Below are 144179 nucleotides of genomic sequence, written 5' to 3'. Positions count from 1 at the left end.
ACCACCAGGCCGAGTACACGTCCTCGGACATTACTGATCCCACACTTGGACACTCGGAAGAGCTGTTCACGTTTCAATTCGCACATTCTGGCCTCTCGCCAGCTCATGTTGAAGTGGGTCATGAGGAGATCGTATGTACAGATGCCCAAATATTTGAGCAGCCACGTTCTCACGAAGTTGGCAACGTGTCTCAACAAGGGGTGGACGATGATGAGACACAATTGTCAGGAAGTCAGGAGGAGGAGCAGGGTGCGGAAGAGGAAGACGACGTGGTGGATGATCCAGTAACTGACCCAACCTGGCAGGAGGATATGCAGAGCGAGGACAGCAGTGCACAGGGGGAGGGAGGCGTAGCATCCCAACAGGCAGTAAGAAGCACAATTATATAACGCACAAGTCTAGTGAATACACGTCAGCACAGCATTGCAAAATGCGCAAGGGTGTTGGCAAGGAACAAGGAAGTGGACATGATGGTGGTGCAGGCAGAGGCCGAGGTCGTGGGCAAGCTCTAATTTCGCCACAACAGAGGGCCACATCTAGTCGCTCGCATGTCCTGTCCCAAATTCTTGGGGACCGCAGCAGTACACCGCTCTTGAACCAAGACCAGTGTCAACAGGTTGTTAGTTGGATAGCGGATAATGCTTCCAGTCAGATTGGCACCACCACAAACACTCTGTCTTCCACACGGTCAAGTGTCAGTAGCCGTGATACTGCACCGCACATTTCAGAACCTGATCCTCCTTCCTACCACCAGGCCGAGTACACGTCCACGGACATTACTGATCCCACACTTGGACACTCGGAAGAGCTGTTCGTTCACGTTTCCATTCCCACATTCTGGCCTCTCGCCAGCTCCTGTTGAAGTGGGCCATGACGAGATTGTATGTACAGATGCCCAAATATTTGAGCAGCCACGTTCTCACGAAGTTGGCAACGTGTCTCAACAAGGGGTGGACGATGATGAGACACAATTGTCAGGAAGTCAGGAGGAGGAGCAGGGTGCGGAAGAGGAAGACGACGTGGTGGATGATCCAGTAACTGACCCAACCTGGCAGGAGGATATGCAGAGCGAGGACAGCAGTGCACAGGGGGAGGGAGGCGTAGCATCCCAACAGGCAGTAAGAAGCAGGGTGGCGGCCCCAGGCAGACGTCAGGCAACTGTTCCCCGGAACAACACGACACAAGGTGCCTGTACAAATGTTAGGTCTTCCCGAGTCTGGCAGTTTTTTAAGTTGGCTCCAGATGATTCTAAAAAGGCCATTTGCAACACCTGCCGTGCCAGCATCAGCAGGGGTACCAAAACTAGCAGCCTGACCACCACCAGCATGATCAGGCACATGTCAGCCAAGCACCCGACTTTGTGGGATGTACAACAGAGTCGAGGAGCAGTGCTTGCTGATGTCACTGCTTCGTCTTCGCTTGTTGTGCATGCGAGCCAATCCCCTGTCCATGCTGCCCGAGAACAAGCCTCCTCCGGCCCTGCACCTGCAGTTGCCCACGCAGAAATAACACCATCATCAAGCACGTCCTTGTCCCAGCGCAGCGTTCAGTTATCCATTCAGCAAACCTTTGAACGCAGGCGCAAATACACTGCCAACGACCCACATGCCACACTTCTAAATGCTAACATTTCGCGACTGCTTGCGCTGGAAATGTTGCCTTTTAGGCAGGTTGAGACAGAAGCATTCCGCGACCTGATGGTGGCAGCTGTCCCACATTACTCGGTCCCCAGCCGCCACTATTTCTCCCGGTGTGCCGTCCCCGCATTGCTAACCACGTGTCACAAAACATCACATGTGCCCTGAACAACGCTGTTTCAGCCAAAGTCCACCTAACCACAGACACGTGGACAAGTGCATGTGGGCAAGGCCGCTACATCTCGTTGACGTCACACTGGGTTAATATTGTGGAAGCTGGGACCCAGTCTGAGCGAGGGACGGAACACGTCCTTCACACACCAAGTTTTGCAGGCCCTACCTCAGTCAGGGTTTCACCCACACTCTACAGCTCCGGAATGTCATGCTCCTCAGCCTCCTCCTCCTCCTGCGCATCCTCATCCACTTTACCCTACACACCAGTCCCAAGCTGGAAGTGTTGCGGGCGGAGGAGGGGACGCTGCGCTCTCCCACTGCTCGGGTCTGGCTGCCGCTGCTCTACGGCTGCTGCTGCTCGGTGGCTCGAGCGATGGCCGGATCCCGGGGACTCGAGCGGCGCTCATCGCCCGTGAGTGAAAAGGGGTCGCTTGGGTTTTGGGGATATTGTCCGTGACGCCATCCACGGTTGTGGTGATTGTGTGGACACCACCGCTGCTCTGGACGGGGATCCCGGGAGCCTGTGACAGGGAGCAGCTTTGTTGTTATTTCTCCACGCCGTGGGTAGGGGGGTTGGTTGTCCCAGGGCCCGGTGATGGGGTAGAGATGGATGACAGGCGGGTTGCGGGGCCTGATGAGGTGCAAGGTCGCAGGGGCAGCGCTGTGCCGCACGGCACGGAGGTACTCACTCAGCCCAATGATGATGACACAGTTCACGGTAAAACAAGTGGCTGGATGGACGGGTCCCTCGGACGGCTGCGGTTGTTCCTCCCTGCAGGTTAGTGATGACTGTCTCTCCCTGCAACTAAGTTCAGTGTTGGTAGTGATGGTTTCCCACCGGTAACCCGCTCCCCGACCTGGATATGGGCCGGAGGAGCCCCTTTTGCCCACAGGCGCTGGCCCTGGGAGACGGTTGCCCTTGGCGGTGGCGGTGTCTCCCCTTCACGGTTGGACGGTTGCCTTCTATCGTGACTTGGCTGTTTGGAAACCCTGAGGTCCCCTTCACTAACGGATTTGGCAAATTCACGGCGACACCAAGCCTTGCCGGGATCCGAAAGGCCCCTGCCAATGGTGCTGGCTTCTCTTTGTATACCGGTCCGGTACGGCCGGGTCACCACCCGTCCACGGTCCTTACGGCAGACTCCAATCGGTCTCCACTGCAGACGGTCACCACATCCTGCCAACCTTGCTGTCCTGTCCGGGCCACACACCCGGACCAACTTCAGGCTCTTTGCTGTCACTTTTCTCCTCTCTACTACTTTCCTCCTTCAACTTCCTTAGCTTAACTCTCACTGCCTGTTTTTTCCCTCCTCCTTGGTGGGTGGAGACCAACCGCCTGGCTCCACCCCCTGGTGTGGACAACAGCCCCTGGGGAAGGCAACAAGGATTTTGTGTTTTGACTATGATATGCCTGCAGGGAGTGTGGGGTGTGTAAGTGTTGTGCTCTGTGGCCCCTGGCTTGTCCAGGGCGACACAGAAGCACTGCAGCACTGCCTCGGCGAAGCGGCAACAGGCTGTGCTGAAGCTAATCTGCATAGGTGACAAACCCCACAATGCAGAAGAGGTGTGGAGTGGACAGCTCTGAAACAGCAGGCAGATCACTGGCTCACACCTCTGAACCTAAAGCCAGGAAAGGTCGTGTGTGACAATGGCCGGAACCTGGTGGCGGCTTTGAGGCGAGGCCAGCTGACACATGTTCCATGCGTGGCCCATGTGCTCAACCTCGTGGTTCAGCGGTTTCTAAAGTCATACCCAGAGCTGTCTGATCTGCTGGTAAAATCAGCACACACAGCCGCCTGTCTGCACATTTTCGAAAGTCACCTACTGCTTCAGCCGGCCTTGCTGGCTTTCAGCGCCATTTGCATCTTCCGGCTCACAGACTGGTGTGTGATGTCCCCACGCGTTGGAATTCAACTCTGCATATGTTGGTCAGGATATGTGAGCAGAAGAGGGCAGTTGTTGAGTACCTGCATCACCTAAGCCGTAGGGAAATGGGTCAAACTCCACACATAACACCTGAGGAGTGGAGATGGATGTCCGACCTATGTACCATCCGCCAAAACTTTGAGGACTCCACCAAGATGGTGAGCGGCGATGACGACATTATTAGCGTCACCATACCGCTTCTCTGCCTTCTAAAATGGTCTCTGCTCAAAAAACAACCATGATGCATTGCAGGCGGAGCGCGATGAGTTTGAGCAAGAAACAGTAGTGGGTGTGGGTGATAACACACAGCCCAGCCTCGTCTCATCACAACGTGCAGTGGAGGACTATGACAAGGAGGAGGATGAAGACATGGAGCAACTCTCTGGCCAAATTGAGGATATGACATGCAGTCATATCCTCGGTTCAGCGTGGCTGGCCAGAGGACAGGGTAGATGATGAGGAGGAGGAGGAGGAGGAGGAGGACAGCATGTTCAGTCATCGTGTTGGTCAGGATACTGAAGTGATGGCTGTTAAGAGTCTGGCACACATGGCTGACTTTATGGTAAGCTGCCTGTCTCGTGACCCTCGCGTTAAGAACATCTTGGCCGACAATCATTACTGGTTGGTAACACTGTTAGACCCACGCTACAAGGAGAACTTTATGTCTCTTATTCCCGAGGCGGAGAGGTCAGGAAAAATGCAGCAGTTCCAGAAGGCCATAGTCACGGAAGTAGGCAAAGCATTCCCCTCACAAAACGATAGCGGCATAGGTCAGGAATCAGTGGACAACCAAGGCGTACAGCCGAGAGGGGCACAAGTCCAATCCGCCAGAGGTAGGGGAACAGTCTTTAAGATGTGGGACAGTTTTCTCAGCCCCTCACATACCACAGCCCCTGAGGTGCGGGGTAGTGCCACAAGAAATCCTAAGTTTGCCCAGATGCTCAAGGAGTACCTTGCAGATCAAACAACTGTACTCTGACATTCCTCTGTGCCTTACAATTAATGGGTATCCAAGCTGGACACGTGGCATGAATTGGCTCTCTACGCCTTGGAAGTCCTGGCCTGCCCTGCCGCTAGCGTTTTGTCAGAGCGTGTTTTTAGTGCCGCAGGTGGAATCATTACAGATAAACGCACCTGCCTGTCAACTGTAAATGCTGACAGGCTGACTCTAATCAAGATGAACAAGGGTTGGATTGGGCCAGACTTCACCACACCACCAGCAAATGACAGCGGAATTTAAAGTTTGTAACGGGATTTTGCCATGTACCTCCACTCACCCATGGTAACACACTTCTGGACTTTGGCTAATCGCTGGACTGCTCCTCCTTCTCCTCATGCGCCATCATGATGACCGTTACAAGAGTTAGGCCTTTGTTTCAGGTATACCCCCAGTGGTAAATTTTTTCGCCCATTCTTTCAGAATGGGCATTACAACGACAGGAGACCCGCTCCTTTGCAATGGGAACAATGTTTTGAGGCCCTCATGCACATCTCTATCCAGGGACAATATGGAGCCTGACGCTGCCACCGACAGGCACACACATGCGGTTTTTAAAAGCAAGCACGGACGCAATAAGAACCTAACAGGTTTTTAGGAGCGACAATTACTGAGAAGTCTGACACTATCAGCCACTGCTGACTGACGTGTATTATACACTACACTTGTGCGTTATATAATAGTTTGTGAAAAACGTGCACCTGTACGCTGCCACCGACAGGCACACACGTGCGGTTTTTAAAAGCAAGCACGGACGCAATAAGAACCTAACAGGTTTTTAGGAGCGACAATTACTGAGAAGTCTGACACTATCAGGCACTGCTGACTGACGTGTATTATTCACTAGACTTGTGCGTTATATAATAGTTTGTGAAAAATGCACACAAGTGCACCTGTACGCTGCCACCGACAGGCACACACGTGCGGTTTTTAAATGCAAGCACGGACGCAATAAGAACCTAACAGGTTTTTAGGAGCGACAATTACTGAGAAGTCTGACACTATCAGCCACTGCTGACTGACGTGTATTATACACTACACTTGTGCGTTATATAATAGTTTGTGAAAAACGTGCACCTGTACGCTGCCACCGACAGGCACACACGTGCGGTTTTTAAATGCAAGCACGGACGCAATAAGAACCTAACAGGTTTTTAGGAGCGACAATTACTGAGAAGTCTGACACTATCTGGACTGTTTTAGACTGTGTACACCAGCCCCAGATATGATGAAGGCTGGTATACGGTCACCACTAGGAATGGCTATATACCCTGCCTGCCTGCCTGCCTGTATACTGCTACAATAGTCCTGACAAGGACTCTTTTGGTCACTAGCCTGTATTCCAACCTGGCTATACCCTGCCTGTATACAGCAACAATAGTCCTGAGAAGGACTCTGCTACTGTACTCCGACCTAGCTATACCCTGCCTGCCTGTATACAACTAGAATAGTCCTGAGAAGGACTTTTGGTCACACTGTTTGCAGCCCTGCTACGGAAATAGCTATAAAGGGCCGCAAACCTTTCCCTGAAGCAGCGACACTCTCCCTGCACTGACTGTCTGGATGGCTGTGAGCAGAGCACAGCGCGCCGGCCGGTATAAAGGCTCGGTCACGCTGTGCAGGCCGGCCAATCACTGCAATTCCACAACTAACAGGGCTGTGGCATTGCAGTGGTCTGCCAGCCAATCCCTGCATGAGGGCTGGCTCTCAAAAGAGCGCCAACATGCAGAAATGAAGACCACGAGTACAGCACGAGTATCGCGAGATTACTCGGTCCCCGCCGAGTAGACCGAGTACAGTGATACTCGTGCGAGTACCGAGTAGTAACAAGCATGCTCGCTCATCACTACTGCAGAGATGTTATGAACATTTTCTGCAGCGAAACATGCAGCAAATCCGCGGAAAATCCGCGGCAAAATCCGGTAAGTGCGCACATAGCCTAAAACCACCCAGTGGTTAAAAGAAGTGACCGCTTCATTCTTTTGGTGTTTTCCACTTAGAAGACGCTCTGTGCTTTACAATGCAGATGAATGGGAAGGCTCGGAAGATGCCCAGTAGTTTTTTGTTGTGTTTATCATCGCTTTTTCTTAAAAGTGCAGTAAAACATATGTGACAAAAACAGTGAGAAAACACTAAAAGAAAAACCAAAGATGGTGAAAACCATAGATGCTAGGAAATTACTGTAAAACTACACAGAAGATGGGTCAGGAAAAAAAACGCAACGGTTTTCAGCATCTTCTGCGTGAGAAACATGGTGGTTTTGTTTGAGTTTAAAATCCCTTGTGTGCACATAACCTTAGGTTTTCCGGTTTAGGAAACCCATTCCCTGCATTGTTTGTTTATTTTATTCACTCTCCCCAGGTCTGCTATTGTCTGCAACGCTGATGTCACATCACAATGACAGCGCTGCAACCAATCAAGGAGCTCAGCAGCTAACTGATTGGCTACAGCGCTGCTGATGTGATGTCAGAGATGCAGACAATTATAGACACCAGATGCAACAGCAGTTTGTATTTTTTATAACAAAAAGGACGCATCAGACATCAAGAGGATGTGAACAGTCAGCCTCATGTAAGGGGTACTTATATGAATATATTATCAGAACCAAAGATTTAAGGAGGATTTGGAGACATTCTGCTTAAAAAAATATGTGCAAACATATGCTAATTTACGCTGTTATTGGAGCAGAAACTGAGCAGAATCTTGTCAAATTCTCATAATCTCAAAACAAAGGATTTTTTTATTTTTAAGCTTTAACAGCTATGAAACTTGTTTTGGATTGTCAAGTGCAGAACCACCATCAGCACATGAATGTAGCTTCAGAACCACCATCAGCACATGAATGTAGCTTCAGAACCACCATCAGCACATGACTGTAGCATCAGAACCACCATCAGCACATGAATGCTGCACCAGAACCACCATCAGCACATGAATGCAGCACCAGAACCACCATCAGCACATGAATATAGCTTCAGAACCACCATCAGCACATGAATGCAGCGCCAGGGCCACAATCAGTATATGAATGTTGCACCAGAACCATCATCAGCACGTGAATACAGCACCAGAACCACCACCAGAACATGAATGCAGCACCAGAACCACCATAAACACATAAATGCAGAACCATCATCAGCACAGGAATGCAATACCAAAGCCACAGTCAGGACATGACTGCAGCGTCAAAACTAACGTCAGTACATGAATCATGCTTAGCCCCATGTACAATTGGATTGTATGAACCTACAACTCTCACTTTGTCCTTAACAATGGTAAGGAGATGCTGAGAGTTGTTGTTATCAATTATCAGACTGCGGGCCATACAAGAACCACAGTACTGATAAGACGCAGGCAGCATCACAAATAAACATTTACATCCAGGAACCTTATAAGTGACATCATCTCTGATCAGAGTCGTTCTCATCCCTTTTCCCGTTTCCATGTAGTACAGACACCATGATGAGATTTCATGCCCTCAACTCGTCTCTGAAGACCTCCCTCTTTGTTTTTCAGCAGCACTTCCTGACACAGTGCCTTTAAATATAAAAGTATCATTATTCTGATCCATTAATATGAATATTTGCCATGCTGCAACCCTGAATAAATAATTGTTGTACTTTCTTCACAAAATATCTCCACCCATATACACACTGCCCTTATCCAAAATATCCCCTCACACTACCCCTCTTCAAAATATTCCCACACGCTGCCACTCTCCTTAATATACCCCCCACGCTGCCACTCTCCTTAATATACCCCCCACGCTGCCACTCTCCTTAATATACCCCCCATGCTGCTGCTCTCCTTAATATACCCACACTGCCAATGTCCTTAATATACCCCCATGCAGTGGCGTACCGTCAATAGAGGCAGACCACGCCACTACTACGGGGCCCTTGAGCTGGAGGCAGGAGGGGGGGCCCGCAGCTGACAGCCCGGGCCCCTCCTCTTTCATCCCTCAGCTCACCGGGCCCCAGGTGGCGGGGCCGCCATCAGGGCAATGAGGGGGCCTGAGTTGCTCATAGAGAGCTGCCGTCTCTCCTACTCTGCACTGATTTATGTGATCGATGCAGGACAGGAAAATGTACTATGGAGGCTGCGGTGAAGGACCTGTCAGATCACTAATCATGTGCCTGATCACATGACCAGTGAACGTGCAGGTCCTGCTGTTCAGCTGCTGGAGCCTCCATGCAGGTCTCCGTGGTTTCTCTCCTGCTCTTCACTGATCAGAAACTGCAGGATGAGGTAATGTATAGTGTGTGTAACTGTGCATGTAGTCTGTCTGTCTGGATGTCTCTGTCTCTTTCCCTGCCAGAATGTCTCTTTCCCTGCCAGTCTGTCTCTTTCCCTGTCAGTCTGTCTCTTTCCCTGCTAAAATGTCTCTTTCCCTGCTAGAATGTCTCTTTCCCTGCCAGTCTGTCTCTTTCCTTGCCAGACTGTTTCTTTCCCTGCCAGACTGTCTCTTTCCCTATCTCTCTCTTATTCCTTGTCTGTCTCTCTCTTTCCCTGCCAGTCTGTCTCTTTCCTTGTCTCTCTCTCTTTCTGTTTCTCTCTATCCATTTATCCACCGATATCATATTACCTTACACACAAGCTTCTTACACTAAGAATGTCCTTCATTGCCTATCACAGCTGCTATTAATGAGCTCACCTCCCAGCTCCATTGACTTTAATGTAAGGAATTTTTTTGGTGAATAACTGTAAAGCGCATGGTTAAATTTTCCCCTCAAAAAATAGTCTAAGGCGTTCCCTGAGTCACCTGAGGCGTCTGTACAAAATAACGTGATTGTAAATGAGATGGTGTGGATTCCTATAGCGGAACCACATACAGTATGTATATATATATATATATATATATATATATATATATATATATACACAGCTTTATATATTAGGTATACAGTACAGACCAAACGTTTGGACATACCTCCTCATTCAAAGAGTTTTCTTTAGCTTCATGACTATAAAAATTGTAGATTCACATTGAAGGCATCGAAACTATGAATTAAAAAATGTGGAATGAAATACTTAACAAAAGAGTGTGAAACAACTTAAAATATGTCTTATATTTTAGGTTCTTCAAAGTAGCCACCTTTTGCTTTGATTACTGCTTTGCACACTCTTGGCATTCTCTTGATGAGCTTCAAGAGGTAGTTACCGGAAATGGTCTTCCAACAGTCTTGAAGGAGTTCCCAGAGATGCTTAGCACTTGTTCGCCCTTTTGCCTTCACCTTGCGGTCCAGCTCACCCCAAACCATCTCGATTGGGTTCAGGTCTGGTGACTGTGGAGACCAGGTCATCTGGCGTAGCACCCCATCACTCTCTTTCTTAGTCAAATAGCCCTTACACAGCCTGGAGGTGTGTTTGGGGTCATTGTCCTGTTGAAGAATAAATGATGGTCCAACTAAACACAAACCGGATGCAATAGCACGTCGCTGCAAGATGCTGTGGCAGCCATGCTGGTTTAGTATGACTTCAATTTTGAATAAATCCCCAACAGTGTCACCAGCAAAGCACCCCCACACCATCACACCTCCTCCTCCGTGCTTTACGATGGGAACCAGCCATGTAGAGTCCATCCGTTCACCTTTTCTACAAAGACACGGTGGTTGGATCCAAAGATCTCAAATTTGGACTCATCAGACCAAAGCACAGATTTCCACTGGTCTAATGTCCATTCCTTGTGTTCTTTAGTCTCTTCTGCTTGTTGCCTGTCCTTAGCAGTGGTTTCCTAGCAGCTATTTTACCATGAAGGCCTGCTGCACAAAGTCTCCTCTTAATAGTTGTTCTAGAGATGAGAAGGTGTGTCCAAACTTTTGGTCTGTACTGTACGCATATGGGTGGACAATTCTGTCTGGGGCTGATCCTTTTAATGAGCCAAAAAACGATGCATGCAGCTTTTTTCAGGCTGTCAAAATGACAGCTAGCGGTTAATGTGTGATTGGTGAGGACTGTTTGCAGAATTGGAGATTTTCCAGTGATGATGGGATTGTGGAAAGTTGGAGGTCAGTATGCTAAGGAGGATCTCAGGCATCACCTGGGTCCTTTCTCTGAGGGACGGTGCAGGGAGGGCAGATCCATGTTCAAAGAGACCAAGTCCAGCAATAGAAAAAACTTGTTTCCAGCATCACGTCCAAGAAATAAGGTTAAAAAACAATTTTATAGGGCGTGTCCAGGATGCTGAGCTGAGTGGACGTGGGGAAGAGGAGCTCCTGTTGACCCTCAGCTAAATCAGCACTTATCATAAGCACAAACCTACTCACCGGCTCTCAGGATGGGACCACGGAGGATTAAACCATCGCAGCAGGCATCGGTGGCCCCCCCGCTGCACACCACGGCGCTGGATACTTTCTTGGGCCTGGAACAGGGTCCAGGGGAGGCCCGGACGCCATCTTTCCAGGAGCATGGAGGGGAAATGGAGGCACTGGCCCGGCCTGCTAAGCAGCAAGAGAAGGAGGAGTGGGTGAGCGGGGACACAGGGGGGAGTGGAGGAATCTCTGCAGCAGATCCAACAGGGGATGCCTTGGCTCAGCAGCCCTGCACTGCATCGGATCCTCAGGCACAGCAGCAGCAGGCCCAGGAGCACATAGTGGCTGTGGGAGATAAGGTGGAGGTCGGGGGGCAGCCCTCCCCACTGCCGGGAGAAGGGACTGCAGCCACAGCTGGTAATATCAGGGAACAGAGCAGCCTGCTTCCCCCCTCTGGGCCTCGGTGTGGAGATCAACCTTCCCAGCTTCCCCAGCACCAGACTAAAACTCCAGTGTCTATTACTGCAGGTGCTCACCTTAAAGGGCCAGACACCTTCTATAAGGACATGCATGATTTCATAAGTAAACTTCCTTCTAAAGAGGACTTTCAATGCCTCATACGTGAGGTTAAAGCAACTTGCAGGTCAGAAATAGCTGAAGTGAGGAGAGATTTGCAGCAATTGTCTAGCAGAATTGAATCCCTGGAGGAAGAGCATGACATCACCAGATCCCATGTATCAGAATTACACAAACTGGCAACATCGCAACAAAAAATAATGGAGGATATGCAGTCTCACATAGAGGATCTCGACAACAGAGGACGCCGTTGCAATGTCCGTGTGAGGGGGGTCCCAGAGTCAGATGGGCCCGAGGACACAAACTCCATACTACAATCCATCTTTAATGAAGTGTTGGACGCTCCCCCTTCTAACATCATCAAGCTGGACAGGGCACACAGGGCTTTACAGCCGAAGAATTTATCCACCCAACCCCGGGACATCATTTGTTGCATCCACGACTTCTCCACCAAAGAACTGATCATGGCTAAGGCTAGAATGAGGCGCACGGCACCTGTGTTCAATGGCAAGGAAATCCAGCTTTTCCCGGATCTTTCTCGCATCACACTCCAGAAAAGGCGGCACCTCAAACCCCTCCTCACGAGCCTGAAGGAGCACCAGGTTCCATACCGCTGGGGTTACCCGTTTGCACTAACAGCGCGCAGAGGGGGTAAATCGGCGACCCTTCGCACTCCAGCAGATACCACTCTGTTCTGTGAAGCACTGGACATTCCAGCGGTCTGTATCCCAGATTGGGACTTGCAAAGGTTGGAAGGGCCGCCCCCTCCCGTGTGGTCCAAGGTGAGGGGTGGAGGGCGTGGGGCTTTGGGGGGGAGAGGAGGTAGGGGCCGCGGGTCGCCCCCCTCCCCGGCTCACCGTTGAGGACACTTCTTAACCTGGTTGGTGCCTATTTCTTATACCCTCTGAGTTCCAGTGGCTGAGCATGCTTTGTGATACTGTGACTCTCTCTACAGCAAGCCTCTGACTGTCCATTGTGTCATCTGCGGACCTCTGGGTCTGTTGAGCTGCATAAGGGGGGGGGCTGTAGCCACAATGATGCCGTGGGTGGTAGGGGGGTTGGCGGGAGCCCGGTCCCCTTACTTGGAGTTAGTGGTTGAGGTTTTTTGTTTTGTTTTTTTTTCCCTTGTTTCCTTTTGGCACGGGCCCGTGCCCACTGGACTGACCCCCGTGGGAGGGCTACTGGGGAGTGAGGTGGGTGGCTCTCTTAGCTCAGACGGGTTGGGGAACCTCCCTCTAGGTCTCTCCCTTCCGGGTTGACCCCCCGGGAATCTATGCCTAAGGTTTATGCATTTTGGTTAATGTTCTTAATTCATGTTCATTTCTATGTTTGTCCTTGTCTTCCCCCCTCCCCGATGTTTTTTCCTTATGTGTCCTTTCAGGTACCACCCCTTCTAGAGTCCCTGGGAGCTGCGGCCCTTTGTCGTATGGACCATCTCCTCTGGCCGGCTTCACAGGGGAAGTCATGCCCCCGACGGTATAGGTGTGCCATTAGCTTTTTCTTACTTCTAAGTTTTAGATATGACCCGCATTATCTCTCTTAACGTAAAAGGTCTGAATTCACCCCGTAAGAGGAAATTGCTGCTACAGGAACTGAAAACATCAGGTGCAGACATAGCCTTTATCCAAGAAACACATTTTGTGGAATCAAACACTTTCAAATTTGCGTCCCACCGCTTTCCCATCCATTACTCGGCTTACTCGGGCTCCAAGAGGGGGGGAGTTGCTATTTTAATATCCTCCAGTTGTCCTCTACAAATTACGGGTTCTCACTGCGATCCAGAGGGTAGATATGTGATTCTGGAGGGCCAACTGGGGGGATCCCCGCACATAATGGCCAACATTTATGCACCTAATGAAGGGCAGATACGCTTTCTTAAGAAAATACTCGATCTGATAGGCGGACTGGCACCGGCCTCTACGGTGTTGGGGGGAGACTTTAACATCCCTTTTTCGGAGGTGGCCGACAGACTCTCTGTGGGTGGACACCCTCCATCGGGTGCTTTGAAAAATTTGTCCCGGGACTTTCGTAGGCTCATTAGATCAGGGGCTTTATACGACGCTTGGAGGGTGGACCACCCGGGAGAGAAGGCCTTTTCCTTCTACTCGCATCCGCATCAGACGCACACCAGAATAGACTATTTTTTCATTGACTCACAGCTGCTGGGGCGTCTTGAGAGGGTGGAAATGGGATCCATTACGTGGTCAGACCATTCCCCACTCATAATGGACTTCAAGAAAGATGGTCCTCGACCTAGGCCTCAGCATTGGCGCCTTAATGAATCTCTGATCAAAAATCCCGACACTAGGGCCTTTTTAAATAAGCAACTGGTCGAATTCTTTCAGTTGAACACGGGCACGGTCACGTCGCCGGCAACACTCTGGGAAGCTCACAAGGCAGTGATGAGGGGACTATGCATTAGAGAGGGCGCCAGGGCTAAAAAGAATGCCACAAGCCAGCGGGACTCTATAACGGCCCATCTTAAGCTACAGGAGGGGAGACTGGCGGCTGCCCCATCACTGACTATTCTTAGGAGAGTCATCAGCCTTAGGGAAAAGTTGAGAGACTTGGCAATTGGCAGAGCAGAAAAATTGCTAACCTTTTCCAAACAAAGATACTATGAAAGGAGTAATAAGGCTCATACCTTACTCGCCAGGCAGCTTAAGGAGCGCGCTACATCCTCATGCCCTCAGGCTCTGCGCGACGAAAAGGGCACTATCCACTATCACCCCGCTTCAATAGCTGACATTTTTTTCAATTACTACAACAAGCTTTATAACCTTCCGGTTCCCCCAGGCATGGCTTCGCGAGGGGCAGGGGGACCTGGGGACTATTTTTCGGCCCTGGAGCTCCCTTCACTGCCTTGCAGAGCAGCCGCGGCTTTGAATGAAGAGATTACTACAGAGGAACTGGAGCAAGTTCTGGAAGCCCTGCCTGGCGGGAAGTCACCGGGCCCGGACGGCTTTACTTATTTTTATTACAAGGTGTTTGCGGCGGAGCTCCTCCCACACATGGCCGCCTTGTTTAACTCTTTCCTTCAGGGTGACCCTATCCCTCCATCCATGCTACACTCCCATTTAATCCTCCTGCCCAAGCCACCCAGGGACCCATTGGACTGTGCTAATTATAGACCAATAGCCCTTTTGAACTCCGATTTGAAGATGTTCACCAAGCTCTTGGCGGCCAGGCTTAATCGATGGTTGCCCCAACTCGTGTATAAAGACCAGGTGGGTTTTGTCCCTTGCCGTCAGGGGGGGGACAACACCAGGAAGGTCATAGACCTGGTGGATGTGGCAAATCGGACGAAGCAACAGGCGTTGGTGTTGAGTCTAGATGCAGAGAAGGCTTTTGACCGCCTTGCGTGGCCTTTTCTCTTCAAGACAATGGAGGTCTTTGGGATCTCGGGTGGCTTTATGCGGGCCTTGAAGTCCCTGTATAGCGCTCCTACGGCCTCTATCAAACTCCCCCTCCACATCTCTAAGCCTTTTCTCATCTCCAATGGCACCAGGCAGGGGTGCCCCCTGTCCCCCCTCCTTTTTGCACTATGCATAGAGCCCCTCGCGGCCTCGGTCAGGAGCAACCCAGACATCTCGGGGGTCCTGGTCAGGAATAAACCGTTTAAAATCTCACTTTTTGCCGACGATGTGCTCATTACACTTACTAACATCCATGTGTCCCTTCCAATTTTAATGTGCACCTTGGGTAGGTACGGGAGCCTTTCGGGGTATAAGATCAACTCTAGCAAAACGGAGGCAATGCCCTTGAATCTCGACCCGGTGGCCCTGGATTACCTGCGTTTGAATTTTAAGTTTCGTTGGAAGACAGATGCGGTCAAGTACCTGGGGGTTAACCTCACATCTACTTATGATTCCCTCTATAACCTTAACTTCCCCCCCTTTTCCGAGAGCTGAGAACTCTTTTGAGCAAGTGGTTGCCCCTCCCTCTTTCGTGGATGGGGCGCATTGCGGCGGTTAAAATGAGCTTGCTCCCAAAATTATTATATTTCTTTGAAACCCTCCCAGTTAAGGTACCAATAAAGGAGCTGAAGTCCCTTCAGGCGGCTATCCTTAGATTTATTTGGTGTAACAAACGTCATAGGGTGGCCAGGGAGGTGTTGATGGCTCGGAGAAACAGGGGGGGGCTTTCTGTCCCGGACATCCTAAAATACTATTGGGCGGCCCATCTTAGGAGGATCCCCTGTTGGGTGTCCCTTTGGGCATACAACAGGTGGACTGAGATTGAAAAACTTTGGCTGGCGCCTATACATCCAAACGCTCTCCTGTGGCCCCCGGCCCAGTGTGATTCGCCCCCCCCTCTTCTTGGACCGATGCAGTTCACTAGGGACCTCTGGGCATTTTGCATTAGAAGATTTCCTTTGGCATCCCCCTGCTCCCCTCTGGTGTCCTTCATATACCAACCCTTGCTCCCAAGCAGTCTGGAGTCGGACATGGTGCACCCCTGGCTCAAGGCAGGTCTATTCAGATTTGCAGACATTATAGATGGAAGTACAATGCAGATCCATTCCTTTGAGTACCTTAGAGATAAATTCTCTCTCTCTAATCGAGAGTTTTTCCAATATCTGCAGATCAGAGACTTGGCTGGCTCCTTGTTTGGCAGGGCAGGGGCCTCGATTCCCACAGATTTTGAGAAAATTTGCAGAAGGGGCACTGATACTAAGGGGCTGATTTCGGAAATTTACATTTTGCTTTCTGATTCACGGGAGGGGCCCGAGGGGTCTTTTCCATACATGCGGAAATGGGAGTCTCTATTGGGAAGGCGGATACTTCCTCAGGAATGGGCAGCAATCTGGGGAAACGCCGCCAAGACGTCAATATGCACACTATATAAGGAAAATATCTATAAAATTTTGCTATTTTGGTACCACACTCCAGATTTCCTTCATGGCATAGACCCCTCCATACCGGCTTGTTGCTGGAGATGCGGGGGAGGCAGGGGCACCATTCTGCACATATTCTGGTCCTGTCCAGGGATAGTCCCCTTCTGGGAGCGGGTTAGAGGGTTGATCCATAAAGTACTATATATAGAGGTTGATCTTGATCCCCTGATCTATGTTCTGGGTCTTGGGAATGGGGGATTGGGAAAAACGGCCTCTAAGCTTTTGTCCCACATCCTTACGGCGGCCAGATGCTTAATTGCAAAGAATTGGAGGCAGCCAGGGACACCCTCACTCCAGAGCCTCAAGTATAGATTACTGGACGTTAGACGCATGGAACATCTCACGGCACTATTGCATGACACAGTTGACCGCTTCCAGGCCGTGTGGGCACCATGGGACTACTTTGCGGGACAGGAGGATCTGTGAGACTGAGGCCTATGGGTCCTATGGAAGGAGCATGGACTCTTGAAACCCTTCCCTCTTCCCTCCTATTTCTCCTCTCCCCTCCTAACCCTCCTCACCTGTCCTGTCATTGTTTGTCTAGGTTCGATAAGAATTGTGAATTTTATGTTTTATTTTATGTATGAAAAACGTAAATTGAAAATCTCAATAAAAATTCAAAGTTTAAAAAAAAAACAAAAAAAAAAAAACAATTTTATTCCATAACTTACTTGTGCAGATTTAGCTGGATATGTCTAAGACTAAGAACCTCTGTTAGGTGTGAAACGCATCAGACATTGTTTTATACTTCGTGGACGTCCATCCAACCTAGTGTTGGTTTTAACCTTATGTAATAAAATTGTTTTTTAACCCTATTTCTTGGATGTGATGCTGGAAACAACTTTTTCTATTGCCGAAGGTTTGAGTGGTGGAGGCGGAGCTGTGAGGGAGTCTGAAGGGGAACCGAAAATTTTGGCAGTATTGGGCCCTAAAATTCCTGGTGGCAGCCATGGCTGGAGGGGCCCGGGGGTGGCTGCCCATGGTGTGTGCTTTTTCACTTTCATGCATAATGCACCCAGGGCCATCACCAAGCAGCTGATTAATGCCGCTGGGAGCCCTCACTGTTTCTATAGCTGCAGACTAGCCAACGCAGAGATTCAGACGCGCCCAGACAGCACACTGTGCACGGCCTGTGCTGAAGAGGAGGGAGTGGCCAGGCAGTAGCTTCTAAAAGAGTGAGAGATGCCAGGAGGAGAACAGCCAATCAGGAGAGGGGGCGGATCTTGTTCAGTACCGCTGCGAGAGAATAAAATGATGAAAAGGAAAACAGTGCAGGAGTGAAAAAGGAGTAGAGACAACAGAAAAGAGAGAGAAAAGCAAACAGAGACCAGAAAAAACAGTGAGAAGCGGAGAACAGAAGGAATAGAAAGAAAAAGCAGGGGACAGGAGGAGAGCAGCCAGGAGGACTGACAGAAAGTGCAGCAGGGGGGCTTAAGCCACTATCATCATCTCTCACAGCACAGGAGCAGGTGAGTATTATAATGTACAAATGTCTGCCTGTAACACTACAGAAAAACTGCCCTGTGCTGTGCCATCGCTCTGTGTGTGGGTGTTGCCCCTGTACCAATACTGTGTGTGTGTTGCGCTTATGCTGTGCCATCACTGTGTGTGTTGCCCCGTGCTGTGCCATCACTGTGTGTGTTGCCCTGTGCTGCTGTGCTATCACTGTGTGTGTGTGTTGCCCCTGTGCTGTGCCATCACTGTGTGTGTGTTACCCTGTGCTGTGCCATCACTGTGTGTGTTGCCCCTGTGCTGTGCCATCACTGTGTGTGTGTGTTGCCCCTGTGCTGTGCCATCGCTGTCTTTGTGTGTTGCCCCTGTGCTGTGCCATCGCTGTGTGTGTGTGTTGCCTCTGTGCTGTGCCATCGCTCTGTGTGTGTGTGTGTTGCCCCTGTGCTGTGCCATCGCTGTGTGTGTGTGTTGCCCCTCTGCTGTGCCATCGCTGTGTGTGTTGTGCCTGTGCCGTGACATCTGTGTGTGTGTGTGTTGCCCCTGTGCTGTGCCATCACTATTTGTGTGTGTTGCCCTTGTGCCATCACTCTTTGTGTGTGTGTATTATACCTGTACTTTGCAGAGTTTTACTATAGATCCTAAGGCTATAAAGAGGGTCATAATCGTTACCATTAAATGGGGGAGACAGATATGAAAATGTATATTGTGTGTGGTGAAGGGCACAAAGAAGGACATCCCTACTTTAGGCCAAGTTCACATATTGCAGATTTTTAGGGATTTGCGGTGTGAATTCACTGGTCTTGGTGCAGTGCCCTTTGCTCAGTAACAGGACGGTGGTTATATTCAGACTCTATGTGGTGATATTTGGTCATGGAGTGGCGGCATTATTTTGCAATGTATTATTGGCCTTTATATGGTGGGTGTTGTTCAGTAACACTATGTAGTAGTATGTGTTATTTCTGACTATAAGCTGCCCCCAGTAACGTGTGCCAGCCCCCAGTAACATATATAATGATTATTATGATAATATTTTGTTGGGGGGTTTTTTATCGGTGGAGGGGCCCAATTCAGCCTTTTGCTATGGGGCCCCATGATTTCTATGTACGCCCCTGCCCCCATGCTGCCACTCTAATTAATATACCTTCATGCTGCCGCTCTCCTTAATATACCCCCACACTGCTGCTCTCCTTAATATACCCCCACACTGCTGCTCTCCTTAATATACCCCCACACTGCCACCCTCCTTAATATACCCCCACACTGCCACTCTCCTTAATATAACCCCACACTGCCACTCTCCTTAATATATTCCCACACTGCCACTCTCCTTAATATACTCCCACACTGACACTCTCCCTAATATACCCCCACAGTGCTCCTCTCCTTAATATACCCCCACACTGCCCTCTCGTTAATATACCCCGACACTGCCACTCTCCTTAATATACCCCCACAGTGCTACTCTCCTTAATATACCCCACGCTGCCACTCTCATTAATATACCCCCACGCCGCTCTCCTTAATATCCTCCCAAGCTGCCACTCTCATTAATATACCCCCATGCTGCCAGTCTCATTAATATACCCCTCCCACACTGCCTCTGCAAAATATTTCCCCCCCACAGTGCCCTTTTGTAAAATATCCTCCCCTCACATACACACAAACACACACACACACACACACACACACACACTGCCCACTCTGAATAAAGTACTCACCCCACTACCTCTCAGAAAACTGTGTCCCTTTCACGATTGTTCTCCCCTTCTCCAGTACAGTTCATCTTCCGCTCCTCCATGGAGCGCTCACCACTGACCGACGTATCTATGTGGCGCCCACAGCAGTGTGATGACGTCAGCAAGGTGCTGATCTCATCACGCTGATGCACGTCGGAGCCCAGACCCGAGCGCCGCACTACACTGTTCAAATGTATTTACGGCTGTGAGACGCAAATACATTTGATCAGGAAGGAGAGAGCTGCGGTCACCATCACTCTCCTCAGCAGTGTGTATGCTGGGCGCATAATCGCACAGCAGGGCCGACACAGCACAGCGCACACTGCAGAGGAGAGCGGCGGTGAGTGAAGATTGAGCGGCCACTACAGGCACTAGCCCACTACAGGCACCGGCCCTTCTGGCATTTTGGCCAGTCCGGCCCTGCATGTGAGATAGCGCACATGCCGATGTCAGCTGCTGGCCACTGCACACTTACTACAGAGTATACTGGGCAGTGAGGGAGGTGAGTAGAATGGGGATTTTTTTGCTGTTTTTTTATGAGGGTCAGGATAAGGACATATACCAAGATGGGCCTAAGAAAGGGTCCTTATACGCCAGGATCTGGATCATTAATATCAGGTTGGGCCCAGGATAAGAACATATATACCAAGATAGGCCCAAGATAAGGCATAAATACCAGGATGGGCCCAGCATGAGGACAAATATACCAGGATGAGTACATATGTGACGCCCTGGCTATACCAGGGTGTTGCAGGGTTCTACACTGCCTTTATCTTAGGTGCAGGGCCCACCCTCCTTGGTTCTGGGAGCCTTGACCCGGGACACTGAACACCAGCACACAAAATCCTAAGCCACCTCACAACACACCCTGCCAGTGTGCTGCCCCTGTGCCAGCAGCCAGGCTGCTCAGATCCGGATCCGTGGTGGCTCGAGGGGTCTCTGGCCCGGGGGGTCATGCGGCCACTCAAATGAAGGGGGTATTTACAGGGAATTGTGTTAAAGTTCGTGACGCCACCCGTGGTATGTGGTAATTTGGAGTACCACCGCTGCAGTTGGGAGTACCCGGGGTGATGGAATGGGGCAGCCAGGTGTTGTGACCCTCCACAGGTAGGGGGGATACCCCGGGACTCGGTTATGGTGAGGGGGAGTGCCGTTGGGTGCGAAGGGGTCACTTGCGTACTCACTCAGTCCATAAAGCTGACACCGACAACTGGATAAACCAAAGTTCTGGATACAGCTGCCGCTTAGGGGAGCTCGTTCGGGTCCCATCCCTGATGGTGCTGCCTGGTGATCCGAGACCTTCCTCCTGGCACTAAGTTTACTTCTCTGTTGGTCCCGGTAGTATGGAATTTGCCGGGTCCCGCTCCCCACTATGGCTAAGTGTGGGAGCTTGCTCTCAGGGTTCACGCTTGGGATTTCATGGACCGTTTATGTGGAAAGTCCTATCCCCCTCGTTGCGCTAGTACCCCAATTTTGGAGCAGGTGGAGAGCAGATCTTGAAGGCTCTGTTCTCGTCGGGTCAATTGTCAGGTTGCCTGAAGCTGCTTCCTGACCTAGGGTCCACGTACCCCGTCGTGCCCTGGTCCCAGCCCGGTGATGGTGCAAGGCCGCCGGCTGTCCTCCTCGACAGTTCTGTGCCCCGTGCCACAATCCCCTGCGACCGGGGTGTAGCTCCTCTAGGCCCTGACCACCGTCTGCCACCTAGATCTACTTAGGAGCCCTGCTCCTGACCTCCTCTCTCCTTCACTTCCAAACTACAACTTCCTTGTTCCTGACACTCCTGACCTCCCCTAACCAACCCCCCTAGTGGGCGACTTAATTCCACTCAGGCCGTCCACTGGTGTGTCTGGTGGGTGTGGTGCAGAGTGTACCTAGGAGTTTTATTAGCTGATGTTGGCAACACCATACAGTTGGGGACCCATAACCAAGAAGGAGGTGGATATAGCACGGGAGGGCAGATTGTGCAGTAACCTGTGCCGACCTGATAGTCCAGGGGCGTCACACCAGCACACCAGTGGATAGGACCAGTTGGGAATGGGCCTGTCCACCTAGGGACTAGACAGGATGGTGGGAGGGATATAGTAAACAGTTCAGGAAGTAGCAGGGAGTTAAGTGGTGACTCTCAAGAGGAGAGGTCACAGGAAGTTGGAGCTCCCATTGAGGGGTTGTAGCCCCTAGAAGACGGCTAGGTTGCAGACAGGTGGTCCAGAACCACAGGAGTCAGAGACCTGGTCGCGGTGGACTGGATTGGTGGTCTAGTAATTGGTTCAGGACTGAGCACGGCAGGGTACATGGACCCTAGGTCGTGGTGAAGCTATATGCAACCCGGCAATTAGCCTGTAGCGAGTAGAGTCTTCATGTTCTACTCCCATGCGCCCAGAGATTGGCAGCGCCAGCACACTGAGGGGGATAGGCTTCCCAAATAACGGCCAGAAAATCCCATGTGCCTGCAGCCAAGGGCATTGTTCCACATAACTGGGGAGCGGGACCTGGATGGTTTCAAGCCTAAGGGTCAACAATTAACAATTTGTGCACTGAGGAGGGCCTTCGGATCACCCAACAGGGCCATAGGAAGAGGCATACCCGGACAGGTTCTCCCAGGAGGCAGGGGCACCCAGAGATTTGGTTTAACATCTGTGCCTGTGAATTCTTCTTGCCTGCTTGCTACTACTATGGTGATCTGAGTGAGTACCCTGCAGCCCCGACCCTCCTGCCTGTCCTGCAACCCACACAGTGCTCCCCAGCATCATCCTCCCAAGTCCCGGGGCCTCCCTACCTGCGGAGGGAATCACCACCAGGCTGCCCCAACACCATCAGCCCCGGGTACTCCCAATGGCAGCGGTGGTACTCCCCGTTACCGCAACCCGCAGGTGGCGTCACGAACTTTCCTCCTGTATATATATCCCGTTTTTATTCTGGAGTGTCCACTAGGCCCCCGGGTCCCTCAAGCCATGATCATCCCCGGATTCGAGCAGGCCGAGCACTCAGGGCCGTACACATATATACTAGAATGGGCCCAGAGTGAGAACGTATATACCAGGACGGGCCCAGGATAATGCATAAATATCAGAATATGCCCAGGATTAGGACATATATACCAGGATGGGTACATACACTACAGTTCAAAAGTTTGGGGTCACCCAGATAATTTTGTCTTTTCCATGAAAAATCATACTTTTTTATCAAATGAGTTCCATAATGAATAGAAAATATAGTCCAGACATTGACGAGGTTAGAAATAATGATTTTTACTTGAAATAATAATTTTCTCCTTCACACTTTGCTTTCGTCAAAGAATGCTCCCTTTGTAGCAATTACAGCTTTGCAGACCTTTGGCATTCTAGCTGTTAATTTGCTGAGGTAATCTGGAGATATTTCACCCCATGTTCCCCCCCCCTCCCACAAGTTGGATTGGCTTGATGGGCACTTTTTGCGCACCATATGGTTAATCTGCTCCAACAACAGCTCAATAGGGTTGATATCTGGTGACTGTACTGGCCACTCCATTACAGATAGAATACCAGCTGCCTGCTTCTTCCATAAATAGTTCATGCATAATTTGGAGGTAAGCTTTGGGTCATTGTCCTGTTGTAGAATGAAATTGGCTCCAATCATCCGCTTTCCACAGGGTATGGCATGGCGTTGCAAAATGGAGTGATAGCCTTCCTTATTCAAAATGCCTTTCACCTTGTACAAATCTCCCACTTTACCAGCACCAAAGCAACCCCAGACCATCACATTACCTCCATCATGCTTGACAGATGGCGTCAGGCATTCTTCCAGCATCTTTTCAGTTGTTCTTCATCTCATAAATGTTCTTCTGTGTGATCCAAACACCTCAAACTTCAATTTGTCTGTCCATAACACTTTTTTCCAATCTTCCTCTGTCCAATGTCTGTGTCTTTTGCCCATATTAATCTTTTCCTTTTATTAGCCAGTTTCAGATATGCCTTTTTCGCCTCTTCACTGTAGACGTTGACACTGGCATTTTGCGGGTACTATTTTATGAAGCTGCCAGTTGAGGATCTGTGAGGCATTGTGCCGCTCCTGCAGCGGTCGAACCGCTCGGATCCAGGGTCTGCTGTGGCTCGAGGGTCTCCAGACCCGGGGGCTTGCAGCCACTCAAACGTAAGAGGGTATTTATAGGGGATAAGAGTTTGTGACGCCACCCGTGGTTCGCGGTAAGGGGAGTACCGCCGCTGTCGATGGGAGCACCCGAGGGAGATGGAATAGGGGCAGCCAGATGACGTTTCCCTCCACGGGTAGGGGAGACCCCGGGACTCTGGATGGTGGTGTTGGGGTTCGGATTGGAAGCAGGGGAGGACCATGTACTCTCTCAGGCAGTGTTGGTGATGATGCGGCCACAAAGCAGACTCTGACAACAAGGTGAACCAAGTCTCTGGGTGTCGCTGCCCTCTTGGGGGAGCCCGTCTAGGTATCCATCTCCTATAGTACTGCCGGGTGGTCCGGAGCCTGCTTCCGTGCACAAATTTGAAGTGTTCTGGTGGCCCGTTGGCATAAAGCTGTCCGGGCCCCACTCCCTATTGTTGCCCCTGATCTCTGAGCTTCTTGGGGAAAGTCCATAAAGTCATTGTCTTCCGCAGATTAATTTCCGGGTTTGCTTGAAGCCACTCCCCGACCTAGGGTCCAGTACCCCACCGTGCTTTTGGTCCCAGACCAGTTATTAGACCCATATGCCTCCCGTCCTCCAAGATCGGGTCCAGACACCCGGCTTCAATACCCTGCGAACAGGTCTCCGACTCCTCCGGTCCCAGACCGCCGTCTGCGACCCAACCTGTAACTCCCTGGGAGCCACACGCTCCCCTAGATCCTCACCATTCGAGGGCTACACTCAACTCCTGCTTCCTCTCCCTTCGCTCCCCTGAAGCCGACTCCTCTCCTCTACTCCCTCCCACCAGTCTACCTGACACCTAGGTGGGAGGCCCTATTCCAGCTTAGCAGCCCACTGGTGTGTCTGGCAGGGTGTGGTGTGAGGTGTGGTTGGGATTTGGATGCTGATAGAGGCAGTACCATAGGTTTGGAACGCAGAACCATGGGGAGTTGACTCCTGCACTAAAAGATAAAGAGCGTGAAGTACCCTGTGATGCCCTGACTAGTCCAGGGGCATCACATTCCCCCTTGGTTAAACGTAGCTCATCCCCAAGCTGTGCTGCCTTCTTCTCTCTTCTCTGTGGCGTTTATAGAATAAGAAATTACTTAATCAATACTGCGCTCCTCCAGGTGACTGCTGGCGAGACGTCCTTGAGACGCACGGGGCTCATCACACTACTCAACACAGAACAGATCTGATGGATCCTATCCAACATCTGGGAAAGGAGCTCCAGATTCCATCCTGACATGTTATCTGACCCTGGGAAAGCTGGGTGACCGCCCATATGACCACAATTACAGGAACAGCCAGTCCTTGTGCAGTAATTTATGCTAACACACACACCACAATTATCATGATTTTTCACATGTAAATATAATAATCCAGGCTCAAACAACAGCTGGCATTATCTACAATGAGACATATATCACACAAGGAAGTGCACACTTCAACCCTTTTTGGGAAGAAAAAAAAAAGGCTATTTCACTTTTTTCTCCTCCATCGTTTTTCTATAATATTTTAAATCTTTGTATGAAGTACAAAAAAAAACATGTGAGTTTTTCATTTTATTTTCTTTGATTGTATTAAGTTTTTTTTTTTTCTTTAAATCCGTTTGGATTCACCGTTCCTGGATATTTGTGGATGTGAGATTTTTCGGGTTTATTTATTTTTATTACATTTTATTTGTATTTTGGGGTTTTGTTTTTTTGTTTTGTTTTTTTAAACCTGGCTGGATTCACTAATCCCGGGTATTTTTGCGTGTGATGTTTTTATTTATTTTATTATAATTTTCTATTCTCCTTGATTGCATTTTTTTTTTAAACCCGGTTGCATTCACTGATCTTGGATGTTTGTGCATGCAAGGTCTCTGTTTTTTTATTTTTAATTCTGTTTTGTTTTTTTTGGGGGGGGTTGTTGTTTTTTTTAATCCAAGTTGAATCCAATCATCCCGGATATACTGTGAGGTTTTTATTTTTTTTTATTTTGTTACTTTTCTGTTTTTGTTTTTTTTTTTTTAAAACCCAGTTGCATTCACTGATCCCAGGTATTTTTGCATGTGATGATTTTATTATTTTTTAAATTTTGTGTGATTGTACTTTGTATATAAGGTTTGTTTTTTGTTTTTTTTCCTTAAACCCGATTGGATCCACTGATCTTGGATATTTGTGCATGTGAGGTCTCTGGTTTTTTATTTTTTATTTTCTATTTGTTTTTTTTTTTTTGTTTTTTTTAAATCCAGTTGGATCCACTCATCCAGGATATTTGTGCATGTGAGTGAGGTTTTTATTTTTATTTTAATTTTGTTTATTTTCTTCGATTTGTATTTGTTTGGTTTTTTTTGTTTGTTTGTTTTTTAAACCCAGTTGCATTCACTGATCCCAGGTGATGTTTTTATTTTATTGTTTTTTAATTTTCTGTTCATTTTCTTTGTTTGTATTTTGTTTTTTTTAGGTTTGTTTTCTTTTCTTTAAACACAGGTTGCATTTACTGATCCAGGATATTTGTGCATGTCAGTTTTTTGTTTTATTTTCTGTTTATTCTCTTTAATTGTATTTTGTTTCTTGGGTTGGTTTTTTTTTAAACCTGGTTGGATTCACTTATTTTAGAATGTGATGTTTTTATTATAATTCTTACTTCTTTCTTTATTTTTTTTTTGTTTTGTTTTTTTTCAAACCCTAATGGGTGCACTGATTCCGGGTGCTTGTGGTCTCCCATCACCAATCATATATTTCCATCCAACTTTGTGGAGATTTTTTATTTTTTTTTTTAATAAAAAGTTTAACAATGGGGTTTTAATATTTGTCACTTTGTATTTACAGATATGAGCTGATTATAGACCCTGAATCGATAGGAGCCTGATGCCGGCCATATCCTCTGATGTGTGGTGTCCTGCAGCTGATCAGTGTGGTCTCTATGCAGGAACACATGCCTGCAAGAAGAACCCCGGCCCCCCTTTAAGATCCCACATGCCTGTAAGAAGAAACCCGGCCCCCCTTTAAGATCCCACATGTCTACAAGAAGAACCCTGGCCCCCTTTAAGACCCCAGCTTAGAGAAAGCACAAAAAGATTGAGGCGTTTTACAAAAAAAAAAACAACCAGAACAGAAGAGTTTTTGCGCCTTAGGTTTATTAACAGATATCTCCAGCGGCATCCAGCGTCTTTTGGACTCAGCACGGGTTTGGTGAAGCCTTCAGTAAGTATTTTGGACTGAGCACGGGTTTCGTAAAGCCTTCAAGCGATATTTTGGATTCACTACGGTTTTGGTGGAGTCTTCAGAAGTCTTTTGGATTCACCCAGGGTTTGCTGAAGTCTTGAGACGTGGCGTCGCTGTGTGGAGACCTCTTCACTGTCTGAGATAGTGCCTTCTGCGCCTGTGAACTGAGACAAGAAGAAGCCATCATTACTACACATTCTGTCCACAGGCAAGCGTGTACATTGATATTTACCTTTCCTACGGCCGGGTTGGCGCTTTATGGGGGTCCTCCTGGCTCTGCGTCGCCGCCGACGTCCACTGCGTTCATTCTGCGTTCTAGATGGCATGGTGACAGGTGGAGCTTTGTTTGTCAGCGGTCCGGTCCAGGAGTATGAGGATAAATGATAGCCGCATGGCTTTTTATAGTCTCTGACTACTGTGACCTCATAATATGATGACATAGCAAGTGGGTGTGGCCCCTTTATTTAGTCAGCGAGCGAGGCTCCATTATTTACTTAGCGAGGCTCCATTATTTACTTAGTGAGGCTCCATTATTTACTTAGTGAGGCTCCATTATTTACTCATCGAGGCTCCATTATTTACTCAGTGAGGCTCCATTATTTACTCAGTGAGCGAGGTTCCATTATTTACTTAGTGAGGCTCCATTATTTACTCAGCGAGGCTCCATTATTTACTTAGCGAGGCTCCATTATTTACTCAGCGAGGCTCCATTATTTACTTAGCGAGGCTCCATTATTTACTCAGCGAGCGAGGTTCCACTATTTAGTCAGCGAGGTTCCATTATTTACTTAGCAAGGCTCCATTATTTACTTAGCGAGGCTCCATTATTTACTTAGCGAGGCTCCATTATTTACTCAGCGAGCGAGGTTCCACTATTTAGTCAGCGAGGTTCCATTATTTACTTAGCAAGGCTCCATTATTTACTTAGCGAGGCTCCATTATTTACTTAGCGAGGCTCCATTATTTACTCAGCGAGCGAGGTTCCACTATTTAGTCAGCGAGGTTCCATTATTTACTTAGCAAGGCTCCATTATTTACTTAGCGAGGCTCCATTATTTACTTAGTGAGGCTCAATTATTTACTCAGTGAGGCACCATTATTTACTCAGCGAGCTTCATTATTTACTCAGTGAGCTCCATTATTTACTCAGCATGCGAGGTTCCAGGGATGGGGGGGGGTCACTGGCACTATTAATGTTGACATTATGGCTGCCATCATAGGTACAGTCAAAATACTTCTTCTGTTTTACTGCATGAGTGCACAAGACAATAATTAAAATAATACTGCTCCCCATATACAAATATACTGCCCGTATGTACAAGAGTATATCTACTATAATACTGCCCCTATGTACAAAAATATAACTACTAGCATACTGCCCCCTATGTACAAGCATATAACTGCTATAATACTGCTCCTATGTACAAGAATATAACTACTAGATTACTGCCCCTATGCACAAGAACATAACTACTATAATACTGCCCCTATGTACAAGCATATAACTACTATAATACTGCCTCCCTATGTACAAGAATATAACTACTATAATACTGCCCCTATGCACAAGAACATAACTACTATAATACTGCCCCTATGTACAAGCATATAACTACTATAATACTGCCTCCCTATGTACAAGAATATAACTACTATATTACTGCCCCTACGCACAAGAATATAACTACTATAATACTGCCCCTATGTATAAGAATATACAGTGGCATGTAAAAGTTTGGACACCCGTGGTCAAAATTATTATTGAGAACAGTTAAACAAGTTGAAGATGAAATGATCTCTAAAAGGCATACACACTATATACGTTATAAGCTATATAAGAATATACAGTGGCATGTAAAAGTTTGGACACCCCTGGTCAAAATTATTATTGAGAACAGTTAAGTTGAAGATGAAATGATCTCTAAAAGGCACGCTGCACTCCTCGCGGTGGCAGTTTTTGGATCGCATGCTGCACCTCCTCGCGGCGGCAGTTTTGGGATCGCACGTTGCACCTCCTCGCGGCAGCTGTTTTTGGTTTCACGCTGCAACCTACTCACGGCAGCAGTTTTTGGTTCCACGCTGCACCTCCTCGCGGCGGCAGTTTTGGCATCGCACGTTGCCCCTCCTCGCGGCAGCAGTTTTTGGTTCCACGCTGCACCTCCTTAATATACCCCCCACGCTGCCACTCTCCTTAATAAACCCCCCATGCTGCCACTCTCCTTAATATACCCCACGCTGCCACTCTCCTTAATATACCCCCACGCTGCCACTCTCCTTAATATACCCGCCACGCTGCCACTCTCCTTAATATACCCGCCACGCTACCACTCTCCTTAATATACCCCCACACTGACACTCTCCCTAATATACCCCCACAGTGCTCCTCTCCTTAATATACCCCCCATGCTGCTGCTCTCCTTAATATACCCACACTGCCAATGTCCTTAATATACCCCCATGCTGCCACCCTTCTTAATATACCCCACACTGCCAATCTCCTTAATATACCCCCACACTGACACTCTCCCTAATATACCCCCACTCCACAGTGCTACTCTCCTTAATATACCCACACACTGCCCCTCTCCTTAATATACCTGACACTGCCACTCTCCTTAATATACCCCCATAGTGCTACTCTCCTTAATATACCCCACGCTGCCGCTCTCCTTAATATCCCCCCAAGCTGCCACTCTCATTAATATACCCCTCCCACACTGCCTCTGCAAAATATTCCCCCCCCCACCGTGCCCTTTTGTAAAATATCCTACACACACACACACACACACACACACACACACACACACACACACACACTGTCCACTCTGAATAAAGTACTCACCCCACTACCTCTCAGAAAGCTGTGTTCCTTTCACGATTGTTCTCCCCTTCTCCATTACAGTCCATTTTCCGCTCCTCCATGGAGCGCTCACCCCTGCCCGATGTGTATCTGTGGCACCCGCAGCAGTGTGATGACGTCAGCAAGGTGCTGATCTCATCACGCTGATGCACGTCAAGGCCCAGACCCGAGCGCCTCGCTACACTGTTCAAATGTATTTACGGCTGAGAGACGCAAATACATTTGATCAGGAAGGAGAGAGCTGCAGTCACCATCACTCTCCTCAGCAGTGTGTATGCCAGGCGCAGAATCGCACAGCAGGGCCGACACAGCACAGCGCACACTGCGGAGGAGAGCGGCGGTGAGTGAAAATGGAGCGGCCACTACAGGCACCAGCCCACTACAGGCACCGACCCTTCTGGCATTTGCCAGAATTGCCCTATGGCCAGTCCGGCCCTGACTGTATGTATATACTGTAAGTACATACAGGGTGACACACGTGTATACATTATTGTATGTACTGTATGTATATACTGTAGGTACATACAGGGTGACACACGTGTATACATTACTGTATGTACTGTATGTATATACTGTAGGTACATACAGGGTGACACGGGTATACACTGCTCAGGCTCGCTCCCTCATACTGTCAGTACCGGGTTCCCACCACACGAGGGCGCCGTCTCGCATGTGCTGTGTTTTCCTCGGGGCGTGACGTCAGCTCGCCATCGCCCTCAGTCCGCCGCTGGCCGGAGTTCCTGTGTTGTCCCCCAGCTTCCGGCAGTTCCAGTGATGGCGGATGAAAGTGGAGTTATACAGCACGGTCCCCCGGAACTGGATGAAGATGAGGAGGCACCGGGCAGTGACAGTGACACAGAGGGAGAGGACATCTTCACTGGGGCGGTGAGTAACGCTAGAAGTAACAGTGCAGTGAGTAGCGCCGGCAGGTAGTAGTGGTGTCATGTCCTCTGCTCTCACCCAACGGCTCTGTAGTCTCGGGCTCATCTCATGTCTCGGCTCTTCAGATTTCACATTAGTCTATAGCCTTACAATATCAGCGGACTCTGGGTACAAATACACTGCCATATGCATATAGAGGGCCTGAGGAGGGGGCATCATACCACAGCCCCCCGTGTGTGAGGAGGGGGCATCACACCACAGCCCCCCGTGTGTGAGGGGGCATCATACCACAGCCTCCCGTGTGTGAGGAGGGGGCATCATACCACAGCCTCCCGTGTGTGAGGAGGGGGCATCATACCACAGCCCCCCGTGTGCGAGGAGGGGGGCGTCAGCGCCACAGTACCAATATTGTGCTTATTTCCCCCAATATAAGCCTCAGGGACCTCAGCAGACTGCACTGATAGGTATCTTGGTGAAAGGGTTGGGGCCACAAATGTCTGCTGTGAAAACTCCTACTCCATGCAGGTTTCCACCTTGAAAAATCAGCCTCGCACACCAAGGAGTTTAAAGGTCACACAGGTCTTGAAAAATCTTAAAGGACCCTGCACATATAAAGGGCTCAGGGGCCAGACAATTTTGCATCTGGAAAGTCTCTGTTCTCTCTGCGCCCTGTTCTTCTGCACTTCCTTAGGGCTCAGCACATTCCTTACATATAGAGCCAATATGTGCTCTGCAGGTTTGTGTGTCAGCAGGTTTCTGGTGATTACTATTTCATGTATGTAAATACATATGCAGGAAGCAGCGATTCATTTATTCCACCTGGTAGAGCTTATCTCCTGATGTCTGGGCTGTAGATACAAGGGACGGTCATGGGACTGTTGATTTCATCATTTGGATTCCTGCTGTATATGATCCATCTGTTCATGAGAACTTGGAGCTGATAGATATGGGCTCGAGGCCCTGTGTCTCATTCATTTACAGATTTGTTGGTAACAGATTCCTTAAAGGGGTCGTTGAATACTTTTAAATGTTAACCTTAATGGTCATGTAAGAAATAAAGCAAAAATGACATAGCACTGCCCCGTAGAAGAACATTGAAATGAGTATTTTCCAATAAAACATTGGATAACACTTGTCTGAGTTATACGCTCATTTGAGCTAGGCTCTTTCATATGTTCGCACAGCACGGTCCGTGCACAGACCAGAATGCTCGGACTGGCTGCTGCTCTCCTGGCCCGAGCCTGACTGCCTCATATGAAGCTGCCCACTCTGGTTGGGAGAGCTGGAAAAGAGCTCCTAAGTGGAGAAAGAAGCAGTTTTCTATATAGCACAAACTTTCATTTATGCTAAATGTGTTAAAATGTCAGTAAAGCACTGTAGTAGTATTAATGCCAAATAAAGGATATTTCTATATTGTGCTATTTGCCATACAACATGTTGCTTAAAGGGGTTTCTTGAAAAGGGCATGTGAATGTGACCTTATATTGCTTGTGGAAAAATGTTTTAACTGTTTCATCAGTTCTGAAAATGTTACACAATTCTTACAACCTGTAACTTACAGTAGGGTAGCGTATTTTTTCGGACTATAAGACTCACCCTGGTTTTAGAGGAGGAAAATAAAATTTTAAGCAAAAAATGTGGTCATGACACACTGTTATGGGGCGAAGATCTGCTGCTGACACTATTATGGGGGTAATGTCCCTAAATTCTCTACTAAGGTAACCCCATCCTGATGATCCTCCTGCCTTACATATGATCCCCATCCTTGTATATATGTCCCCCGTCCTGCCAAATGCCCTCCTCCAGGCTGTAGCTGCCAGGGGTGATCACGCGGGTCAGCTATTAATTATGCCCTCATCCCACCCACCTGTCAGCGTTGGCTTCAGCGCTGAGAGATGATGGGCGGGAGGATGCACGCATATGAAATGAGCGGGCCCACGTGGTCACGGTAGGTGCTGCTACAGCCTGTGCATGCCCCCGATGACCCGCAGCACCCTCATTCCCCGCAGCCATGCCCTACATTCAGACTATAAGACGCACCCCCCACTTTCCCCCAACATTTGGGGGGGACAAGTGCGTCATATAGTCCGAAAAATACGATATGTGCGCACGCTGCGTACTTGATTTGACAAAAAAAATGCACCCTCTGGCAGACTTTGAAAACTGTAAACACTCCGTTTGACCAAAAAAGCATGCATTTTCGTCAACGCGTTTTTTAAAGGAGAAATAAAATGATAGGCTAGGATAATTGATAGCTAGAATAGATAGAAGAAATGCAGTAGATAGAACATATAGAATAGAAAGAAATAAAAGAATAGCTTGATAGAGGGACAGCTAGCTTGGACAGCTATTTTTTAATTTTTTGGGTTAAAAAAAATGTGGGGACCCCGCTATTTTTCATATAAAGCCCAGGAACAGCAGCAGCTGTGGGCTGCAAACTTCAGCTGTATGCTGTTATTTGATTTATTTAAAATGAAAAAAAAAAATGACGTGGGGTCTCCCTCATTTTTCTGAAACCAAGCAGCAGCAGACAACTGGGGGCTAATATTATTAAGGTGGGAAGGCCTAACAATAGCTGCCTTAGAAGTGGCACTTAAAATGCACCAATTCTGCTGCTGGACCCGACTCTTCCTGTTGCCCTGGTGCAGTGCCAATCGGGGTAATAAGGAGTTAATTGCAGCCCACAGCAGCCATTAAGTCCTAGTCTGAGACCCCTCCTCAATCTCTAATCTGTAAATGAAAGTAAATAAACACATACACCCCCAAAATCCTTTATTTATAATAAAATACAAAAAACACCCTCTTTCACCACATTATTAACCCCATCATACCCTGCAGGACCGAAGTAATCCACACAAGGTCCCACGGCGATTTAGCTCTGCTACATCCCTGTCCTGTTACAGTGAGCACCATAGAACATGACTGTCTAGAGACAGAGCTGCGAGATGAGCATGAACTCAGGCAGTAGTGCGGGGCCCGCAGTTGTGACGTCAGAGGTTCACCCGAGTTCATTCTCATTGTGCGGCTCTGTCTTTGTGCCGCGGTCTCATTTGCGATCACAGTGAAGGACTCTTGGCATTGCGGACCCTACATGGCCCTTGAAATACAACCATCTGAACCCGGCCTAATAATCAGTGATGACTTTTGCTCATTGGACTCCTACAAATCTGCTTAATTAGAAAACACACACCTCACGGGTTGGAAAATTCCACTGCAGATCATCTTCCTGCACGTTTTGCTGAGAATTTGTGGTGGGTTATTTACATCATTAGTGCTATAATTTACACTGGTTTGTCCTTGTATAAATCTTCAGCATTTCCGGCCATGTGGACGCACAGTGTAAGACTTGGTGGATGTGATGTGACCGCTGGCTATGTGCAGGGACAGTGCCTGTAAGGAACATGCACCTCCTCACCTTCTATTTGAGGACTGTACACATCTCTATTGTTTCTATATAATCTGTATTTTTGGCAAGATGTCAGGATATTTTGCTGATGGAAAACATTTCAGTAGGCTGCAGGAATTAGCCAACAAGCTCCACATTCACCATCTGAACAGAATAGTCAGCTTTTCATTCACCTCCCACAACACATGACTTGTGTGCTGCGTCCAAATATGACTCAGGAGCCAGGAACTCGGATGGAAACTGGAGACATCTCGGTGGGTTCTCCTGAGGAAACTACAGTTATAGCTCCAATAGTCAGGAAACAATTTTGTGGGATGACCTGCGCGTTCCTTAGAAATGTCGGCCCTCAATTTATCCATTAAACACCATCATGTGATGAGGAGCAGGAAAGAAGTTATTGTGAAATGCTGGGGATGAGAAATGATAAAAAAGACTGTCCATTTGTGGTTGACTTGAGAGGCTATAAGGAATGACTAGAAATGGGCAGCGCTGATCGATTTATGCTGTAGAGTTTCTCTGCAAAGTGAATGTCATCCATGATGAGAATACAAGATTTTCAGATTTTCCGCATGAGGCGCCACAGTAGAAAATCTGGCAGATATATAGCCCATAGGAATGCACCTTTATTTTATATTCACCTGATTGTATAATGGCCACTGTGGCTCTTTGAGACACATTATTCCAGTACTTGAAGGTTTTCAGCAGTCTCTATCATCGAGACAGGTAATCCTGTATGATGACAGGATCCAAAAATCACAATAGGTGATGTCACAACTTGCCCTGGTCCCCTCTGTTCACAATGTCCTTTTGCAAGGCATCATTAGATGCTTTAAAGCAGGGGTCTCAAACACGCGGCCCACGGGCCTCATGCGGCCTCTCAGGGTAGTTTGTGCGGCCCCCAGGCCCGTGCCCCTGTTCACTATCGCGGAAGGGGCCGCACTGTCTGCACTTTGTCAGATGAATGTGTTGCTGGTGCTGGCAATACAATCATCTCACATAAATCACTGACAGGGACACTGCACCGGCCGCGATAGTGAGCAGGGGCACAGGCCTGGGGCCCGCACGGAGCAGAGATGAGGGAGCGCGGGACAGGTGAGAAGAATGGTGTGTGTGTTGGACGTTAACCCCTTAGCGACCTATGACGTACTGGGTACGTTATGGCTCCCTGGTACTTAAGGACCCATGACGTACCCAGTACGTCATGGCGAAATCGCAGCCCCGGTGGCTACGAGCGCTGCAAATACCTTAGATTCGGGGAGGAGGGGACCTCAGGAGGGGTGGTGTCTCCTCCCCGAACCTACGGAGGCTGTGATAGGCTGAGCGGTGTTCGTCAGCCAATCACAGCCACTAATGTTTCAGCCATTGAAAATCGCTGAAACATTGAAATCCAGCCAAGATCAGTGCAGCTGTAGCCCTGATCATTGGCTGGAGCTGGGTGACCTGTGTTTCACCCGCCCACAGGTCTGATTGGAGAGACCGGCCTTGTGACCGATCTCTCCAATCACTGTGGATCTGGGGCCGGAGACCACTCCCCTCAGCTTCACTCCGGCGTCTGTGGAAGGTGAGGGGAGCTGCTGACCCATTACTATAGGATGGGGACAAAGTGCGCACATTACTATGAGATGGGCACAAGACTGGGGACATTACTATAGGATTGGGACATTACAAGGATGGGCACAATACTATTGGATGGGGACATTATTACTATAGTATGGGGACATTACTATAGGATAGGGACTAGGATGGGCACATTACTATAGGATAGGGACTAGGATGGGCACATTACTATAGGATAGGGACTAGGATGGGCACATTACTATAGGATAGGCACATTACTATAGGATAGGGACTAGGATGGGCACAGTACTATAGGATGGGGACATTACTACAGGATGGGGACAAGGTGGGCACATTACTGTAGGCTAGGGACATTACTACAAGGGGACAAGGATGGGAAACATTACTTTAGAATAGGGATAATGCTGGGGACATTACTATAGGGTGGGGACAAGGTTGGCACATTACTATAGAATGGGGACATTGCTACAAGGGGACAAGGATGGGGAACATTACTATAAGTTGGGGGACAAGGATGGACACATTACTATAACATGGGGACAAGGATGGGGAACATTACTTTAGGATGGGGACAAGGATGGGGAACATTACTTTAGGATGGGGACAAGGATGAGCACATTACTGTGGGATGGGGACTAGGATGGGGCACAATACTACAAGGGGACAAGGATGGGCATGTTACAACAATATGAGGAACATTACTAAATGATGTTGGTCAAAATTTCTATATAGTGTTAATTGTAACACTATTAGTTACAAGACAGGGATAAAATATATATAAAAAAAAATGTTTAAACAAAGAATGCGCACGTTTGCTATAATGAACAAGTGCAAATGTTCAAAATCAGTGATCCCAAGGTGTGTAAAAAACAATAAAATATATTATATATGGTAACAATAAAAATTTCACTTTGTCCTGCAAAGAATGCGGCCCCCAAATTATTTTTTTTCCTCTGTGCGGCCCATACACCCAGCCGAGTTTGAGACCCCTGCTTTAAAGCATTATTCCCATCTCCAAGATCCTTTCCCAATATATAGTAGGTGTAGTAGTGTTATCAAATACCTTAAATTAGAAAGTATAGTTCTGATCAGCTAGGTCATTCACCTCAAGTGGAGGGCATTGCAGTAGCTTTGATATCCATGGTAATGACCATATGGACAGTTAGTTGCTAGTGGTTGTAACCATGGACACCTAAACTACTTTAATCCCTTCACCCCTGGGCGATTTTCTGTTTTTCGGTTTTTTTTGCTCCTCTTCTGAGAGTCATAACTTTATTTTTCCGTCAATCTTACCATGTGAGGTCTTGTTTAGGTTTACTTTTATCTAATCGGTTAAAAAAAAGTTCAGAAGTTTGTCCAAAAAAGTAGCGCACTTTTTGTGCTATATTTCGCGACCCGTAGCGTTCTCATTTTGCAGTGTTTCACATGCATTTTGTCATTGACACAGTGCAGTTTAAAAAGCAAGAAAAAAAACACGTATGCACAGACCCTTAAAGCAGCATAAAAAGGACAGCATTTACCTTGTGTGTGAACATGTCCATAAACTTGATATAGACATCAGAATAATGCAGGTGATCTCCCTTATGGACTGGCCATGTTAGTTTTTAGCATATCCAAGTCTTCCTGCGGTAGAGATAAAATATTACCTTTTTAATATTGAAGCGAACCTAATCAAATGCATGCGCTTATGGCGATGTTGGCAGGAATAGCTTAGACTTCTCTTGTAGATAATCCTTGCCTTTCGGTCGTCACCTTTGTGGGGTCGTGTATATGCACAGTGGTGCCATGATCTGGTGCACTCTGTATGGAAAGCCCATCTCTTTCATGTCACTCATTATGTTTTGGTAGGAAAGCTAGATGTTCAGTAATTTTTAATTATCAGTGAGGTGGCAGTGTTGAAACCCAGCTTTTCTATGGTCCACTTGCATGTCCCTCTGTAGCCAGGTTTCCTTCAGGAAAGTTGAGAAGGCGCCACAGAAATACTGAGACTACTGAATACATATTTGTTTACGTGTATCGGGGCAACTCAACATCTTACCACTGTTGTTCCTCCTTTGGTTGAAATGCTTTATAAACTGTGATGAGATGCGTATAAATTACTAGCAGATTAGAAAGAAAAAAGTCCTAAAAAGAAAAAGCTTGGCTTACAAAATTAAGGTAAAACAATCTGTCATAACTGCAAATAGTGTTTTAGGATGTAACTTTAAAACCAAGAGCCGAATGTGAATTGTTGTAGATTGAGGATCCTGACGTTTGTGTTTGCAGTTTTACCAGATCTGTCAGACTATTTGCCTATAGTACACAGCAAGGTTTATTTTTCCTCATGTCTTTAGAAGCTAAACCAAACATGCAAGAATCTTAGGTGGACTTCCAGAGCGTGTACACTTCTGTGTGGGGGCGATTATGAAAGGCTATATTTCAAGAGCAAAATTAAAGGGAACCTGTCACCAAGTTTTCCCCATGTAAAGTGCAGCCACCACCAGTGAGCCCATATATTCATCATTCTAGAATTATATAATTCTACCTTATAACATAAATGGAGGTATTTAGAATATTATAATGGCCATTGTAATACCAGCCCAGCGCCCCTTCATGGCACCCTCCTTTGCTGGGTCCTACACTACACTGTGAGTGTAGGACCCAGCAAAGGAGGGTGCCGTGACGGGGCGCTGGGCTGGTATTACAATGGCCATTATAATATTCTAAATACCTCCATATATGTTATAAGGTAGAATTTATTTTGTTTTTTTTCACAGTGTGTGACTGGTCTTTTTTTCTCATATTTACACCATCCAGATACGCACCTGTTCACATTGTAAAGCTGCTGCCAGTACGGTTTGAACTCAGGTTCAACCAGCGTGGGAAACCAGCAAGGAAACCCCTGTTTCATTCTGTTTTTTCTATTGTGAACAATATATATATATATATATATATATATATATATATATATATATATATATATATATATATATATATATATATATATATATATATATATATATATATATATATATATATATATATAATATTTGAAGCCAGAAGTTTACATAGACTATCTAAAAAGTCACATGCATGGTTTTCTCACTATCTGACATGAAATCAGAAGCAACACTTCCTGTTTTCGGTCAATTAGTATTACCAAAATTATTCATATTTGCCAAATGCCAGATTAATAAAAGAGAGAGAATGTTTTAAGGCATTTTTATTACTTTCTGCAAAGTCAAGTTTGCATACACTAAGAGTAATATGCCTTTAATCAATTAGGGCCAACGCAAATGATGATGTCATGTCTTTGGGAGCTTCTGGCAACATCTGAGTTAGAGGCACACCTGTGGATGTATTTTAATACACCCCTGAAACACTGCTTTTTTTGTGTAGCATCATTGGAAAGTCAAAAGAAATCAGCCAAGATCTCGGGAAGATAATTGTGGACTTGCACAAGTCTGTTTCACTCTTGAGTACAATTTCCAGATAGCTGAAGGTGCTTTGTTCATCTGTACAAACAATTTTATATGCAAGTACAAACAAGATGGGAATCTCCAGCCATCATACCACTCAGGAAGGAGACGGGTTACGTGTACCAGAGATGAATGTGCTTTAGTCAGACATGTTCATATCAACCCAAGAACAGAAGCAAAAGACCTTGTGACGATGCTGGCGAAGGCTGGTAAGATTGTGCCATTATCCACAGTGAAACGAGAACTGTATCCGCATGGGCTAAAAGACAACTCTGCTACGAAGAAGCCATTACTCCAAAAGAAACATAAAAAAGCCAGATTAATGTTGCACATAAGACCTTAATTTTTGGAGACATGTCCTGTGGTCTGACAAAACTAAAGATGAACTGTTTGGACATAATGATCATTGTTAAGTTTGGATAAAAAGGGAGAAGCTTTGACGCCTAAGAACACCATCCCAACTGTGAAACACGGACAGTGGTAGCGTCATGTTGTGGGGTTGTTTTGCTGTGGGAGGGACTGGTGCACTTCACTGGCATAATGAGGAAAGAAGATTATGTAGCAACATCTCAAGACATCAGCCAAGAATTTAAAGCTTGGGTGGAAATGGGTCTTCCAAATTGACAATAACCCAAAGTATACTGCCAAAATGGTTACAAAGTGGATTAAGGATAATAAAATCAATGTTTTGGAGTGGCCATCACAAACCGCTGATCTGAATCGTATTGAAAATTTATGGGAAAAGCTGAAAAGGCAGGTGCGAGCAAGACAACGTACAAACATGGCTCAGTTACTCCAGTTCTATCAGGAGGAATGGGCCCAAATTCCTACCAACTACCGTGTTTCCTCGAAAATAAGACATTGTCCTATGTTATTTTTTTTCCTTGAAAAATGCACTATGGCTTATTTTCGGGTGGGGCTTATTCTCGGGGAAACACAGTTGGGGGTAAGTCCCTCCCCCTCCCCCCTCTTCCCAGGAGAATACCTACCAGTCCCCCTATGCTCCCAGCAGGTATGCTCTACACGGTTCTCCCCTGCTTCTGGCTGATACTCATATACATCAGATCGCACATAGACTCACCACATCCAGCAATACCGATTACTTCTAGCTGGCAGGGGGCCTGGGATGCAGTGCAGTGTAACGCGAGGACCTTTGGTGGATCGATGTGTTCCACCGCAGGTCTTCCATGTGTAACTCTGGGCAATAGTTTCTGAAACCACACAAGAACCCTGCCAATATTGAAGAATTCATAAAATGTAGTGGGGAAAAAGTTGTATGTTCTCACGTTGCAGTAAGCATGAGGCCACAGTGTTTATGCTTTCATGACATTTCTTTTATCAAAATAAACATCTCAGCACAACTCTTGGGCTATGAACCAGAGGTACTGATAATACCATGGATTTGCTGTCACTTCGGTCTTTTTGTTACACTTAGGGTACCGTCACACTTTAGCGACGCAGCAGCGATCCCACCAGCGATCTGACCTGGTCAGGATCGCTGCTGCGTCGCTACATGGTCGCTGGTGAGCTGTCAAACAGGCAGATCTCACCAGTGACCAGCCCCCAGCCAGCAGCGACGTGCAAGCGACGCTGCGCATGCACGGAGCCGGCGTCTGGAAGCTGCGGACACTGGTAACTAAGGTAAACATCGGGTATGGTTACCCGATGTTTACCTTAGTTACCAGCGCACACCGCTTAGCTTAGCGTGTGCAGGGAGCAGGAGCCGGCACTGGCAGCGTGAGAGCTGCGGAGGCTGGTAACGAAGGTAAATATCGGGTAACCACCTTGGTTACCCGATGTTTACCTTGGTTACAGCTTACCGCAGGCTGTCAGACGCCGGCTCCTGCTCCCCGCACATTCAGGATTGCGCTGTCACATACAGCGATGTGTGCTTATCAGCGGGAGAGCAACAATAAAAAAAAGAACCAGCACTGTGTGTAACGAGCAGCGATCTCACATCAGGGGCCAGATCGCTGCTCAGTGTCACACACAGCGAGATCGCTAATGAGGTCACAAAAAACTTGACTCAGCAGCGATCTCAGTAGCGATCTCGCTGTGTGTGAAGTACCCCTTAAGCATAGGAGACCATTGAAAGTCGTCGCATGAGAATTTTTTTGTAAAGCATTATGTACATAGTCTGTTGGAGCTGGTCTACTCAAAAGAAATATATCGGCAGAAGAAAATCAGCAATGGCACTTCATTATCCTTAGATTTCCAATAAAATATTGAACTATGTGCACACATGACATACAATGCAGTCTTGTTTACCGCCTCCAAAAAAATCTTGCTTCATTTGTAAGGGGTACTTCACACACAGCGAGATCGCTACTGAGATCGCTGCTGAGTCACGTTTTTTGTGACGCAGCAGTGACCTCATTAGCGATCTCGCTGTGTGTGACACTGAGCAGCGATCTGGCCCCTGCTGTGAGATCGCTGCTCGATACACACAGCCCTGGTTCGTTTTTTTATTGTTGCTCTCCCGCTGATAAGCACACATCGCTGTGTGTGACAGCGAGAGAGCAACAATCCTGAATGTGCAGGGAGCAGGAGCCGGCGTCTGACAGCCTGCGGTAAGGTGTAACCAAGGTAAACATCGGGTAACCAAGGTAGTTACCCGATATTTACCTTAGTTACCAGCCTCCGCAGCTCTCACACTGCCAGTGCCGGCTCCTGCTCCCTGCACACGCTAAGCGGTGTGCGCTGGTAACTAAGGTAAACATCGGGTAACCATATCCGATGTTTACCTTAGTTACCAGTGTCCGCAGCTTCCAGACGCCGGCTCCGTGCAAGCGCAGAGTCGCTTGCACGTCGCTGCTGGCTGGGGGCTGGTCACTGGTGAGATCTGCCTGTTTGACAGCTCACCAGCGACCGTGTAGCGACGCAGCAGCGATCCTGACCAGGTCAGATCGCTGGTGGGATCGCTGCTGCGTCGCTAAATTGATGTTTCACAAGGTTCTTCTACAGCTGTTTTACACGGGTGGAACGCAGATATACTGTCTATAGGGCTGTTAACTACTGTTTTTTGAAAATTGAATATGTCATAAAAAAAACACAAAACCAAGCGTGTCCTGTTCTTGATTTGTTACAGATGAAATTCACACATTCAAGCCCAGGGGTGTACATAGACGTTATGGGAGCCCTGAGCAGTATCTCCCCCCCCCCCCCCCCCAACCACTGTATGCTACCCCCACAGTGAATTCTTTAACAGTACCATCCATATGCACAGTATGATGACCCCAACAGTAATCCTAACACAGTATGGTGGCCCCCCCTTTATTCGGTATGGTGGCCCCCCCTTTATTCGGTATGGTGGCCCCCCCTTTATTCGGTATGGTGGCCCCCCCCTTTATTCGGTATGGTGGCCCCCCCCTTTATTCGGTATGGTGGCCCCCCCCTTTATTCGGTATGGTGGCCCCCCCTTTATTCGGTATGGTGGCCCCCCCTTTATTCGGTATGGTGGCCCCCCCTTTATTCGGTATGGTGGCCCCCCCTTTATTCGGTATGGTGGCCCCCCCTTTATTCGGTATGGTGGCCCCCCCTTTATTCGGTATGGTGGCCCCCCCTTTATTCGGTATGGTGGCCCCCCCCCTTTATTCGGTATGGTGGCCCCCCCTTTATTCGGTATGGTGGCCCCCCCTTTATTCGGTATGGTGGCCCCCCCTTTATTCGGTATGGTGGCCCCCCCTTTATTCGGTATGGTGGCCCCCCCTTTATTCGGTATGGTGGCCCCCCCTTTATTCGGTATGGTGGCCCCCCCTTTATTCGGTATGGTGGCCCCCCCTTTATTCGGTATGGTGGCCCCCCCTTTATTCGGTATGGTGGCCCCCCCTTTATTCGGTATGGTGGCCCCCCCTTTATTCGGTATGGTGGCCCCCCCTTTATTCGGTATGGTGGCCCCCCCTTTATTCGGTATGGTGGCCCCCCCTTTATTCGGTATGGTGGCCCCCCCTTTATTCGGTATGGTGGCCCCCCCTTTATTCGGTATGGTGGCCCCCCCTTTATTCGGTATGGTGGCCCCCCTTTATTCGGTATGGTGGCCCCCCCTTTATTCGGTATGGTGGCCCCCCCCTTTATTCGGTGTGGTGGCCCCCCCCTTTATTCGGTATGGTGGCCCCCCTTTTGTTCAGTATGGTGGCCCCCCTTTTGTTCAGTATGGTGGCCCCCCTTTTGTTCAGTATGGTGGCCCCCCTTTTGTTCAGTATGGTGGCCCCCCTTTTGTTCAGTATGGTGGCCCCCCCTTTTGTTCAGTATGGTGGCCCCCCCTTTTGTTCAGTATGGTGGCCCCCCTTTATGTTCAGTATGGTGGCCCCCCCCTTATGTTCAGTATGGTGGCCCCCCCCTTTTGGTCAGTATGGTGGCCCCCCCCTTTTGTTCAGTATGGTGGCCCCCCCCTTTTGTTCAGTATGGTGGCCCCGCTCCTTTCGTTCAGTATGGTGGCCCCGCTCCTTTCGTTCAGTATGGTGGCCCCGCTCCTTTCGTTCAGTATGGTGGCCCCGCTCCTTTCGTTCAGTATGGTGGCCCCGCTCCTTTCGTTCAGTATGGTGGCCCCGCTCCTTTCGTTCAGTATGGTGGCCCCGCTCCTTTCGTTCAGTATGGTGGCCCCCCCTTTTGTTCAGTATGGTGGCCCCCCCTTTTGTTCAGTATGGTGGCCCCCCCCTTTTGTTCAGTATGGTGGCCCCCCCTTTTGTTCAGTATGGTGGCCCCCCCTTTTGTTCAGTATGGTGGCCCCCCCTTTTGTTCAGTATGGTGGCCCCCCCTTTTGTTCAGTATGGTGGCCCCCCCTTTTGTTCAGTATGGTGGCCCCCCCTTTTGTTCAGTATGGTGGCCCCCCCCTTTTGTTCAGTATGGTGGCCCCCCCCTTTTGTTCAGTATGGTGGCCCCCCCTTTTGTTCAGTATGGTGGCCCCCCCCTTTTGTTCAGTATGGTGGCCCCCCCTTTTATTCAGTATGGTGGCCCCCCCTTTTGTTCAGTATGGTGGCCCCCCCCTTTTGTTCAGTATGGTGGCCCCCCCTTTTGTTCAGTATGGTGGCCCCCCCCTTTTCATTCAGTATGGTGGCCCCGCTCCTTTCATTCAGTATGGTGGTGGCCCCGCTCCTTTCATTCAGTATGGTGGTGGCCCCGCCCCTTTCATTCAGTATGGTGGTGACCCCCCCCTCCTTTCATTCAGTATGGTGGTGACCCCCCCCCCCTCCTTTCATTCAGTATGGTGGTGGCCCCGCTCCTTTCATTCAGTATGGTGGTGACCCCCCTCCTTTCAGTATGGTGGTGACCCCCCTCCTTTCATTCAGTATGGTGGTGACCCCCCCTCCTTTCATTCAGTATGGTGGTGACCCCCCCTCCTTTCATTCAGTATGGTGGTGGCCCCGCTCCTTTCATTCAGTATGGTGGTGACCCCCCTCCTTTCAGTATGGTGGTGACCCCCCTCCTTTCATTCAGTATGGTGGTGACCCCCCTCCTTTCATTCAGTATGGTGGTGACCCCCCCTCCTTTCATTCAGTATGGTGGTGGCCCCGCTCCTTTCATTCAGTATGGTGGTGACCCCGCTCCTTTCATTCAGTATGGTGGTGGCCCCGCCCCCCTCCTTTCATTCAGTATGGTAGCTCCCACATAACCCACTCCCTCCTACACGGCCCTCCAATAGTATAATGACCCCACATTGTACTAATTAATTTTAAATTAACACTCCCCTCTCCGCTGCTCCTGTCTCTGCAGTGTGTGGGCTGAAGCTCTGTACAGCGAGGTTGATAGTGACATCACCATGCCTACTGCAATGAGACATCAGAGCTCAGATACACAGGGAGAATGATGGAGCGGACGGCTACCTGTTCCATCATAGCTTTCAACTTTATCTGCATGCATTAGTGATGCTGGGGGGAGGGGGGGGAGGTCTGGCACTGGGCCTCCCTGACTCATGGGCCCTATAGCGGCTTTATGGTCTACACTATTAGTGGTACTCCACTGTTAAGTCTGTTGATCTGTGAAAACTTGGCAGCACATGGATGGCATTATAGTTACATCCTAATGCTGTCCTGTTTTTCACTGGCTGACAGAAGGGTAAGAAACTACAGAATGTTTTGGGGTTTTTTGTGGGTTTTTTGCTTTTACATTTCAGTAAAATGGATGAAAATTTGAGGCACCACTTAGTTGAATAGTGGATATGTGAGGCATAAGACACCCTAGTGGCACGTGTGTGTCTCATTAGAGACAGGTACTCACTAGAAAAAAAGTGCGGTAAATTAAAAATTCCTTTTTAAATTAAAATGTAGCATGCAAGTGATATAAAAAGTGAACAAAATCTAACGATACACCTATATTATGAGTGGTAAGGTGTCTGTGACCAATATTACCCAGACGTTTGCTTTCTCCATTGGGTTTTTGCATATGCCTCTTATGGTAGGTGCGCGCAGTCTTATTGATTTTCCTGGACCCATAGATGAAAAAAGGCCAGGTCTCCTTGGATTTTTTGTGGACTCAGTGTGCAAATTAAAAAAACAAACCTAGAAAAGTACAGAACACATGTGATGAGGCCTTTATCTTTCTACTTGGTACCTGTAATTGTGTTTGGTTAGCTCTTATTAGCAGGGTCTGTTCTTTAGTAAAGTGCTCTTCTCCCTCATTAGCTTGTCTAACCAGTATAACTGAAATGTAATACTGGATATAGCCCTGAGCTAATATGGAAACCCTGCTACTCAGATCCTGTTTGTAACCTTTGCAGCTGTAAACATGATACCTTCCTTCATTTAATCTGTTTCCTTCAATGATTTAGATCAAAGAAGTGATTGCTCCAGTGCCCCAGAAGGAGGTGGTCCAAGAAACGTCGAAAGAAAATGGACTGTTCCTGGATGATGATGACCAGGATTTGTTTGCAGGTATACATAACGAGTTTTGTAGTACTAGAGCACTATTCTGTATCCTTTGAAAAGGATAGTACTGCACATTGCTTTCTTATAGTGTATATCTGCTTTGTTAGCCTGGTATTGGTGCAGAATAAGAGAATTTAAGTCTTTCATCTGAATATGACAGACTGTGTACAAGTAAAGCCACCTTCGTTTTGTCCACCACCCGTCTGACTAGCCTATTAGTGGCACACCAAATTGTATACCGCCTTGATGGTACAGCACAAACAGCTGCCCTTCCAGCACCAGAAGTTACAAAGATGGTTTGGATGATTTATCAGCATTACAATAATACTGACACTTTCCATCATAAATTTAGTTATAGCAGAAGTACACTGTAATAATTGAAATACATTTTAACAATTGTCCACTGCTAATTTTTTTCCCCCTCTCCAATCAGCCATTGTGCAGAGAAACTGCAGCACAACTTCATTGAAGTGATAGGGGCTGTGTAGAGAGAGCTTTGCAGAATTGTGAGCCTCTATATTCTGGGGCCACAGCATTAAATTCGATATTGGACCTCTATCAATCATAAGTTATGGCATATCATAGCAATAAACCGTCACACTAGAAGACAGGAATACCCCTGTATAGGGAGCATGCCAGCAGTTTTGACTTCTGATGTATGGTAAGTAACAGCACTATATATAGGACAAGGAGCGCAGTGTTTGTAGGGTGATTGTCATGCATGACGGATCAAGCACTCAGTCATAAGACCAACTGGAGCCATTACTTAGCAGAGGGGAGAGGCTCGGGAGAGCAGAGTCCTGGGCTCTACACATGAAGAGGCCGCCTCTTGGGCATGCATAGCTGCTGTCTTTGTTATTAAAGGTTTATTCTCAAGTTGTGTCTTGAGTAGTGATGGGCGAACCTCCCAATGCTCCTGATCGGGAGACTTGCCCGAGCTTTTTGTAAAGTCCATGTTCGGAGCTGGAGATAACGTGAACTTTCATCTGAACCAGAGCTTGGACGTCACAGTTATGGGAGGTGTGTGTGTGTGTGTGTGTGTGTGTGTGTGTGTGTGTGTGTGTGTGTGTGTGTGTGTGTAAAATAAAGAACATAGTTAATAATAAACATTGTCATTATACTTACCGGTCCTGCAGACCCGCTATCTCCCAGCCGCTTCTGTTTCCGGCTCCATTCATTAACTTCCAGGGGTATTCACTGCACTGCTCGTCACTCGGCAGTCTTCGGCTTTTTTCGGCGGTGTTCACAGTAACGTCAGGGGTCACCCGAGTCCTGCTTCTCACTCTTTAGAGACACTTGTCTGTACAGAGCGATGAAGCAGAGCTGACATTCGTCTCCCTGTGAACTTCGTCGTACTAAGGATTTTTTTTTTATAATAAAGTGTTTTTTTTTTTTTGTTCTAATATTTTTATTTTTTTTTTACTATTTACTAGAAATTCATGGTGGCCATGTCTAATTTGGCGTGACACCATGAATTTCGGGCTTAGTACCAGCTGAGAATACAAAGCTGGTATTAACCCCTTTATTACCCAGCATGCCACCTCCATGAGGGCTGCTAGACGAGCCGGGTAAAGCGCCTGGAAATGGTGCTAAACAGTGCGCCATTTCCAGGGGCGACTGCGGGCTGCGATTTTTAGCGTGGGGGGCCCAGAACGCTTGGTCCTTACCACGCTGAGAATCCCAGCTGCCTGGTTTTACCTGACTGGCGATCAAAATATGGCGGGAGCCCACGCATTTATTTATTTATGTTCTTTAATTATTTTTTAAATAATTAAAAAAATGATTGGGCTTCCTTGTGTTTTTTATTGCCAGCCAAGGTAAAGCCAGGCAGATGGGGGTGGCAGCCCGTAGCCGTCCGCTTTATCTGCGCTGAGAATCAAAAATACAGTGGAGCACTACGTCATTTTTTTTAATTTATTTTTACATTACTATATTATGAGGGACCCAACAGCCAATCACAGACGCTGTTACGCAGAATAGGCGTCTGTGATTGGCTGGAGTAACCTGGAATCTGCCCATACATTCTAGATGCTAGAATGTATGGACTAGTTTCAGGTTTCTCCAGCATCCAATTACAGACACCCACTCTGTGACAGCGTCTGTGATTGTCTGTTACTTTAACAGTAAAATAAAGCACCAACACAGAGAAAAAAATATTTTATTCGAAATAAAACAGAAGACATTTAGGACTCCATCTCTATTACCCAAAAAAAAACCCCTCCAACTTAGTCCAAAGTAGGGTGAGCACCTTCAGCTCTGCCACATCTGTGCGAGGAGACAGACAGGTCTGCTCACACAGACAAGTACGCACAGACTCAGCTGAGAGCTGTCAGAGACTTCACCCGAGTGCACAGCTGTGTCCCCGGGTAACCTTGACTGACGTCACTGGTACACTGCCGTAAAGTGAGCACTTGTCGGCAGTGAGAGCGCTGACGTCAGTCGGGGTTACCCGAGGGCACAGCTGACTTCACCGCTGACAAGCGCTCATTTTACGGCACTGTTGCAGTGACGTCAGTGGAGGTTACCCGTGGGTCAGTGGAAGCTACTCACACTGTGAGGTTCCGTGACTTTGTGAACTTGAAGGTCTCAAAAACCACTGTAGCCGGTGACTGACTGCAACGGTTAGGTGACTGGGAGAGTGCGTCCTCAGAGAAACCTCCCATCATGCACTCCTATAGTCACCTGACCGCTGCGCCCAATCACAGACTGTCCTGGTAACCTCTGACCTGGCCATAGATCACTGCGGGGAGCATCGGGAGGGACGACGCCTCCCTCCATTATATTACCCATTCAGGGCTAGAAAAAAGTGTATTAAATCATCTGATGTCCCAGAAAGAGTTAATAAAAACAATCAATAAATTGTGTGTACCTAAAAATAGCGCCATGACAAAAATGCATAAAAAAACGGAATGAAAGACCACATGGATGGAAAAATATAAAACAAATATTAAAAAAATGACAAACCCCAAAAAGTAAAAAAAAACTGAAAAACTTTCACTTTATAAAATGCTTTATTAATTGAAAAAAAAAAAAACAACAAAAAAAAACAAACCTATGATTGAAAGGTCCTGTAACCCATGAGGTAACAACAAAATTGACACCAGACTGGTCACATGGCTATGACATCATGGAAGGTCCTGTAGTCAGTGGAGGTTACACGGGGGCACAGCTGACTGGCCTCAGCTGTACATTGGGGTGAAGCATCTGACAGCTCTCAGCTGAGTCTGTGCCTGTACTCTGTGTGAGCAGACCTGTGTTTGTCTTCTCGCACAGATGTAGCAGCGCTGAAGAGATGCTCACCTTGGACTATGTCGGAGGGTTTTTCTTTACAGCCCCTGGACCCGAACTGTAAGACACGTTTCCCAGGAAAACCCCTGTTTGGGACCTTGTGCAAGAACACTGTGTTCCGTACGGACCACAAACTTTACAGTTCGGGTTCTCCCATCACTACTATTGAGTCCTTCAGAGCAAAGCAATCTTCTTTAGTTTTTCCTGCTTCCTGGGGTATTGCAGGGTGGACTATCCTTGATTGATGGCTCTGGTGAATAGAAATGTAGTAAAGCCTATCACAAGCTCTGGATAACACATTCTGCTATCGTGTTTGTTGCGAATCTACACGGTTATTCCTGTATTTACATGCAGGGATTAGAAGGCATTTGAACAAGCACACAGATCTGACAGCATGAGCAGAGATCAGTGATTAGGAGACCTGCTGTGATCTATAACTGCATCTCTTCAAAAGATGGGAGGGAAGTTAATACATAACTGCTGTATTAATAGACTGGAGGGAGGCAACAGACTGGAATGTTAAAAGGAATCTGACAGCAGGTTTTTGCAATTTAATCTGCATATAGCATGGTTTAGGGGTTAACACACTGAATTCAGGGATGTAGCTTATTAAGCAGTGTGGAGTTGTTTCCACACAATGAAGGTTGTATCATCAGGAGATTATCATTGCCTGGACTATAGCTTATGTGAGCTCTGGTCTGATCACGCCCCCTTCTTTTGATAAGCAGCTCACTCTCAATAGACATTGTACACAGAAAGCTGTGGTGTGGGCAGGATTAGCTTTCGGAGCTCTGCCACATCTAACAACTGATTGTATTACAACTGCTTCACCCAGTAAACTAAATGATATGTCACTGAAATCAGGATCTGGTACATCCCCTGTTGGCTCACACGTTGAGCCCGCATCTTTGCCTGCATATGTCAGCTGATCTGATCAGCTGACATATGCCTGTGACCGACACGGGTGGATCAGACTACTTAAATCCCACTGTCCATCACCGGCAGAGTGATTTGCATGCGCTGGCGAGGAGCACATCATTCCCCGCTCCCATTAGCAACCGCGTGACAAAAAAAATGTTGTTTCTCTTTGATGTAACCCTCACACAGATGCGTAAATGTAGTCTTGGTAGGACTCTGGGCTGATGGCTTCTGATGAATGCATTGATTATAGTAAAGTACAAGCTTCTTCTGAAATACATTGTGTGGTAAAGGAACACTGCTAAATTCTCATCTACAAGCAAATGTAATGAAAGTGAAATAATGAATTTGGTAAGTCTTTTTTCTGTGATGTCACTTTTCTGATGTTTTGTTTTTTTCCTACAGAATCAACGGTCAAGCTTTCCGTGGACAGTTCACGTAACAATCAAAAAAAGGAGGCACCCCTTAGTACCCCAGCACTTATTGCAGCCGCTTCTGCTACCTCCAAACAAAAAACATATGAAGAGGTAATTTTCACAAGAATCATGTGCCTTTATCCCAGAAGCAACAGCCTCTATTTCACATGTTCACATAAGCCAGAAAATAATAGAAGCAAACAAGCCCCAGCCCCCCCCCCCCCCCCCCTCCAACACTATAACTATTCTCTTAACACTTTGTCAGCAGCCTGTAAGATGCTGCAATGTCAAAATGTGCTGTTTTGCCATGATACAGATCAAGCTGTCACTGTCATTCTGATCTTACTAATGTGAGTGTAAAAGTGAATTGTCCCAAACTCTAGAAAAAATATCTTGCGTAAACAAAGCTTTCAACTGAAATATGCTTCTTTACAACATGACACTCAAAATTATATAAATGTAAGCTTTGTGAAAAGCAAACTGTGAATTAAACCCATCATATGTTAGTCGGCTCCAACTTTCTACAATGTTTGGCCATTAAAATAAAGGAGGTATTTGGGAAGAAGACATGGCACAGTACTCTGCTTATATTCTTTGCTTATATTTCTTGCTTTCAGTTAGAAGAGGAAGAACAAGAGGATCAGTTTGAACTGAGCATCAGTATCACAGATCCAGAGAAGATTGGTGAGCGCTCCTGTGTCCTCTGCCCCCAGAAGAATGTGTAATTATAGTCTATGTGGTTTGTGATTAGTAACGATCCCCTGGAGTACATAGAAGAACTGATTGCATGCAGTACATACACAAGCTGGTGTTTATCCGGGAGCATAAGTGTTGTGAGAACAAAATTACCCACTCACCTGCTCTAACTCGTGGATCAAATGCCGGCTTCTCTTGTAGTCTGAACTTGATCAGTAAGCGATGAGGTTTGTGATTGGCTGCAGCAGTTAAGTGAATAGAAGGGCATATCATTGGATGTTTCGGTCATGAAATGCTGTTCTTGTAACCTTCCAGCCAATCAGATGCCTCAGCAGTGGCATTGGCTGAAGAAGGGTAAAGCCATTGCTTCACTGCCTCCTGGGTGGCCTGCACTGTTTCAGATTTGTTATAATCACCCCTTACATTCCCACAGTATGTTTTTATTTAGGTCGGATAACCCCCTTAATCATGCTGGCTACTGATACTTGCAGCATTGTTTAATGCGCTGAAGGATATACAGCAAGGTTGGTAATAGTGATTCCTTTCTTGTAGGTGACGGTATGAATGCATATGTAGCTTATCAAGTATCGACTCAGGTAAATAATGGCTGTCTGTGAAGTCTTTAAATTACAGCACTTTTGTATCCTGTCGTGCCCGTGCATCGTCATTGACTTTGCACTGTCCAATAATGTAAGCAGCGATCTCTTGGCTTTTTTGGTATTGTGGGTAGTTTATCTCTTACACACTCCTTCCTATATGTCTCACACATAAGACACCCCCCCCCCACACCCCCACCCCAATACATATTACACATACATCGCCCAAAGTCAACTGGTCTGGCCAACAGTCTATATGGGGACAGTGTATGGGGGCCCTGGACAGATGATTATTGTAGGTGTTAAAGATAATAATAAGTTTTATTTTTATAGCGCCAACATATTCTGCAGCGCTTTACAATTAAGAGGGGACATGTACAGACAATATGAGACAATACAACATAACAAAATTAAGATACCAGGAGGAGTGAGGGCTCTGCTCGTAAGCTTACAGGCTATGAGGAAATAGGAAAAGATCTGACCTTTCCAATTTTGGACTGATGATCCTTGTGGTTCTCCCTGTGATGAACTGCCGCCATAGTTGTCTGGCAATAGCTCTCTCATAGAGAAGCAAGGCAAACTTAGCAGAGCGCAGGCTGCTATGTATGGGCAAGATAGTTCTTCCGGCAGCCATCTGGACCATCGGCTGAGCCATCATTTGGCTGACCGCCATCTAAGCTGTATTGGGGGGGGATATAGAGTTTGCAGGTGAGTCATACACTAGGATGCAATTTGTTGCCATTATTTGTCAACTTGGCCTCTTTTTATCCCAGACCAATTTGCCAATGTTCAGAAGCAAGCATTTCACTGTGAAGAGGCGGTTCAGTGACTTTCTGGGCCTTTTTGAGAAGCTTTCTGAGAAGCATACCCATCAAGGCGTCATAATTGCTCCTCCTCCTGAGAAAAGCCTTATAGGCAAGTAGTACATCAATTTTGTACCGAATTCTATGTACATGTTATATATACAGAGTACATGTTATAGGAAGAAAGTCAAATGTTAGGATCGTGCAATATTTTTCTGCCTTTTTGGAGTAGGCTTAAAATATAAGTCCTACTCCAAAAATAAGTCCTTGTTGCGTACTTAAACTAAACATATCCTGAAATACGGCTTGTGCAGCCTATTTCAGGATTCATAACTTTTAATGTCCCCTTATGTTGCTCTAAGCCCTGACTAAGAGAATGAATATTCACCCTCCTATCCCATGATCCCACCCAGCGCTCCGAGTCCTCCACTGCACCCGAACTCTACCTGCTGTGTTACCAGTAATGCCAGCCCAAGGATCCTATCTCGTTGGGTGGCATGACAGGAGAGGAGGGTGAACATTCATTCTGTTAAATAGCCATGCACTTGCTCAGCACAAGTATCGGCGGCACTCCTGATCTGAGAATGACAGTGTGCATGTCTTTGCAGCTGTCTCAGCTCAGGAGACCCACCGAGGACTGCTATGTAATCCTTGTTCAGTGATACAGTACAGTAGGCATAGATTGTTGCTACCATGCAGGACTCAGAGCGGTAGGTGGGATTCTGGGTCAGTAAGAGGGTGAATATGCATTCACTTAATTAGACGGCACTCCTGATTTGAGAGTGACAGCGTGTATGTCTATACAGCTGTCACTCTCAGTTTAGGAGAAGTACCGAGGATTTGTGGTGCGATCCTCGGGCATTAATACAGCAGGCAAATATAAGACACCTCCTGAAAATAAATCTAGCGCATTTTTCATACCAGAACAGAATATAAGCCCTTGTCTTATTTTTGGGGAAACGCGGTATCTAGTACTTTCTCTTCGTATAAATAAAGAAGAATATGGCTAAGTGATGTCACATAGCACTGACGTTGTACTGTCATATTGCATCTTAGGATTTCCTATGGTGTCGAATTGCGACCTCACAAATCGCAAATATATCAAACTTCAATTTTTGTGTCGCTAGACAAGAGTCACGTTTTGAGTTCAATACAACTTGTCTGTAATCAGGATGTTTTATGGCCACTTTGTATTTGGAAACTTGTATATTTTCTTACTGGGAAAATGCTTATCTGGTGCATGCTATTTTTGTTCAGGTATGACCAAAGTAAAGGTGGGAAAAGAAGATTCTTCTTCAGCTGAATTTCTTGAGAGAAGAAGAGCTGCTTTGGAGAGGTAGGTGACAACGTGGTACCTAAAGGAATGCCATGATATGTATACAGATCAGAAAGCAGAAACTACACTCACTGATTTCCTCTGTTTTGGAGAAATTCCTGAACTGTCATTAGTTACTTACATTGTATAAAAATGTGAAGGCCGGTTCAGTAGTGCAGCATCATGCATTGTCAGTTCTGTATGCTGTTTTTGATCACATTGTGATATACACATTGTCACTTTTATTACTGTTGTCACTGTAAAAATAAAATGTACAGTAATCAGTATTTTACCAGTATTGTGTGTAAATTTTTAATTAAAGTAAAAAATACAGTCCAGCAAGGATATATAAAAAAGTAGGTCAGTTTCGGTGCCTACTGCTACCTTATACTAGACATTGCGGTAGATCCACAGAACCAACCTGCTGAGACCCTGCAGGGAGGAACAAGACGCTCCAACACCTGTTTGATGTTTCGTAGGCAATGTCCCTCATCTATCTAAGGTAGCAGCCTGCACTGAAAGTGAACCACTTTATTACATATATATATATATATATATATATATATATATATATATATATATATATATATATATATATATATATATATATATTTATTATAGATAGAGAGATATATAGATATCTATATATCTCCGTTTGCACTTTGGATAAAAATGCTTCTAATTGAAGAATAAATTTGTCACGTGTGTCACTTTGAGACTTTAGAGAGTGTGAGACCACTCTGACACACCGAATTGGACTTGCTGTACTAGTTGCTGATATTTATGACTGTAATATTTAGATGTTATTTCATGGATGATTTATTACACAGGTCTATAACTTCTGTTAACTGTTATATGTACACTTCCTTCATGTTTGATACAGATACCTTCAAAGAGTTGTTAGCCACCCTACTCTGTTACAAGATCCAGATGTCCGTGAATTTCTGGAGAAGGAAGAGGTGAGTGTTTAAAGCTTGAAATAAATATTATGGTGCAGTCACACATCTGTGTGAAATCTGAGTTGTCTGATATATTATCGAATGGCACTCAGACCCCTAGGACAGGAGTGAGGAACTTTTTTTTCTTTATCGTTCCTTCCATGGGAGACCCAGACCATGGGTGTATAGCTAGCGCCTCCGGAGGACACACAAAGTACTACACTCAAACGTGTAGCTCCTCCCTCCGGGCTATATGCACTCCCTGGATGACAATCTACCCAGTTCAATGCTTTGTGTTTCAGGAGGATACACACACTTGCATTCTCTGATATTTTTTCATTTTTATTTTTTGATTTCAAGATTTAGAAGAAAAGCGGGTCCAGTCTGGACTCCCGGCATGTCCCTTCACACCCCACTCAGTCGGCGGTGCTGTTAAGGTTGACTTTACAAGGCTGGAGCCTTCACATGCCGTGCTCCTTCACATCCTCTGAGAGGCTCTGGTTTGAAGTGGGAGCCATCACGGTCCTCTCTGCTTGCAGGAGACCGGTCTCCATCCGCAGCCCTGTCTGGTTCCTGCTGGAAGGAGCGTTCCCCCCCCCCCCCTCAGGGACATGGCCCTGCGTCTCAAAAGCTAAGTATTGAGATGTTTTTTTCAGGGGTCCCGGGTGCTTTTATTAGGGGGACAGTATGTGTTTTATTGTTACTGACATTCCGGCCGGTTCTGGGGGTTTCCCCTGAGAACCGCGCCGAAGGTGCCTGCTCGTCGGCCGCATTTTCAAATCTAGGCCCCGGCTTTAGTTTGGGCCTAGTTTCGGTTTCGGCTTCTCTGCATGTCATGCATACAGGCGCCGCCCACCGCTCGGCCAGCAGAGGGGAGGGCACTCCTCTCTGGGGAGATGTTCCCTCCCCTGTATCTCTCTCTGCATCTCTCCCTGGCCCTCCGTTTTCCCGCTCTTGGCCTAATACCCGCCCCCCTCCTCCTTCCAGCGCCATTTTCTCAGCGTTCTTACACTGGAGGCGCTGGATACTGCAGCTGCTGCTGTTTTAGGAGGGCTGACGCTTCACTTGCGCTTTGAGCTGTGGAATCCGGAGGGCACACAGAGAGCGGTCTGGTAAGCCACAACCTCTGGTTGTGGGCTTTTTATTACACTCTCAGGACATTCTACAGGAGTGTTTGCTTGCTGCAGAGCTTCCACTCAGCAGCATGTCTGTCACCCGGAGCAAGGCTGCAAACATGTACGCTATATGCACTGCATGTAAGCTCATTCTGCCAGAGCCAAGCACATACCCACATTGTGATGCCTGTGCTAATATGGTTGTGTCTCAGCCTGGAGTCTCCTCAGGGGTTCCTCCGGCTGCTTCGGCCCCGGTGGCTGAACCCCCGGCTGGGGTAGCATCCTTTTCACAAGCATTTTCCCAGTCTTTTGCCGACTCCATGGGGCAGCTGTCCCGGACACTGCTGACCATGCATCAGCCCCCTTCTCAGGGTGCTTCGGCTGCTCCTAGCTCTGCAGAGCTCCCAGAGCATGTCCCAGGACCCCGTCCCCCTAAACGGAGACGCAGGGACCCTTCTCCTTCCTCTTCCCACGGCTCTGATTCACGTGCCGAGGTGCAGGGCGAGGAGGACTCGTTTACTGTGGGCTCAGACGCTACCTCTATGTACCCCATTGACTTGTCTGAGGGTGATGCGGATGTTAGTGACTTGATTGCGTCCATTAACTCCGTACTGAACCTCAACCCACCAGAGTCAGAGGAACAGGCCTCTCTGGTAGAGATGCACCAGTTTACTTCACCTAAGAAAGCTAGGAGTATGTTTTTTAACCACTCCAGCTTTCAGACCACTGTTACCAAACCCAGGACCTGTCCTGACAAACGTTTTCCGAAGCGTAGTTCAGATGACCGTTTTCCTTTTCCACCAGAGGTGGTTAAGGAATGGGCTCAGTCCCCAAAGGTAGACCCTCCAGTGTCCAGAATCTCAGCCCACACAGTCGTAGCTGTGGCTGATGGCACTTCTCTTAAGGATCCCACTGACCGCCAGGTTGACCTTTTGGCCAAGTCTGTATATGAGGCGGCTGGAGCCTCGTTCTCCCCGTCTTTTGCGGCAGTGTGGGCTCTCAAGGCAGTCTCTGCCTCTCTGGAGGAGATGCATTCCCTCACCAGGGACTCTATGCCTGAGATGGAGGCCTTAACTTCTCAAGCTTCGGCTTTTGCATCCTACGCCATGTCTGCCATCCTGGAGGCTTCTCACCGCACGGCGGTGGCCTCCGCTAACTCCCTCGCGATCCGCAGGATCTTGTGGCTTCGAGAGTGGAAAGCAGACGCTTCCTCTAAAAAGTACCTTGCGAGTCTCCCTTTTGCTGGGTCCCGGCTGTTTGGGGAACAGCTGGATGACATAATTAAGGAGGCTACTGGCGGGAAGAGTACTTCCTTGCCTCAAACTAAGGCCAGGAAACCTGTCCAGGGCAGGATCCAATCGAGGTTTCGTTCCTTTCGTTCCTCTAACTGGTCATCCTCTAAGCCCTCGACCGCGTCCACTACCGCAGCCAAGGATCGTAAATCGAACTGGCGCGCAAAGCCGCGTCCTCAAAAGACCGGAGGAGCCGCTGCCACTAAGGCAGCCTCCTCTTGACTATCTGGCTGCGCCAGCAACGTCCTTGGTCGGTGGCAGGCTCTCCCACTTTGGAGACGTGTGGTTCCAACACGTCGCCGATCAGTGGGTGCGGGATATCATCTCCCACGGCTACAGGATAGAATTTTCTTCCAGCCCGCCAAACAGATTTTTTCTGTCCACACCCCCTTGCTTCAAGGCCGCCGCCTTCTCTCAGGCCGTGGCATCTCTGCAGGCCAACGGGGTAATTGTTCCGGTTCCCGCCCGGGAACGGTTCAGCGGTTTCTACTCAAACCTCTTTCTAGTCCCCAAGAAGGACGGTTCCTTCCGGCCCATCCTGGATCTCAAGCTTCTCAACAAGCATGTTCAGGTGCGGCACTTTCGCATGGAATCTCTGAGATCGGTCATTGCCTCAATGACCCAAGGAGATTTTCTGGCATCCATCGACATCAGAGATGCCTATCTGCATGTGCCTATTGCGGTCTCACACCAGCGTTGGCTACGCTTTGCAATCGGAGAGGAACATTTCCAGTTCGTGGCTCTTCCCTTTGGCTTAGCCACGGCCCCTCGAGTGTTCACCAAGGTCATGGCAGCAGTGGTTGCGGTCCTGCACCTCCAGGGATTGGCAGTGATTCCTTACCTGGACGACCTTCTAGTCAAGGCCTCATCCAGTGTAGACTGCCAGCGGAGTGTCTCTCTCACTGTCGCCACGCTAGTTCAGTTCGGGTGGCTTGTCAACCTGCCCAAGTCCACTCTGACCCCGACCCAGGTACTTATGTACCTAGGGATGCAATTCGAGACTCTGCCGGCACTTGTCAAGTTGCCCTTAGTCAAACAGCAGTCCCTTCGTCTGGCGGTGCGCTCTCTGCTGAGGCACCGCCGTCATTCCATCAGACACCTCATGCAGGTGCTGGGTCAGATGGTGGCGTCAATGGAAGCGGTTCCCTTTGCCCAGTTCCATCTGCGTCCCTTGCAGCTGGACATTCTCCGCTGTTGGGACAAGCGGATCTCTTCCTTGGACAGGCTGGTGGCTCTGTCATCACAGGCCAGGAGCTCCCTTCAGTGGTGGCTTCAGCCCCTCTCCCTGTCACAGGGACGCTCCTTCCTGACTCCGTCCTGGGTGATCCTCACCACGGATGCCAGCCTCTCCGGTTGGGGAGCAGTATTTCTCCATCACCAAGCACAGGGCACTTGGACTCCGTCCGAATCAGCCCTCCCGATCAATGTGCTGGAGATCAGAGCTGTTTTTCTAGCTCTCCTAGACTTTCACCACCTGTTGGCGGGCAAGCACATTCGGGTTCAGTCGGACAACGCGACAGCGGTTGCCTACATCAATCACCAGGGCGGGACTCACAGCCGTCTGGCGATGGAGGATTCGTTGAACCTCCAACAATGGACGGAGGACTCCAAGTCCACCATATCTGCAGTCCACATCCCAGGCGTGGAAAACTGGGAGGCTGATTATCTCAGCCGTCAAACCGTGGACGGCGGCGAGTGGGCCCTGCATCCGTCAGTGTTCAGATCGATCTGCCGCAAGTGGGGCACTCCGGAAGTGGATCTAATGGCATCCCGGCACAACAACAAGGTTCCGGTTTACGTGGCTCGCTCCCACGATCCTCAAGCCTTCGCAGCAGACGCACTGGTTCAAGATTGGTCTCAGTTCCGTCTGGCCTATGTGTTTCCCCCTCTAGCGCTCTTGCCCAGGGTTCTGCGCAAGATCAGAACGGAGGGCCGTCGAGTCATACTCATTGCTCCGGACTGGCCCAGGCGAGCTTGGTACCCAGACCTGCTCCGCCTGTCCGTAGAGGTGCCGTGGCATCTCCCGGACCGCCCAGACCTTCTCTCTCAAGGTCCATTCTTCCGCCAGAATTCTGCGGCTCTCAGATTGACGGCGTGGCTCTTGAGTCCTGGATCCTGACGGCTTCAGGCATTCCCTCTGAGGTCATCTCCACCATGACTCAGGCTCGGAAGTCTTCCTCGGCCAAGATTTACCACAGGACTTGGAGAATTTTCCTGTCCTGGTGTCGCTCTTCCGGCCATGCTCCTTGGCCGTTCTCCTTGCCGACCATCCTGTCTTTTCTACAGTCAGGTCTACAGTTAGGTCTGTCCCTCAATTCCCTCAAGGGACAGGTGTCGGCTTTGTCGGTATTGTTCCAGCGGCGTATCGCCCGACTGGCTCAGGTGCGCACCTTCATGCAGGGCGCATCTCACATCATCCCTCCTTACCGGCGGCCCTTGGATCCCTGGGACCTTAATCTGGTCCTCACGGCCTTACAGAAACCCCCTTTTGAGCCTCTCAGGGAGGTTCCTTTGTCTAGACTTTCACAGAAAGTTGTCTTTCTAGTAGCCATAACTTCTCTCAGGAGAGTTTCTGATTTGGCTGCGCTTTCTTCGGAATCCCCCTTTTTGGTGTTTCACCAAGACAAGGTGGTTCTTCGTCCGACTCCGGATTTTCTCCCTAAGGTGGTGTCTTCCTTCCACCTTAACCAGGACATTTCATTGCCCTCTCTTTGTCCGGCCCCTGTGCATCGCTTTGAGAAGGCGTTGCACACCTTGGATTTGGTGCGGGCGCTCCGAATCTATGTGTCACACACCGCCGTTTTTCGGCAATGCACCTCTCTTTTTGTGCTAACCACGGGTCAGCGCAAGGGTCTCTCTGCTTCTAAACCGACCCTAGCTCGTTGGATTAGGTCGGCTATCGCCGATGCCTACCAGTGTTCTCAGGTGCCTCCCCCGCCGGGGATTAAGGCGCACTCGACCAGAGCTGTCGGTGCCTCCTGGGCTTTCAGGCACCAGGCTACGGCTCAGCAGGTATGTCAGGCTGCCACTTGGTCCAGTCTGCACACTTTTTCGAAGCACTACCAAGTGCATGCTCATGCTTCGGCAGATGCGAGCTTGGGCAGACGCATCCTTCAGGCGGCTGTCGCCCATTTGTGAAGTTAGGTTTTGCCTACTTCTCAGTTTGCTTTATTTCCCACCCATGGACTGCTTTGGAACGTCCCATGGTCTGGGTCTCCCATGGAAGGAACGATAAAGAAAAAGAGAATTTCTTCGGCGCTCCATTGGGAGACCCAGACGATTGGGTGTATAGCACTGCCTCCGGAGGCCACACAAAGCATTACACTAAAAAGTGTAAGGCCCCTCCCCTTCTGGCTATACACCCCCAGTGGGATCACTGGCTCACCAGTTTTCTGCTTTGTGCGAAGGAGGTCAGACATCCACGCATAGCTCCACTGTTTAGTCAGCAGCAGCTGCTGACTATGTCGGATGGAAGAAAAGAGGGCCCATACTAGGGCCCCCAGCATGCTCCCTTCTCACCCCACTTTATGTCGGCGGTGTTTGTTAAGGTTGAGGTACCCATTGCGGGTACGGAGGCTGGAGCCCACATGCTGTTTTCCTTCCCCATCCCCCTGAGGGGCTCTGAGGAAGTGGGATCTTACCGGCCCCCAAGCCCTGAGGCCGGGCTCCATCCACAGACCCATGGAACCTGCTGGATACGGAGCTGGGTACCGTTCAGGGACAAGGCCCTGCGACATGAAGGTACTCTGTGTCCCCGCTTGTACAGGCCGCGCACACTCCAGACTTGCTGGGTGTGCTAGTGCGCCGGGGACGGTAGCGCTGTGCGCTGGGGTTACAGTCACTACAGTTTGTCTGAGTGCCTTTATGTGTTGGGGACTGCCGCGCCGGCCGCCCCTGGAGCGGCGGCGCGGCTGCGACTTGTAGTGCGCCGGGGACTTAGCGCCGACCGTGCTTTTACGACGGCGGCGCTTATAAATCTAGTCCCCGGCTTTTGCGGCCTAGCTCCGCTTCGTTCCCGCCCCCACCCTGTCACTCAGGGCAAGGGAGAGACGCTGTACGTTTATTCAGCGCCGAGGGCTGGAGCCTTATTTACATGCTCCAGCCCTCTCACTGAGCACAGTGGGACGCAGGTTTCCCGCTCTTTGTCTGCACACGCCCAGGGCCCGCCCCTCTCCACAGGACGCCGGCAGCCATTCCTACATGCAGTCTGGCTGGAGAACGGACACAGGCTCTGGGAGACCCAGACAAGGGATTTCTGGCGACCACACACCCGCGTTTAGCGGGCGGTAAGCAGCACTTAAGTGCTGGCCCCACTAGTGCCACAGTGTGATATTTGTGTACTTTTTTCTCTGTACCATATATATATATATATATATTTTGCACTGTAAGGTCGCTTCTTGGCTGTATACCCCTATTGCTCTGAGGAGACGACAACATGTCATCTGCAAAACGCAAGGGTGCCAAGACACAGGCTGTGAACGCTGCTTCTGCCGCTTGTGGGGCTAATCTACCGGCAGGTTACAATGACCCCCATTGTGTGCAATGTTCGGTCCCTGTGCCACTTCGTCAGCCGGAGCCTACGGTGGTAGTGGCCCAGGCAGAGTCGCCGGTGAACCCTGTCCCGGTGACGGGGACAGAGTTTGCTGTTTTTGCTGACAGGATGTCTGTCACTATGACAAAAATCCTAGAGACCTTGCAGGCCAGGCCAGTTACTCAGTCCATGGACACTGCTGCGGCAATGTTCCCCGGTCCCCCTCAGTTGGAGTTAATCCGTGCTTCAAGGGGGTCCCAGGCATCTCAGCCTGACGGCTCTGATTCAGATGACAGTCCCAGGCAGCCTAAGCGTGCTCGCTGGGAGAGACCCTCCACGTCATCACGCGGATCAGGGTCTCAACGAGAAGAGTCTCTACATGATGAGACAGAGGAGGGGGATCAGGAGTCTAATCCTGAAACCGCTCTCAATCTGGATACTCCTGATGGTGACGCCATGGTAAATGACCTTATAGGGGCCATCAATAGTCTATTGGAAATTTCTCCCCCTGCCCCTTCTGCAGAGGAGGCAGCTGCACAGCAGGAGAAGTTCCATTTCAGGTATCCCAAGCCTAAACTGAGTACTTTTCTGGACCACGCTGACTTCAGAGAATCGGTCCAGAAACACCATGCCTACCCAGATAAGCGTTTCTCCAAACGTCTTAAGGATACACGTTATCCCTTTCCCCCTGACGTGGTCAAACGCTTGACCCAGTGTCCAAAGGTGGATCCCCCAATCTCCAGGCTTGCAGCTAGATCCATAATTGCAGTGGAAGATGGGGCTTCACTTAAAGATGCCAATGACAGACAGATGGACCTTTGGTTAAAGTCTGTCTATGAAGCTATCGGCGCGTCGTTTGCTCCAGCATTCGCGGCCGTGTGGGCACTCCAAGCTATTTCAGCTGGCCTGGCACAGGTGGACTCTATCATATGTCCAGCAGTGCCGCGAGTAGCGTCCCTAACCTCGCAAATGTCTGCGTTTGCGACTTACGCTATCAACGCTGTCCTGGACTCTACAAGCCGTACCTCAATTGCGTCTGCCAACTCTGTTGTCTTGCGCAGAGCCTTGTGGTTAAAGGAATGGAAAGCGGATTCTGCTTCCAAAAAATGTTTAACCAGCTTGCCGCTGTCTGTAGATAGACTGTTTGGTGAACAATTGGCTGAAATCATTAAGCAATCCAAGGGTAAGGACTCCTCCTTACCCCAGCCCAGATCAAGCAAACCTCAACAGAGGAAGTGGCAGTCGAGGTTTCGGTCCTTTCGAGGCTCCAGCAAGACCCAATTCTCCTCGTCCAAAGGGACTCAGAAGGAGCAAAGGAGCTCAGATTCCTGGCGGGCTCAGTCACGCCCCAAGAAAGCAACCGGAGGAACCGCTTCCAAGGCGGCTGCCTCATGACTTTCGGCCTCAGCCCTCCGCATCCTCGGTCGGTGGCAGGCTCTCCCGCTTTTGCGACATTTGGCTGCCACAGGTCAAAGACCGGTGGGTAGCAGACATTTTGTCTCACGGGTACAGGATAGAATTCAGTTCTCGTCCTCCGCCTCGGTTCTTCAGAACCTCCCCACATCCCGACCGAGCAGATGCCCTTCTGCAGGCGGTGTGCTCACTAAAAGCAGAAGGAGTGGTGATCCCTGTTCCTCTGCAGGAACAAGGGCAAGGTTTTTACTCCAATCTCTTCGTGGTTCCAAAAAAGGACGGCTCGTTCCGTCCTGTTCTGGACCTAAAGCTGCTCAACAAGCATGTGAACGCCAGGCGGTTCCGGATGGAATCCCTCCGCTCTGTCATTGCCTCAATGTCTCAAGGAGATTTCCTTGCATCAATAGACATCAAAGATGCTTATCTCCACGTGCCGATTGCTACAGAGCACCAACGTTTTCTACGTTTCGTGATAGGAGACGACCATCTCCAGTTCGTAGCTCTGCCATTTGGTCTGGCGACAGCCCCACGGGTTTTCACCAAGGTCATGGCGGCAGTGGTAGCAGTCTTGCATTCTCAGGGACATTCGGTGATCCCTTACTTAGACGATCTACTTGTCAAAGCACCCTCTCAAGCGGCATGCCAACACAGCCTGAATGTTGCGCTGGAGACTCTCCAGACTTTCGGGTGGATCATCAACTTTTCAAAGTCAAACCTGGCACCGACTCAATCACTAACGTATCTTGGCATGGAGTTTCATACTCTCTCAGCGATAGTGAAGCTTCCGCTGGACAAGCAGCGGTCTCTACGGACAGGGGTGCAGTCTCTCCTTCAGGGTCAGTCGCACCCCTTAAGGCGCCTCATGCACTTCCTAGGGAAGATGGTGGCAGCAATGGAGGCAGTCCCGTTCGCGCAGTTTCATCTGCGTCCACTTCAATGGGACATTCTCCGCCAGTGGGACGGGAAGACAACTTCCCTAGACAGGAAAGTCTCCCTTTCTCAGACGGCCAAGGATTCTCTGCTATGGTGGCTCCTCTCTCCAGAAGCCGCCCTTCGAGCCTCTGAGGGATGTGTCACTTTCTCGACTCTCACAGAAAGTGGCCTTTCTGGTAGCGGTCACGTCTCTTCGGAGAGTGTCTGAACTAGCAGCGCTGTCATCCAAAGCTCCTTTCCTGGTGTTCCACCAGGACAAGGTAGTGCTGCGCCCCATTCAGGAGTTTCTCCCTAAGGTGGTATCCTCTTTTCATCTTAATCAGGATATCTCCTTGCCTTCCTTTTATCCGCATGCAGTTCATCGGTATGAAAAGGATTTACATTTGTTGGATCTGGTGAGAGCACTCAGAATCTACATTTCCCGCACGGCGCCCCTGCGCCGCTCGGATGCACTCTTTGTCCTTGTCGCTGGTAAGCGCAAAGGGTCGCAGGCTTCCAAAGCCACCCTGGCTCGATGGATCAAAGAACCAATTCTTGAAGCCTACCGTTCTGCTGGGCTTCCGGTTCCATCAGGGCTGAAGGCCCATTCTACCAGAGCCGTGGGTGCGTCCTGGGCATTACGACACCAGGCTACGGCTCAACAGGTGTGCCAGGCAGCTACCTGGTCGAGTCTGCACACTTTCACCAAACATTATCAGGTGCATACCTATGCTTCGGCGGACGCCAGCCTAGGTAGAAGAGTCCTGCAGGCGGCAGTTGCCTCCCCGTAGGGGAGGGCTGTCTTTGCAGCTCTAACATGAGGTATTTCTTTACCCACCCAGGGACAGCTTTTGGACGTCCCAATCGTCTGGGTCTCCCAATGGAGCGCCGAAGAAGAAGGGAATTTTGTTACTTACCGTAAATTCCTTTTCTTCTAGCTCCTATTGGGAGACCCAGCACCCGCCCTGTTGTCCTTCGGGATTTTTGGTTGTTTTTCGGGTACACATGTTGTTCATGTTGAATGGTTTTCAGTTCTCCGATGTTACTTCGGAGTGAATTTGTTTAAACCAGTTCTTGGCTTTCCTCCTTCTTGCTTTTGCACTAAAACTGGTGAGCCAGTGATCCCACTGGGGGTGTATAGCCAGAAGGGGAGGGGCCTTACACTTTTTAGTGTAATGCTTTGTGTGGCCTCCGGAGGCAGTGCTATACACCCAATCGTCTGGGTCTCCCAATAGGAGCTAGAAGAAAAGGAATTTACGGTAAGTAACAAAATTCCCTTCTTTGTTTACTTACCGTAAATTCTTTTTCTTTATCGTTCCTTCCATGGGAGACCCAGACCATGGGTGTATAGCTAGCGCCTCCGGAGGACACACAAAGCACTACACTCAAACGTGTAGCTCCTCCCTCCGGGCTATATACACCCCCTGGATGACAATCTACCCAGTTCAACGCTTTGTGTTCCAGGAGGATCACACACACTTTCATTTCCTCATATTTTTTTCAATTTTATTTTAATTTTTAAAGATTTGGAAGAAAAGCGGGTCCAGTCTGGACTCCCGGCATGTCCCTTCACGCTCCACTCTGCGGGGTGCTGTTAAGGTTGATTTTAATAAGGCTGGAGCCTTCACATGCCGAGCTCCTTCGCATCCTCTGTTGAGGCTCTGTTTGAAGTGGGAGCCATCACGGTCCTCTCTGCTTGCAGGAGGCCGGCTCCATCCACAGCCCTGTCTGGTCCCTGCTGGAAGGAGCGTTAACCCCCACTCAGGGACATGGCCCTGCGTCTCAAAGCTAAGTATTGAGACGTTTTTTCAGGGGTCCCGGGTACTTTTATTAGGGGGGCAGTATGTGCTTTAGCGTTACTGTTAATTTTGGCCGGTTCTGGGAATTTCCCATGAGAACCGCGCCGACGGTGCCTGCTCGTCGGCCGCACTTTAAAATCTAGGCCCCGGCTTCAGTTTGGGCCTAGTTTCGTTTTTGGCTTCTTCTGTATGTTTTGCATACAGCGCCGCCCACCGCCCGGCCAGCAGAGGGGAGGGCACTCCTCCCTAAGGAGATGTCCCCTCCCCTGTCTACCTCCCTGTGTCGCTCTGCCCTCTGTTTTTCCCGCTCCTGGGCTTATACACGCCCCCCCTCCTTCTCCCAGCGCCATTTTCTCAGCGTTTTTTACACTGAGAAGCGCTGGATGCTACTGCTGCATTCTATTTGGAAGGCTGACACTTCAGGGAGCGGTGAAATCCGGAGGACACACAGAGAACAGGGCTGGTAAGCCACAACCTCTGGTTGTGGACTTTTATTACACTCTCAGGCTTTCTACAGGAGTGTGTTTTGGCTGCAGAGCTTCCTCCACAGCAGCATGTCTGTCACTAGGAGCAAGGCTGCAAACATGTATGCTATATGCACTGCTTGCAAGCTAATTCTGCCAGAGCCTAGCACGTATCCACATTGTGATAACTGTGCTAATATGGTTGTGTCTCAGCCTGGAGCCTCCTCAGGGGTCCCTCCGGCTGCTCCGGCCCCGGTGGCTGAGCCCCCGGCTTGGGTAGCATCCTTTTCACAGGCTCTTTCCAAGTCGTTTGCCGATTCCATGGGACAGCTGTCCCAGACGCTGCTGTCTATGCATCAGCCTCCTTCTCAGGGTGTCTCTGCGGCTCCGAGCTCTGCAGAGCCCTCAGAGCATGTCCTAGGACCCCGTCCCCCTAAACGGAGACGCACGGACCCTTCTCCTTCCTCGTCCCACGGCTCTGATTCACTTACTGTGGGCTCAGACTCTGCCTCTATGTACCCCATTGACTTGTCTGAGGGCGATGCGGATGTTAGTGACTTGATTGCGTCCATTAACTCCGTACTGAACCTCAACCCACATGAGTCAGAGGATCAACCCTCTCTGGTAGAGGTACACCAGTTTACCTCTCCTAAGAAACCTAGGAGTATGTTTTTTAACCACTCCAGCTTTCAGACCACTGTTAACAAGCCTAGGGCCTGTCCTGACAAACGTTTTCCGAAACGTAGTTCAGATGACCGTTTCCCCTTTCCACCGGAGGTGGTTAAGGACTGGGCCCAGTCCCCAAAGGTAGACCCTCCAGTGTCCAGAATCTCAGCCCGCACAGTCGTTGCTGTGGCCGACGGCACTTCTCTTAAGGATCCCACTGACCGCCAGGTTGACCTTCTGGCCAAGTCTGTATTTGAGGCGGCAGGAGCCTCCTTCTCTCCGTCTTTTGCGGCGGTGTGGGCTCTTAAGGCTATCTCTGCCTCTCTGGCGGAGATTCATTCCCTCTCCAGGGACTCTATTCCTGAGATGGATGCCTTAACTTCCCGAGCTTCGGCTTTTGCATCCTACGCCATGTCTGCCATCCTGGAGGCTTCTCACCGCACGGCAGTGGCCTCCGCTAACTCCCTCGCGATCCGCAGGATCTTGTGGCTTCGAGAGTGGAAAGCGGACGCTTCCTCTAAGAAGTACCTTGCGAGTCTCCCTTTTACTGGGTCACGGCTGTTTGGGGAACAGCTGGATGACATAATTAAGGAAGCTACTGGCGGGAAGAGTACTTCCTTGCCACAAGCTAAAGCCAAGAAACCTGCCCAGGGCAGGAACCAATCGAGGTTTCGTTCCTTTCGTTCCTCTAACTGGTCATCCTCTAAGCCCACAGTCTCGTCCACTACCGCCAAGGATCGTAAATCCAACTGGCGCGCAAAGCCGCGTCCTCAAAAGACCGGAGGAGCCGCTGCCACCAAGGCAGCCTCCTCGTGACTATCTGGCCGCGCCAGCAACGTCCTTGGTCGGGGGCAGGCTCTCCCACTTTGGCGACGTGTGGTTGCAACACGTCTCCGATCAGTGGGTGCGGGATATCATCACCCACGGCTACAGGATGCCTTTTTCTTCCAGCCCGCCAAACAGATTTTTTCTGTCCACCCCCCCCTGCTCCAAAGCCGCCGCCTTCTCTCAGGCCGTGGCATCCCTGCAGGCCAACGGTGTAATTGTTCCGGTTCCCGCCCGGGAACGGTTCAGCGGTTTCTACTCAAACCTCTTTCTAGTCCCCAAAAAGGACGGTTCCTCCCGGCCCATCCTGGATCTCAAGCTTCTCAACAAGCATGTTCAGGTGCGGCACTTTCGCATGGAATCTGAGATCGGTCATTGCCTCAATGACCCAGGGAGATTTTCTGGCATCCATCGACATCAGAGATGCCTATCTGCATGTGCCTATTGCGGTCTCACACCAGCGCTGGCTACGCTTTGCAATCGGAGAGGAACATTTCCAGTTCGTGGCTCTTCCCTTTGGCTTAGCCACGGCCCCTCGAGTGTTCACCAAGGTCATGGCAGCAGTGGTTGCGGTCCTGCACCTCCAGGGATTGGCAGTGATTCCTTACCTGGACGACCTTCTAGTCAAGGCCTCATCCAGTGTAGACTGCCAGCGGAGTGTCTCTCTCACTGTCGCCACGTTAATTCAGTTCGGGTGGCTTGTTAACCTCCCCAAGTCGACTCTGACCCCGACCCAGGTACTTTTGTACCTAGGGATGCAATTCAAGACTCTGCCGGCACTTGTCAAGTTGCCCTTAGTCAAACAGCAGTCCCTTCGTCTGGCGGTGCGCTCTCTGCTGAGGCACCGCCGTCATTCCATCAGACACCTCATGCAGGTGCTGGGTCAGATGGTGGCGTCCATGGAAGCGGTTCCCTTTGCCCAGTTCCATCTGCGTCCCTTGCAGCTGGACATTCTCCGCTGTTGGGACAAGCGGATCTCTTCCTTGGACAGGCTGGTGGCTCTGTCATCACAGGCCAGGAACTCCCTTCAGTGGTGGCTTCAGCCCCTCTCCCTGTCACAGGGACGTTCCTTCCTGACTCCGTCCTGGGTGATCCTCACCACGGATGCCAGTCTCTCCGGCTGGGGAGCGGTGTTTCTCCATCACCAAGCACAGGGCACTTGAACTCCGTCCGAATCAGCCCTCCCGATCAATGTGCTGGAAATCAGAGCTGTGTTTCTAGCTCTCCTAGACTTTCACCACCTATTGGCGGGCAAGCACATTCGGGTTCAGTCGGACAACGCGACAGCGGTTGCCTACATCAATCACCAGGGCGGAACTCACAGCCGTCTGGCGATGTTGGAGGTTCAACGAATCCTCCAGTGGACGGAGGACTCAAAGTCCACCATATCCGCAGTCCACATCCCAGGCGTGGAAAACTGGGAGGCCGATTATCTCAGCCGTCAAACCGTGGACGGCGGCGAGTGGGCCCTGCATCCGTCAGTGTTCAGATCAATCTGCCGCAAGTGGGGCACTCCGGAAGTAGATCTAATGGCTTCCCGGCACAACAACAAGGTTCCGGTTTACGTGGCTCGCTCCCACGATCCTCAAGCCTTCGCAGCAGACGCACTGGTTCAGGATTGGTCTCAGTTCAGTCTGGCCTATGTGTTTCCCCCTCTAGCGCTCTTGCCCAGGGTTCTGCGCAAGATCCGAATGGAGGGCCGTCGAGTCATACTCATTGCTCCGGACTGGCCCAGGCGAGCCTGGTACCCAGACCTGCTCCGCCTGTCCGTAGAGGTGCCGTGGCATCTCCCGGACCGCCCAGACCTTCTCTCTCAAGGTCCGTTCTTCCGCCAGAATTCTGCGGCTCTCAGATTGACGGCGTGGCTCTTGAGTCCTGGATCCTGACGGCTTCAGGCATTCCCTCTGAGGTCATCTCCACCATGACTCAGGCTCGGAAGTCTTCCTCGGCTAAGATTTACCATAGGACTTGGAGAATTTTCCTGTCCTGGTGTCGCTCTTCCGGCCATGCTCCTTGGCCGTTCGCCTTGCCGACCATCCTGTCTTTTCTACAGTCAGGTCTACAGTTGGGTCTGTCCCTCAATTCCCTTAAGGGACAGGTGTCGGCTTTGTCGGTATTGTTCCAGCGGCGCATCGCACCTTCATGCAGGGCGCATCTCACATCATCCCTCCTTACCGACGGCCCTTGGATCCCTGGGACCTTAATCTGGTCCTCACGGCCTTACAGAAACCCCCTTTTGAGCCTCTCAGGGAGGCTCCCTTGTCTAGACTTTCACAGAAAGTTGTCTTTCTAGTAGCCATAACTTCTCTCAGGAGAGTTTCTGATTTGGCTGCGCTTTCTTCGGAATCCCCCTTTTTGGTGTTTCACCAAGACAAGGTGGTTCTTCGTCCGACTCCGGACTTTCTCCCTAAGGTGGTGTCTTCCTTCCACCTTAACCAGGACATTTCATTGCCCTCTCTTTGTCCGGCCCCTGTGCATCGCTTTGAGAAGGCGTTGCACACCTTGGATTTGGTGCGGGCGCTCCGAATCTATGTGTCTCGCACCGCTGTTTTTCGGCGGTGCACCTCACTTTCTTCGGCGCTCCATTGGGAGACCCAGGCGATTGGGTGTATAGCTACTGCCTCCGGAGGCCACACAAAGCATTACACTAAAAAGTGTAAGGCCCCTCCCCTTCTGGCTATACACCCCCCGTGGGATCACGGGCTGCTCAGTTTTCAAGCTTTGTGCGAAGGAGGTCAGACATCCATGCATAGCTCCACTGTTTAGTCAGCAGTAGCTGCTGACTATGTCGGATGGAAGAAAAGAGGGCCCATACTAGGGCCCCCAGCATGCTCCCTTCTCACCCCACTTTTGTCGGCGGTGTTTGTTAAGGTTGAGGTACCCATTGCGGGTACGGAGGCTGGAGCCCACATGCTGTTTTCCTTCCCCATCCCCCTGAAGGGCTCTGGTGAAGTGGGATCTTACCGGCCTCCAGGCTCTGAGGCCGGGCTCCATCCACAGACCCGGAGAACCTGCTGGATACGGAGCTGGGTACCGTCAGGGACAAGGCCCTGCAACATTCAGGTACTCTGTGTCCCCGTGCAGACAGGCACAGACACACTCCAGCGTTGCTGGGTGTGCTAGTGCGCCGGGGACAGTAGCGCTGCGCGCTTGGGCTATACTCACTGCAGCTTAGCTGCAGTGAGTTTATTTGTGGGGAACTACCGCGCCGGCCGCCCCTAGAGGCTGCGGCGCGGCTGTGACTTGTGGTGCGCCGGGGACTTCGCGCCGACCGTGCTTTCTTCAGCGCTCTATTGGGAGACCCAGACGATTGGGGTATAGCTACTGCCCTCTGGAGGCCACACAAAGCACTACATCAAAAGTGCAAGGCCCCTCCCCCTCTGGCTATACCCCCCCCGTGATATCACGGGTTCTCCAGTTTTAGCTTTGTGTGCGAAGGAGGTCAGACATTCCATGCATAGCTCCACAGATTTTAGTCAGCAGTAGCTGCTGACTATTTCGGATGGAAGAAAAGAGGACACATATAGTGTCCCCAGCATGCTCCCTTCTCACCCCTGGATGGTGTTGTAAGGTTGAGGTACCTATTGCTGGTACAGGGCTGGAGCCTGACATGCTGTTTTCCTTCCACATCCCCTGGTAGGGCTCTGTGGAAGTGGGATCCTGCCGGCCTCTCAGCTCTGACGCCGGGCTCCATCCACAGACCCATTAGAACCTGATGGAGACGGAGCAGGAGTACGATCAGGGACAGGCCCTGCATCATACAGGTACTCTGTGTCCCCGGCAGGCACAGACACACTCCGGGCTGGCTGGGTGTTGTAGTGCGCCGGGGACCGCAAGGTTGGAGTTAGTGTCCCTACAGATTACTGGGGGATTTTTTGTGTATGGGAACGCAGCGCCGACCCCCTCTGGACCGGGCGGCGCTGCTGTGACTTGTGGTGCACCGCCGCCCGCGCTTTTACGGCGGCGGCGGTTATAAATTGAGTCCCCGGCTTTTTGGGCCTAGGACGCCGGCAGCTCCGATTCGTTCCCGCCCCCACCCTGTCATTCAGGGTAGGGGAGAGACGCTGTTCGCTAGCAGCGACGAGGGCTGGAGCCTGATTTACATGCTCCAGCCCTCACACTAGGCACAGAGGGAAGCAGGCTTCCCGCTCTTAGCCAGGAACGCCCAGGGCCCGCCCCCCTTCTCTCTCAGACGCCGGCAGCCATTACATGCAGTCTGGCTGGAGGAAGGACGCAAGGCTCTGGGAGACCTGGACTAGGGGCTATCTGGCGACCACACACCCGCTTTTTAAGCGGGCGGTAAGCGATTTTTCTGTGCTGGTCCCTCTAGTGCCTCACGGTGTATCGGTGTACTGTGTAGAATATAGAGATATTGTATTTCTTGCACTGTGAGGTCGCTTCTGGCTGCATCTCCCAGATCACTCTGTGGAAGCAACAACATGCCATCCTCAAAACGCAAGGCTGCCAAGGCTAGGGCTGTGTATACTGCGTGTGCTGCATGTGGGGCTAATCTACCAGCAGGCTCCGATGACCCCCATTGTGTGCAATGCTCCGACCCGGTGCTGCTTCGCCAGCCGGAGTCAGGAGAGGTAGTGACCCAGGCTGAGACGCTTGTAAGTTCTGCCCCGGTGACAGGGACAGACTTTGCAGTTTTTGCGGATAATATGTCTGTGTCTATGGCAAAAATCCTTGAAACCTTGCAATCTATGCATGGGGCTCAGTCTTTGGGCACGGCGAGGCCTCTGTCCTCAGGTCCCCCTCACTTGGAATTAATCCAGCCCACAGGGGGGTCCCCGGCTTCACAGGCCGAGGATTATGACTCAGATGATAGCCCCAGCCACCCTAAGCGAGCTCGCTGGGAAAGACCCTCGACGTCATCACACTGCTCAGGGTCTCAGCGCAATCAGTCGCCCTGTGATGCGTCTGATGAGAGTGATCAGGAATCCATTCCTGGAACCCCTCTCAACCTGGATACTCCTGATGGGGATGCCATGGTAAACGACCTTATCTCAGCCATCAATAGGCTGTTGGATATTTCTCCCCCAGCCCCTTCAGCAGAAGAGGCGGCTGCGGAGCAGGAGAAGTTTCGTTTCCTTTATCCCAAGCGTAAATTGAGTGCTTTCTTGGATCACTCTGACTTCAGAGAGTCAATCCAGAAGCACGACGCTCACCCAGAAAGGCGTTTCTCTAAACGATCTAAAGATACGCGTTTCCCTTTCCCCCCTGAGGTGGTCAAGCGCTGGACCCAGTGTCCAAAGGTAGACCCCCCCGATTTCCAAACTCGCAGCTAGGTCCATAGTTGCAGTGGAGGATGGCGCTTCACTTAAAGATGCCAATGACAGACAGATGGACCTTTGGTTAAAATCTGTCTATGAAGCTATCGGCGCGTCGTTTGCTCCGGCATTCGCAGCCGTATGGGCACTCCAGGCTATTTCAGCTGGCTTAGCAAAAGTGGATGCTATCATACATCCAGCAGTGCCGCAAGTGGCCCACCTTACCACGCAGATGTCAGCGTTTGCGTCTTACGCTATCAATGCGGTCCTAGAATCTACCAGTCGCACCTCAATGGCGTCCGCCAATTCGGTAGTTTTGCGCAGAGCCTTGTGGTTAAAGGACTGGAAAGCAGATGCTGGTTCCAAAAAATGTTTAACCAGTTTGCCTTTATCTAGAGATAGACTGTTTGGCGAGCCATTGGCTGATATCATTAAGCAGTCCAAGGGTAAAGACTCCTCTTTACCACAACCCAGAACAACCAAACCTCAGCAAAAAAAGTGGCAGCAGAGGTTTCAGTCCTTTCGAGGTTCGGGCAAGACACCATTTACCTCGTCCAAAGGGACTCAGAGGACGCAAAGAAACTCAGATTCGTGGCGGGCTCACACGCGCCCCAAGAAAGCAAATGGAGGTACCGCTTCCAAAGCGGCTACCTCATGACTTACAGCCCCCTCCCTCCGCATCGCCGGTCGGGGGCAGGCTCTCCCGCTTTTCCGGCATTTGGATGTCACAGGTCAAAGACCGGTGGGTGACGGACATTTTGTCTCGCGGGTACAGAATCGAGTTCAATTCTCGTCCTCCAGCTCGGTTCTTCAGAACCTCCCCACATCCAGACCGAGCAGATGCTCTGCTGCAGGCGGTGGACTCCCTAAGAGCGGAAGGAGTGGTGATCCCAGTCCCTCCTCAGGAACAAGGGCAAGGGTTTTACTCCAATCTCTTTGTGGTTCCAAAAAAGGACGGCTCATTCCGTCCTGTTCTGGACCTAAAACGGCTCAACAAACATGTGCACGCCAGGAAGTTCCGGATGGAAACCCTGCGTTCTGTCATTGCCTCAATGTCCAGAGGAGACTTCCTTGCCTCAATAGACATCAAAGATGCTTATCTCCACGTGCCAATTGCTACAGAACATCAACGTTTTCTACGTTTTGTGATAGGAGACGACCATTTTCAGTTCGTAGCTCTGCCATTTGGTCTGGCGACAGCCCCACGGGTCTTCACCAAGGTCATGGCGGCGGTGGTAGCAGTCTTGCACTCTCAGGGACACTCGGTGATCCCTTACCTAGACGATTTATTGGTCAAAGCTCCCTCTCAAGAGGCATGTCAGCACAGCCTGAATGCTACGCTGGAGACCCTACAGTCTTTCGGATGGATCATCAACTTTCCAAAGTCGATCCTATCACCGACTCAATCACTAACGTATCTTGGCATGGAGTTTCATACTCTAGCAGCGATAGTGAAGCTTCCGCTGAACAAGCAGCGGTCACTACAGACAGGGGTGCAATCTCTACTGCAGGGCCAGTTGCATCCCTTGCGGCGCCTCATGCATTTCCTAGGGAAGATGGTGGCAGCCATGGAAGCAGTTCCCTTTGCGCAGTTTCATCTGCGCCCACTTCAATGGGACATTCTCCGCCAATGGGACGGGAAGTCAACGTCCCTGGACAGGAAAGTCTCGCTTTCCCAGACGGCCAAGGACTCCCTACAATGGTGGCTCCTTCCCACCTCATTGTCTCAGGGAAGATCCTTCCTGCCCCCATCCTGGGCAGTAGTCACGACAGATGCGAGTCTGTCAGGGTGGGGAGCAGTATTTCTCCACCACAGGGCTCAGGGGACGTGGACTCCGCAGGAATCCACCCTTCAGATCAATGTTCTGGAGATCAGGGCAGTGTATCTTGCTCTACTGGCCTTCCAACAGTGGCTGGAAGGAAAGCAGATCCGAATCCAATCGGACAACTCCACAGCGGTGGCATACATCAACCACCAAGGAGGGACGCGCAGTCGGCAAGCCTTCCAAGAAGTCCGGCGCATTCTAACGTGGGTGGAGGACAGAGCATCCACCATATCCGCGGTTCACATCCCAGGCGTAGAAAACTGGGAAGCAGACTTCCTCAGTCGCCAGGGCATGGACGCAGGGGAATGGTCCCTTCACCCGGACGTGTTTCAGGAAATCTGTCGCCGCTGGGGAGTGCCGGACGTCGACCTAATGGCATCCCGGCACAACAACAAGGTGCCGGCATTCATGGCGAGGTCGCGCGATCAAAGAGCTCTGGCGGCAGACGCCTTGGTTCAAGATTGGTCGCAGTTTCAGCTCCCATACGTGTTTCCGCCTCTGGCGCTCTTGCCCAGAGTGCTACGCAAGATCAGATCCGAGTGCAGCCGCATCATACTCGTCGCTCCAGACTGGCCGAGGAGGTCGTGGTATCCGGATCTGTGGCATCTCACGATCGGTCGACCGTGGTCACTGCCAGACCGACCAGACTTACTGTCCCAAGGGCCGTTTTTCCATCAGAATTCTGCGGCCCTGAACCTGACTGTGTGGCCATTGAGTCCTGGATCCTAGCATCTGCAGGATTATCTCAAGGAGTCGTTGCCACAATGAGACAAGCTAGAAAGTCGAATTCGGCTAAGATCTACCACAGAACGTGGAAGATTTTCTTATCCTGGTGCTCTGCGCAGGGAGTGTCTCCCTGGCCATTTGCATTGCCCAAGTTTCTTTCCTTCCTGCAATCGGGGTTAGAAAAGGGCTTGTCGCTCAGCTCCCTTAAAGGGCAAGTTTCGGCACTATCCGTGTTTTTTCAGAAGCGTCTAGCACGTCTTTCTAAGGTGCGCACGTTCCTGCAGGGGGTCTGTCATATTGTGCCCCCGTACAAGCGGCCGTTAGATCCATGGGATCTGAACAGGGTACTAGTTGCTCTCCAGAAGCCGCCCTTCGAGCCTCTGAAGGAAGTTTCTTTTTCTCGGCTGTCACAGAAAGTGGCGTTTCTTGTTGCGATCACATCGCTTCGGCGAGTGTCTGAGCTGGCAGCTCTGTCATCCAAGGCTCCCTTCCTGGTGTTCCACCAGGACAAGGTAGTGCTGCGCCCTATTCCGGAGTTTCTCCCTAAGGTCGTGTCCTCTTTTCATCTTAATCAGGATATATCCTTGCCTTCTTTTTGTCCTCATCCGGTTCACCGGTATGAAAAGGACTTACGTTTGCTAGATTTGGTGAGAGCACTCAGAATCTACATTTCCCGCACGGCGCCCATGCGCCGTGCCGATGCACTTTTTGTCCTTGTCGCTGGTCCGCGCAAGGGGTTGCAGGCTTCTAAAGCCACCCTGGCTCGATGGATCAAAGAACCAATTCTAGAGGCCTACCGTTCTGCGGGGCTTCCGGTTCCTTCAGGGCTAAAAGCCCACTCAACCAGAGCCGTGGGTGCGTCCTGGGCATTACGTCACCAGGCTTCGGCTCAACAGGTGTGCCAGGCAGCTACCTGGTCCAGTCTGCACACTTTCACCAAGCATTATCAGGTGCATACCTATGCTTCGGCGGATGCCAGCTTAGGTAGAAGAGTCCTGCAGGCGGCAGTGACACCCCCGTAGGGGAGGGCTGTTTTGCAGCTCTAACATGAGGTATTTCTTTACCCACCCAGGGACAGCTTTTGGACGTCCCAATCGTCTGGGTCTCCCAATAGAGCGCTGAAGAAGAAGGGAATTTTGTTACTTACCGTAAATTCCTTTTCTTCTAGCTCTTATTGGGAGACCCAGCACCCGCCCTGTTGTCCTTCGGGATGTTTTTTTGTTGTTTGCGGGTACACATGTTGTTCATGTTGAACGGTTTTTCAGTTCTCCGATGTTATTCGGAGTTAATTTGTTTAAACCAGTTATTGGCTTCCTCCTTCTTGCTTTGGCACTAAAACTGGAGAACCCGTGATATCACGGGGGGGGGTATAGCCAGAGGGGGAGGGGCCTTGCACTTTTGATGTAGTGCTTTGTGTGGCCTCCAGAGGGCAGTAGCTATACCCCAATCGTCTGGGTCTCCCAATAAGAGCTAGAAGAAAAGGAATTTACGGTAAGTAACAAAATTCCCTTCTTTACGACGGCAGCGCTTATAAATCTAGTCCCCGGCTTCTGCGGCCTAGTTACGTTTCGTTCCCGCCCCCAGCCCTGTCAGTCAGGGAAGGGGAGAGACGCTGTACAATAGTCAGCGCCGAGGGCTGGAGTCGTATTTACATACTCCAGCCCTCTCACTGGGCACAGTGGGACGCCAGTTTCCCGCTCTTTGTCTGCAGCACGCCCACGGCCCGCCCCTCTTCACAGGACGCCGGCAGCCATTCCTGCATGCAGTCTGAGCTGGAGAACGGACATAGCCCTGGGAGATCCAGACAGGGGATTCTGGCGACCACACACCCGCTCTTAAGCGGGCGGTAAGCAGCACCTAGGTGCTGACCCCACTAGTGCCACAGTGTTGTTTAGTGTACTTTTGTCTGTACCTATATATATTGCACTGTACGGTCGCTTCTTGGCTTTATACCCTATATTGCTCTGAGGAGACGACATCATGTCATCCGCAAAAAGCAAGGGTGCCAAGGCACAGGCTTTTATATGCTGCTTGTACCGCATGATCTACCGGCAGCTTCCTCTGACCCCCATTGTGTGCAATGTTCGGTCCCTGTGCCACTTCGTCAGCCGGAGTCTATGCTAGTAGTGGCCCAGGCAGAGATGCCTGTGAATCCTGCCCCGGTGACGGGGACAGAGTTTGCAGTTTTTGCTGATAAAATGTCTGTGACTATGACAAAAATTCTAGAATCTTTGCAGTCCAGGCCGGTCGCTCAGACCATGGGCACTGTTGATTCACTGTTCCCCGGTCCCCCTCAGTTGGAACTAATCCGTGCTCCAAGGGGGTCCCACGCATCACAGGCTGAAGGCTCTGACTCGGACGACAGTCCCAGGCAGCCTAAGCGAGCTCGCTGGGAGAGACCCTCGGCGTCATCACGCTGGTCAGGGTCTCAGCGAGAGGATTCTCTGTATGATGAGACAGAGGTAGATGATCAGGAGTCTAATCCTGAGACCGCTCTCAATCTGGATACTCCTGATGGTGACGCCATGGTGAATGACCTTATAGCGGCCATCAATAGACTGTTGGATATTTCTCCCCCAGCCCCTCCAGCGGAGGAGGCAGCTGCACAGCAAGAGAAATTCCATTTCAGATATCCCAAGCGTAAATTGAGTACTTTTCTAGACCACTCTGACTTCAGAGAAGCAGTCCAGAAACATCATGCTTATCCAGATAAGCGTTTTTCCAAGCGTCTTAAGGATACACGTTATCCTTTTCCCCCTGACGTGGTCAAACGCTGGACCCAGTGTCCAAAGGTGGACCCCCCAATCTCCAGGCTTGCGGCTAGATCCATAGTTGCAGTGGAAGATGGGGCTTCACTTAAAGATGCCACTGACAGGCAGATGGTCCTTTGGTTGAAATCTGTCTATGAAGCTATTGGCGCGTCGTTTGCTCCAGCATTCGCAGCCGTGTGGGCACTCCAAGCTATTTCAGCTGGTCTGGCGCAGGTGGACTCTGTCATACGTCCATCAGTGCCGCAGGTGGCGTCCTTAACCTCGCAAATGTCTGCGTTTGCGACTTACGCTATCAATGCTGTCCTGGACTCTACGAGCCGTACATCTATGGCGTCTGCCAACTCTGTCGTTTTTACGCAGAGCCTTGTGGTTGAAAGAATGGAAAGCAGATTCTGCGTCCAAAAAATGCTTAACCAGTTTGCCATTATCTGGAGACAAACTGTTTGGTGAGCAATTGGCTGAAATCATTAAACAGTCCAAGGGTAAGGACTCTTCCTTACACCAGCCCAGATAAAGCAAACCCCAACAGAGGAGGGGACAGTCGAGGTTTCGGTCCTTTCGTGGCTCGGGCAGGGCCCAATTCTCCTCGTCCAAAAGGACTCAGAAAGAGCAGAGGAGTTCAGATTCCTGGCGGACTCACTCACGCCCAAAGAAAGCAGCCGGAGGAACCGCTTCCAAGGCGGCTGCCTCATGACTTTCAGCCTCCTCTCTCCGCATCCTCGGTCGGTGGCAGGCTCTCCCGCTTTGGCGACATTTGACTGTCACAGGTCAAGGACCGGTGGGTGAGAGACGTTTTGTCTCACGGGTACAGGATAGAGTTCAGTTCTCGTCCTCCGCCTCGATTCTTCAGAACCTCCCCACCTCCCGACCGAGCCGATGCTCTTCTGCAGGCGGTGTGCTCCCTAAGGGCAGAAGGAGTGGTGATCCCTGTTCCTCCTCAGGAACAAGGTCAAGGTTTTTACTCCATTCTGTTTGTGGTACCAAAAAAGGACGGCTCTTTCCGTCCTGTTCTGGACCTAAAACTGCTCAACAAGCACGTGAAAATCAGGCGGTTCCGGATGGAATCCCTCCGCTCCGTCATTTCCTCGATGTCTCAAGGAGATTTTCTAGCATCAATAGACATCAAAGATGCTTATCTCCACGTGCCGATTGCTCCAGAGCACCAGCGTTTTCTACGCTTCGTGACAGGGGACGACCATCTTCAGTTCGTAGCCCTGCCATTTGGTCTGGCGACAGCCCCACGGGTTTTCACCAAGGTCATGGCAGCAGTGGTAGCAGTCTTGCACTCTCAGGGACACTCGGTGATCCCTTACTTGGACGATCTACTTGTCAAGGCACCCTCTCAAGGAGCATGCCAACACAGCCTGAACGTTGCGCTGGAGACTCTCCAGACCTTCGGGTGGATCATCAACTTTTCAAAGTCAAACCTGTCTCCGACCCAATCACTAACATATCTTGGCATGGAGTTTCATACTCTCTCAGCGGTAGTGAAGCTTCCGCTGGACAAGCAGCGGTCACTACAGACAGGGGTGCAGTCTCTCCTTCAAGGCCAGTCGCACCCCTTAAGACGCCTCATGCACTTCCTAGGGAAGATGGTGGCAGCAATGGAGGCAGTTCCGTTTGCGCAGTTTCATCTGCGCCCACTTCAATGGGACATTCTCCGCCAATGGGACAGGAAGTCGACGTCCTTGGACAGGAAAGTCTCCCTTTCCCAGACGGCCAAGGACTCTCTTCAGTGGTGGCTTCTTCCCACCTCATTATCACAAGGAAGGTCCTTCCTACTCCCATCCTGGGCGGTGGTCACGACAGACGCGAGCCTGTCAGGGTGGGGAGCAGTTTTTCTCCACCACAGGGCTCAAGGTACGTGGACTCAGCAGGAGTCCACCCTTCAGATCAATGTTCTGGAAATCAGGGCAGTGTATCTTGCCCTACAAGCCTTCCAGCACTGGCTGGAAGGGAAGCAGATCCGAATTCAGTCGGACAACTCCACAGCGGTGGCATACATCAACCACCAAGGTGGGACACGCAGTCGGCAAGCCTTCCAGGAAGTCCGGCGGATTGTGATGTGGGTGGAAGCCACGGCCTCCACCATATCCGCAGTTCACATCCCCGGCGTAGAAAACTGGGAAGCAGACTTCCTCAGTCGCCAGGGCATGGACGCAGGGGAATGGTCCCTTCACCCGGACGTGTTTCAGGAAAGCTGCCGCCGCTGGGGTGTGCCGGACGTCGACCTAATGGCGTCTCGGCACAACAACAAGGTCCCGACCTTCATGGCGAGGTCTCGCGATCAAAGAGCTCTGGCGGCAGACGCCTTGGTGCAAGATTGGTCGCAGTTCCAGCTTCCCTATGTGTTTCCCCCTCTGGCACTCTTGCCCAGAGTGCTACGCAAGATCAGGTCCGAATGCCGCCGCGTCTTACTCGTCGCCCCAGACTGGCCGAGGAGATCGTGGTACCCGGATCTGTGGCATCTCACGGTCGGCCAACCGTGGGCGCTACCAGACCGGCCAGACTTACTGTCACAAGGGCCGTTTTTCCATCTGAATTCCGCGGCCCTGAACCTGACTGTGTGGCCATTGAGTCCTGGATCCTAGCGTCTTCAGGTTTATCTCAAGGGGTCGTCTCCACCATGAGACAGGCTAGGAAGCCCACGTCTGCTAAGATCTATCACAGAACGTGGAAGATTTTCTTATCCTGGTGCTCTGCACAGGGAGTGTCCCCCTGGCCATTTGCATTGCCTACTTTTCTTTCCTTCCTGCAATCTGGTTTGGAAAAAGGCTTAGCGCTCGGCTCCCTTAAAGGACAAGTCTCAGCGCTATCAGTATTTTTTCAGAAGCGTCTAGCACGACTTCCTCAGGTATGCACGTTCCTGCAGGGGGTTTGTCACATCGTCCCTCCGTACAAACGGCCGTTAGATCCATGGGATCTGAACAGGGTACTGGTTGCTCTCCAGAAGCCGCCCTTCGAGCCTCTGAAGGAGGTGTCACTTTCTCGACTCTCACAGAAAGTGGCCTTTCTGGTAGCGGTCACGTCTCTTCGGAGAGTGTCTGAGCTAGCAGCGCTGTCATCCAAAGCTCCCTTCCTGGTGTTTCACCAGGACAAGGTAGTGCTGCGCCCGATTCAGGAATTTCTCCCTAAGGTGGTATCCTCTTTTCATCTCAATCAGGATATCTCCTTACCTTCCTTTTGTCCTCATCCAGTTCATCGGTATGAGAAGGATTTGCATTTGTTAGATCTGGTGAGAGCACTCAGAATCTACATCTCCCGCACGGCGCCCCTGCGCCGCTCGGATGCACTCTTTGTCCTTGTCGCTGGTAAGCGCAAAGGGTCGCAGGCTTCCAAATCCACCCTGGCTCGATGGATCAAGGAACCAATTCTTGAAGCCTACCGTTCTGCTGGGCTTCCGGTTCCATCAGGGCTGAAGGCCCATTCTACCAGAGCCGTGGGTGCGTCCTGGGCATTACGACACCAGGCTACGGCTCAACAGGTGTGCCAGGCGGCTACCTGGTCGAGCCTGCACACTTTCACCAAACATTATCAGGTGCATACCTACGCTTCGGCGGACGCCAGCCTAGGTAGAAGAATCCTGCAGGCGGCAGTTGCCTCCTCGTAGGGGAGGGCTGTTTTGCAGCTCTAACTTGAGGTATTATTTTACCCACCCAGGGACTGCTTTTGGACGTCCCAATCGTCTGGGTCTCCCAATGGAGCGCCGAAGAAGAAGGGAATTTTGTTACTTACCGTAAATTCCTTTTCTTCTAGCTCCAATTGGGAGACCCAGCACCCGCCCCTGTTTCCTTCGGGATTTTTGGTTTTTTCGGGTACACATGTTGTTCATGTTGAACGGTTTCAGTTCTCCGATGTTACTTCGGATTGAATTTGTTTAAACCAGTTATTGGCTTTCCTCCTTCTTGCTTTAGCACTAAAACTGAGCAGCCCGTGATCCCACGGGGGGTGTATAGCCAGAAGGGGAGGGGCCTTACACTTTTTAGTGTAATGCTTTGTGTGGCCTCCGGAGGCAGTAGCTATACACCCAATCGTCTGGGTCTCCCAATTGGAGCTAGAAGAAAAGGAATTTACGGTAAGTAACAAAATTCCCTTCTTTTGTGCTAACCACGGGTCAGCGCAAGGGCCTCTCGGCGTCTAAACCGACCCTGGCTCGTTGGGTTAGGTCGGCTATCGCCGATGCCTACCAGTCTTCTCAGGTGCCTCCCCCGCCGGGGATTAAGGCGCACTCGACCAGAGCTGTCGGTGCCTCCTGGGCTTTCAGGCACCAGGCTACGGCTCAGCAGGTGTGTCAGGCTGCCACTTGGTCCAGTCTGCACACTTTTTCTAAGCACTACCAAGTGCATGCTCATGCTTCGGCAGATGCGAGCTTGGGCAGACGCATCCTTCAGGCGGCTGTCGCCCATTTGTGAAGTTAGGTTTTGCCTACTTCTCAGTTTAGTTTATTTCCCACCCATGGACTGCTTTGGAACGTCCCATGGTCTGGGTCTCCCATGGAAGGAACGATAAAGAAAAAGAGAATTTTGTTTACTTACCGTAAATTCTTTTTCTTGTAGTTCCGACATGGGAGACCCAGCTCCCTCCCTGTTGCCTGTTGGCAGTTTTTTGTTCCGTGTGCTTCACGGCTGTTGTTAGTAGACAGAGTTCTGGTTTTGCCGAGTTTTACTCTATCTCTACTTATGGGTGGATGTCCTCCTTCAGCTTTTGCACTGAACTGGGTAGATTGTCATCCAGGGGGTGTATATAGCCCGGAGGGAGGAGCTACACGTTTGAGTGTAGTGCTTTGTGTGTCCTCTGGAGGCGCTAGCTATACACCCATGGTCTGGGTCTCCCATGTCGGAACTACAAGAAAAAGAATTTACGGTAAGTAAACAAAATTCTCTTTTTCTTGTAGTTCCGACATGGGAGACCCAGCACCCTCCCTGTTGCCTGTTGGCAGTTTTTTGTTCCGTGTGCTTCACGGCTGTTGTTAGTAGACAGAGTTCTGGTTTTGCCGAGTTTTACTCTATCTCTACTTATGGGTGGATGTCCTCCTTCAGCTTTTGCACTGAACTGGGTAGATTGTCATCCAGGGAGTGTATATAGCCCGGAGGGAGGAGCTACACGTTTGAGTGTAGTACTTTGTGTGTCCTCCGGAGGCGCTAGCTATACACCCATGGTCGGGGTCTCCCATGTCGGAACTACAAGAAAAAGAATTTACGGTAAGTAAACAAAATTCTTTTTTTTTTTTTTTGCCAAGGACCATTTGGATATTCATACCATGATTTGAAGGTCGCACAGATTATGAATTTAAAAATTGGCCTGCTATGTTTGGTTAAACAATTAACTCGCTCTAATTTGTGTGGAGCATATACATCGCATGGGATGCTGTGGGCACATACATTGCAGGGGACGCTGGGGGCACATGCATTGCTGGGGGCACATGCGTGGCCGGGGACGCTTGGGGGCACATGCGTGGCCGGGGACGCTTGGGGGCACATGCGTGGCCGTGGACGCTTGGGGCTCATATATCGCAGGGGCTGCCACTGCTGTGTTCATCTGGGACATGGAAAAGCATCTCGTGCTAATTCCGCTCATGAAGTACGTCCTGATGCTAGCACTGCCCTGCATGAGTACATAATCCTTCAATGCGTGTGAACGTAGCATTCACAGGTACGTACTTCCAGTGCAAGAGTGGTTTAAAGAGCCAGCAGCCGTGTTTTGACAGCCCTTTAAACTGCCCGTCCCCAATGATCTGCCCTTGAATCTCGCATCCATTCACACATTAGTAAAAGTGATAGATCTGAGAATAAGATTGTTGAAATTCAAAGCATGTCCTACTCTGATCCAACGTTGAAGATTTGTACACAGAATTGGCCAGCACACAGACAGTCGCATGGATGTATGATGCACCTTTTAGACGTTCATTAGAAGTGTTTCTCTTGTAGCAGTGCTGAAGATGCTTGTTCGACTTTGGACTACGTTGGAGGGTTTTTTTTTGGGTAATAAAGATAAAGTCCTAAATATTTTCTGTTTTATTTCGAAAAAAATATTTTTTTCTCTGTGTTGTTGCTTTATTTTACTGTCAAAATAACAGACAATCACAGACACTGTCACAGAGTGGGTGTCTGTGATTGGATGCTGGAGTAACCTGAAACCAGCCCATATATTCTAGTATCAAGAATGCATGGGCAGATTAAAGGTTACTCCAACAGCCGATCACAGACGCCCATTCTGCGTGACAGCGTCTGTCATTACCAGGACAGTCTGTGATTGGCTGCAGCGGCCAGGTGACTAGAGGAGTGCATGATGGGAGGTGATTTTAATTCTCCTTGCTGTATAATTTCTTGAACACCTCATTGGCGGACACCGGAAACCATGAGTGAAATCTGCGGCAGGAGGATGACACTAAGGCTGTGTGCGCATGCTGCGGTTTTCAATTCGTTTTTTCTTGCACATTTTAATCAATACTGCAAGGAAAAGAGCATCCCAGCAAAGTTTGAGAATCCTAAATTGCTGAGCTCATGGTGCAGAAAAAACTGCAGCATATCAATTCTTTCTGCGTTTTTTCTCCTTTCTGATCACTGATGTGAATCCACTCCTGTGCTCAATCACTGCAGTGGATTATGTGTCAGTGCTGCACTCCCAGCACTAACGCTTTACCTCACACACCATGCATCCAAAATGGTCTGTGAAGCGATCCGTAGCTCAGTAAACCGGGGACGTCATGGTGACGACCCAGGGTTACCATGGCAGTGATTGCATCTCTGTGATCACATTACAAAGACCAGATCACCAGGGAGAGGTAAGGGCAAAAAAACAGATTCCCATCGAATGTAGAAGGGCCAGAGTTCTTTCTTGCCCCATTTTGTGCTGGCTATATTCAGGATTCTTTATTGCTGATGCTCCCTGGTACTACCCATAGCATCCAGATAGCTCTTTCACCGGGACTCCTCCTTCCACCTGAATTCCTGGCCATCTAATTTACCGTTGGGACTCCTGTGGCTTTGGGCCTTCTGATTAGGTTTGCCTGACTATGGTTAGGGCACAAAAACTTACAGCAAAGAGGCCTTTCTTCTGAATGTAATGTAAGTGAGAATCTAACCGCTTCTAGGTCGTCTTTTTTTTTTGTAATTTTTGCATTCAGGTTGAGCCAATGTTGGCTCGTAGGGGCCAATCTTTTGCCCATGCTTTTACAGCAGAAGCTGACTTCTAAGCCTCAGTTTTCAACTTTACACCAGGGCAATATCAACTCTAAGCCATTGAATTGACCCCCCTCTATTTGCTTGACCTTTATTTGGTTTTGTGCTCCCTTATAGTCTCCTCCTTTCTATCAAATCAGAGACATATTTGGCTTTCTGACGAGGTGTTTTTTTTTTTTTTTTAGCGTTCTCTTCTATCAGGTGAGGCTCCAAAGGGTGTGTCTCGCCTGTCACTTTCCCAATACATGGCAGGATGGGCTTGTGTCCGGCACCCTTTTTTCTCCCTAATGTGTTCTCTCCCTTTCACCTTAGTGAAGAGAGAGCTCTCCTTCCTTATGTGCTTCGTCTGCCACTTTACTGAAAGGGTCTTAAACAATCTTATGTGGTAAGACCTATGCAGCACTACCTGTCCCTCTTGATTCCATTCAGACAGTTGGGTACTGTGTTTGTCATCATGATATGCCCTTGCAAAGGTCTGAGAGCATCTAGGGTTAACATTGGTTGCTGTATTCGATCTGCCATTCTGGAAGATCGTGCCAAGCCAGAGCACCACCAGCTTGGACACCACTTACTCTTCCCAGGCGGGGGAACCTCCTGGGTCATACAATTCCAGGCGTCTGTTCCTCTACTCTTTAATGCCGCTAATAAGTCTTCAGTCCACATCTTCAGAGATCATACCTCCTGCCATTGGTGGACATAAGGGTATTGCAATCAGCAGTTGCTCGAGTGGTAACTTAAAAGATTATATTTTTTTTTCTTGTACAATATAAGTTTTCTCACTCCAAGGACTTCTTTGGGACGTTCTATGGATTCCTGTGTCACCCAATGAGGTGTCCAAGGAAAGAGGATTTTTGGTATTTGCCTTAAAGGGAACCAATCACCAGGATTTTCGTATATAACCTAAAGCCAGTGCTATATTGGCACTATCAGGCAGATTCTATACATACCTGTAGTGGTCAGCTCCGATGTTTAGGTTTTGAAATCCAAAAAAGTAAAGTTTATAAAATTAGCTGCTTGTTGAGTGACAGTTGCACTTTAGCAGATAATATATTCATAGTTATCCCCTCCCTCTGCTAGAATTAGCATAAGTATTATACAAACGACTTACTTTGTCTCTTGCAGGACCTGTGAGGTCATACCCATGTGACCTGGTATCCAGCTTTGTTGGCTGAGGCCCCGCCCCTTCCGGTCACATGGGTATGACCTCACACAGGTCCTTCCTAGTAAAAAGTGAAATCGATGGTATTATGCTTATGCTAATTTTAACACAGGGAGGGATAACTATGAATATATTATCTGCTCCAGTGCAACTGTCACTCAACAAGCGGCTAATTTTATAAACTTTTTTTGATTTCAAAACCCAAACATCGGAGCTGACCTGTACAGGTATGTATAGAATCAGTATGACAGTGCCAGTATAGCGCTGGCTTTAGCTTATATACGAAAATCCTAGTGATTGGTTCCCTTAAAAGTCTTTCTTGTAGCTTATTGGGAGACCAAGGACCCTCTCTTCTTTGGATAGTCTTTGCTTTGTTTCTCCTATTATTTTTGCAGTAACTGATTTAGCTAGCAGTACATAAAGCAGGTGTAGCGTGTTGTGGAGGAACCAACTTTTTTTTTTTTTCTCTCTCCTCCCAAGATGTATTTTTAGGTCGGGGCCAGATGGGGATCTACTGCGATCCTCGCATAACACTCTGTTCACGCTGGCAGCACAGCAGGAGTCTAGCGTCATGCGAGTGTCACTGCGACTAAGGTCTGATCATGCGATCGGACCACAGCTGCGGGGGGTGGGCTGGCTTTGAGGAAGGGCGGGCAGACGCTGGGGAGGGAGGGATATATCTCCCTCTCTCCTCCGTTGCCAGCTATTGCCATTCTCGCACTGCACTCGCGTTACACCGGTGCACTGCGAGTGCAGTGCGATTATTCTCTCACCACGTAGACTTGAATGTGTGCAAGAGAAACAAGACTCACATTGCACCCACAGCATGCTGCGATTGTTTTGTCGGTACGATTGGGACTGAGAAAATAATCGCTCATGTGTGCTGGCACATAGGCTAATATTGGTCCGAGTGGAATGCGATAAAACATCGCATTCCACTCGCTCTGATTTTCATGCTGTGTGGCTTAGGCCTTAGTGTCATGCGCCTGGTGGCAACAGACTTGAACAATCATTTCCTGTCCCAAATGAGGCTGCAAGAAAGTTGTTTGGTTTGTTTTTTTTTTTTTTTTTTTTTACAGTGAATATCAAAAATCCTTTTTTTTTTTGCTTATGTTTCTGTGGCTTATGCTTAATTGATACTCCATTTTAACTATGCATTATTGATGTTTGCATTAAATCACCTTAGACCTCGCATTTTAGGTCTGCATTGTGACTTTATAATTTTTCAACCAAGGTTTTTCCTCTTGTAGCTTCCCCGTGCTGTCAGCACTCAAACTCTGAGTGGAGCTGGTCTCCTCAAGATGTTCAATAGAGCCACTGATGCTGTCAACAAGATGACCATAAAGATGAATGAGTCTGACATTGTAAGTGCTGGATCCTGATTTTTAAGCTTTTTAGAGCAGTGTCAATACTTGAAAAATGTAATATCAACTTTTGTGTTGTGCGGTCAATGGCCAAGACGTTTGTGAATTGCTTCATGGCAATATGTACAGCTTGTACCATCAGATAGTTTTTGCTTCATCCAAAGAACAGCGTGAGTTATTTTTACCTAATTTAAAGGGCATCTGTCAGGGGGCTCAAATTTCCTAAGCCATCTATATGGGCATGTAGGTTATAGAAAATTGAATAGAATGATACATTGATATCTGCAATCCGATGTTTTATTCCAGAGTAATCCACATTTCTAAATATGTAAATGAGGTGTTAAGATCTATGGGCCAGATATAGATCTCAGTGAGCATCCAGATTCTTTGTAATGAAATTGGGTACTACTATTGTGAGACACATAGATCAGGAGAGCAGGCTGTCATGTATGGAGCAGATCTTGATTTGTTGGCTTACACACATTCATTTTGGACTTGATAAACTCTAAAAGTTGAAAGTTATAGCTACTGTGTCCTTTTAAAGGGAACATGATTTTCCCAATGTAAACTAAACATTATCTGCTCTATTACTGCAGTCTTTCTATATCTCAGCTCTGAATTTCCCCTTCATGTGCCAAAAAATACTTCTGGCATACAGCGTGGTTCGGTCCAAGAGGTTTCTTTATTTTTTTTTTTATTTTTTGGAGCCTCCTGAATCCTTGCAGCTGCCGTTCTCACGGCTCAATTGATGTGGATAACGCATCCTAATGCATCCAAAGATTGGCACGTCGTACGTCATCCACAGATCACTGCCAGTCTTGCACCTGCGCAGTTGAAGTAGGGCAGAGCAAAGTCGTATAATCTGTTGGTACCTATAACCCGGAAGTGAAGTCAGTGTTGGCGCCCGTGTAGTACAGGACTAAGTTCTGCTTTAAATCAGTATTACCATCTCTCAGATCCTATCCTAATATGTAGTGGGTGTAATTATATTAGCAAATACCTCCAATTAGAAATGTAGTATAGTTCTCCTGATTAGCGATGTTGCTTACCTCATGTTCAAGGCATTGCAGGGACCTTAGGTATCCATGGTTACTACCACGCATATAGTCAGCTACTTGTGTGTGGTCTGAACCATGGTTACCTAAGGTCCTGCAATGCCCTGACCATGAGGTAGACGACATAGTGAATCAGGAGAACAATGCTACATGTCTGATTGGAGGTATTTTCTATTATTATTACACCCACTACATATTGGGATAAGATGTTGGAGATGGGAATACCCCTTTTAAGAGTGGCAGCACAGTGTGCCTGTGCAGGTACAAGATTTGATGCAATCTGTGGATACTGTAAGACACATCATAAATTCTGAGCTGCTAGGATTGAGGCGGCGCAGAGAATAGAAAAGATGCCCATTAGACCAGACCACACCATATGCTAGAAGTATGATAGTTTTCGGCATATGCAGGGGGAGTTCAGGTCTTATCCATAGGTGGATAGCCTGCAGTAATAAAGCTGATAAAGGTGGTGGCTTTAGTTTTAAATTTGGAACACCTGCTAACATGTTCCCTTTAATCCCCACTTACATATATTGTTCCGTAAAAATGTAATTTGTATTATTATTAAAGGGAATCTGTTACCTGTTTTTTGTTTGTTTTTTTTTTGCTCCCACATCTGAGAGCAGCATAATATAGAGACAGAGACCCTAATTCCAGTGATGTCACTTACTGAGCTGTTTGCTATCATTTTGATAAAATCTCTGCTGCATATCTAGCAGTTATACAGAGCTCATGAATATGCTGGACTACCTGGCAGCAGGACAAGTAGTCCTCTAATGATAATCTGCTGATTTAAACAGTGATTATATCAAAACTACACTAAGCAGCCGAGTAAGTGACACATCGCTGGAATCAGGATCTCTGCCCCTATATTATCCTGCTCTGATTAGACGGCAAAAACTTGGTGACAGATTCCCTTTAACATACTATTGTTCCAATGCATTCTACATTCAAGAACTCCTCCAATTGCTTACGCACTGCACTATCGCCACCTAGTGGCAGTGTTGCTTATTCCAGCTTTTTAATAAAACTGTTAGTCGTTTTTGTAACGTGCTGCAGGCTGTTCAGTAAACTGATATTTGGCTTTGTTCAGAAGAAGAATGCTAATTTGCAAAATTTTCAGTAGGTGTGCCCAAAATGTATATTAAAGAAAATAATGACCTTTTATGAAATGAATCCCAAGATTGTATTTAGTGTAATGAAACCGAGAAATAAATGAGTATTGTACTTATTGCGTGCAGTAGTCATCATTCTAAGCTGCAGCTTTTGTCTGTATTTCTTTAACTTGAGACACCTCATGTCACAACCATAATATAAGAACAAGTTGCCCATAACATAGGACCACTTATTGTATTTCACGATAATTTGGCACTAACCTCAATATTACAATATCATCTTTAGCTCGCTCGTTAGCAGCTTGCATATTGTTTTTTGTCTCGAATGAAAAACAATTCTGTTATCCATACTCCATTATACCCTCTATATTCCTATCACGTTCTTTTGGATGCAATAAATGCAGTTTTGCCATAGATGTTTGTAAATAAGGACGTTTTTTGGTCTGGTGTTTATGTATTTTTACATTGCCTTTCTCAAGGTTACAGGTACTGTCATTTACTATTTTTTTTATGTTTAGTGGTTTGAGGACAAGTTGCAAGAGGTGGAATGTGAAGAACAACATCTTCGTAAACTTCATGCTGTGGTGGAGACTCTCGTAAACCACAGGAAAGGTACTTTGTTGCACATGGATGGTATATCATTGTTCCGTTGCTTTAATTGACCTAGAAACTGGGGTATGCTAACACGGCTGATTTTTCAGACCAAAATATCTATTTTCTTATTTGCAGTTTCATGTGGCATGCATCTAAATTTTGGTGCTAAACCAATGCCGTTTCCAAATGAAAACCACTTTGAGTGGCTTGTCACTTATTTATCTTCGTGCAATAGATAAAGAAAAATCTGTATGAACTATCGTATTTATTACTTTTGAAACAAATGGGAGATGGGCTTTGGTGCAGGATATATATTATATTTACCTGTTGGTAACATACACTTTAAAGAGTTATTCCCATCTCCAGAAACCTATCCCAATATGTAGTAGGCAAAACAATAATATTAGCAAATCCCTCCAATTAGAAATGTAGTATAGTTCTCCTGATATAGCCATGTCTCTTACCTCATGTGCAGGGCATTAAAGCAGCTTAGGTATCCATGGTTATGTCCACTCTTATAGTGACAATTAGTTGCTCATGGTCATAACCTTGGATATAATAGCAAATTCTGCCGAGCAGAAAAAATAGTGCCCAATAGTCCAAAATATAATGGTGATAATAGCAAGGACTAAAACTTAACTTTTAATCTGACAATAAAATCAATATTAAGGTGCATGTGCATAAATTGTGCAATTTATGCACAAGCACCTTAATATTGATTTTATTGTCAGATTAAAAGTTAAGTTTTAGTCCTTGCTATTATCACTCATAACCTTGGATACCTAAGCTGCTTTAATACCCTACACATGAGGTAAGAGACATGGCTATATCAGAAGAAATAGGATATATTACATTTCTATTTGGAGACGTGCTATTAGTATTTTCACCTACTATATATTGGCATATGATCTAGGAGATGGGAATACCTCTTTAACCATCTCTATTTATTGATCCAGAAGACAGACCTATTACAGATCAGACGTGTGCATTGCCATCATAGGCATTAAACTCATCTATACCCTTTTTTCCTGGATGGAGGGCTATTTTGCCCCCAATTAGCTGTGTGCACCGGGGTTTCCGTATTTTCTTTGTCGCTCCATTGGGAGACCCAGACAATTGGGTGTATAGCTTCTGCCTCCGGAGGCCACACAAAGTATTACACTTAAAAGTGTAAAGCCCCTCCCCTTCTGCCTATACACCCCCCGTGCATCACGGGCTCCTCAGTTTTTATGCTTTGTGCGAAGGAGGCTGACATCCACGCATAGCTCCACATCTTAGTCAGCAGCAGCTGCTGACTATGTCGGATGGAAGAAAAGAGGGCCCATAACAGGGCCCCCAGCATGCTCCCTTCTCACCCCACTCTGGTCGGCGGTGCTGTTAAGGTTGAGGTACCCATTGCGGGTACATAGGCAGGAGCCACATGCTGTTTTCCTTCCCCATCCCTTAATGGGCTCTGGGTGAAGTGGGATCCTAATCGGTCTCAAGGCACTGGGACCGTGCTCCCTCCGCAGCCCCTGGGGAATCTGCTGGACAGGAGCCGGGTATCGTCAGGGACAAGGCCCTGCTACTGTGAGGTACTCTGTGTCCCCTTGGGGGACCGCGCATGGAGCGCTTGTGCCATATACACTGCAGCACTGCTGGGTGTGTTAGTGCGCCGGGGACTACCGCGCCGGCCGCGCTTATATGCCGGCCGCGCTTATAACTTTAGTCCCCGGCTTTTGCGGCCTAGTATCGCATATTCCCGCCCCCAGGCCTGTCAGTCAGGGGAAGGGCAGGACGCTGCACAGGACGTCAGCGCTGAGGGCTGGAGCATACTTTGTATCCTCCTCCCCCCTCATTCAGCACAGTGGGGCTCCAGATTCCCGCACTTTCTAGGGCACGCCCACGGCCTCCTCCTCCCCACAGAACGCCGGCAGCCATTCCTGTCAGCACTTCTGACGCTGGAGAGGAGAGACAACAGGCTCTGGGAGGCCCAGGCAGGGAATCTGGTGATCACACAGCACCTGAGGTGCTGGCCCCACTGAGTGCCGGAGTGTTCATATATATATATATGCTTATATGCTATACATTTACACTGTACGGTCGCACTGTTGATTTTTGGCTATATACCCTCCTGGATTGTACTCAGAGGAGACAACAGCATGTCGTCCGCAAAAAGCAAGGGTGCCAAAGCACAGGCTTACTTTGCAACCTGTACCTCATGTGCGGCTATACTACCGGCAGGTTCCACTGACCCTCATTGTGTGCAATGCTCGGCCCCTGTGACACTCACTCAGCCGGAGCCTCTGCTACTGGTGGCCCAGGTGGAACCACCTGCTACCACTGTCCAGGTGACAGGGACGGAGTTTGCAGTGTTTGCTGACAAACTGTCTGAGACTATGGATAAATGGTCTGCTAGGATACTAGAAGCCTTACAGTCCAGACCGGTAACTCAGGCCCCGGGCACTGTTCAATCATTGACCCCAGGCCCCCCTCAATTGGAGCAGCAAAGTGCTCCTGGGGTGACCCATGGGTCCCAGGGTGAGGTCTCTGACATGGACCGCAGTCCCAGGCCGCCTAAGCGGGCTCGCTGGGAAATTCACTCGACTTCATCACACTGTTCAGGGTCTCAGCAGGAGGACTCTCTGGATGATGAAGCGGAGGTAGCAGATCAGGATTCTGATCCTGAAGCCGCTCTCAACCTGGATACACCTGATGGTGACGCCATAGTGAATGACCTTATAGCAACCATCAATCAGGTGTTGGATATTTCTCCACCAGCTCCTACAATTGAGGAGTCAGCTTCTCAGCAGGAGAAATTCCGTTTCAGGTCTCCCAAGCGTACATTGAGTATGTTTCTGGATCACTCTGACTTCAGAGAGGCAGTCCAGAAACACCGAGCTTGTCCAGATAAGCGTTTTTCCAAGCGCCTTAAGGATACACGTTATCCCTTCCCCCCTGACGTTGTCAAGGGCTGGGCTCAGTGTCCTAAGGTGAATCCTCCTGTCTCCAGACTGGCGGCTAGATCCATGGTAGCAGTGGAAGATGGGGCTTCACTCAAGGATGCCACTGACAGACAGATGGAGCTATGGTTGAAATCCATCTATGAAGCTATCGGCGCGTCTTTTGCTCCAGCATTTGCAGCCGTCTGGGCACTCCAAGCTATCTCAGCTTGTCATGCGCAGATTAATGCAGTCACACGTACATCTGCTCCGCAAGTGGTGTCCTTAACCTCTCAGGCGTCGGCGTTTGCGTCCTACGCCATTAATGCTGTCCTGGACTCTACGAGTCGTACGGCGGTAGCATCCGCCAATTCGGTGGCAGTCCGCAGGGCCATGTGGCTACGTGAATGGAAGGCAGACTCCGCTTCCAAAAAGTTCTTAACCGGTTTGCCATTTTCTGGCGACCGCCTGTTTGGTGAGCGATTGGATGAAATCATTAAACAATCCAAGGAAAAGGACTCATCCTTACCCCAGTCCAAACCAAACAGACCTCAACCACGGAAGGTACAATCGAGGTTTCGGTCCTTTCGGCCCGCGGGAAGGTCTCAGTTCTCCTCGTCCAAAAGGCCTCAAAAGGATCAGAGGAACTCCGATTCATGGCGGTCTAAGTCACGTCCTAAAAAGACCGCCGGAGGAACCGCTCCCAAGGCGGCCTCCTCATGACTTTCGGCCTCCTCACACCGCATCCTCGGTCGGTGGCAGGCTTTCCCGCTTTTGCGACGCCTGGCTGCCACAGGTAAAAGACCGATGGGTGAGAGACATTCTATCCCACGGTTACAGGATAGAGTTCAGCTCTCGTCCTCCGACTCGATTTTTCAGAACATCTCCGCCCCCCGAGAGAGCCGATGCTCTTCTTCAGGCAGTGTGCACTCTGAAGGCGGAAGGAGTGGTGATCCCTGTTCCTCTTCAGCAACAGGGTCACGGTTTTTACTCCAACTTGTTTGTGGTACCAAAAAAGGACGGATCCTTCCGTCCTGTTCTGGACCTAAAACTGCTCAACAAACACGTAAAAACCAGGCGGTTCCGGATGGAATCGCTCCGCTCCGTCATCGCCTCAATGTCCCAAGGAGACTTCCTGGCATCAATCGACATCAAAGATGCTTATCTCCACGTACCGATTGCACCAGAGCATCAGCGCTTCCTGCGTTTCGCCATAGGGGACGAACACCTTCAGTTCGTGGCACTGCCTTTCGGCCTGGCGACAGCCCCACGGGTCTTCACCAAGGTCATGGCAGCAGTGGTAGCAGTCCTACACTCTCAGGGACACTCGGTGATCCCTTACTTAGACGATCTGCTGGTCAAGGCACCCTCTCAAGTGGCATGCCAACACAGCCTGAACATTGCTTTGGAGACTCTCCAGAGTTTCGGGTGGATCATCAATTTTCCAAAGTCAAATCTGACACAGGCCCAATCACTGACATATCTCGGCATGGAGTTTCATACTCTCTCAGCGATAGTGAAGCTTCCGCTGGACAAACAGCGTTCACTACAGACAGGGGTGCAATCTCTCCTTCAAGGCCAGTCACACCCCCAGAGGCGCCTCATGCACTTCCTAGGGAAGATGGTAGCAGCAATGGAGGCAGTTCCTTTTGCGCAGTTTCATCTGCGTCCACTTCAATGGGACATTCTCCGCAAATGGGACAGGAAGTCGACGTCCCTCGACAGGAACGTCTCCCTTTCACGGGCAGCCAAGGCTTCCCTTCAGTGGTGGCTTCTCCCCACTTCTCTGTCGAAGGGGAAATCCTTCCTTCCCCCATCATGGGCTGTGGTCACGACGGACGCGAGCCTGTCAGGGTGGGGAGCGGTCTTTCTCCACCACAGGGCTCAGGGAACCTGGACTCCGACAGAGTCCTCCCTTCAGATCAATGTGCTGGAGATAAGGGCAGTGTATCTAGCCCTAAAGGCGTTCCAGCCGTGGCTGGAAGGCAAGCAGATCCGAATTCAGTCGGACAACTCCACAGCGGTGGCATACATCAACCACCAAGGGGGAACACGCAGTCGGCAAGCCTTCCAGGAAGTCCGGCGGATTCTGATGTGGGTGGAAGCCACGGCCTCCACCATATCCGCAGTTCACATCCCGGGCGTAGAAAACTGGGAAGCAGACTTTCTCAGTCGCCAGGGCATGGACGCAGGGGAATGGTCCCTTCACCCGGACGTGTTTCAGGAGATCTGTTGCCGCTGGGGGATGCCGGACGTCGACCTAATGGCGTCCCGGCGCAACAACAAGGTCCCAACATTCATGGCACGGTCTCAAGATCACAGAGCTCTGGCGGCAGACGCCTTAGTTCAGGATTGGTCGCAGTTTCAACTCCCTTATGTGTTTCCTCCTCTGGCACTGTTGCCCAGAGTGTTACGCAAGATCAGGTCCGACTGCCGCCGCGCCATCCTCGTCTCTCCAGACTGGCCGAGGAGGTCGTGGTACCCGGATCTGTGGCATCTCACGGTGGGCCAACCGTGGGCACTACCAGACCGACCAGACTTGCTGTCTCAAGGGCCGTTTTTCCATCTGAATTCTGCGGCCCTCAACCTGACTGTGTGGCCATTGAGTCCTGGATCCTAGCGTCTTCAGGGTTATCTCAAGAGGTCATTGCCACTATGAGACAGGCTAGGAAACCAACGTCCGCCAAGATCTACCACAGGACGTGGAGGATATTCCTATCTTGGTGCTCTGATCAGGGTTTTTCTCCCTGGCCATTTGCCTTACCCACTTTTCTTTCCTTCCTTCAATCCGGATTGGAAAAAGGGTTGTCGCTCGGCTCTCTTAAGGGACAAGTCTCAGCGCTCTGTGTTTTTTCAGAAGCGCCTGGCCAGACTTCCTCAGGTACGCACGTTCCTGCAGGGGGTTTGTCACATAGTCCCTCCTTACAAGCGGCCGTTAGAACCCTGGGATCTGAACAGGGTGCTGATGGCTCTTCAGAAACCACCTTTCGAGCCAATGAAGAATATTTCTCTCTCACGCCTTTCGCAGAAAGTGGTCTTCCTAGTAGCAGTCACATCACTTCGGAGAGTGTCTGAGCTAGCGGCGCTGTCATGCAAAGCCCCCTTCCTGGTGTTTCACCAGGACAAGGTGGTTCTGCGTCCGGTTCCGGAATTTCTCCCTAAGGTGGTATCCCCCTTTCATCTCAATCAGGATATCTCCTTACCCTCTTTTTGTCCTCATCCAGTTCACCAGTGTGAAAAGGATTTGCACTTGTTAGATCTGGTGAGAGCACTCAGACTCTACATTTCTCGTACGGCGCCCCTGCGCCGCTCGGGTGCACTCTTTCTCCTTGTCGCTGGCCAGCGTAAAGGGTCACAAGCTTCCAAATCAACCCTGGCTCGGTGGATCAAGGAACCAATTCTCGAAGCTTACCGATCTTCTGGGCTTCCGGTTCCCTCAGGGCTGAAAGCCCATTCTACCAGAGCCGTGGGTGCGTCCTGGGCTTTGCGGCACCAGGCTACGGCTCAGCAGGTGTGTCAGGCGGCTACCTGGTCGAGCCTGCACACTTTCACGAAACACTATCAGGTGCATACCTATGCTTCGGCGGATGCCAGCCTAGGTAGGCAAGTCCTTCAGGCGGCGGTTGCCCACCTGTAGGAAAGGGCCGTTTTACGGTTCTATTACGAGGTATTATTTTACCCACCCAGGGACTGCTTTTGGACGTCCCAATTGTCTGGGTCTCCCAATGGAGCGACAAAGAAGAAGGGAATTTTGTTTACTTACCGTAAATTCCTTTTCTTCTAGCTCCAATTGGGAGACCCAGCACCCGCCCTGTTCCCTTCGGGCTGTTGTTCTTTGTGTAAACATGTTGTTCATGTTGAATGGTTTCAGTTCTCCGAAATTCCTTCGGATTGAATTTACTTTAAACCAATTTATAACTTTTCCTCCTTCTTGCTTTTGCACCAAAACTGAGGAGCCCGTGATGCACGGGGGGTGTATAGGCAGAAGGGGAGGGGCTTTACACTTTTAAGTGTAATACTTTGTGTGGCCTCCGGAGGCAGAAGCTATACACCCAATTGTCTGGGTCTCCCAATTGGAGCTAGAAGAAAAGGAATTTACGGTAAGTAAACAAAATTCCCTTCTTTTCACTTGGTTGTGCTTTTCCAGTCGCTGGCATAAAGTACCACATTGAGTCCTCTGAGTAGTGATACTTGCCACCTTATGGCGGTCGACACAGCCTTCCATTAAATGTATACATTAGAAACGTTTCCAAAATATACGTTTAACTGCAAAAAAAACCTCAGTCTGGAAAGAGCCTTACTGTTGAAATATCTCACGCTCTCATCATGTCTGTTGTTCATTTGTTGTTGTTTTTGCAGAACTTGCTGTGAATACTGCTCAGTTTGCCAAAAGCCTGGCTATGCTGGGGAGCTCGGAGGATAACACTGCGCTTTCCCGGGCCCTGTCCCAGCTCGCGGAGGTAGAAGAGAAGATAGAGCAGCTACACCAGGAGCAGGCCAACAGTGACTTCTACCTTCTGGCAGAGCTGCTGGCCGACTATATCCGTATCCTCTCTGCTGTCCGGGTGAGTGAGCAGAAATAGTCAAACATGGACGTTCCAAAAAAATGTAGGTTGGGTATACTGCCGGACTAGGAAATGGAGTGCAGTGCAAACTAATATGGATGTGAGGCCCCCATAACAGTCATCCAGACCCATACCTGGAAATCGGGTGCCGTGATAAATAATATGGCTGTAAACTACACCAACTTAAGGTGCAGCCTGGAAACATTCTAACATCCTTTGCTCAAGTGTAGTCTTCAAAAGGACCTGTCAGAAGTGTCCAGATTTTGCCTTTATTTTATACCTGCTGCCTTCCTGAGTACTTTGGTTTTTTTTTTTATTTTATTTTTATTTGTCATATAATTTCAGAAATATGGACATTTTTATTGACTGCTAATTTAATTGGCCTTTATGAAAGGGCCGTATCTCATAGAATTCCGTGGGCTATTACCATGTGAGTAAAGAGCCCTTAGTACAGACCATAAAGAGTAACACTAAGAAGGCCGATATCTCTGGAACCCTATGGTGAACTTAAAAAGAAAAGCAAAAAAAAGAATAATCGGGGAGCAGGCAGTGGGAATAAAAGCAAAAAAATTCTACTTTTGACTAGGTCTTAAAGGAGTTGTCCAGGGTTAAAAACTAAGGTACACACGTGGTCAAAATTATTGGTACCCCTCGTTTAATGAAAGAAAAACCCACAAGGGTCACAGAAATAACTTTAATCTGACAAAAGTAATAATAAAAAAATCTATGAAAATGAAGTCAGACATTGCTTTTCTGCTTCCACAGAATGTAAAAAAAAATGAATAAAACTCATGATATAGGCCTGGACAGAAATGATAGTGCCCTCCTCCTTAACTTAATATTTTGTTTGCACAACCTTTTTGAGGCAATCAAACGATTCCTGTAACTGTCAACGAGACTCCTACACCTGTCGACAGGTATTTTGGCCTCTCCTCCTCAAGAACAAACTGCTCCAGGTGTCTCATGTTTGAAGGTTGCCTTTTCCAGACACCATGTTTCAGCTCTTTCTAAAGAGGCTCAATTGGATTTAGGTCAGGGCTCATATAAGGTCACTTTAGAATAGTCCAATGTTTTCCTCTTAGCCATTCTTGGGTGTTTTTAGCTGTGTGTTTTGGGTCATTATCCTGTTGCAAGACCTGTGACTGAGACCAAGCTTTCTGAGACTGGGCAGCACATTTCTCTCTAGATTCCCTTGATAGTCTTGAGATTTCATTGTAACCTACACAGATTCAAGTCACCCTGTGCCAAATGCGGCAAAGCAGCCCCAGAACATAAGCGCCTCCTCCATGTTTCACAGTAAGGACCGTGTTCTTTTTTTTTTATATGTTTCATTTATCCGTCTGTGAACATAGAGCTGATGTGGCTTGCCAGAAAGTTCAATTTTTGTCTCATCTGTCCATAGGACATTCTCCCAGAAGCTTTGTGGCTTGTCAACATGTAGCTTGGCAAATTTCAGTCTGGCTTTTTTTATGATTTTTCTTTCAACAATGGTGTCCTCCTTGGTCGTCTCCCATGAAGTCCACTTTGGCTCAAACAACAACGGATGGTGCGATCTGACACTGATGTTTCTTGAGCTTGAAGTTCACCAGTTCACCGTTAATCTCTTTAGAAGTTTTTCTGGGCTCTTGTTACCATTCATATTATCCGTCTCTTTGATTTGTCATCAATTTTTCTCCTGCGACCGTATCCATGGAGGTTGGCTACAGTCCCATTGATCTGAAAATTTCTGAATAATATGTGCAACTTTAGTCACAGGAACATCAAGCTGCTTGGAGATGGTCTTATAAGCTTTACCTTTAACATGTTTGTCTATGATTGTCTTTCTAATCTCCTGAGACAACTCTTTCCTTTGCTTACTCTGGTCCATGTTGAGTGTGGTACACAATGTCACCAAACAGCACAGTGAGTATCTGTAGCCCTATATACAGGCCCACTGACTGATTACAAGACACCTGTAATGCTAATTAGTGGACACACCTTGATTTAACATGTCCCTTTTGTCACATTTTCACGGGTACCATCATTTCTATATTTCTGTCCAGGCCTATTTCATGAGTTTTTTGTTTTTTTAAAAATTCTGTAGAAGCATGGCTGAAAAGCAATGTCTGACTTTCATTTGTTCATTTTCATAGATTTTTTTTTATTTATCATTACTTTTGTCAGATTCTAGTTATTTCTGTGACCATTGTGGGTTTCTCTTTCATTAAACGAGGGGGACCAACAATTTTGACCACGTGTGTATATACACCTCCATAGAGGTGCAGTGCTATGGATGGCTTCATACCACATAAAGTTATGGAGGGGTAAGTAACTTGTTTTCTTGAGTACACAGTGCTGACTATGCCTCTATTGAGTGGTAGACCGCAGGTTGGCAATTCCCATGGTACATCTGAGGCATATGCGCTGGGTACCTGGGCCTAATGATGCCAGCAGATAACTGAACTCTCATTTGAAAATGGCAAAGGATAAAAAAAATACCCAGTATTCGCCCTAGTTGGGGTGTGCCTATGGTTAATAACTGTATGCAGTAGACACTGATATTTTAGTGATAGTACAGAAAGTGGCAGTGTGCCATGTATGTGTTATAACTAGCCACTTTCTATACTTTGTGAACTGATGAGCAGGGTTGCCAACTTGGCTTTTTATTTTTTTTCTGGACAGCCTGTCAAAAGCTCACGGACTGACAACAGTTCTAAGGCTATGTGCGCACGTGTGCGCTCTGCACCGCACACAAAAGGTCCGCTTCAGAGCGCAGCTGAAAAGTTCCGTTCTGAAGCGCCTGGTGCCTGCAGAATTTGTGCGCTCTGGATGCTGCCTCTCCCTATAGACAGCATGCAAACCGCACGAAAGAAGTAACATGTCACTTATTAGAACGCACGCTTCGGGCAGCAGCCGAATCGCTGCGTGCTAATACGCCACGTGCGCACGTCTCATGCACAATCTTCAAAGATTGTGCTGGGGACACAGGACGCATGCAGTTGTGCTGCGGTGCACATCACAGCGTAACTGCATGCAATACGCACACGTGCGCGCACAGCCTTAGGGACACATTGAAAAACAGTAACAAACCATTATGATTATAAGTGAAACATGTGTACAGCCCTAATTCTTTTATGGCGACATCAGCTGCATTCCCTGTAAACTGTGAAATAGTCAAAATAATCTGTGTTTTTTCAGCTTCAAAAAAATTATGGATTCCTTAAATTTCTTTTTCGCTCCTAATTGGGAGACCCAGACAATTGGGTGTATAGCTACTGCCTCCGGAGGCCGCACAAAGTACTACACTTAAAAGTGTAAGGCCCCTCCCCTTCTGGCTATACACCCTCCCGTAGGAGTACGGATTCCTCAGTTTTAGCTTTGTGCGAAGGAGGTCACACACGCACGCATAGCTCCATTGTTTTTAGTCAGCAGCAGCTGCTGACTATGTCGGATGGAAGAAAAGAGGGCCCATACAGGGCCCCCAGCATGCTCCCTTCTCACCCCACTGTATGTCGGAGGTGTTTGTAAGGTTGAGGTACCCATTGCGGGTACGGAGGCTGGAGCCCACATGCTGATTCCTTCCCCATCCCTTTTTACAGGGCTCTGGGTGAAGTGGGATTTACTGGTCTCCAGGCACTGAGACCGTGCTCCATCTACAGCCCCTGGAGAAGATGCTGGATTGGAGCGGAGTACATCAGGGACATGGCCCTGCTTCCTCAAGGTACTCTGTGTCCCCGTGCATTTCGCGCTCACACCGCAGCATGCTGGGTGTTGTAGTGCGCCGGGGACATCAGCGCTGCGGCGCTTGTGCCATGGCCTCATTTCAGCTTCGCTGAAGCGGGCACACTTTTGGGGAACGGTCGCGCCGGCCGCTGGGACTGCGGCGCGGCTGGCACTTGTGGTGCGCCGGGGACTTCAGCGCGGGCCGCGCTTTTTCGGCGGCCGCGCTGATAACTCGAGTCCCCGGCTTTTGCAGCCTGGTTCCGTTCGTTCCCGCCCCCAGACCTGCCAGTCAGGAGAGGGGCGGGACGCTGGTCAGTGCATCAGCGCTGAGGGCTGGAGTCGTTTTTACATACTCCAGCCCTCACAATAGGCACAGAGGGGACACTGTTTCCCGCACTTTTGTTTGGGAACTCCCACGGGCCGCCCCTCTCCACAGACGCCGGCAGCCATTCCTGCTGACACGCTGAGCTGCAGAGGGGAGCCGGGGAGACCCAGACAAGGAATTCTGCGCCTCTTACCCGCTATTCAGCGGGCGGTAAGCAGCCCTCCGGGCTCACCCCCTCTTGTGCCAGTAGTAATCTTAGTATTTTGTTCCTGCAAATACTTTGTACTGCATAGCGCTGGTCGCCTTTTGGCTATAGACTCTCTCACATTGCAGAGAGCCAACAGCATGTCGTCCACAAAACGCAAGGGTGCCAAGGCACAGACATTATATGCTTCCTGTACCGCATGTGGGACTTTTCTACCGGCAGGCTCCAATGACCCCCATTGTGTGCAGTGCTCGGCCCCTGTGGCACTTGCACAGCCGGGACCTCCGCTGGACGTGACCCAGGGTGTACCACCTGTGAATGCTGTCCAAGTGACAGGAACTGAGTTTACAGCTTTTGCTGACAGAATGTCTCTCACTATGTCACAAATTCTTGACACATTGCGGGCTAGGCCTGTACTTCAGGCCACGGACACTGTGCAATCATTGCCCCCTGGTCCCCCTCAGCTGAATTACTTCCAAGCTCCGGGACGGGCACATACACCTCAGGGTGAAGACTCTGACTCGGACGATGGTCCCAGGCAACCTAAGCGGGCTCGCTATGAGAGGCCTTCACATTCATCTCAATGGTCAGGATCCCAGCGAGATGAATCTATGGGTGATGAGGCGGACGTAACTGATCAGGATTCTGATCCTGGGACCGCTCTCAATCTAGATACACCAGATGGTGACGCCATAGTTAATGATCTTATAGCATCCATCAATAAGATGTTAAATATTTCTCCACCAGCTCCTCTTGTAGAGGAGTCAGCTTCGCAGCACGAGAGAATCCATTTCAGATATCCCAAGCGTACATTAAGCACTTTTCTGGACCACGCTGACTTTAGAGACGCAATCCAGAAACCCCACGCTTATCCGGAAAGGCGTTTTTCTAAACGGCTTAAAGATACACGCTATCCTTTTCCCCCTGAGGTGGTCAAGGGTTGGACCCAGTGTCCAAAAGTGGATCCTCCAATTTCCAGGCTTGCAGCTAGATCCTTGGTTGCAGTTGAAGATGGAGCGGCACTTAAAGATGCCACTGACAGGCAGATGGAGCTCTGGCTGAAATCCATCTATGAAGCTATTGGAGCGTCGTTAGCGCCATCTTTTGCTGCCGTATGGGCACTCCAAGCTATCTCAGCCGGGCTTGTGCAAGTCGACTCAGTCACACGTGCATTTGCCCCGCAGGTAGCACCATTGACCTCGCAAATGGCGGCATTCGCGTCGTACGCGATTAATGCTGTTCTTGACGCTACAAGCCGTACGGCAGTGGCGTCAGCCAACTCCGTTGTTTTGCGTAGGGCCCTGTGGTTGAGACATTGGAAGGCAGATTCTCATTCCAAGAAGTGCTTAACCAATTTGCCTTTTTCTCGTGACCGATTGTTTGGAGAGCGTTTGGATGAAATCATCAAACACTCCAAGGGTAAGGACTCATCCTTACCGCAACACAGACAAAACAAACCCCAACAGAGGAGGGGTCAGTCTGGTTATCGGTCCTTTCGAGGACCGGGCAGGTCCCAATTTTCCTCGTCAAAAAAGACTCAAAAAGATCAGAGACGCTCAGATTCTTGGAGGTCTCAGTCACGCCCAAAAAAGACAGCCGGAGGAACCGTTGCCAAGACGGCGTCCTCATGACTTGCAGTCTCCGATTCCCACACCCTCGGTCGGTGGGAGGCTTTCCCACTTTGGCGACATTTGGCTGTCACGCGTCAAAGACCGTTGGGTGAGGGATATTCTGTCTCACGGGTACAGGATAGAGTTCAGTTCTCGTCCGCCAACTCGTTTCTTCAGAACTTCTCCACCACCAGACCGAGCCGATGCTCTGTTGCAGGCGGTGGCCGCTCTAAAGGCGGAAGGAGTGGTGACCTCCGTCCCTCTTCAGGAACAAGGTCACGGTTTTTACTCCAATCTGTTTGTGGTCCCAAAAAAGGACGGATCGTATCGACCCGTCCTGGATCTAAAGTTGCTCAACAGACACGTAAAAGTCAGGAGGTTCCGGATGGAATCCCTACGCTCCGTCATAGCCTCAATGTCTCAAGGAGATTTTCTAGCATCAATAGACATCAAAGATGCGTATCTCCACGTGCCGATTGCGCCAGAGCATCAGCGTTTCCTACGCTTCGTCATACACGACGAACACCTGCAGTTCGTAGCGTTACCTTTCGGTCTGGCAACAGCCCCCCGGGTCTTCACCAAGGTCATGGCAGCAGTAGTAGCTGTCCTGCACTCGCAAGGTCACTCGGTCATCCCGTATCTAGACGACCTGCTTATAAAGGCACCCTCTCAAGAGGCATGCCAACACAGTCTGAAAGTGGCACTAGACACTCTCCAGAGTTTCGGGTGGATTATCAACTTTCCAAAGTCTCATCTAACCCCGACCCAATCACTGACTTATCTTGGCATGGAGTTTCATACTCTCTCAGCGATAGTGAAGCTTCCACTGGACAAGCAGTGTTCGCTGCGGACAGGAGTGCAATCTCTCCTTCAGAGCCAGTCACACTCACTGAGGCGCCTCATGCATTTCCTAGGAAAGATGGTAGCAGCAATGGAGGCGGTCCCGTTCGCGCAGTTTCATCTGCGCCCTCTACAATGGGACATTCTACGCCAATGGGATGGGAAGTCGACGTCCCTCGACAGGACTGTCTCCCTCTCTCAGACTGCCAAGGACTCTCTGCGTTGGTGGCTTCTCCCCACCTCATTGTCACAGGGAAAGTCGTTCCTACCCCCATCCTGGGCAGTGGTCACGACGGATGCGAGCCTATCAGGGTGGGGAGCGGTGTTTCTCCACCACAGGGCTCAGGGGACGTGGACTCAGGAAGAGTCCACCCTGCAGATCAATGTTCTGGAAATCAGAGCAGTCTATCTTGCTCTGCGAGCCTTCCAACAATGGCTGGAAGGCAAGCAGATTCGGATTCAGTCGGACAATTCCACGGCGGTGGCGTACATCAACCACCAAGGGGGAACACGCAGTCGCCAAGCCTTTCAAGAAGTCCGGCGGATTTTGACGTGGGTGGAAAGCAAAGCGTCCACCATATCCGCAGTTCACATCCCAGGCGTGGAAAACTGGGAAGCAGACTTTCTCAGTCGCCAGGGCATGGACGCAGGGGAATGGTCCCTTCACCCGGACGTGTTTCAGCAGATCTGTTGCCGCTGGGGGACGCCGGACGTCGATCTGATGGCGTCACGGCACAACAACAAGGTCCCAGTTTTCATGGCACGGTCTCACGATCACCGAGCGCTGGCGGCAGACGCCTTGGTTCAGGATTGGTCGCAATTCCGACTACCCTATGTGTTCCCACCTCTAGCATTGTTGCCCAGAGTTCTCCGGAAAATCAGGTCCGACTGCCATCGAGCCATTCTCGTCGCTCCAGACTGGCCAAGAAGGTCGTGGTACCCGGATCTGTGGCATCTCACGGTAGGCCAACCATGGGCACTACCAGACCGTCCAGATTTGCTGTCTCAAGGGCCGTTTTTCCATCTGAATTCTGCGGCCCTGAACCTGACTGTGTGGCCATTGAGTCCTGGATCCTAGCGGCCTCAGGTTTATCTCATGAAGTAGTTGCCACAATGAGACAGGCTAGAAAACCATCCTCAGCTAAGATCTATCACAGGACGTGGAAGATATTCTTAGCTTGGTGCTCGGCTCAGAGGGTTTCTCCCTGGCCATTTGCATTGCCAATTTTTCTTTCCTTCCTGCAGTCTGGGTTGGAAAAAGGTTTGTCGCTTAGCTCTCTTAAGGGTCAAGTCTCCGCGCTATCCGTATTCTTTCAGAAGCGCTTGGCACGGCTTTCTAAAGTACGCACGTTTCTCCAAGGAGTTTGTCATATCGTTCCTCCTTACAGACGGCCATTGGAACCCTGGGATCTAAACAAGGTTCTCATTGCTCTCCAGAAGCCGCCTTTCGAGCCTTTGAAAGAGGTTTCCCTTTCTCGGCTTTCACAAAAAGTGGTTTTTCTTGTGGCGGTCACGTCTCTTCGTAGAGTGTCCGAGCTAGCGGCGTTATCTTGCAAATCTCCCTTCCTGGTGTTTCACCAAGACAAGGTAGTACTGCGTCCAATTCCAGAGTTTTCTCCCAAGGTGGTTTCTTCCTTTCATCTCAATCAGGATATCACTTTGCCATCTTTGTGTCCGCATCCAGTTCACCAATTTGAAAAAGGTTTACATCTGTTGGACCTGGTGAGAGCACTCAGGATTTACATTTCTCGCACGGCGCCTATGCGCCGTTCTGATGCGCTCTTTGTCCTAGTCGCTGGTCAGCATAAGGGATCGCAAGCTTCCAAATCCACCCTGGCGCGGTGGATCAAGGAACCAATTCTTCACACATACCGTTCTGCTGGGCTTCCGATTCCATCTGGACTGAAGGCCCATTCTACCAGAGCCGTGGGTGCGTCCTGGGCATTGCGGCATCAGGCTACGGCTCAGCAGGTGTGCCAGGCGGCTACCTGGTCGAGTCTGCACACGTTTACCAAACACTATCAAGTGCATACCTACGCTTCGGCAGATGCCAGCCTAGGTAGACAGGTCCTTCAGGCGGCGGTGGCCCACCTGTAGGAAAGGGCTGCCTGACAGCCCGATCACGAGGTATCTTTTTACCCACCCAGGGACTGCTTTTGGACGTCCCAATTGTCTGGGTCTCCCAATTAGGAGCGAAAAAGAAGAAGGGAATTTTGTTTACTTACCGTAAATTCCTTTTCTTCTAGCTCCAATTGGGAGACCCAGCACCCGCCCTATTGTTCTTAGGGTTTCGTTTTTCGGGTGCACATGTTGTTCATGTTGTTTCTTAAATTCTCCGATCTTGTTATCGGATTGAATTTGTTTTTTGAAACTGTTATTGGCTTTCCTCCTTCTTGCTTTGGTACTAAAACTGAGGAATCCGTACTCCTACGGGAGGGTGTATAGCCAGAAGGGGAGGGGCCTTACACTTTTAAGTGTAGTACTTTGTGCGGCCTCCGGAGGCAGTAGCTATACACCCAATTGTCTGGGTCTCCCAATTGGAGCTAGAAGAAAAGGAATTTACGGTAAGTAAACAAAATTCCCTTCTTTTTTACAAGGCAAATAATTGCCCTATTTTTTACAGAGTGCCGTAGAATTTCTGCTGCTGGGTCTCTAATGAACTTTATTTCTAAAGATAAGCAGCTGCTAGCAAAGCAGACTACAACATGCCAGATATGTGTCCCCCTGTGCTATCACACAGCGCAAGAAAGGCCAGAACACGAACTGTCAAAGCATCATGTCAGATAAAATTCCAGAAATGTTCTTACTACAACCGTGCTGCTGCCCTCTTCACAGACCTGTATTAGGTTGATCATAAACTTAAGATTTTGGGGTCACAAAAGGCCATAGGGGGCTTTCTTCAGACAATCATACCCTTTTGTGACAGATGCCCGTTAATGGCAGATATCTGTTAAAACTTGATTTGTTTGATTTTCTTTTGTCCTGGTCAACTCCTGTAGTTAAAAGGTTATTCATGGTGAACAAAAGATCAGCATTCTGTCAATGAAAGCCCAGATGAGGCTACAAATCACTGCAGAGATCAATCAATGTTTTGTCATTTTAACATATAGAAATGTTGTTAGTTTCTCCTGCAATATAAAAAAAAAATAAAAAGCTAAAGGAAATGCCAGTATAAATTCCTAAATATCTTTAATTAGCGAATCATGTTTTTTTTGTTTAGGGAGGTAATCACTATTGAGTTAACATCACTGCAGCCTTCTTACAGTGACAGAAACCTGTTATTATGACAGGTGCCTGTGAGCATGTGTCCCCCTCCCTTCATATGTAGAAAGATGTGATATTCCAATCTAAAACTGGAGACACCAGGGGTGCGGAGGTAAGAAGAGGCTGCTCACACTGCTGTCCACCATGTCTAACATATCTAATATTGGAGACACCAGGGAGCTAATGTAAGAAGAGGTTGCTCACACTACTGTCCACCATATCTAGCTGATTTAATACTGGAGACACCAGGGGTGCTGACTTAGACATGGTGGACAACAGTGTCAGCAGCCACTTTTTATCAGATATCATACTGGAGACACCAGGGGTGCTGAGGTAAGAAGAGTCTGCTCACACTGCTGTCCACCATGACTTTCTAATTACTGAGTGACTGCTGTTACCGTTAGATAATTTCTTCCATGTACTGTCAAGTTATCTCCATGTCACAGCAGAGACTCTTCCTACTGTACATGCTTACAGGTACGTGTCCGATTAACATTCTAAGATAGGTTTCTGTCAGTGTAATAAGACTACAGCCATTTTAATTCTAAATTGATTGACTCTCCAGACAAAACAAGTGTGATTTGTAAAGTAAAGGTGTGTAGGAACTTACTTTTAATGGCACTTTCTTTAGTTACTTATTTTTCGTCCAATTCCTGGAGCACCCCTCTAAGAACCACACCCTACGTAGCCTAACCATATTCATGACAAGGTATTCAGGGTACTGGTGTCGGAAATCCTAATGTACTATCAGATATACGCTATTACAGAAGATTTGCGTCACCAGCAGTCAGGTAAGATGTCAAATAAAGGTGCTTACCAAATATTAATGGTGTAACCCATTTACTTATTTTTTTTTTTTTTTTTTTTATATATGAGAGCATGATCGTTCTTTGTGCCAGCCACATTCTGAGTCATTCTGCAGTATAGGCTTTGTTTCAGCAATTCATTGTGTTCACTACAGGGTGCATTCGACCAACGCATGAAGTCCTGGCAGCGCTGGCAGGATGCCCAGTCAGCCTTACAGAAAAAGAGGGAGAACGAAGCGCGGCTGCTGTGGGCCAACAAGCCAGATAAACTACAGCAGGCAAAGGATGAAATCTCTGAGGTTTGTGTGAAGAAAACACTGTTTTGGGGTTTGTTTGTTTTTTTTGTTTTTTTTTTGAGAATTGGCTTCTTATATGCAGTGTGTATAGATGTATATGAGGTTTACCTGCACAGTCCTGCAGTTATATGTGCTGTTCTCATGTGAGTAGGGGAGAGTGTTCTGTATTGCACCAGTAAAGAAAAATGGATTAGTTTCTATCCATGACAAGAAGTAGAAGCCTTAAAGAGCCACCTATGGGTGTGTTCACATGTGGTGTTCTTCCTCCGTGTTTGTCACCCAATAAAAACCAGTGTTTTTTGTTTTTTTTTTTTATTGTATGAGATTTATAATATCTCATGCCTATGGTGTTAAAGGGAACCAATCACCAGAATTTTCCTATATAAGCTAAAGCCAGTGCTATACTGGCACTATCAGGCTATTTCTCCATATAGCTGTAGTGGTCAGCTCCGATGTTTAGGTTTTGAAATAAAAAAAAAAAGTAAAGTTTATAAAATTAGCTGCTTCTGGAGTGACAGCAGCTGAGGATCAGATCATATATTCATAGTTATCCCCTCCCCCTGTTATAATTAGCATGAGTATTATACAAACGATTCACTTAGTCTGTTGCAGGGCCTGTGTGAGGTCATACCCATGTGACCAGAAGGGGCGGGGCCTCAGCCTACATAGTTGGATACCAGGTCACATGGGTATGACCTCACACAGGTTCCCTTTAAACAGCAGTTCCACATTCTGTTTTTCTGGTAGTCACGGTTACGTTCTGTGGATGCGAATACAGAAATGCCAAAATTATAAAGTTTGTGTGTTACTACCATTTTTCTTTATATATACAAAATGGTTCTTAAGATGATTTTCTTTTTTAAATGTTTTTCTTCCGTTGATTGTACCGTGAGAGCATAAGCTTTGAGGAATGAGCTGTAGTTTTAATTGTTACCATTGTGGGATACAGTCAAATCTCTGATCACTTTGTTTTAATTTTTTTTGAGTACTGGGATATTTTTTTTTTTATGACCATTTTTAGTCCCCAGAGCCTTATTCATATGCACTGTGGTGACTGTTATCTGTGCCACCTAAAGGTTAAATGGCCAAGATCTTAATTCTCTCCAATCTCCGTATTTGCGGCAGACTGTAAGGCTGGGGTCACATATAGCCTATAAAAAGAGTCCCATTCTCATCCAGAAAAGTGGGACGATTTTTTTCTCACTTGCCTTCTGTGTGAGGTCTATATACAATTCTTTTTTCACTAAGCTATTGTTAATCTTTTACAGGATCATTTACAGTTTTCTTCAGCGCTCTATTGGGAGACCCAGACGATTGGGGTATAGCTACTGCCCTCCGGAGGCCACACAAAGCACTACACTAAAAAGTGCAAGGCCCCTCCCCTTCTGGCTATACCCCCCCGTGACATCACGGGTTCTCCAGTTTTAGCTTTGTGTGCGAAGGAGGTCAGACATCCATGCATAGCTCCACAGATTTTAGTCAGCAGTAGCTGCTGACTATGTCGGATGGAAGAAAAGAGGGCCCATATAGGGCCCCCAGCATGCTCCCTTCTCACCCGTGGATGGTGTTGTAAGGTTGAGGTACTTATTGCTAGTACAGAGGCCGGAGCCCACATGCTGTTTTCCTTCCCCATCCCCATGAGGGGCTCTGGGTGAAGTGGGATCTTACCGGTCTCCAGGCACAGAGACCGAGCTCCATCCACAGACCCAGAGAACCTGCTGGATATGGAGCTGAGTATCGTCAGGGACAGGGCCCTGCTACATCAAGGTACTCTGTGTCCCCGGGCAAGCGCGCACACACACACCAGCATTGCTGGGAGTGTTAGTGCGCCGGGGACAACAGCGCGGAGCGCTGGTGCTATCATTCACTGCAGCTTTGCTGAGTGAATTTATGTATTGAAAACGGCCGCGCCGGCCGCTGCTGATTGTTTTTTACATTGTGGCGCGGCTGGGACTTGTGGTGCGCCGGGGGACTTCGGCGTCGGCCGTGCACATAGGACGGCCGCGCTTATTACTCGAGTCCCCGGCTTTGCGGCCTAGCTTTCGTTTCGTTCCCGCCCCAGCCCTGCCAGTCAGAGGAGGGGCGGGACGCTGTACAGAAGCTCAGCGCAGGGAGCTGGAGTCTGCTTTGCATTCTCCAGCCCCCTCTCACTGAACACAGTGAGACGCCGGGTTCCCGCTCTTGGCTGGGGCTCGCCCACGGCCCGCCCCTCTGCACAGGACGGGGAAGAGAAGCCGGCAGCCATTATGGTTTCCACTCTGGGAGAACGGAACCAGTCACAGGTTTTTGGGCGACCTCACACCCGCTCTTGTGCGGGCGGTAAGCAGTACTGACACCACTAATGCTGAAGTGGGCTTTTGGGCTGTGTGCTGATATGCTATGCACTGTACTGTACTGTCGCTATTCTGGGCAACAGCAGCAAATAAGCAATGCTGCTGAGGCACAAGCTTTCAATGCTTCGTCGTTTGCATGTGCTGCAGTGTTTACTGTCAGATTGGGCAACAGCAGCAGTAGAGCAATTTGTGCTAAGGCACAAGCTTTCAATGCTGCTTCGCTTGCATGTGCTGCACGGTTTATTGTTATGCTATACATTCACTGTATGTCGCTATTCTTGGCTAATGCGCCCAGATAAACAGACAAAAGCAGCAGTAGAGCAATGGTGCTACGGCACAAGTTTTCAATGCTGCTTGACTTGCATGGGCTGCAGTGTTTACTGTCATGCTTGTATGCTATACATTCACTGTATGTCGATATCCTTGGCTAATGTTCCTGGATAAATAGACAACAGCAGCAGAAAGGCTAGGGTTCTAACGCGCAAGCTTTCAATGCTGCTTGGATTGCATGGGCTGCAGTGTTTACTGTCAGGCTTGTATGCTATACATTCACTGTATGTCGCTATCCTTGTCTCATGCTCCTAGATAAATAGACAACAGCAGCAGAAGAGCAAATGTGCCAAGCCACAAGTTTTCAATGCTGCGTGTACTACATGTACTGAAGTGTTTATTTGTACTTCATGCTTGTATGACTATTCACTGTACGGTCGCTATCCTCGGCTAGGCTCTTAGATAGCTAGACAACAACAGCAGAAAAAGACAAGTTGCCAATGCACGGGCTTTCTATGCTGCTTGTACTGCATGTCATACGGTTCCAGGACCCCCAGTGCGTGCAATTGCTCAACCGGGGTCTCTGCTATATGTGGCCAAAAGAACCACCTGTGATCTCTGTCCAGAGACAGGGACGAAGTTGCAGTTTTTCCGCTGATATATTGTCTGTGACTATGACTGACATCTTACAGACTTTGCACCCCAAGCAGACCGTGGGCAATATGGTTGCAATGACCCTGGCCGCCCTGATTTGGAGCATCTCAAGGCGCCAGAGTGATTCCAGGCATCCCAGAGAGCAGGCATCCGACACGGTCGACAGTCCCAGATGGCCTAAGCGGGCTCGCTGGGATTAGCCCTCGACTCCATCACTGGTCAAGGTCCCAGCTGGAGTACTCTCTGTACGTTGAGGCAGACGTAGCTGTTCAGGACTCTGATCCTGAGACCGCTCTCAATCCGGATACACCGGATGGTGACGCTATAGTGAATAATCTTATTGCGTCCATCAACGAAAGGTTGGGTATTTCTCCCTCAACTCCTCCAGTGGAGGGGTCAGCTTCACAGCAAGAGAAATCTCTCTTTCAGTATCTCAAGCGTATATTGAGTACTTGTTTAGCACTCTGATTCCAGAGAAGCAGTCCAGAAACGACACGCTTATCACGATAAGCGTTTCTCCGACCGTATTAATGAGACACGTGTCGCTCCCCCCTGACGTGGTCAAGCGCTAGACCCAGTATCCAAATGTGGATCCCCAATCTCCATGCTTGCAGCTAGATCTATAGTTGTAGTGGTGGATAGGACTTCACTTCAAAATGCCATTGACAGGCAGATTGGCCTCTGGTTGCAATCTGTCTATGAAGCTATCGGCAGGTCGGTTGCTCCGGCAGTCGCAGCCGTGAAGGCACTCCAAGCTATTTCAGCTAGTATTGCGCAGGGGGTCGCTGTCACAGGTACTCTCGGTCCCAGCAGCGTCTTTAACTCACAATGTCGGCATGGCGAATCATGCTGTTATTGCTGTCCGAGACTCTACGAGCCGGACGTCAGTGGCACCCGCCAACTCCATGTTTTTACGCAGAGGCTAGTAGTTGAGAGATTGGAACAGAGGCTGCTTCCAACGAAGTGCTTAACCAGGTTGCCTTTATCTAGTGATAGTCTGTTGGTAAGGGTTGAATGAAATCATTCAACTATCCAAGACGACTCAAAAAGCCCAGAAGGGCATAGATTCCTAGCGGGCTCAATCACGCCCGGGGAAGGCAGCCGGAGGACCCGCTACCAAAGTGTTTTTCCTCATAATTTTCAGCCCTCTCACTCCGCAACCGCGGGGGGGCAGACTCCCCCGCTTTAGCGGCATTTACCTACCGCAGGTCAAGGGCCTGTGAGTGAGAGTCAGTTTGTTTTCAAACTACCGCACCGACCGAGCCGAAGCTCTTCTGCAGGCGGAAAGAGCGGTAATCCCTGTTCCTCTTCAGGAATCAGATACGCATTTTGCTCCGACCTGGTCGTGGTGCCAAAATAGGACGGCTCCTTCCGTCCCGTTCTGGCATTTATACTGCTTAACAAGCACGTGAAAACCAGGCGGTTCCGGATGGCATCACTCCGCTCCGTCATTGCCTCTCTGTCTCAAAGAGTTTTCCTAACATCAATAGACATCAGGATGCTTATCTACACGTGCCGATTGCTCCGAGGCACCGGCGTTGGCTACGATTCGTTATTAAAGACGAGAATATTTCGTTTCGTAGCCATACCCTTTAGCTGGCGACAGCCCCACGGGTGTTCACCAAGTTCGTGGCAGCAGAGGGAGCAGTCCCGCGCTCTCACGGTCACTCTGTGATCCTTTACTTGGGCAATCTACTGGTCAAGGCACTCTCCTTTAGAAGCATGCCAACACAACCTGAACATGGCGCTGGACCCTTCCCAGAGTTTCGGGTGGGTCTTCAACTTTTCAAGGTTGAACCCAATCGCTGGCATCTCCTGGAGAGTTTTCACACTCTCTCAGCGATAGTGAAGCTTCCGCTGGACAAACAGCGTTCACTACAGACGAGGGGGCAGTCTCTCCTTCAAGGAGGCGCCTCATCCAGAGGCGAGCTTTTTTCACGCAGTTTCATCTGCGTCCGCCTCAATAGCACATTCTTCGCTTATGGGAGGGAAGTCGATGTCCCTACACAGGAACGTGTCACTTTTCCAGACGGTCAAAGACCGTCTTCAGAGGAGTCCACTCTTCAACTCAGTGGTCTGGAGCTCTGGGCAGTGTATCTTGCACTGCAAGCCTTCCTGCAGTGGCTGGAATGCAAATAGATCCGAATTCAGTCGGACTATCCACAGCGGTGGCATACACCAACCACCAAGGCGGACTACGCAGTCGACAAGCCTCCCAAGAGGTCCGGCGGATTCTGCTATGGGTAGAAGACAGAGCATACACCATATCAGCTGTTCATATCCCGGGCGTACAACACTAGGAAGCAGACTTCCTCAGTCGCCAGGGCGTGGACGCAGGGGAATGGGCTCTGCACCCGTTTGTTTTCAAGAAATCTGTAGCCGCAGGATGAAGACGGACGTCGACGTCATGGCTTCTCGGCAACAACAAGGTCCCGATTTTCATGACGCGGTCTTACGATCAAAGAGCTCTGGCGACAGGCGCCTTGGCTCAGGATTGGTCACAGTTCCAGCTACCGATTGCTGCCACACCATCCTCGTCGCCCCAAACTGGCCGGGGAGGTCGTGGTACCGAGATCTGTGGCACCTCACCGTCGGTCGACCGTGAGCACGACGTCATTGCCACCATGAGACGGGCTAGCCAGCCGCGGTCTGCCAAGATCTACCACAACTCGTGGAAGATATTCTTATCTTAGTGTTCTGCTCAGGGAGTGTCTCCCTGGCCATCGGCATTGCCTACTTTGCCTTCCCTCCTGCAATCTGGTTGGGAAAGAGGTTGGTCGCTCGGCTCTCTTTAAGGGCAAGTCTCGGCACTATCCGTGTTCTTTTCAGAAGCGTCTAGCACGTCTTCCTAAGGTGCGCACGTTACTACAGGGGGTTTGTCATATTGTGCCCCCGTACAAGCGGCCGTTAGATCCATGGGATCTGAACAGGGTACTAGTTGCTCTCCAGAAGCCGCCTTTCGAGCCTCTGAGGGAAGTTTCCCTTTCGCGCCTGTCACAGAAAGTGGCCTTTCTGGTTGCGATCACGTCGCTTCGGCGAGTGTCTGAGCTGGCGGCTCTGTCATTCAAGGCTCCCTTCCTAGTATTCCACCAGGACAAGGTGGTGCTGCGCCCTATTCAGGAGTTTCTCCCTAAGGTTGTATCCGCGTTTCTTCTTAATCAGGATATATCCTTACCTTCCTTTTGTTCTCATCCGGTTCTCCGGTATGAAAAGGATTTACAGTTGTTAGTTCTGGGGAGAGCACTCAGAATCTACATTTCCCGCACGGCGCCCATGCGCCGCTCTGATGCATTTTTTGTCCTTGTCGCTGGTACGCGCAAGGGGTTGCAGGTTTCTAAAGCCACCATGGCTCGATGGATCAAAGAACCAATTCTTGAAGACTACCGTTCTGCGGGGCTTCCGGTTCCTTCAGGGCTGAAGGCCCATTCTACCAGAGCCGTAGGTGCGTCCTGGGCATTACGACACCAGGCTACGGCTCAACAGGTGTGCCAGGCAGCTACCTGGTCGAGCCTGCACATTTTTTCACCAAACATTATCAGGTGCATACCTATGCTTCGGCGGACGCCAGCCTAGGTAGAAGAGCCCTGCAGGCGGCAGTGGCTTCCCCATAGGGGAGGGCTGTCTTGCAGCTCTAACATGAGGTATTTCTTTACCCACCCAGGGACAGCTTTTGGACGTCCCAATCGTCTGGGTCTCCCAATAGAGCGCTGAAGAAGAAGGGAATTTTGTTACTTACCGTAAATTCCTTTTCTTCTAGCTCTTATTGGGAGACCCAGCACCCGCCCTGTTGTCCTTCGGGATTTTTTTGTTGTTTGCGGGTACACATGTTGTTCATGTTGAACGGTTTTTCAGTTCTCCGATGTTACTCGGAGTTAATTTGTTTAAACCAGTTATTGGCTTTCCCCCTTCTTGCTTTGGCACTAAAACTGGAGAACCCGTGATGTCACGGGGGGGTATAGCCAGAAGGGGAGGGGCCTTGCACTTTTTAGTGTAGTGCTTTGTGTGGCCTCCGGAGGGCAGTAGCTATACCCCAATCGTCTGGGTCTCCCAATAAGAGCTAGAAGAAAAGGAATTTACGGTAAGTAACAAAATTCCCTTCTCTCATCTTAGACTTGTTAGCCTGTGCGCACTGAGCGTTTTTGCGTGTTTTTCGGGTGCGTTTTTGGGCTCAAAATTGCATGACTTTGCTTCCCCAGCAAAGTCTATGACTTTTCATTTTTGCTGTCCGCACACAACTTTTTTTTTTTTTTTTCTAGCTGCGTTTCTTAGCTTAAAAAAAATGGACATGTCAATTCTTTCCTGCGTTTTTCACCCATGCAATGCATTGGAAAAACACAGCAAAACACAGTGATCAAAAACGCACCAAAACGTGGTAAAAATGCATGCGTGTTTTTACCGGTGCATTTTTCCCACGGGTGCGTTTTTTTGCGACCAAAAATGCAGCATCAAAAAAACGCTGTGTGCGCACATAGCCTAATGTATCCATAAAAATCGGATACCGTGCTGCTAATCTGTTGGGCATCCACATTTTTTATTTTTTCTCGTGCTGTACTGATTTTGGAGTCAAATTATGATGCTGCAATTTTTTTTCTCATGCCGAATACAACTGAGAAAAAAAACCTATCTGTACTGCCTCATTGAATAACACGGGTCCGAGTGCAATCACTATTACGATCAGATTGCACCTGTCCGATTTATACGCTTGTGTGAGCGAGCCCTTAGATGTAATATACAACAGATACCTGCTACCGATAGAGCAGGCTCAGCTACGGATTTAGTCTGCACATCTCAATTGCATATTTTAAAGACTATTGGGTAAAACATCTACATGTATGGTTTAGTTTATTTCCTTTACTTTAAGTGTAAATGTATCATTAAATATACACATTAGACCCAATTTATTACAACATTTGACAGAATTCTGGCATGTAAAGCTTTGAAAAGTTGCAGAGTTTTGGCACAACTGAGTAAGCTGCGCTAAATTGTTGCGACATTTTTCGTTTTCACACCAATTTGCCTAGCTCTGTGAAAGTGGGTCAAATACATGACAAGTGGCAGCGGCGTTCACTATGCTACAAATCGTACGCCAATCTTTGCCACTTCTTCGACTGTCCGGATTCATGAAGAGGTATCTCACTGCAGCATGCCTCCTCATCAAGACCGGAGTGAACAATGCGGGACTTGGTGAATCAAGGCCATTGTGCGGATGTGAAGGCCCAGGATAGTAGTAATATAATATTTATTCACTTATATTCCGCCATGAACCCTATAACACGCAACCATAGAAATCTACAATAGAAAACATGTAACCTAGCAGGCCTGCGAAGCCCCAGGTATGCGTTGTAGGGTTAATTCCACAGCGCTTTACATACATCAGTAACACTATCCCCATTGGGGCTCACAATCTAACTTCCCGATCAGTATGCCTTTGGAGTGTGGGAGGAAACTGGAGAACCTGGAGGAAACCCACTGAAACACGGGGAGAACATACAACTCCTTGCAGATAATGTCCTTGGTGGGATTTGAACCCAGGACCTCGGGGCTGCAAGACTGCAGTGCTAACCAATGAGCCACCTGTTCACATCACGTTTTATCCACTCATCAGTGGCTCTGTTGGAGCTTCTGTCTGAAGTTCTAGGATTTGGATGTTTAGGTTGTTGGGGCTACTGATAAACGGAGTGACTATGTGCTGCCAGACATAATTATCAGCATAATCTGCCTTATTTGAGGCAGGCACCAAAACACACACCCTCTAAAGGTCATATAGTATCTTGAATAGGATTGATCGAATCCTCCAATATCCCGGATCGGCGGATCCCTGCCAAATTGAAAATAAAATCCGGATCTGCTCCGGATTCCGGTGCCCATATAAGTCTATGGGAACCAGAATCCGGAGATTAAAAACGTTTATGGAGGGGATATGGGGGGGAAGGGGCGCACGCGGTATACTCACCCGAGGCTGTGTCATGGCGGCACACTCCTTCTGGGTCACGCTTTTCCCTTCTGAAGCCGACAATTCAATATTCATTGTTTTGCCCGCCCACCGGCGCGTGTAATTGGTTGCAGCTAGACGCGCTCCCAACCTGAGTGTCAGCGTGTCAGCTGACTGCAATCAATCACACGCGGCAGGACGGCCGGTGGGCAGGGAAAGCAGTGTAAGTGTCTGCGGGTCAGTATGGTGAACGTGCATGTCTGACATGACATCAGTTTGCACAGCCAGTGCTCTCTGAACATGAGCGTGCATGTACCTAGAAACACATGCACACTCCTGTCAGAAGTGTGCGGCTGTGCTGATGATGCAGCATTTTTTTTAATTTATTATTATTATTATAAATAAATATTTAAAAAGACTTGCGGTCCCCCCTAATTTTTTACCCCCAGTCATGATAAAGCCGTCCGGGGGCTGGTATTCCAGCCCGCAGCTGCCCGGTATTGCCGCATCTATTAGATGTGACAATCCTGGGACTTTACCGGCTCTTCTTGATTGCCCAGGAGCGGTGGCAATTGGGGTAATAAGGTGTTAATAGGAGCGCACAGCTGCTACTAAACCCTAGGTTATTGATAGCATAGGCGTCTGAGGTACCTGCATCACACTAACCTGTAAGTGAATGTAAATAAACACAGACACAGAGCAAAATCCTTTATTTGGAATAAAGTATAAAACACACACTCTCCTTCACCTCTTTATTAACCCCCAACACCCTGCAGCACCGGCGTAAACCACACAAGGTCCCACGTCGCTTCAGCTGGCTGTGCAGACAATGACAGCCGCGATGACTGCACAGCAGGCAGATACTGTCACAGGCTGGGGGCGAGTGTGCCTGCAACCAATCACAGACGAGAGGACGGTCTGTGGGCGGGGGAAACACGGAAAGCTGTGTGTATAGTTGCATAGTACAGGAAGTGAATGCCCGACCCGGAAGCAGTGTGCCGCCATGACACACAGTCTCTGAAAAATAAAGATAAAACTGAAATAAAATACCGTTTCATACTTACAATTATTTTCCCCAGGGCCGGATCCGGATTGTGGACCTGGAATTCTGGATCCGGCACCCGGAAATCTTTAAAACCGCTCGGATCCGGACTTTTAGAGTTCGGATCTGCTCAGCCCTAATCTTGAACCATCTAATGTCCATACACAAGTGCTTTACATTCAGACTTTTTAGGTCAATCTGAGCCACACAAGAAAAATGTTTTGTTTTGCATGAGAAGTTTGATAGAGCTTTTGTAAATTTGTTTATGCATAATCTTTGTGATCTATTCTAGTGGGAATCCAGGGTCACACAGTATGAGAGGGACTTTGAAAGGATTTCTGTGACTGTTCGAAAGGAGGTCACAAGATTTGAGGTACATAGAGATGAAATGCTTCATGCCTGTATATCATATGACTGTTATTTTAGTCCATAATAAGCTGTACAAAATGGTTTCATTTAAGGGAGTTTTCAAAGACAAGATATTGATCTTGGTTTAGTGAATGGCAGCTGAACGACCAGTACACCTGGTTTAGAGCCTCCTGCTCTCCGTACACTTTCTAATTCTGACAACCTTAGGACCTGGTAACAATGTTGATCGTTGAGGACATCGGTTTCCACCCCCCAACATTTGATATTTATGACTATTCCTAATAATTGGTCATCAATATCTGTCCCAGAAAATGCCTTTAAGGGTTCTTTAACAAGCAAATTTGTCCTCTAGATTTCATTTTTTTATATGGATTGAAATACTGTGCTGATGTAAACTAGTAGGGCTTTTCACATAGATGTTTGTCAAAAACACAGTATATGCCATGTTGAGCCGTTTAATAGATAAGACACTCATTAAGGTCTAGGGAAAGAGCTTAAAGAGGACCAACCACCAGGATTTTCATATATAAACTAAAGCCAGTGCTATATTGGTGCTATCATGCTGATTCTATGCATACCTCTAGTCTAGTTGTGATATCGGATCTATACTTTCTGAAATACAGGAGAGTAAAGTTTGTGAAATGCACTGTTATTTAATGATAGGTGCAACGGAATATCTAATAGGTGGGTCGGGTTTTGCTAGTTATTCCTACCCCAGTCTGCTGCTTGTCCTTCCTCCCTCCTTCATCCCCCAGTCATAACAGAGACAGGGGAGGAAGGACATCGCTAAATTTAAAATGACTAGTTTCCGGAATAGAAAGTTTTCTTAGTTAGGCTGCCATTAACCCCTTCACGACCAGCCGATTTTGTGTTTTCCATTTTTTTTTTTTTTTCACCATTCTTCCGAGAGACATTACTTTTTTATTTTTCAGTGAATATGGTCATGTGAAGGCTCATTGTTTTGCGGAAGAAACTGTACTTTTAAATAAAACAAAAAAATTCCAAATGCGGAAAAATTGCAAAAAAAAAGTGTGATTGTGCCATTGTTTTTGAGATTTTACTCATTGTGTTTGCTATATGGTAAAACTGATGTCAGTGTGATGGCTCAGGTCGGTGCGAGTTCGTAGACACCAAACATGAATAAGTTTACTTTTATCTAGGGGGTAAAAAAAAATCAGATGTTTGTCTGAAAAAAGTGGCATGCGTTTTGCGCCATTTTCTATGACCCGTAGCGGTTTCATTTTCAGGATATATAGCTCAGTGATGGCTTAATTTTTGCATATCAAGCTGATGTTTTTAACCGAACCATTTTTGTGCAGATGCTACATTTTAATCGCCTGTTATTGCATTTTGCGCAAAATTAGTGATGACCAAAAACATAATTTTGGGGTTTGAAATTTTTTTTTGCCGTTTACCGATCAGATGAATTGATTTTATATTTTGTTAGATTGGGCGTTTCTGAATGCGACAATGCCAAATGTGTGTAATTTTAATTTTTTTTTAACCCTTTAATATTCATAGGGACGAAAGGGGGTGATTTGAACTTAGGTTTTTTATTTTGTTTTAATTTTTTTTAAACTTTTTTTTTTTTTAATTTTACTAGGTTCCCTAGGGGACTATAACAATCATCTGTCTGATCACTCATTCATTTCTCCCGATCAGAGCAGCATCGTTCCAAGCGGGAGAAATGATTTATATCCTGTAACAGCCAGTACTCTGCTGTTTGTTTTACAGAACCTTAGTCATGTGAGCACAGGAGTCATCATATGACCCTGTGCTACCATGACAACCACCGGAAGTCACATGATCACGTCACGTGACTTCCGGTATCTGACTGTAAGAAAAGTTTGAGCGCGATCGCGGTTATAATGGCACTGTCACTTATTGACAGCACCATTTAATGGGTTAAAAGGGACGGGCGGATAGCGATTCCGCATGTGTCTAGCAGGCACACATATAAGCTGAGATGTGCGCTGATCTCCTACGCCTGCCGGCAGCAGCCAGGGGACATTGACGCTGACTGCTAGGACGTAATTTTACCCCCCGCGGTCGTTGAGGGGTGAGAATTTTTTACTTTGAAATTCTAGACAACTGAAGGGCTTGTATTTGCTGGAAATATTTCAATCTGCAATAGTCAGTATTACAGTTGGCCTAGAGATTGTTTTACCCAAATATAAGCAATAAGTAGAGTTTTTAGCAGTGAGCGAGCACTACCACGCTCGGGTGCACAGTACTCATCATGAGCAGTTTGGACGCTTGTATGAGCGTGAATCAAGTACCCGAGTATAATAGAAGTCAATGGGGGAACTTGTGCATTTTTCTGGAAGCTCTTTGGGGAAAAATGCTTGAGTTCCCCATTGACTTGCATTATACTCTGTACACCAGTTGAGCCCGTCTGAGCATCAAGCTAACTGCTCAATACAAGTACCAGGCACCTGAGCATGGCAATGCTCGCTCATCACTAGAAGAGTTCATACCTTTATACTTTCTGTTCATTTTCTAGAAAGAGAAATCTAAGGATTTTAAAAGTTACATAGTGAAATATTTGGAAACACTCTTGAATGGACAGCACAAAGTAAGTGACTGACCTTCTATTTTCTCATATAGTACTATTATTTCTCACTTAACCGGCTAAGTGATATCTTTATACTTAGATATAGGATTAGTCTAATTACCCAGAATGGAAGGTAATGTTGAGGTATATTATTCTTTAACATATGGCATTATCACACGAAAGCGTAGGTCACCACTCATATGGGGCATTTTTAATTCTTGCTTCTGTAAAGTGTTGTGTGTATTACTGATCTGTCTCAGAAGAGATCATGGGCAGCCTAGGAACTTACTGAAGAATGAAAAAAAAACCATCTATAACCACCTGAAATGGTGTAATATGAAATCGGCACGGAAATAGACAGATAAAAACTGTGCTGTGATCTAATTGTTGGTAGACGTGTTTCTAAACACTAGTGTAGTCTATACAATTACAAGTTATACGATGATGGAAAATCTCTATTCTATACACACATTGGTTTTCTGGCCCTTTAAAGAATGAAAGGTATTAGGCTGTGCACACAGTGCGGTTTTTGTTGCAGATTGTAGCACAAATCTACATCTGTCTTTATGGCAGCAGAATCAATGAGAATTCTGACGTATTGTGTACACGTTACTTTTTCTTGCAGATTTGGTGCAGAAAATAATCTGCAGCTCCTCAATTGTTGGTGCTTTTTTCCTGCGTTTTTAGGCCCCTCCACCCATTGACTACATTAAGAAAAACACATGGCACAAAAAAGGACCAAAAACACATTTTTATGCCAATAGGTGCAGATTTGATGCAGAAAATTTCTGCACCAAATCTGCAATGTGCGCACATGGCCTTACTCGCTTTAAAGCAAAAACTATCCACCTATATTGAAGGAGTATTCTCCCTTTTAGGCTCTGTACGCACGCTGCAGAAAAGTTAAGAAAACTGCCCCTATTAGCCACAAAATGCATGCCTTTTTGGTGCGTTTTGTGCCACGTTTAAGTGAAATCAATGGCTTGGAAGGGCTAAAAGGAACCAAACGGCAGAGAATTGTCATTCTGCAGGTTTTTTTGTCAGCCCAAAACTGCAGGCAAAAAGAAAAAAGCAACATACGCACGGCATTTCAGATTTCTCATAGACTTTGCTGGGGAAAGGAGAAACATGCAGTTTTTGGCAACAAACTACACTAAAAAAACGCAGTGTGCGCATGGAGCCTTAAGCTTATTTTCACAGGGTACAACATAAACGTCAGAAGGAAGCGGGTCCCAACTCTGGGTCCTTGCATCGATCTCTACAACGGGGGTTGGTTGCTTTCAGAGCTGCCATAGAAGTGAATGGTGATACTTCTCCATTCCACATCTGCCAGCAGCAGCCTCACTGGGCACAGGGGAGAGGGATGTCTTGTATAAGCCCGTGTCTGTATAGAGACAGAGTGTCAGCTCTTTAGAGGACAGCTGCGTAAGTTACTGTAACTTGTATGAAGTGCTGCAGAATACGTTGGCGCGGTAGATGCGACAGGATGGGAATATTGTAAGTATATGTGTCATATAGAAAGCACAGTGTGAAGCAGATTGATGCTGCTTTCTGTTCCACTATTGTTGTTGGAAGGTTGTGGTTATTGTATTCCACTGCACTACCAGACTCCTCTCGTGGGAACCACTGTTAATCACCATTCACCTATTTAGTATATCAATTATACTTTTCTTTTTCGCTCCTAATTGGGAGACCCAGACAGTGGGTGTATAGCTACTGCCCTCTGGAGGCCGCACAAAGAACTACACTTAAAAGTGTAAGGCCCCTCCCCTTCTGGCTATACACCCTCCCGTAGGAGTACAGATTCCTCAGTTTTAGCTTTGTGCGCAAGGAGGTCAGACACGCACGCATAGCTCCATTGTTTTTAGTCAGCAGCAGCTGCTGACTATGTCGGATGGAAGAAAAGAGGACACATATAGTGTCCCCAGCATGCTCCCTTCTCACCCCACTGTATGTCGGAGGTGTTTGTAAGGTTGAGGTACCCATTGCGGGTACGGCGGCAGGAGCCCACATGCTGATTCCTTCCCCATCCCTTTTTACAGGGCTCTGGGTGAAGTGGGATTTGCTGGTCTCCAGGCACTGAGACCGGGCTCCATCTACAGCCCCTGGACAAGATGCTGGATGGAGCGGAGTACATCAGGGACATGGCCCTGCATCCTCAAGGTACTCTGTGTCCCCGTGCAGGCGCTCACACCGCAGCATGCTGGGTGTTGTAGTGCGCCGGGGGACATCAGCGCTACGGCGCTTGTGCCATGGCCTCATTCAGCTTAGCTGAAGCAGGCACACTTCCAGGAATCGGTCGCGCCGGCCGCTGGGACTGCGGCGCGGCTGGCACTTGTGGTGCGCCGGGGACTTCAGCGCGGCCCGCGCTTTTACGGCGGCCGCGCTGATAACTCGAGTCCCCGGCTTTTGCGGCCTGCTTCCGTTCGTTCCCGCCCCCGGACCTGCCAGTCAGGAGAGGGGCGGGACGCTGGCCACATCTAGAGATCGGTCATGCCGGCCGCTGGGACTGCGGCGCGGCTGGCACTTGTGGTGCGCCGGGGACTTCAGCGCGGCCCGCGCTTTTACGGCGGCCGCGCTGATAACTCGAGTCCCCGGCTTTTGCGGCCTGCTCCCGTTCGTTCCCGCCCCCAGACCTGCCAGTCAGGAGAGGGGCGGGACGCTGGCCAGTGCATCAGCGCTGAGGGCTGGAGTCGTTTTTACATACTCCAGCCCTCACAATCGGCACAGAGGGGACACTGTTTCCCGCACTTTTGTTTGGGAACTCCCACGGACCGCCCCTCTCCACAGACGCCGGCAGCCATTCCTGCTGACACGCTGAGCTGCAGAGGGGAGCCGGGGAGACCCAGACAAGGATTTCTGCAGCCTCTTACCCGCTATTCAGCGGGCGGTAAGCAGCCCTCAGGGCTCACCCCTCTTGTGCCAGTAGTATCCTTAGTATTTTGTTGCTACAAATACTTGGTATTACATAGCGCTGGTCGCCCTTTGGCTATAGACTCTCTCACATTCAGAGAGCCAGCAGCATGTCGTCCGCAAAACGCAAGGGTGCCAAAGCACAGACATTATATGCTTCCTGCACCGCATGCGGGACTTTTCTACCGGCAGGCTCCACAGACCCCCATTGTGTGCAGTGCTCGGCCCCTGCGGCGCTTGCACAGCCGGGGCCTCTGCTGGACGTGACCCAGGGTGTACCACCTGTGAATGCTGTCCAGGTGACAGGCACTGAGTTTGCAGCTTTTGCTGACAGAATGTCTCTCACTATGTCACAAATTCTTGACACATTGCGAGCTAGGCCTGTACTTCAGGCCACGGACACTGTGCAATCATTGCCCCCTGGTCCCCCTCAGCTCCAAGCTTCGGGGCGGGCATATACACCTCAGGGTGAAGACTCTGACTCGGACGATGGCCCCGGGCAGCCTAAGCGGGCTCGCTATGACGGGCCTTCACATTCATCCCAATGGTCAGGATCCCAGCGAGATGAATCTATGGGTGATGAGGCGGACGTAACTGATCAGGATTCTGATCCTGGAACCGCTCTCAATCTAGATACACCAGATGGTGACGCCATAGTTAATGATCTTATATTTAACATCAATAAGATGTTAAATATTTCCCCACCAGCTCCTCTTGTGGAGGAGTCAGCTTCGCAGCACGAGAGAATCCATTTCAGATACCCTAAGCGTACTTTAAGCACTTTTCTGGACCACGCTGACTTTAGAGACGCAATCCAGAAACCCCACGCTTATCCTGAAAGGCGTTTTCCTAAACGGCTTAAAGATACACGCTATCCTTTTCCCCCTGAGGTGGTCAAAGGTTGGACCCAGTGTCCAAAAGTGGATCCTCCAATTTCCAGGCTTGCAGCTAGATCCTTGGTTGCAGTTGAAGATGGAGCGGCACTTAAAGATGCCACTGACAGGCAGATGGAGCTCTGGCTGAAATCCATCTATGAAGCGATTGGAGCGTCATTAGCGCCTTCTTTTGCAGCCGTATGGGCACTCCAGGCTATCTCAGCCGGGCTTGCGCGAGTTGACTCCGTCACACGTGCATTTGCCCCGCAGGTAGCACCATTGACCTCGCAAATGGCGGCATTCGCGTCGTACGCGATTAATGCTGTTCTTGACGCTACAAGCCGCACGGCAGTGGCGTCAGCCAACTCCGTTGTTTTGCGTAGGGCCCTGTGGTTGAGACATTGGAAAGCAGATTCTCATTCCAAGAAGTGCTTAACCAATTTGCCTTTTTCTCGTGACCGATTGTTTGGAGAGCGTTTGGATGAAATCATCAAACACTCCAAGGGTAAGGACTCATCCTTACCGCAACACAGACAAAACAGACCCCAACAGAGGAAGGGTCAGTCTGGTTATCGGTCCTTTCGAGGACCGGGCAGGTCCCAATTCGCATCGTCAAAAAAGACTCAAAAGGACCAGAGACGCTCAGATTCTTGGAGGTCTCAGTCACGCCCGAAAAGGGCAGCCGGAGGAACCGTTGCCAAAACGGCGTCCTCCTGACTTGAGGTCTCCGATTCCCACACCCGCGGTCGGTGGGAGGCTTTCCCACTTTGGCGACATCTGGCTGTCACACGTCAAAGACCGTTGGGTGAGGGATATTCTGTCTCACGGGTACAGGATAGAGTTCAGTTCTCGTCCGCCAACTCGTTTCTTCAGAACTTCTCCCCCACCAGACCGAGCCGATGCTCTGTTGCAGGCGGTGGCCGCTCTAAAAGCGGAAGGAGTGGTGACCTCTGTCCCTCTTCAGGAACAAGGTCACGGTTTTTACTCCAATCTGTTTGTGGTCCCAAAAAAGGACGGATCGTATCGGCCCGTCCTGGATCTAAAGTTGCTCAACAGACACGTAAAAGTCAGGAGGTTCTGGATGGAATCCCTACGCTCCGTCATAGCCTCAATGTCTCAAGGAGATTTTCTAGCATCAATAGATATCAAAGATGCGTATCTCCACGTGCCGATCGCACCAGAGCATCAGCGTTTCCTACGCTTCGTCATACACGACGAACACCTGCAGTTCGTAGCGTTACCTTTCGGTCTGGCAACAGCCCCCCGGGTCTTCACCAAGGTCATGGCAGCAGTAGTAGCTGTTCTGCACTCGCAGGGTCACTCGGTCATCCCGTATCTAGACGACCTGCTTATAAAGGCACCCTCTCAAGAGGCATGCCAACACAGTTTGAAAGTGGCACTAGACACTCTCCAGAGTTTCGGGTGGATTATCAACTTTCCAAAGTCTCATCTAACCCCGACCCAATCTCTGACTTATCTTGGCATGGAGTTTCATACTCTCTCAGCGATAGTGAAGCTTCCACTGGACAAGCAGTGCTCGCTGCGGACTGGAGTGCAATCTCTCCTTCAGAGCCAGTCGCACTCACTGAGGCGCCTCATGCATTTCCTAGGAAAGATGGTAGCAGCAATGGAGGCAGTCCCGTTCGCGCAGTTTCATCTGCGCCCTCTACAATGGGACATTCTACGCCAATGGGACGGGAAATCGACGTCCCTCGACAGGACTGTCTCCCTCTTTCAGACTGCCAAGGACTCTCTGCGTTGGTGGCTTCTCCCCGCCTCATTGTCACAGGGAAAGTCGTTCCTTCCCCCGTCCTGGGCAGTGGTCACGACGGATGCGAGCCTATCAGGGTGGGGAGCGGTGTATCTCCACCACAGGGCTCAGGGGATGTGGACTCTGGAAGAGTCCACCCTGCAGATCAATGTTCTGGAAATCAGAGCAATCTATCTTGCCCTGCGAGCCTTCCAACAATGGCTGGAAGGCAAACAGATTCGGATTCAGTCGGACAATTCCACGGCGGTGGCGTACATCAACCACCAAGGGGGAACACGCAGTCGCCAAGCCTTTCAAGAAGTCCAACGGATTTTGACGTGGGTGGAAAGCAGAGCGTCCACCATATCCGCAGTTCACATCCCAGGCGTGGAAAACTGGGAAGCAGACTTTCTCAGTCGCCAGGGCATGGACGCAGGAGAATGGTCTCTTCACCCGGACGTGTTTCAGCAGATCTGTTGCCGCTGGGGGACGCCGGACGTCGATCTGATGGCGTCACGACACAACAACAAGGTCCCAGTTTTCATGGCACGGTCTCACGATCACCGAGCACTGGCGGCAGACGCCTTGGTTCAGGATTGGTCGCAATTCCGACTCCCCTATGTGTTCCCACCTCTAGCATTGTTACCCAGAGTTCTCCGGAAAATCAGGTCCGACTGCCATCGAGCCATACTCGTCGCTCCAGATTGGCCAAGAAGGTCGTGGTACCCGGATCTGTGGCATCTCACGGTAGGCCAACCGTGGACACTACCAGACCGTCCAGATTTGCTGTCTCAAGGGCCGTTTTTCCATCTGAATTCTGCGGCCCTGAACCTGACTGTGTGGCCATTGAGTCCTGGATCCTAGCGGCCTCAGGTTTATCTCATGAAGTTGTTGCCACAATGAGACAGGCTAGAAAACCATCCTCAGCTAAGATCTATCACAGAACGTGGAAGATATTCTTAGCGTGGTGCGTGGCTCAAGGGTTTTCTCCCTGGCCATTTGCATTGCCAACTTTTCTTTCCTTCCTGCAGTCTGGGTTGGAAAAAGGCTTGTCGCTTAGCTCTCTTAAGGGTCAAGTCTCCGCGCTATCCGTATTCTTTCAGAAGCGCTTGGCACAGCTTTCTAAAGTACGCACTTTTCTCCAAGGAGTTTGTCATATCGTTCCTCCTTACAGACGGCCATTGGAACCCTGGGATCTGAACAAGGTTCTCATTGCTCTCCAGAAGCCGCCTTTCGAGCCTTTGAAAGAGGTTCCCCTTTCTCGGCTTTCACAAAAGGTAGTTTTTCTTGTGGCGGTCACGTCTCTTCGAAGAGTGTCCGAGCTAGCGGCGTTATCTTGCAAATCTCCCTTCCTGGTGTTTCACCAAGACAAGGTAGTACTGCGTCCAATTCCAGAGTTTTCTCCCAAGGTGGTTTCTTCCTTTCATCTCAATCAGGATATCACTTTACCATCTTTGTGTCCGCATCCAGTTCACCAATTTGAAAAGGGTTTACATCTGTTGGACCTGGTGAGAGCACTCAGGATTTACATTTCTCGCACGGCGGCTCTACGCCGTTCTGATGCGCTCTTTGTCCTAGTCGCTGGTCAGCATAAGGGATCGCAAGCTTCCAAATCCACCCTGGCGCGGTGGATCAAGGAACCAATTCTTCACACATACCGTTCTGCTGGGCTTCCGATTCCATCTGGACTGAAGGCCCATTCTACCAGAGCCGTGGGTGCGTCCTGGGCATTGCGGCATCAGGCTACGGCTCAGCAAGTGTGCCAGGCGGCTACCTGGTCGAGTCTGCACACGTTTACCAAACACTATCAAGTGCATACCTACGCTTCGGCAGATGCCAGCCTAGGTAGACAGGTCCTTCAGGCGGCGGTGGCCCACCTGTAGGAAGAGGCTGTCTGACAGCCCGTTCATGTGGTATCTTTTTACCCACCCAGGGACTGCTTTTGGACGTCCCACTGTCTGGGTCTCCCAATTAGGAGCGAAAAAGAAGAAGGGAATTTTGTTTACTTACCGTAAATTCCTTTTCTTCTAGCTCCAATTGGGAGACCCAGCACCCGCCCTATTTGTTCTTAGGGTTTCGTTTTTCGGGTGCACATGTTGTTCATGTTGTTTCTTAAGTTCTCCGATCATGTTATCGGATTGAATTTGTTTTTGAAACTGTTATTGGCTTTCCTCCTTCTTGCTTTGGTACTAAAACTGAGGAATCTGTACTCCTACGGGAGGGTGTATAGCCAGAAGGGGAGGGGCCTTACACTTTTAAGTGTAGTTCTTTGTGCGGCCTCCAGAGGGCAGTAGCTATACACCCACTGTCTGGGTCTCCCAATTGGAGCTAGAAGAAAAGGAATTTACGGTAAGTAAACAAAATTCCCTTCTTTGTTTTTCTATACCAAATCACGTAATCTTAAAATGTTCTTTCTTGTTGCAGCTCGCCAAGTACTGGGAAGCATTTCTACCAGAAGCAAAGGTTATATCCTAACTTCCATGGAACAGAATTACAGCCTAAACTATGCTACATCTCTTCTGCCATTTTTTTTATTATATATATATATAAATATTATACCTCCTGCCTTTTAGAGACCCTAGAATCACAATCTCGATTTGCTTCTACATCTACTTGATGCTCTGTCTCTAATTCCATCAGTGCTGAGTCAGGTCTGTTGCGCATTGCTGTGCAGAGCGTTGATTGATCTTTACTATTACAGCCAGTGCCTCATGTATGGACACACATTCAATTTTTTTTTTTCTTGTAGCCTGATCAGCCAGTAGACGTTCGCTATAATAACTGCGTACTGGTATGACGGGTGAGCGTAAACCTTGATAAGGACAGTTATGTCCCAGCACTTAAGGACACACCTGCATCTGTTAACATTTCTTGTGTATATTTTTCATTTAACTTCCATATATATTTTCTTATTAACTATACAAATTGATAATTTAGGGCTTTCTGTGAAAAAAGGAAAAAAAAATAAAAAAAAATGTTTAAACTATTGGGACTTTCTTGGGAGGGTTTATTAATATAAATATATAATGTATATTTTTTTGGCTGTGACACAGACACAAAGAATGGAGCGTTTCTATTCTACAAGAACCACACAGTTATTCAATAAAATGAGTTAAAACGTTCTTGTGTATTCCCATGTGTTTAGGATGTCTGTGGGTAGAAATAGAAGCATCGCATTACTCCTATAATGTGACAACTTTCTGTGGTTTGCATCTGGCCTGGTAGCATGGACATAGAGATTTGGTTATTAAACTTCCTCTTCTATATATTTTTTAAAGCATGTATTTGACTAAACTACTGTGCACGTGTCATTTTAGTCACCATATAGTTCATTCCAATGGTGTTTCCGAGGGTTTAGGTCAAGTTTTCTCAAATCCGACACATGCAGCTCTGTCATATGGTCCTTGCTAGGTTCATTGTTCCATAATCATGCTGTAACAGTAAAGGGCCTTCCTCAAACAGTTCCTACAAATTTGTGAAGCATTCAGTTGTCTAATACACCCTAGTATGTTGAAGTAATAAGATCTTCTTCAGTGGAGAAAAGAGGCTCAAACGAACCCCTGAAAGACAACCACATACCATTTATCTCTGCTCCATAAAACTTTACAGCTGGCACAATGCAGTCAGATGTAATGCAGGTAATGTTCTTCTTGCTATTTTCCAGACCCAGACTTGTTTATCAGACTGAACAGAGTTGATTCACCACTCTGATGCTCCAGAGTCGAGCGGTGGTGTGTTTTAAGGGTGCTTTACATGCTATGACATCGCTAGCGATGTCGTGCGCGATAGCACCTGCCCCCGTCCTACGTGCGATATGTGGTGATCGCTGCTGTAGCGAACATTATCGCTACGGCAGCGTCACACGCGCATACCTTGTCAGCGACGTCGCTGTGACCGCCGAACAATCCATCCTTCAAGGGGGAGGTGCGTTCGGCGTCACTAAGCAGCCGGCCAATAGAAGCGGAGGGGCGGAGATGAGCTGACCGAACATCCCGCCCACCTTCTTCCTTCCTCATTTCCGGCGGGACGGAGTTAAGGAGATGTTCGTCGCTTCTGCGGTGTCATAAATAGCGATGTGTGATGCCGCAGGAATGAGGAACAACATCGCTACTTACCTGACAACGATTTTTTTGAAATTAAACGACCTCTCCAAAACAAACGTTTGTCTTTTTTGCAATCATTTTAGGTCGCTCCAGCCTGTCACACGCTGCGACGTCGCTAACGACGCCGGCTGTGTGTCACAAACACTGTGACCCCGATGATATATAGTTAGCGATGTCGCAGCGTGTAAAGCCCCCTATACTGTCTTCTACATATGACACTTCGCATTGTGCTTTGTGGGGTAAGGCTTGCATGCAGTTGCTCGGCCATGGAAACCAATACTGATAACGCAAGAAGTCTGTAACTCTGCAGTTACTGAGTCAGTGTAGAATTGACAACTGGTATGCACTATGTGCCTCAGCACTTCCCAACCCCGCTCTGAAATTTCACAAACTGACTTGAAGCAAAAGTGACATCCTATTACATTACTAGCCTCATATTCAGTCAACTGTTTACAATGTGTGCAAAGGCAGACTGTTTGGATTTGATACACTCATGGCTGTGAGACTGAAAAATGTGAATTCATTGATTAAGGTGTGTCCCAATACTTTGTATTTATTGTATCTTTAAAAAAGGTGGTCTGATACTTTCACTGTCGGTCAATCTTGCCCTTGTTCTGGTGACGCAATGTCATCATAGTCACTTCCCAATGCAGAAGTGAGCAGTGCTGGACAACTCCAGTGATGTCTGCACTCCCATCACTTGTGTGACCATTGCCTGCACACTTATGTGACATAACATCGGTCGCTGATCCTCTGCTGCTCACAAGTATTCTGTCAGATCAGACTTCAGCATTGATGACATGATAGAGGCTGCAGACAGTCATTGGCCATTGATTGGCTACAGCAATCGTATGACAAAATGTCACATGAGTATACTGGGATACTTGGCAATGACACCCCTGGAACAGCATCGGTGTAAGAGGTGAACATAAGCTTTTCTTATACTCCGGGTACTCTGGCATTTAAAAGGGTTGTCCAAGTAGTTGACAATCCCTTTAGGCCTCTTTCACACGTCCTTGTCTCCGGTACGTGTTTGGTCCTTTTCTTCACCTACCGGAGACACGGGCACACGTAGACCCATTAAAATCAATGGGTCTGCGCTCACGTGCGTGTTCTGCCATGGAACGTGTTTACGTGTGGAGCATACGTGTGTCCGTGTGCTCCACACGTAGACATGTCCGTTTTTCTCCGGCATCACTGGTGTCACACGGAACGCAAACGGACCACACAGAGGTGTTCCGTGTGACACGCGCCGGAGGAAACACACGTGTCTGAGAAAATAATAAAAAAAACTTTACTCACCTTCTCCAGCCCTGCTGTCTCTGCCGCTGCTGTCACTTGCTTCCAACCGCCTCTCATTATGCTCATTGCATATTCCCTTCACTGCGGCCGGAAGCAGCAGCAGCGAGGAGTCTGCAGGACCGTAGACCGAAGATCAGCACCACGGACAGCAACGCCAGGGACAGGTGAGCAGAAAGTTTCCGTTCTCCGTGTGTTATCACGGATAACACACAGAGAACACACGTGTGCCATACACTGCTCACGGAGGGCAAAACGCACCTTTGACACGTCCGTGAAAAACGTGCGTGGTTTTTCACGGACGTGTGAAAGAGGTCTTAAAGTGACTAGTGGGCCTCTGCGCTTCCACGAGAACACTGGATATCCTATAGCTAAAGTAATGATCTTGTTATAAAATTTTCATTGTAGCCGCTATTAAGAGCAAGGACAGATGACCGCATAAACCAGTGTTATCAACTCTGCGTCTGCGTTATGTCTGTCTTTTCTCTACTAGATAAGCTGTATTTTGTCTTGCAGCAAGATAAAGTATTCTTGTGTCCGAGGAGTGTTACCAGTTTTCAAGGATTGTGATTTAAGTATAGTATGAAATACTTTTCTGAAGCCAGATTTCTTTAATGTGAAAGTATCGCCACCATTAAAAAAAATCATCTTATGGAGCTTGTTGTTGCCATTTTCCATACATTCTGGTTATGGTAGATTTCCAAGATCATAAGAAATGCATTTGTATCTTTAGAGAGTTTAGATTCTGTTTTATGCAAGTGTAATAGGGTAAATGGTTTTCTTTCCTTGTCAATACAGTTTGGTGTTATTTATACATCTAGTATAATGGGCTATATCCTGGAAAGTCTATATTTACCATAGACATGCAGAAATATACATTTGCATTGACAGCATTTATTGTAGTCCCTTTAACCTCTAATATGAAGCTTACAGCCTATATATGATAAAAAATTATTCATAGATTCACTGTCATTGACGACAAGTACAAAGCAGATTTTTGCTTTGATCAGCATCTGATCTTGTGCAGCACATGCAAGTGGGCCTGACTGTGGATAGAAGATGATCGTCTTCAGCAGGAAACGGTTACTTTCTGTTCCCTATTAAAGTAAAGCTCATTTCCTCTTGACAAAAAAATGTAATGTCAAGTGCTTGTGCGAACATTGGAATATACCACCATTTACGTCACACGTCATTCAGATCAAAATAACTGTAACAATACCACTTTTTGTCATTTAAAAGGGTTCTACAAATACTGCAACGTGCTGTTTGCTGCGAGAAAAGAACACAAATGAATGGAGCGGTGGTCAAAAATATGTACAGTCAATGTATTCTAAGTGTACATAACTAATGGAGATCACCCAGCGCTGTAGGCGACTATTTCAGGTAGTCCCATAGACTTTGAACTGAGTGCAGTTGGTAAGCTCAATCAAGACTCCATTCATTCTGGCCTTTATAACACCCATCTACTCCATTTGTATAGGACAAAGACCCCCAATGATCTGCAGCTTATCTCTTTTGTATAGTTATGTATTAGCTACAAATTTGTTTCATCTTTAAAAGTTGATCAAGTGTTTCCACCATCAAACTCTTCCACTTCAAATTAAAGTGTAACCATTGTTTTAATTTTTGTCATAAATCAATAGAACACCTGAAAATAAGCTGCTTTGTAATATATCTTATCGGAGACATCTGCTTCTTCTCGTGGACTGATCGTTCACTCTTAATTCAGGAAGGAAATGTGTATTCCGTTCATACAGACTTTCCCCCATTATTCATAGACCACTATTAGGATAACAACCAAGGTGGAGTTACACGAAAACCACTTAAACACACCTCTATAAAAATAAATTATTTATTCAAATTAATGGTAGAAAAATATACGACACCAAATATCTGACATAGACACGAAAACACAGTGATCAAAAACGGCCTAGTGGAGAGCAGAGGGAGCGTGCAAAGATAGATAGTTGATAGTTTAATGGCTCTCAGTGAACTAGGAGGGACTACAATACTCCTCAACTCCTCCTGCCTACTTGCGGAGAGTGTTGTAAAGTTTTGAACACTCCCCGCTCCGGGTGGCTGTCCCTATATATCCCTGTACTCCACTGACCTATACCACCACCACCAGGTGCATTGTGAGACGACCAGGACAACATATAGTATATTAAAATCTGTTGGTTCCTGACTAGGATTGCAGACTATGCTGCAGTCCAGATACTGTAAACAGCAGTTTAGGACACAATGGTGGCAGGTAGCAGGGACAGTACGGACCATTGGATCGTCAGCCCGGGAGGTCACATTGCTGCGCCCTGAGGAACTTTATACGTCTAAGCGCTTGGTACCTTGGTCACTATAGACTGAGCCTCTTGCTGGACGTGTTCATGTACTGGTGGGATCTGAAGCAGGATTTCCACTAAGGAAACACCTAGGGCTTCTTCTAATGAAATACCAGTGCCCAGGGAGCTAACCAGGGGAGCCGGATCCACAATTTAAGAGAGGGCAGACATCTACTCTGTTAGTAAATGCACGCTGCACTTCATCTTAAGTGCCAAAGTGTATATCACCTACCATCTAAAACCGTCATTCAGACTTATAGCAAAGGCCTAGAAGTGGCGCCAAAGGGCTGACTGGTCCTGGAGAACATTATGCATCATTTACCTACTATGGATATGGTGATGCTAGATACGGAACAACACTAATACTACATGTTGGAGGAGAAGAAAAGTGGACCTAAGAAGGGGGACACCTGTAGTCCTCTGTGTTGATGGTATCAAGCTATATTGTACAAGCATATCCTGCTGCTGTTATTACATCACACTTGGATGCAGTTCCAAGTGTTTGTTGGCTAAATCACCCCTGATGAACCCCCGAACATTTATTTAGGAGGGGGGGAAACGCGTCGGGAGGAGCTGTGGGTACCGGTCTTGTCGGGCCCATCAGCTCTGTCCTAAACTGCTGTTTACAGTATCTGGACTGCAGCATAGTCTGCAATCCTAGTCAGGAACCAACAGATTTTAATATACTATATGTTGTCCTGGTCGTCTCACAATGCACCTGGTGGTGGTGGTATAGGTCAGTGGAGTACAGGGATATATAGGGACAGCCACCCGGAGCGGGGAGTGTTCAAAACTTTACAACACTCTCCGCAAGTAGGCAGGAGGAGTTGAGGAGTATTGTAGTCCCTCCTAGTTCACTGAGAGCCATTAAACTATCAACTATCTATCTTTGCACGCTCCCTCTGCTCTCCACTAGGCCGTTTTTGATCACTGTGTTTTCGTGTCTATGTCAGATATTTGGTGTCGTATATTTTTCTACCATTAATTTGAATAAATAATTTATTTTTATAGAGTTGTGTTTAAGTGGTTTTCGTGTTTCCCCCATTATTGAAAGAAGCAATCACAATTGGTGCTTTTAAAATTTTATGGAGGTTACCATATGTTTATTTTAGCATTTATCTAGCACTTTTTCGGGTGGGTCACAGAGTGGATCTGCCTGAAAAAGACAGTTTGTACATACCCTAAGGATTTCTTTTCTCTATCGTTTCATTGGGGGACACAGGACCATGGGTTATGCTGCTGTCACTAGGAGGCTGACACTAAGTAAACAGAAAAAGTTAGCTCCTCCCCAGCAGTATAACCCCTGAGCCGGAGGCGGGCTCAATCAGTTTTTTGCTTAGTGTCGTAGGAGGCTGATGTGGGCCGACTGGGCCCCCTTCAGTCACTTGATTTTTTTGCGTATTTTTTCAGTTTTTCTCGGCGACGCTCGTCGCTCTCATCTGTGGTACTTCTCTGTTTCTGCAGGTATCGTACTTCTCTTCCTCAGCTCTCGCAGCCCGGTGGGTACCACTCCCTAGGGTCGCAGAGGTTTGAGTCTTCGGGCCCTCGCCCCCGTCCATTCCCGCGGTACCAATCCCTGGTGTGTTCGTGTGGGGCAGAATCTTCCTGGGCACCCCCTATCCGCTCTGCGGTATCACCCCAAAGGGCGCAAGGGGCTCGGCAAATAGGGACTCTGGACCACAGCGCGTCTCGATCTAGGATGGGGCCCACAGCGCTGCTACATTTAGGGGCTTCCACCCCCCACCAGCGTCCACCTCCCTGCCTTCTTCAGCCGGCTTCCTGGTGCCCGCAGCCATCCCTTCTGCGAGCGGAGCACTCAGGAGCATGTGCAGAGTCTCAGCCTGCACTCTGGACCGCGCCGCGGATCAGGTAGGACACCATCTCCTACCTTCCCCCCTCGGGCGGCTGCGGAAATTTAGGCCCCGGTCTGGGCCTAGTCGCCGGCCACCCCCGCTACGTCCGCTGAGCTCCCTGCAGACGCCTAGGTCGGGCGGATTCGATTCGCGGCTGCGACGCCGCCGCCTTGCGACCGGGTCCGCCGGCGCTGCCTCTGCCCGCGCAGCAGCATCAAAATTTAGCTCCCGGCTTCGGCCTGGTCCTCGGCGTCCCAGGCTGCGACGCCGCTGCCTTGCGGCCGGGTCCGCCGGCGCTGCCTCTCCCGCGCGGCAGCGTCAAAATTTAGCCCCCGGCTTCGGCCTGGTCCTCTGCGTCCCAGGCTGCGACGCCGCTGCCTCTGCCCGCGCGGCAGCGTCAAAAATTTAGCCCCCGGCTTCGGCCTGGTCCTCGGCGTCCCAGGCCCGCCTCCTGCGCAGCGCTATTGGCCGCCGGCCTCTCCTTCTCCGCCCTCCGCTCTGCCCCAGGCATCACCAGGGGGTGGGGGATATTTTTTCCCGCTCCCTCAGTGTTCATTTTATTTAAAAAAAACAAAAAAAAAAAAACCAAAGATTATGGCAGGGCTGGGTATCTCTCCCGGTCTGCGGATTGCTGAGGCTGCAGCAACTTTTTTCAGGGAAAAACAGAACACACTCTTATTTGTAGTGTATATTTGTTATATTGGGTCGATTTTTTTATTAAAAATACGTGCATGATTTTCCGTACATTGACTCCTACATTGCTTATGCGGGCACTTGTTCTCTCACGTTTTTTAGTACATAGCGTTCCAGCTCGACTTTTTAGTTACTTTGGGCCGGTAAGCCCAAGACTCGGTCCCCTCCTTTGTGAATTATTTTCAAGAAGATGTCAGATTGCTGTTGACCCCTGCCGGCTGGTTAACGCCCTGTCTCAGGCCATAACTCCCCTCGCTGCGTCCCTCGGGTTCGTGCGCATGCGCCGCGTCCCCGGCCGATGCTCGGTCATACCATCCATAGGACTGGCGCAATCCCCTCGGGGAGGTGAGTCCCGTACCAGGGACCCTTTTTCCTATGCTGGAAGCGGACCCGCCAGGTCTCATCCTTTGTGGCCCCCCAGTTTCCACTTATCCCCCAGGTCCAGACTGTCCTTCCTCCGGCAGTCTTCTGACCTCTCGGGTGATGGCCCAGGCTTCCACCTCTGCTGGATTCCGAGCAGGACCTAGATGTCTTGGCGCATGACGAATAGCCTGCTACAAATGGTGAGTCAAGCCGTAAGGCTACGGACAGCCCTCTTCTCTCCGTGCACGCAGGTCTCCCTTAAGACATTTGAAGCAGACCCCTATGTGCTCAGAGGACATCCAGAGCTCGCCGAGTTACCGCGGGCTCACAGACAACTACCAGTTACGAAGTTGACCAGCAGTAAGTCTTGTCATTGTCTTTTTTCCCTTCTCCAAGGCGATTTCGGAGAGAAGGGGCATACTAAACTGGAGTCGCTGATGATCACAGACGGCGACCAGACACTGCGTTTACCAGCGGTAAGTCGTGTTATTGTCATTATCATTCCCCCAAAGGGCTCTGGAGAGAGGGGGCATGCCTCTTTGCAGGGAACAAGGTGGGGGCCACTGTGGTTTTTCAGTGGACATCCAGTTCGCACGGTGACTGCGTGATCATGGATAATTCCCGGACGCGATTTTTCCCAGTGGTAAGTCCGTTTATTTGTCTTGCCCCTTCTCGAAGGGGGCTCCGAAAGGAAGCGGCACGCTACCCTTTATGCGACCCGCCTGGGTTCCTCCGGGCTTCTCGTCACTATCGTGCCGCTCCGCAGGGACTTTGCGGACACCATACGCAGTGGTCCATGTCCCACCTATGCCGACCCAGGGCTGGGTATCTTCAGTGAGTACCCTCTTTTCACAAACCTGATGTCTGCCCGCTACTCGGCCTGAACCTCTAGCATCAGTGTGCCCACCATCGAGACCTCTGACTCGGGATCAGGAACGCAGATTCGACATCTGGGAAGTCGCTGACTTCCTTTCCGACTTTCGGGAACGCCTTTTCGGAGATAGACGAGTCTAGTTTATCCCCTAGGCTACGTCAGGGTAGACTACTCTCTCCCCTAGGCTACGTAAGGGAAGGGTATATCCCTTTCCCGGCATCGGCCCTGATGCACCAGGATCATTCCCTCACGCAGCCCCGTCCACGCCGCAACCCGTCTGGGAGCCTTTATCCCTACAACAGCCATCTCCGCCTTGCATGGCTGCGGACCGCTCCAGCCTTCTAAGAACGCTTGCAGGGATCACTGTCCCTACGCATCCTACTCTGCAGAGCTGCTAGGCTCTCTCCGCCCAGAAACGACCGGGAGGCCCAGAGTCTCCCTTCAAGGACCCTCGCCTTGAGGTTTAGACCATCATCACCCTCTAGGAAGCTTCCCCTTCCTCGCTACTAGGGTAGCTGAGCTACCGGAAGGAGTCCTCCCAGACCCGGCCCGGTTTGGTCTATCATCCCTCAGGCACAGTATTCGAGCCGTTCAAGGGTGGCTACTCCTCACGCAGGAGTAGTTTCCTTCCTGGCACAGAGCCCCGCGTGCTCTTTGCCTCCCGCTCCCGTTTCTTCCCTTCGGTTTTTTGGCTATGCGAGTCCTCGACAGCCTGTGGCGGTGATAGCGTCGGTGCACATACCAGATTTCTCCCGGACTCTCCAATGGAACACACTGAAGAACGGAGACAGGAAGGTTCCATCTTAGCGGGTGAACCGCCAATCTCCTCCTAGCGGACCAGTCTTCGCAACCATCCCTGGGAAGTTTCCTCCCCTGGAGCTTATCAACCGTCACCAGCCTCCCGTGCTAGGGTATGCTTTCCCACCATTCCTCGGCACGGTCCCGAGGGACACCCCTAGAGCGTCGTCTCTCCTTCAACATTCCGGACTTCAGAGCCAGTTGGTTAGCCCGGTTACAATTTCTTCTCTAGGTCGTGGTTACCCAGCCAGGTTCCAGTCGGACCATGCCACAGCGGTGATGTGCATCATCCACCAGGAAGACGGAGAGAGTGTCATGGCAAGGGAGAGGCCAAGAAGATCTTGCTCTGGGACGGGTCCCTTCACTCGCTAATCTCGGCAGCACATCCCTAGCGTGGACGTTTGGCCGGCCGATTTCCGCGGTAGGATAGACCTCGCGTAGGTAAAGGGCTCCAACACGGAAATCACCAGCCAGATCTCTGGCGAAGGAAGACCTCCGGTCGTGGACCTTTTTGGCCTTCCGATCCAAATCTCAGTCAATGGTGCTTCGAGTATGCACTTGCTCTGGACTAGATGACGACGCCCGAGACTGGTCGTGTAGCCTGTTCAGGCTCTCGTGCATCTTCCCGCGGCTTCCTATGATCTCGAGGGTTCTCAAGATGGACCAAGGCAAGCGATAGCTCGGGAGTGGCCCAGGCGAGCATAGTTCACATAATTTACTCATCTCCTCGCAAATGCCCCGTGGCTCCTTCCAGACCGCAAAATTCTTCCGTGTCGGGGCCCCTCTATTCTACCAGGACTCAGAAGTCACAAGTTACATGGCCTCACCAGTGGATCCCGGGTGCTGGTTCGGTCAGGTCTGTGGACAAGATGATGGCAGACATTGAAGAGGGCCGGGAATCCAGTTTCCTCGAAGATTTATTTCATCGTTCACTAGAAACGTGGGACCTTAATCCAGTGATGGGTTCGCTCAAGGTACCCCTTTTTTCCCTGCTCCCACCTGTTTTGATAGGTGGGCTCCTCGTGGCCATCTGGTTGTTACAGACTGCATCAGGGCGGACAGCCCTCTTGTCGTTTTTTCCCCCCTTTTCCGGCTCCGCCAGCAGGACAAGGGGGGGCTCCAGCCAGAACCTTTTCGTTTCTGTCCAAGACACCTCGCTGTTCCTTCCAGCAGAGGACTTTAGGTTTCGGTTTCTCGGTTCTAGGCTCCTCTCTCAGCCTAAAAGGGGCATAGTTCGTTCCAGGGCTGGTACGAGCCCTCAGTCTTTCGTGTCTGCAGGACACCATTTTTCGGTTACACCGACCGTCAGTCCATCCCTCCACCCTTGCCCAAGAAGCGTATGCCGGCGCCAAGGGCCAGAATATCACATGGATCCTTTCCTCCATCTGTGAAGACTATCGCATGAAGGACAGACTTCCGCCGCGGTCTACCGAGCAAGGGGCACCCTTGAACGATTGGACTCCAGTCGTCGATCGACCAGGTCCCCTGGTCCGCCACCCGCTCTAGTCGGCATACTTTGACTATTTTCTACCAGGTTCACACCCAAGCTTCGGCAGAGGCCAGTCTTGGCGTAAGGTTTGCGGGTGGCATTGGCACACCTGTAACAACGTAGGCGCTTGTAGGTCTGGGTCAAGCCTGGCAAGGGGAAGCGGCTTCCTTCCTATCTCCGGTGATGGTTTTCTTCCCACCCAGGGACTGCTTTTGGACGTCCCATGGTCCTGTGTCCCCCAATGAAACGATAGAGAAAGAAGGATTTTTGTGTACTCACCGTAAAATCTCTTTCTCTGAGTCTTCATTGGGGGACACAGCACCCACCCTGCTTGTGTTTTTTGTTATATATGACATGCCTGTTGCCCCAGTGCCTATATTCCCAGGTCACTGGTCACACGACTGTTCGTCATAGTTTCTTACCTTGTTTTTATCCAGGATTGTTTGGTTCTCCTCCTACTGCTTGTGCACTAAACTGATTGAGCCCGCCTCCGGCTCAGGGGTTATACTGCTGGGGAGGAGCTAACTTTTTCTGTTTACTTAGTGTCAGCCTCCTAGTGACAGCAGCATAACCCATGGTCCTGTGTCCCCCAATGAAGACTCAGAGAAAGAGATTTTACGGTGAGTACACAAAAATCCTTCTTTTATTGCCCTTAACTCTTGAAATTTAACTTGGTAGTGACTATTTAAAGGGAATCTGTAATTTAAAAAATGCTATTACCCTTCATATGGGGTTAATCTGCAGGTTAGTAACATTCTAAAACTGCTGGGCCGCCACACTGAAAGCCCTGCTACCTAGAAGAGATTAAATGTATTCCTCCAGACAGTCTCCAGCTTTCCGTCATGGAGGCATGGACCGAGCAGTTTCTCACTGCTCAGTATACAGTGAGCGGCGTCTGTAACCAGGCCCTGGCATCCATACAGAGTCGGCTATCAGTTAGTGCCCGGTTGTGGTTACAGCCGCTGCTCACTGTACTGAGCGGTGGCTGAAGCTGTTCTGGCCGCACCTCTCAGAAGAGGCAATTTGCATATTTAATTTTCCAGAGGAGCATGCAAGGACTTTAAATCTCATATTGGCATGCCAGACTTGGCGTAAAATTATTGAATGTTCTCAGTGAGAGACTTGGCGTATCACTCTCAACAAGGAGAAAACTGACACATGTCTTAGCATCTCACCTAGCCAAGTCAGATCTCATGCTTAGCAATGACTAGGGGCAATACTCCCCCAAACAGTGTGTTTGCAAAATTAGATTCTGGTTCTGCTCATATTCTGGTTTGAATTCCACCGTTGCGCAGCCTTAGGTTTTGTACCTGTAATTTTAAGCAATACTTTGTTAGATTATATTATAAACTAGCTGTAGTACCCGGACGTTGCCCGGGATAGTAACTGTGTCTCTCTCCCAGTCTCTGTCTCGATGTCTGTCTCTGTCTGTCTCTTTCCTTGTCTGTGTCTCTCTGACTATTTCTATCTGTATTTGTATCAGTCTGTCTCTCTATCTCTGTGTCTCTGTGTGTGTCTGTCTCTTTGCCAGTCTGTCTTTTTCTGTCTCTCAATCTCTCCACCGACATCATATAAGCTTCAACTAAGTTTATTTTGTTCCTATAGCAACCACTGACTGTTGCTATTAATAATAACCTATAGCTCCCACCTCCATTCAGTTTAACGACGGCAGGATTTTAGAGACTAAGGCGGGCTTTGCACGTTGCGACATCGCAAGCTGAGGCTGCGATGTCGCACGCGATAGTCCCCGCCCCCGTCGCAGGTACAATATCTTGTGAAAGCTGGTGTAGCGAAAATTATCGCTACGCCAGCTTCACATGCACTCACCTGCCCTGCGACCGTCGCTCTGGCCGGCGACCCGCCTCCTTCCTAAGGGGGCGGGTCGTGCGGCGTCATAGCGACGTCAAACGGCAGGCGACCAGGAGGGTCGGAGATGAGCAGGATGTAAACATCCCGCCCACCTCCTTCTTTCCGTATAGCCGCCAACGGCAGGTAAGGAGATGTTCCTCGCTCCTGCGGCTTCAAACACAGCGATGTGTGCTGCCGCAGGAACGAGGAACTGCATCGTACCTGTC

The 144179-nt window shown here is 48.9% G+C and overlaps 1 protein-coding gene and 1 long non-coding RNA gene across 2 annotated transcripts; one reads left to right on the top strand and one right to left on the bottom strand.

Annotated features, from left to right (window-relative positions):
• Positions 1-26867: 26867 nt before the first annotated feature.
• Positions 26868-29932, bottom strand: LOC142303851 (uncharacterized). Its single transcript, XR_012753054.1, has 3 exons — positions 29815-29932; positions 27205-28220; positions 26868-27136 (listed from the first exon to the last, which is right to left on the bottom strand). It is a non-coding gene; the product is annotated as an uncharacterized LOC142303851 (long non-coding RNA).
• A 68-nt stretch (positions 29933-30000) lies between these two features.
• Positions 30001-131418, top strand: LOC142303848 (sorting nexin-1-like). Its single transcript, XM_075345643.1, has 15 exons — positions 30001-30717; positions 45923-46025; positions 50631-50752; positions 51259-51325; positions 51890-51933; positions 52707-52848; positions 53994-54072; positions 54935-55010; positions 88193-88306; positions 90995-91088; positions 98351-98556; positions 109464-109607; positions 120128-120208; positions 122708-122779; positions 130721-131418. Exons 1-15 carry the CDS (start codon positions 30253-30255, stop codon positions 130769-130771), a joined length of 1860 nt encoding a protein of 619 aa, XP_075201758.1. The 5' UTR covers positions 30001-30252; the 3' UTR covers positions 130772-131418.
• The last annotated feature ends 12761 nt before the right edge of the window (positions 131419-144179 follow it).

This window comes from Anomaloglossus baeobatrachus, chromosome 4 (genome assembly GCF_048569485.1).
Source record: "Anomaloglossus baeobatrachus isolate aAnoBae1 chromosome 4, aAnoBae1.hap1, whole genome shotgun sequence".
NCBI classification, from domain to species: Eukaryota; Metazoa; Chordata; class Amphibia; order Anura; family Aromobatidae; genus Anomaloglossus; species Anomaloglossus baeobatrachus.
Note: the sequence above shows the minus strand (reverse complement) of the source record. Positions and strands in the feature narration are given on the sequence as shown.

What these genes read in the sequence shown, in the direction of transcription:
- LOC142303848 (XM_075345643.1), top strand. Translation starts at nt 30,253, where the DNA reads ATGGCCAGTCCGGCCCTGACTGTATGTATATACTGTAAGTACATACAG. An exon ending in AGGACATCTTCACTGGGGCG is followed by an intron (nt 30,718 to 45,922) that starts GTGAGTAACGCT and finishes TCAATGATTTAG; the next exon opens with ATCAAAGAAGTGATTGCTCC. An exon ending in AACAAAAAACATATGAAGAG is followed by an intron (nt 50,753 to 51,258) that starts GTAATTTTCACA and finishes TCTTGCTTTCAG; the next exon opens with TTAGAAGAGGAAGAACAAGA.